This window comes from Malus domestica, chromosome 14 (assembly GCF_042453785.1).
Source record: "Malus domestica chromosome 14, GDT2T_hap1".
Classification (NCBI taxonomy): domain Eukaryota; kingdom Viridiplantae; phylum Streptophyta; class Magnoliopsida; order Rosales; family Rosaceae; genus Malus; species Malus domestica.
This window is the reverse complement of record NC_091674.1, coordinates 3,014,425-3,123,233: the sequence shown is the minus strand read 5'-3', so window position 1 is coordinate 3,123,233 and position 108,809 is coordinate 3,014,425. Positions and strand designations below refer to the sequence as shown.

At 37.0% G+C, this 108,809-nt stretch overlaps 11 protein-coding genes across 16 annotated transcripts; 5 read left to right on the top strand and 6 right to left on the bottom strand.

The window, feature by feature from the left end:
* The first annotated feature begins 20,888 nt into the window (after positions 1-20,888).
* Positions 20,889-22,369, top strand: LOC103454128 (probable F-box protein At2g36090). The gene has a single exon (XM_008393719.4). The coding sequence runs from the start codon at positions 21,159-21,161 to the stop codon at positions 22,221-22,223; it is 1,065 nt and encodes a 354-aa protein (XP_008391941.3). The 5' UTR covers positions 20,889-21,158; the 3' UTR covers positions 22,224-22,369.
* Positions 22,370-26,824: 4,455 nt separating this feature from the next.
* On the bottom strand, positions 26,825-28,876 carry LOC103454127 (small RNA-binding protein 11, chloroplastic-like). Its single transcript, XM_008393718.4, has 4 exons — positions 28,590-28,876; positions 27,544-27,612; positions 27,342-27,448; positions 26,825-27,254 (listed from the first exon to the last, which is right to left on the bottom strand). The coding sequence occupies exons 1-4, from the start codon at positions 28,708-28,710 to the stop codon at positions 27,147-27,149; spliced, it is 405 nt and encodes a 134-aa protein (XP_008391940.3). The 5' UTR covers positions 28,711-28,876; the 3' UTR covers positions 26,825-27,146.
* Positions 28,877-29,671: 795 nt separating this feature from the next.
* On the bottom strand, positions 29,672-37,690 carry LOC103454126 (mRNA-decapping enzyme-like protein). Of its 2 annotated transcripts, XM_070811563.1 has the most exons (8): positions 37,346-37,690; positions 37,178-37,218; positions 36,989-37,038; positions 35,987-36,131; positions 35,459-35,515; positions 34,957-35,077; positions 30,542-31,024; positions 29,672-30,185 (listed from the first exon to the last, which is right to left on the bottom strand). In XM_070811563.1, exons 1-8 carry the CDS (start codon positions 37,502-37,504, stop codon positions 30,129-30,131), a joined length of 1,113 nt encoding a protein of 370 aa, XP_070667664.1. In that variant the 5' UTR covers positions 37,505-37,690; the 3' UTR covers positions 29,672-30,128. The 2 variants fall into 2 exon arrangements, with proteins under 2 accessions (XP_070667664.1, XP_070667665.1); XM_070811564.1 differs by lacking the exon at positions 37,178-37,218 and having other exon boundaries at positions 36,989-37,063; positions 37,330-37,690.
* An 851-nt stretch (positions 37,691-38,541) lies between these two features.
* On the bottom strand, positions 38,542-39,847 carry LOC103454124 (casparian strip membrane protein 1). Its single transcript, XM_008393716.4, has 3 exons — positions 39,488-39,847; positions 39,062-39,185; positions 38,542-38,947 (listed from the first exon to the last, which is right to left on the bottom strand). The coding sequence occupies exons 1-3, from the start codon at positions 39,760-39,762 to the stop codon at positions 38,729-38,731; spliced, it is 618 nt and encodes a 205-aa protein (XP_008391938.1). The 5' UTR covers positions 39,763-39,847; the 3' UTR covers positions 38,542-38,728.
* A 591-nt stretch (positions 39,848-40,438) lies between these two features.
* Positions 40,439-43,876, bottom strand: LOC103454123 (mitochondrial fission protein ELM1). Of its 2 annotated transcripts, none has more exons than XM_008393713.4 (10): positions 43,610-43,876; positions 43,332-43,434; positions 43,076-43,145; positions 42,765-42,861; positions 42,004-42,153; positions 41,780-41,906; positions 41,311-41,487; positions 41,134-41,227; positions 40,912-41,020; positions 40,439-40,801 (listed from the first exon to the last, which is right to left on the bottom strand). In XM_008393713.4, exons 1-10 carry the CDS (start codon positions 43,751-43,753, stop codon positions 40,697-40,699), a joined length of 1,176 nt encoding a protein of 391 aa, XP_008391935.3. In that variant the 5' UTR covers positions 43,754-43,876; the 3' UTR covers positions 40,439-40,696. The 2 variants fall into 2 exon arrangements, with proteins under 2 accessions (XP_008391935.3, XP_008391937.3); XM_008393715.4 differs by having other exon boundaries at positions 41,311-41,445.
* Positions 43,877-45,071: 1,195 nt separating this feature from the next.
* On the top strand, positions 45,072-47,990 carry LOC103454122 (peptidyl-prolyl cis-trans isomerase CYP18-2-like). Its single transcript, XM_008393712.4, has 6 exons — positions 45,072-45,211; positions 45,341-45,436; positions 45,516-45,577; positions 45,706-45,839; positions 46,354-46,438; positions 47,642-47,990. Exons 1-6 carry the CDS (start codon positions 45,140-45,142, stop codon positions 47,685-47,687), a joined length of 495 nt encoding a protein of 164 aa, XP_008391934.1. The 5' UTR covers positions 45,072-45,139; the 3' UTR covers positions 47,688-47,990.
* Positions 47,991-48,343: 353 nt separating this feature from the next.
* LOC103454121 (probable UDP-N-acetylglucosamine--peptide N-acetylglucosaminyltransferase SPINDLY) lies at positions 48,344-58,123 on the bottom strand. The gene is made up of 18 exons (XM_029093192.2): positions 57,765-58,123; positions 56,838-57,292; positions 56,529-56,690; positions 56,259-56,434; positions 55,631-55,706; positions 54,504-54,632; positions 54,283-54,402; positions 54,117-54,185; positions 53,950-54,031; positions 53,691-53,785; positions 52,546-52,610; positions 52,019-52,217; positions 51,381-51,575; positions 50,869-50,963; positions 50,610-50,745; positions 50,240-50,457; positions 49,595-49,722; positions 48,344-49,209 (listed from the first exon to the last, which is right to left on the bottom strand). Exons 2-18 carry the CDS (start codon positions 57,246-57,248, stop codon positions 48,812-48,814), a joined length of 2,754 nt encoding a protein of 917 aa, XP_028949025.2. The 5' UTR covers positions 57,249-57,292; positions 57,765-58,123; the 3' UTR covers positions 48,344-48,811.
* Positions 58,124-65,001: 6,878 nt separating this feature from the next.
* On the top strand, positions 65,002-69,641 carry LOC103454120 (WD repeat-containing protein LWD2-like). 3 transcript variants are annotated; one of them, XM_008393708.4, is made up of 4 exons: positions 65,039-65,172; positions 66,843-67,156; positions 67,798-68,429; positions 68,999-69,641. In XM_008393708.4, the coding sequence occupies exons 3-4, from the start codon at positions 67,834-67,836 to the stop codon at positions 69,411-69,413; spliced, it is 1,011 nt and encodes a 336-aa protein (XP_008391930.3). In that variant the 5' UTR covers positions 65,039-65,172; positions 66,843-67,156; positions 67,798-67,833; the 3' UTR covers positions 69,414-69,641. The 3 variants fall into 3 exon arrangements, with proteins under 3 accessions (XP_008391933.3, XP_008391930.3, XP_008391932.3); XM_008393710.4 differs by having other exon boundaries at positions 65,053-65,172; positions 66,956-67,156; XM_008393711.4 differs by lacking the exon at positions 66,843-67,156 and having other exon boundaries at positions 65,002-65,172.
* Positions 69,642-72,910: 3,269 nt separating this feature from the next.
* LOC139191535 (uncharacterized) lies at positions 72,911-73,693 on the top strand. The gene has a single exon (XM_070812420.1). It carries the CDS (start codon positions 72,911-72,913, stop codon positions 73,691-73,693), a length of 783 nt encoding a protein of 260 aa, XP_070668521.1.
* Positions 73,694-76,745: 3,052 nt separating this feature from the next.
* On the top strand, positions 76,746-79,880 carry LOC103454046 (vacuolar protein sorting-associated protein 55 homolog). Of its 2 annotated transcripts, none has more exons than XM_008393631.4 (5): positions 76,746-77,066; positions 77,818-77,869; positions 78,733-78,772; positions 78,861-78,945; positions 79,488-79,880. In XM_008393631.4, the coding sequence occupies exons 2-5, from the start codon at positions 77,837-77,839 to the stop codon at positions 79,669-79,671; spliced, it is 342 nt and encodes a 113-aa protein (XP_008391853.1). In that variant the 5' UTR covers positions 76,746-77,066; positions 77,818-77,836; the 3' UTR covers positions 79,672-79,880. The 2 variants fall into 2 exon arrangements, with proteins under 2 accessions (XP_008391853.1, XP_070668166.1); XM_070812065.1 differs by having other exon boundaries at positions 76,913-77,066; positions 77,734-77,869.
* Positions 79,881-100,471: 20,591 nt separating this feature from the next.
* On the bottom strand, positions 100,472-104,826 carry LOC103454210 (NAC domain-containing protein 90-like). Its single transcript, XM_017337479.3, has 3 exons — positions 104,508-104,826; positions 101,674-102,020; positions 100,472-101,134 (listed from the first exon to the last, which is right to left on the bottom strand). The coding sequence occupies exons 1-3, from the start codon at positions 104,824-104,826 to the stop codon at positions 100,796-100,798; spliced, it is 1,005 nt and encodes a 334-aa protein (XP_017192968.3). The 3' UTR covers positions 100,472-100,795.
* Positions 104,827-108,809: the final 3,983 nt, after the last annotated feature.

The following is a 108,809-nucleotide window of genomic DNA, read 5'->3' as shown; positions in this document are numbered from 1 at the left end:
GGCCTTTATTTTCTAAGATATTTTATTATTATTTAGTTTCCTAGTTGGAATAAGAGACCTATGTTTTAGGGTTTGTGCGATGGCTTAGCAAATATATTGCTTTGCCGTTCTTAGTTTTTTTCTACGTTTTCTTTTATGCAACTTTGGAGACAGAGAATAATTGCTAAGGTTCTTGAAGATTTTCTACTTTAAAGTGTTTTCATTCCTTTTCTTCTTAATAATATTTTCTTTGATTTTTATCATGAGTATGCGTAAATAATTCATTTACTAGGGGTTAGGCCATAAGCCTTAGCATGAATATGTAATTTTATTAATTTGCTTATGAATGGATGCATGCTTGCTTTGAATTATTAATCACCGTGATTAAAACTATCTATATATTTAATGATTGATCATCATTATGATATTTAGACAAGTAATTTGATGCAATTTCTGTTGGAACATCACCCTGAAATTGAGAAGGGCTTCCTGTGATTAGTAATTATAAATTCACTTAAGGCGAACATCACACTTTTAAGGGTTGCATAGTTTTTCAAAGGGTTTTCACAAAACTTAATGAGTCTTGCATGTTTATATTTGATCTGAATATCACAGACGGGTTGCATGTTAGATATATGTTTTTGCTTGAACATCACAAGGAAAATATGTATTAGGAAAACCCAACCTTCAAAGCATGTATGTGGAAATTCATAAGTAGTTGATAGAATTGCATAGGATTGTGAACTGACGGTGACGGCTAAACCCTAGATTTCTCTAAATTGTTAATTTTAAAAACGTTTTTCTTCTTTGCTATTATTATTTCCAGACTTTCAGATTTCTTTTATTGTTAATTTAATCTATTTAAATTCATAAATCTCAAATCTTTGATAAAATCTGTTTTAATAATTAATTAAGAGTTAGTTTAATTACAAATTAGTCAAACAATCTTTGGGGACAACGACCTTGCATGAGCATCTATACTACAATTATCTTGTATTCTTGCAAGTATTTTCAGTGATTTTAACCCTATTTGCGCAGGTACTAAAAATCCTATCATGCGCTCATCATTATCAGACACTTAACTGCCCACTTAATTAATTAATCATAATAGTTCATGTCAATTCATTGGAGGCAGCCCAATCCCAAGTAGTGACACACCCCGACCCGAAATGTCCACTAGGACTCCGAATCGAGTTGTGCTGGCCGACACCTGGAAGGTGACGAAGTCATAAAGTGTGATGATGGGGAAAAATATGAATAAATTTAAACCTAAGAGTGCCAAAATACCAGAGTACACCGGTGAGCGAGAATGAACCCACTTCACACATGATGTTAGAGCATAAGCAAGTACAGAAGAGTGAATTAAGAATTGTACCCTCGAAATAATCTCCCATACTAAGAATCGCCACAAATCTTCGACGATAAGAAAGCTCAGCTAATAAGACCTGGAGGGTGAAGACAAGACAAATGTGAGTGACCCTGTAAATAAAATTTTAATAGAACCCATACAAAACATTATAACCCCTCGCTACAACACCTGTATAATTTCCAGAAAGATATCATAAATATACCACAATACAACATCTCGTCAGCAATATCAAATAATCATGTGATTAATAACTCATACCCTTACGTAAGTCGGAGTCACCTATGGTGACCTGTACGACTTACCCATATCTCATCACATATACTAGTTCATCACATATTTCATCACATATGCTAGCTTATCGCATATTCATCACATATGCTAGCTCATCACATATCATCACATATGCTAGCTTATCACATATTCATCACATATGCTAGCTTATCACATATTCATCACATATTTTAGCTCATTATATTCATCACATATGTTAGCTTATCACATATTCATCACATATTCATCACATATGCTAGCTTATAAGTCGGAGTCACCTTTAGTGACCTATACGACTTATCCATATCTCGTCATAAATATATGCTAGTATTTCATCACATATCTCATCATAAATATATGCTAGCATCTCATCATATATCATCACATATATGCTAGCATCTCATCACGTATCTCATCATAAATATATGCTAGCATCTCATCATATATCTTATCATAAATATATGTTAGCATCTCATCATATATCATCACATATATGCTAGCATCTCATGATATATCATCACATATATGCTAGCATTTCATGACATATATGCTAGCATCTCATTACATATTTCATCACATATAGGCTAGCATCTCATTACATATCTCATCATAAATATATGCTAGCATTTCATCACATATCTCATCATAAATATATGCTAGCATCTCATCACATATCTCATCATAAATATATGTTAGCATTTCATCACATATACTAGCCAAAGTCACTTCATGTGACCTGTACGGCTGAATCAATATCTCATCAACATACTCACTACCATCATTATCATCAACATGTACTCACCTGAAGCTTACCTGGGCGTCCGCATCATCATTTGGCACTTCGAAGCATTCACAATAATTAGGTTCAGGTAATACACAGATGAATATGTCATGATGCAATCTAAAACTCAACTATAACATAGTATTTTCAAGTACATACATATAACATAGCATGAAATGCATAATATGTAACGTCCCATTTCCAAACTATTTATTTTCGGGAATAATTATCGGTGATAGGCCCAATTAGACATTTGTTTAATTAACTAACATTACTTAAGTTTCCTTACTTCAATTCCTTGATTCTTCACACATTGATTTATGAACAACAATTAACTACCGAAATCATAAGGTTAATTCTCACATTTTCCACCAATGTCCCTCACATTGTTCGATTCCCCAAACAAGGCTATTGTCCCAATTATTTAGTCTCATTTATTATATGGCTGCATCTAACGTCTTGTTAGATTGCCTACGTACCCTAAATAGGGATCAAGTCATTCGTAGTTCGCATTAGTACTTCAAAGCATTGACAGTAATTATATGAAATATTCAATTTATAAACGTTTGAGGAGATGTCAATCTTATATATATACACACGATAGAAGAGAAAAGACCTACTCACCTTAGGTCCACGTTACGACTCCCTCGCACGAATGTCGAGACATCACAAACTATCGTCGCCTGTGGCCAAGTATCAAATCACGTCTCAAAGTTCTTACCAATAGAATACCTAATTTACATAAAACATATCCTCAAGTACCTTCAAGAATAATTTGAGACACATTGACCAAGAGTCAACTGTCGATCAAAGATCGACAGTTGGGTCTACAACCCTATAAACTCGCTCCAAAAGATCCGCATATCAGATTTCCAATCTGAAACTTCCAAAGATTCACATTATGCTTCTAGAATAACATATTAAAATTTCATTACGATCCAATGGTCGGATTTCCATCAATTGTCCAAAACTAAGTGACGGTTAACATTTATTTTATAAACTTACAAATCCAATTTGGGAAGATCTGTACGTCAGATTCCCGATCCATACATCGGATTTCCGATCCATAAGTTCCTATGATCCTCAAATATTATGCACTATAATGTATTAAAGTTTGGTGAAGATCCAACGGTCAGATCATCGATTCATATTTTGACCTATTCACGTGTCGAAATGAAACTAAGCCCAAATAATGAAATTACGTCATACAAATATCAATTATGAACCCATGGAATCTAATAGTACTTAAACAAAACATCATTGGCCCACAGGCCATGTGCCTCTGCACGCGCCACCACGGGTGGTGGTCGGTCGCCCCGACTCGCCTGAAAATTCAACTATTTTTAAAAATTCTCAAAAATTACAGAATTGAAGATCTTTATACCTGTGGCAAAGTCCAATTTGGCCTAGAAAGGCCCAATTTTGCTAAAACCGTACGAAACCCTAGAATTGGGTGTGATTCGATTCGACCTCCAAACTTGCTTCGACGCCTCCACCACTGCTTGGGCTTTGTTCCTGGGTTCTAGGGAGTGTTTTGGTAGTGGTAATTGAAGGAAAACGTTTCACAAATGGGTGGATTTCAAGTAACATTTCCCGCGGCACCCATGGTGATTTTTCCACCAAACTTCAACCAAATTCCTTCTAATTTTGGGTGGAAATGGAAGAGGGGAGGTCAAGGGATAATTTCCAGGTGAAGAATGGGTGACTTTTGTCTGAAAAATGGTGGGATTTAGCCGGAATTGGAACCGGGTCGAAACCGATTTTGTTTTAGGTGCATGGGTCGACTGGGTTGGGTGCTCCACACCTCCCTCCTTTCCCTCCTGGTTCTTCTCTCCCATTTATCACTCTCACTCTCCTCCTTTCCTGATTGGGCAGTGCCCATCTATTTCTCTCCCTCTCCACTTTGCTGCCATTAGGCAGCCTTCCTCTTTTCTTTTCTTCTTCTTATTTTCCCCTCAATTTTCTAACTCCTCAATTAGAAAAAAAAATAACCATAATAAATGAATAGAATAATGAATAACGACCTTTAAAAATTTATAAAATCGTGAAATTTGGGACGGGTTGTCACAGTGGTGATATATACAAATCATTTTTTATTTTCACACGTATTCAGTTAATTTTGGTTTTTTTATTATTTTTAATTCATTCGATTCGGAGGTCGGAAATTGAGAGAGGGTGTGTGAAAAGTAAAAATGAGCGTGTGGATAACACCATAAAAATAAAAATAAAAATCATACCACTTGATTTAGAGAAGCAATTTTACTTTTTAACAAATGAAAATGAGGTGTCATTGTTAAGAAAATTAAGCTTCACATTCAATCCTTAAACGAAATATCCTGAGTAAAGTCGAGAAGTTCTTGAAAACAAAATAACGGTGTGAGAAACAAAGAATGTCCTCAACAATATAGGTTGTTTGTACCATACTTGACCAATCCCGAAACTACTGAGCACCGGTCAATGTTATACCGTTAAGGACCCAGAAGAGTTTCCCTCCAACCAGGAGGCCAATCACAGCGAGACACGTGTCGACATCAGAATCCAAACATAGAGCGACACGTGTCAACATCAGAAGCCAATCACAACACGACACGTGTCAATGTCAGAATGAAACTAGAAACTCTCTTCTATAAATAGAGATCATTCTCTCACAATATTTCCTAATGTCATTTGTACTAAATCATTCACTTGTACTCACTAAAGGAGAGCTTAAACCTATGTACTTGTGTAAACCCTTCACAATTAATGATAACTCCTCTACTCCGTGGACGTAGCCAATCTGGGTGAACCACGTACATCTTGTGTTTGCTTCTCTGTCTCTATCCATTTACATATTTATCCACACTAGTGACCGAAGCAATCTAGTGAAGGTCACAAACTTAACAATTTCTGTTGTACCAAAGTCCTCACTGATTTTGTGCATCAACATTTGGTGCCTTCTGTAGGAACGACACTTATTCCCACTCTCTTCAGCTTTGTTAAGCTAGTTTCCACCATTCGTACACTCTCTTTTGACCAGGAATCCCTCTCCAACATGGGGAGCAAAGGAAGCCACAACACACAGAATGACACTCATCTTGCACCTAGTGCGAAACAACGAAAGAATGAAGGAAATAGGGTTGTTCTTCAAGCTAAAGTCGATGAGCTAGAAGCTCAAAACAACAAGATAGCAATGAAGAATGAGGTCCTCCAGGAGCAGTATGAGAAGCTTTTTGAGACACTCCACGAAACTATGCGTACTCAAACACGCGAACTTGTTGCCCCTGTGGACATCAACCATCATTTGGGTGCCCCCCAACACGGAGGGTCACCTTCCTTCGACATGGGTATCCTTGATGAGGAGCGAGCTAATCATCAAAACATTGATCAACATGAGACTTCTCTCAACCCAGCTGCTTCGACCCGAAGCATAAGGGGTGGAGGAAGACACCTCCTTGCAGAGGGGTTGGAAGGATCGAAAGCCGTTTATCGTGACTGCCGAGACTTCCTAAAGCAACGTCGAGAGAATCCCCTCCACATATGCTCGAAGATCAATGACACAAAGGTTTCTAAAAGACTCGGTCCCCTCCCATGACCTAGGCCAGCTGCCAATCTAGGGAAGGAGCGACATGAAAGTACAGGGGACTCTGAGGTATTCCGACAAACTCGCCCTAGAAGTCAGTACGGCGAGTCCAAGGAAAAATCACACGCCCTTGCTCAAACTTTCCTACTTCCAACAAGTGATGGAGACGAAAGAAAGTCCCAATGGTACATGACTCCACTCAAGACCCATTTGTCCTACAGCTCCTTGAGGAAGTAAACAAGTTGAAGGCCGAACGTCAGGCCGAGATACCTGACTGGAACCAACCCAGGCCTGGCCCTCTCACAAGGAGGATCATCGACACCCCCTTTAAGCGAAGACAAAACAAAAGCTTGGTTTACAACTCTATATTGGAAGTGAGGACCCAATTGAACACCTTAACCTCTTTGAGTCCACCATGACATATCAGATGCACACCGACGAAGAGCGATGTATTCTCTTCCCCTCCATCCTCTCTGGCGAAGCTCTAAACTGGTATTGCCGTTTTCTACATGAGAAAGTAGACTCATTTGAGGAACTGAGGAAACTGTTTGTCTCTCAACACATCTTCTAGACCAATCACTTGCATTCTGCAGATGACTTGTACACTATTCGCCAGAAGCCGGACGAGTCACTACGAGAGTATGCTGGTCATTTCAGCCATGAGTATTCTCGCTGCGCTGAGGCAGATGACAAGACCGCCCTCAAGGCCTACGTGATTGTTTCTTCAAGTACATGATCAAGGCCAACACTTGGAAGACTTACTCTGAGGTGATGGCACAAGCTTACAATTATTCCTTCGCCGAGGCAAGGAAATATCAAAGGAAACCCCCCACAACCACCCCTTATCAGCAAGTAGGGAGTGGAAGCTAGATCCAACCAAATGAGAAGACCTCGACCTTCCAAACAGCAGCGGTGCCTCCCCCTGCCTTACTTAATACTTTGCCAAGTCAACAGATATATCAATCTCAGGGCAAAAGGAAAGAGTTTCATCCTCACCAGTCTCATTTTAGTAAAATGAGTAAGGGACACTACCGCGATAACCAAGGGTATCGCCATGATAATCCCCGACCCTAGGCAGTCAACACAATGGGTCAAACACGTGTCAGAACAGCCTCTACCCCGAGGTATGAGGCATACACACCTTTGAACGCCACATGCGTGGCCATTTACCCCAGCATAGCACACTTGATACCAAAGCCAAAGCCGAGGCACCCGAATTACAAGCCCACGAAGAACAAGGGCACGTTTTGCTGCTACCACGAGCATAACGGCCATGACGGCGAGAAGTGTATCACCATTCGTGATCATATTGAAGCTTTGGCATGTGAAGGAAAAATTGATCAATTCCTCATTCACCCTCCAAGAGGTAACCGTAACCAACGCCAGGTAAATGTGATATATTCCATAAGTGGTGGCACACCCATATCTAAATCTTCTAACAGGGCCATGAAAAATAGTGAACGAGCTTTAAGGTCTGGCCACCAAGTGTTTCACGTGGAAGACATCAGGAGAGGTAAGTATCAAAAGCCTAATTGGGATCCAATATGTTTCTACCCTGAGGAAGAAAGAGGTATCATCTACCCTCACAACGACCCACTGATCGTGGAAGCTCACATAGCCAACTTTGAAGTACAACGAATTCTGGTAGACACAGGGGCTTCAGTCAATATCATGTTTGTTGAAGCTTTCAGGGCACTTAATTTAGCTGAACACTTGCTCAACCGCTCGATTTCCCCTTTGATAAGCTTCTCCGGTGATATCGTACAACTTTTGAGGAGCATACACTTACCTTTCACCATTGGTACAGGCCCTTACACAGCTACCATTACCACTAACTTCTTGGTGGTTGATTGCCCAACGGCATACAATGTCATCTTCGAACGCATAGGTATCAATGATCTCAAGGCCATGGTATCCACACATATGTTGTTGATGAAATTTCCAACCCCCTATGGCAATGGTTACATCATAGGAGATCAACTTAGGGCACAATCATGTTACAACACTTCGGTCAAGCAACAGCACCTACCTGTGCCCAAGGAAACTTTTTCTATACATGACCAAGTCATAAAGACCAGCCCAAACGAAGCCAACTTGGATCTTCACGGTGGCAACAGTCAACCCGACGATCCTCGAGATGACTCTTTCACCCAGCAAGCACAACCCGTTGAAGAGTTGGAGAAGGTCTCTATCTTAAAAGATTATCCGGATCACATGGTGAAGATTGGTACCACCTTGTCGCCACCCATTCGGTTGGCATTGATCTCTTTTTTGCAAGAAAACACTGAGGTCTTCGCCTGGTCATACGAGGACATGCCAGACATCTCTTCCGATATAATCTGTCATCGCTTAAGTATTGACCCTAAGACCAAGCCAGTGAGATAGAAGCAAAAATCTTATGACGCTGAACGGTACGAGGCATTGAAGGCAGAAGTTGAAAAACTCAAAGGCATAGGCTTCGTCCACGAAGTTAATTATCCAACGTGGGTAGCAAATGTTGTCCTTGTTAAGAAGAATCTGACCAAGGAAAGTCTCATGCTCCAAAAGGTCTTGTGAAGAATGTGTGTCGATTACACCAACCTAAACAAATGATGCCTGAATGATAGCTTTGCTCTTCCTCTCATAGACAGACTTATAGACTCTGCGGCAGGGTGTGAACTCTTGAGCTTCATGGATGCTTACTCAGGATACAACCAAATCCTCATGAACCTTCCAGACCAAGAACACACAGCATTCACTACTGACAGGGGACTATATTTCTATAAAGTCATGACCTTCAGCCTAAATAATGCATGAGCGACTTATCAAAGACTGGTCAATTCAATGTTCACCGAACAGATTGGGAAGAGCATGGAAGTTTACGTTGATGATATGCTAGTTAAGAGCAAACATGTTGACCAACACATCACCAACCTATCTGAAACTTTCACCATTCTGAAGAGGTATCGAATGAGGTTGAACCCCAACAAATGTGCCTTCGGCGTAGGCTTTGGCAAATTCTTAGGCTTCATGATAAGCCAACGAGGCATTGAGGCTAACCCCGAGAAGATCAAAGCAATCATTGACATGAAGGAACCGGTAACTTCAAAATACATCCAGAGCCTTACTAGCAAGGTGGCAGCCTTAACTAGGTTCATCTCTAAGGCCACCAACAGATGTGCTCCTTTCTTCAAAACACTTAAGGGAAGTAAGAAGTACATTACATGGACTGATGAATGTGCTGAGGCATTCAAGAACCTCAAAGACTACATGAGTAAAGCCCCTTTGCTCTCCAAACCTGAGGTTGGTGACACTCTCATTATCTATCTGTCTATATCGGCTTCAGTAATAAGTTCCGTTTTCATTCGAAAGGATGGTAATATCAAACGGCCCGTCTACTACGCTAGCAAAGCCTTACAAGATGCGGAGACACGATACTCCAACATTGAGAAATTAGCTCTAGCATTGGTCATGTCTGCTTGAAAACTTTGCCCTTACTTCTAAGCACACTCTATCATCGTGCTTACCAATCATCCTCTTCGACAAATACTCCAAAGTCTTGACACTTCCGGGCGAATGATCAAATGAGCGATAGCATTGGGTGAGTTTGACATCTCTTACCAACCAAAGCCAGCTGAGAAGGGCCAAGCAGTGGCAGACTTCATCGCCGACTTCACATATCTTGTTGACATTGTTTCTACGCCTAAAGAAATGGTTTCATTATCCTCGGAAGCTCAGAAAATAGAACCAACAGCCCCAGCATGGAGTTTATATGTTGATGGCTCATCCAACCAACAGGGTTGTGGAGCATGAGTAGTCCTTACGACCCCTGACAAAGTGACGATGGAGTATGATCTTCGTTTCAAATTCAAGGTGTCGAACAATGAGGCCGAATATTAAGCCCTTATAGCAGGCTTACGTTTGGCCAAACACCTTGGGGTTAAATGAATTGATATCTTCAGTGACTCCCAATTGGTAGTTAACCAGGTCACCAACAACTTTGACGCTAAGGATAGCTCCATGGCAGCATATCTGGCACAAACACAATTGTTGCTCAAGCACTTCCACTACCAGATCACCCAAATTTCTCAAGCGGCAAACAGTCATGTAGATGTTTTGGCTCACCTCGCCTCAGCGGTGGAAGATAAGATTGGGAGAAAAATTCAGGTCGAATTGTTGGCAACATCAAGCACTATGGCTGCGGAAGTGTGCAACTTACAACAATGAGATAGTTGGATTACCCCGATTTATAGATTCCTTGCTCATGGCACCCTTCCAAATGACAAAGTCCAAGCTAAGAAGATTCGATACAAGGCTACCCGTTAATTGATCATTAATGACCAACTCTACAAGCGGGGTTTTAACCTACCGTACCTAAGATGCCTTACGCCCGCAGAGGTGGAAACTGTCATTCGGGAAATACATGAAGGAGTCTGCGGAGATCATGCTGGATTTCGATCCCTATCACACAAGGCTTTTCGCCAAGGATATTACTGGCCAACACTCCACCAAGATGCCATCAGAATATCTCGCTCATGTGATAAGTGTCAACATTACGCAATTATTCCTCATTTCCCTCCCGAGCCGCTCACTCCTATGATCAGCCCTTGGCCCTTCGCCCAATGGGGACTTGATTTGATCGGCCCAATGCCTGCAGGGAAGGGCAAGGTTCGCTATGCAATCGTTGCAGTTGACTACTTCACAGAGTGTGTCGAAGTAGAACTCTTGGCAACCATTACTGAGGCAAAAATAAAAGACTTCGTAGAACATCCTTTGCAGATTCGGCATTCCCAATGCGATAGTCACTGACAACGGACGACAGTTCGACAACAATAAGTTCAGGATGTTCTGCTCTAAGTTCAACATCAACTTATGTTTTGCCTTCCCAGCTCATCTCAGTCTAATGGACAAGTTGAAGCTATCAACAAAATAATCAAGCGAACTTTGAAAACCAGCTTGGACAAGGCTAAAGGTTGTTGGCCAGAATTTGTACCCCAAGCTCTTTGGTCATATCGCACTTCGTATCGGACATCAACAGGAGAAACCCCATTCTCACTTGCCTTTGGTACAGAGACAGTTGTCCCAGTTGAGCTTGAGCAAGCAACGTTCCGAGTCCAGAACTACGTGCAAAGCGAAAATGACAAACAACTTACCCTCAACTTAGATCTAGTCGAGGAACACAAAAACCAAGCTCACTTGAGGAATGTCGTCTACAAGCAGCGCATCTCGAACTACTATGACTCAATGGTCAAACCTCGTTCTTTCAAAGTGGGGACTGGGTATTGAAGAAAAGATTATCTGCGACATAATCCCGAGTGAATGAACACTTAGTCCAAACTAGGATGGACAGTTTGAAGTTGTTGGCATCAGTCGTCCTGGCTCCTACAAGCTTAGAAGCTCCGATGACAAGACCCTTGGCCATCCATGGAACGCTGATCACTTGAAGTACTATTACAAGTAAACTCACATTGTACAAGTGTTAAGCTTCAGCTGTTCGGCATCCTATGTAACGAAGACTATTTGGCATGAATTCAATAAAGAGGTGATTTAGACAACTTGATCCTAATCGTCTTACATTCCTAGCAATGAAACACTCGTATTCAAAGCTTCAACATGAATGTTTCCAACATGAAACAAAGTCTAAGTATATGTCAACAAGACTATACAAATAAACGAACAGCTTCACAGTATATTTGTTCAATCATACATTCTAACACATTCATACATAAGCCAACTATGCTTTGAAAGGGTTCAACATATTTTGTGTCATTCAACACTTGCTACAATGTGCCTAGACACCTTGCCCTTATTCTTACCAATCAGGTGATGAAATGTGAAGAAGGAACTCATCTTCATGCCACCAACCAGGTGATAAAATGTACAACCCGTACTCTCCTTCATGCCACAAACCAAGTGATGAAATGTACAACCCGTACTCTAATATCATTTGGCAACTTGCCACTCATGCCACCAACCAGGTGAAGAAGGAACTCATCTTCATGCCACCAACCAGGTGATGAAATGTACAACCTGTACTTTCCTTCATGCCACCAACCAAGTGATGAAATGTACAACCCGTACTCTAATATCATTTGGCAACTTGCCATTCATGCCACCAACCAGGGGAAGAAAGAACTCACCTTCGTACCACCAACCAAGTGATAAAAGCAACTCACCATTCATTCCACCTACCAGAAGATGAGTGGTACAACTTGTACATGTGAACTCCTAGCATTCACAAATAATCAGAAACCCTCAACCTTGACAACTCAACTAGGGGAGCACTTATGCCTAACAAGAGTTATAGCCACCAACAAAGTCTTATTGCAAGTCAACAACAACTTCAGTGCATGGCATACGAAGATTAAGCTATTCAGCTTCTTGCATCTGCTTCAAACATTTCCCCTCTGTAACAATGCAAACACTACAACTCGTAGAAAGCTTCACACACTCTTGATCAAGACAGTGTGAAGCAAAACCAATTTATGGTGCCAACAAAAGCTTCATCAATGGAGGGCAACCACAATTCTCAAAAGCTTCACACACTCTTAATCAAAACAGTGTGAAGCAAAACCAATTTATGGTGCTAACAAGAGCTTCATCAAAAGAGTGCAACCACAATTCTCAAAAGCTTCACACACTCTTGATCAAGACAGTGTGAAGCAAAACCAATTTATGGTGCCAACAAGAGCTTCATCAAATGAGGGCAACCATAATTCTCAAAAACTTCACACACTCTTGATCAAGACAGTGTGAAGCAAAACCAATTTATGGTGCCAACAAGAGCTTCATCAATGGAGGACAACCACAATTCTCAAAAGCTTCACACACTCTTGATCAAGACTGTGTGAAGCAAAACCAATTTATGGTGCCAATAAGAGCTTCATCAATGAAGAGGCAACCACAATTCTCAAAAGATTCAAACACTCTTGATCAAGACAGTGTGAAGCAAAACCAATTTATGGTGCCAACAAGAGCTTCATCAAATGAGGGCAACCATAATTCTCAAAAACTTCACACACTCTTGATCAAGACAATGTGAAGCAAAACCAATTTATGGTGCCAACAAGAGCTTCATCAATGGAGGGCAACCACAATTCTCAAAAGCTTCACACACTCTTGATCAAGACAGTGTGAAGTAAAACCAATTTATGGTGCCAACAAGAGCTTCATCAATGGAGGGTAACCACAATTCTCAAAAGCTTCTCACACTCTTGATCAAGACAGTGTGAAGCAAAACCAATTTATGGTATCAACAAAAGCTTCATCAAAGGAGTTCAACCACAATTCCCAAAAGCTTTACACACTCTTGATCAAGACAATGTGAAGCAAAACCAATTTATGGTGCCAACAAAAGCTTCATCAATGGAGGGCAACTACAATTCTTAAACCTTCGAAGCAAATTCAAGACTGTTCGAAGCAAATGCAATTTATATGGTTCATCCAAACTTTCGACTACTACAAGGTGTGACTTGCATCACAATCTCTTGCTCAACAGTGTGGAAGCAAAATTTGTATATGTTGTCTCTCCCACATTTTCAAATTTCTAGTTTCCCAAAAAACAAAAAAGAAAACAAAAACAAAAAAAAAGAAAAAAAAAGGGAAATTCAACAAAAGCTTCACCAACAAAAGCTTCATCAATGGAGGACAACTACAAATTCTCAAAAGCTTCACACTATTTTGATCAAGATAGTGTGAAGCAAAATCAATTCATGGTACCCAACAAAAGCTTCAACTCCAAAGCTTCACCTACAAAAACTTCACACTATCTTGATCAAGATAGTGTGAAGCAAAATCAATTCATGGTGTCCAACAAAGCTTTAACCTCAAAGCTTCACCTACAAAGCTTTAACTCCAAAGCTTCACCTACAAAGCTTCAACTCCAAAGCTTCACCTACAAAAGCTTCAACACAAAAGCTTCAACACAAAAGCTTCACCCATAAAAGCTTCAACACAAAAGCTTGACCCACAAAAGTTTGACCCAAAAAAGCTTAACCCACAAAAGCTTCACCTACAAAAGCTTGACCCACAAAAGCTTCAGCCACAAAAGCTTGACCCACAAAAGCTTGACTCATAAAAGCTTCACCTACAAAAGCTTCACCCACACAAAAGCTTTACCTACAAAAGCTTCACACTATCTTGATCAAGATAGTGTGAAGCAAAATCAACTCATAGTGCCCAACAAAGCTTCAACCTCAAAGGTTCACCTACAAAGCTTCAACACCAAAGCTTCACCTACAAAACTTAAAAATATATATATATATATATATATATATATATATATATATTTTCGGAAATTGGAAAATTCAAAAATTTGAAAAAAAAAATCGAAAAATAAATTTTCGAAAAAAAAAATTATAAAAAAATTTGCCTAGGCCTCATCTTCTTTGGGCCTAACAACTTTCATAACAAATATATATGAAGAAGAAGTTTTGGGCTATCACTTAGAAAGGAAGTGCCTCATTCGTCAACTCCCTCGACCGAAGACTTGGGGGACTCCTACCATATGCTACTGCACCTTGATACTCAGAAGTCTCATGACCACTCAGTGACTTGGATTTTTCAAGTCTCCAAACGAGAAGTTTCCTCACTCGGGAAATTAAGGGAGCACTACCTCAACCTACATGCTTTACTCACAAAGCTTCAACATATAAGCTTCAACAAAAGGAAAAATTCAAAGAACTTAGTGAAGAAGGCCTTGGTGTATCTAACACAATACGTTGAAATGAATCAAATCTTGTTTATTGATATCTTCGATAATTTACAAATATGTACATATACATGAATCAAAATAAACAAACAAGAGGGAGATTTCACAAAGATTGCTCAGGAGAAGTCTCAGCAGTCGGCAGAGCCCCAGAAAGAGGAGGCACCAGAGGGTGATTATTCGGAGCCTCAGTGCTAGGCAGAACCCCAGAAGGATGAGGCACCGAAGGTTGATCATTTGGAGCTTCATTACGCGGTACAGCCCCAGAAGACGAAGGCAATAAATGCCTTTGGAACAAACCCACAAACCTCTGATGATCAAGTAAAATCTGACCATCAGATTCTTGCAGCTGGTCGAGCTTCCTCTTCATGTTTGTAGCATAGTCATGTGCGAGCCTGTGCAACTGTTTATTCTCATGCTTGAGCCCTCTGATCTCCTGTTTGAGACTTATCACTTCAGCCGCCAATGATTCGACTTGGCGGGTTTGAGCAAATAGGCGTTGGGCCATATTAGACACAGAACCTGCACAATGAACACTGAGAGCCAGAGAATCCTTAACAGCCAACTCATCAGACCGTTTGGAAAGTAGTCTGTTATCTTTGGGAGTGAGAAGGTTCCTGGCCACCACCGCAGCGGTCATATCATTTTTCATCACAAAGTCCCCAACGGTAAGAGGACCAGTAGAAGATAAGAAGGATGGGCGCCATATGTTATCTTGAGAAGGCAAGGCTGCCTCTTTACCAAAGTTCAAGCTAAAACGACAGTCGGATGGGCCATACATTCTCAGAAATGATGAAGGAGAAATGAGGTGCAATAAATCTCTGAACTAAGGGGAAAATTCCTACAAGTAATAACTCTCTGAATGTACTCCTTGCACACAATTGGTGCCCTTATAAAAGAAAGGGCAACAGGGCCGTTGGTTCAAAAATTGAAGAGGCACCACTCTGCGGATTTCAAAGAGGCACCACTCTCCGGATTTCGAAGAGGCACCACTTTCCACACGCAACATCAGCTCCTCGGGTACCACAGATAACTTTGCCAAAGATCTCTGACAAAGTTTAGACACATAAATTTTGAAGGTCCAGCTACCCTACTATTACCCACAAGGGTAAAGGAACAGAACAACTGCTTGATAACTAGAAAGTCCCAATGTGTGTCAACCTCCGTGCTCCGTGGCAAGACAGACTGGCAAAAATGCCCAACCTTTACTCACATTCGAGAAAACACTCCCAACAAGATTGCTTGCTCAAAAATCGAAGAAGAACCACTCTCCGAATCTCGAGAGCCAGACTCTCAACAGGATTACTTTCTCAAAAATCGAAAAGACACTGCTATCCGAATCTCAAGAGTCAGACTCCCAACAGGATTGCTTTCTTAAAAATCGAAGAGGTATCGTTCTCTGAATCTCGAGAGCCAAATCCCCGACAGGATTGCTTGTTCGAAAACCGAAAAGGCACCGTTCTCCGAACTTCGAAAGCCAGATTTCCTTGGATAAAGCTTGTCTGCAATCTTCACACGGAACATCAGCTTTCCACATACCACAGACCACTTTTTCAAAGCGCTATGACAAAGTTAAAACATGTGAAGCTTGCAACTTCCACTACATTGCTATGACCAAGAAGGGTAAATGAATAACATTATTACTTGCTCAAAAATCGAAAAGGCACCGCCCTCCAAATCTCAAGAGCCAGACTCCCAACAAGATTACTTTCTCAAAAGTCGAAGAGGCACCGCTCTCCGAATCTCAAGAGCCAGACTCCCAACATGATTACTTTCTCAAAAATCGAAGAGGCACCGTTCTCCGAATCTCGAGAGCCAGATCCCCGACAGGATTGCTTGTTCGAAAACCGAAGAGGCACCGCTCTCCGAACTTCGAGAGCCAGATTTCCTTGGATAAAGCTTGTCTGCAATCTTCACACGCAACATCAGCTTTCCAGATACCACAGACCACTTTTTCAAAGTGCTCTGACAAAGTTAAAACACGTGAAGCTTGCAGCTCCCACTACGTTGCTACGACCAAGAAGGGTAAAGGAATAGCATTACTACTTGTTGTTCAGGAGACTCCTATATATGTCGACCTCCATCCTTCACAGACAGGCAGACCTGCAAAAAATGCTCAACCCTTCCTTATATCTGAAAGGGCACTCCCAACAAAGCCTCTCGAAATACTCAGCTTTCTTCCCCCCCAATAATACCTATGCAAACCAGCCACACCAGAGCAAGAGTATCTCATATCATCAGGGTCAAAAGCAAGAGTATCCCATATCATGCTTTTTCCATGTCTTTTCCTTTACCCTTGTTCTTACCTACAAGACAAAGAGAAAGAGAGCAATCAGTCAGCATTTGGAATCAAGCTTCCAGTCAGGAACTGACTGCCTAGAACCCCTTACCTGATTACTTACCTGGCATTGCTTTCGAGTACTCATCTTCAACATCTTATGCTTCCAGAAAATATACCACATCTGCCTGAGGAACAGATAGGGCAAGTGAGAAGGATACAAAGAAGCATGTAGAGACAAGCGCAACAGAACACATGCCGATTCATCTATTACTTCGTCAACAGCAAAAGTATCCCATATCATCAAGGTCGAACGCACTCTTGATTTGATGGACTTGTTTTGACCCTCAAATTCTTGAGTCGGCCTTATACTCTGGAGGAAACCAGAAAACCCTCCAGCCCAGTTCAAGAATAAGCATGTGGAAAGTTACTTCTTCAAAAGCAAAAGTATCTCATATCATCTCTTCTCCATTTGCTTCTCCTTATCCTTGTTGATGTTTACGACACAAGGAGAAGGAGAACAATCAACCGAAAGCCGAAGTCGAACCTTCGATCTAGGTTGCTTGCTTGGAAGTCTGATTGCTTACCTTGTCTGTTACCTCTTTCGGTCAATCTCCTAGCTCGGCGACTTGGAGGACTCCTACTATAAGGTTTTGTATCGTACTTGACCAAGCCCGAAACTACAAGTAAACCTCAAGTGAAATTGATACATTACCTTGTGCATCTTCATCGGTTAAAGATACCACCCCTGGATGGAGGAAAAGTACTTCCAGAGAAGATGTCACATCTACATATGAGACAGATAAGGCAAGTGAAAATGATATCACACTTCGGTACTTAGAAGTTTCGTGATTACTCAATAGCTTGGATCTTGCAAGTCCCCAACCGAGGAGCTTCCCTCACTCGGAAACTTAGGGGAGCACTATTTGTACCATACTTGACCAATCCCGAAACTACTGAGCACCGGTCAATGTTATACCGTCAAGGACCCATAAGAGTTTCCCTCCAACCAGGAGGCCAATCACAGCGCGACACGTGTCGACATCAGAATCCAATCATAGAGCGATAATTGTCAACATCAGAAGCTAATCACAACACGACACGTGTCAATGTCAAAATGAAACTAGAAACTCTCTTAGCCATCCTTATTTATATCTAAAGGCGGTGTCTAACAGCTGCTTACTTATCGAAGCCTAAATGAACGCCCACATCTTTCTCTCTGACTCTGTAGCTGGAACTGCGGATCAAACAAAGGGAACAATATCACGAATGACCATTGCCTAGCTGACACCCTTCTTGCTCTACTTCCACTACACCACACCAACCTAACACCTTCATGTGCACCTTCTTTCTAGGCAAACATCCGTCAAGCTTTTGCCCATTGCGGAAAATTCCACATTGCTGCCTCCCGTAGGAGTCTGGGCCATGTCTCAGTTCCAATGTGGTTGGTCATCCTCTCAGACCAACTACTTATTATCGCCTTGGTAAGCTATCAAGTTTATATTTCACTCTCCTTTCCATATTCACTCTTAATTTTGCGAATATTTCCATATCGATATCAGTATTATGTGGTCATCAACTCGGATGTTTCCACAGCCAGTATGTCTTTTCATTTATATTAAGAGTTTTTGACTAGTGAATAATGTGGATTTGATTTAGTAGGCACTCGATGTATTTACCAACTAATGCAAGACGACTGATAATATTTGAAAACAACGAAACCACCTAATTAAACTTAAGAATTTGGTCTAAAAGTCCACTTAATCAAACAATCTCTAACCCTAAACAGCTGCGGAAAATGACTTGTTCATATATTTTAATGCCGGATGAACAATCATGTTTGAACTGAGCACTGCCACTATTCGACAACTTTCCGAAAGCGTGTTTCTTACCTATTGTCAATTAACTATAAAAATTAAGAAATTACTCTAAAAAAAGAAAGTTTACGTATAAAAAATAAGAAGCTGTTACTGACACACTAAAAAAATGTTATTCACTCTTCATTAGTAAAAATACAAGGAAGAAAATATAAATGAAAAAGTATAAAATTATCATTTTGAAGTGTTGGTAACATCTTATTTTTTATTACAAACAAATAAACTAGGTACATATTCTTGTTCACCCCATGGGACCCTATGGGTGCATCTCTTTGTTCCCCCAAGTGTGGTTCCCATATTTTAAACGTGCAAATGTCATAAACGAAACTATTTATCAAAATTATAATCATATTCAAAGATCATTTGTGCAAAAAATTAATCAAATTATTGTTTAGTAATCTACATATGTAAACAAATGGAGAGTACTTTGTGAAAATGTCAATCGTTAATTAATTTTATTTTATTTTAGATAATTTTAAAATGATGAAGAAAATGATAGAGTGATGTCCATAAACTTTTCCTAGCTAAAAGCAAAAATGTCTATTTGAATTAGATAAACTTGATAGGATGATAGGGCCATGTAACCTGCCTACAACTATCAAATTATTATAGGTTAAATCTGATTAATGGTACTTGGAATTATACGGCAATCGAAAGAGATTGTCCTCGTGGTAAAAAATAAAGAACTAAATCCTTATGATGAGATTCGTTAGGATTTAAACTGAAAATTAAACGTTTTGTTAATAGGGTGCACTTGAACTTCACATGTGATCTAAGACTACCATTCTTTGTTCGGAATCTTCAGATGCAACCTATTAACAAAACTTTTGATTTTCAGCTTGAATCTTAACGAAACTCATTATAAAGTTTAGTTTCTAATTTTTTTTTTAACAGAAATAATATTTCAAATACCTTATAAGCACGAAAATTGTTAATTCAATTTTGCCTTTGTTATATTGTATTATTCAATATAATTGAATATACAAATCAATCAACGTCAGGAATTAAAAATCAATCTTACATGGTGAACCTATCGACTAATAAGACGGATTAAAATAACAAGAAAGAAACTTCTTAGAAAGGTACCAAAAACTAGTATTATAATTAAAAAGATTAGTGGGGTTGCGTATGTGATGATTTATTTGATTAAAATATGCTAAGTGCATGTTATCATGTCTGTCTTATTGGCTCGGACGGACCTTTCACCCTTTGAAGGTCCTTCCCAATAAATGAGAATTCTTTCCTGATATTTTTTTTTAAGAATTTCAGAGATTTTTAAATTATGTTCATTTATTATATGTTGTACGGTTAGTTTTATTAGATATTATTTATATTTAATTTTAAATAAAAGTATTTAAAATAATTTTTGACCGCACGATGTACAATGAATGTACACGATTTGAGAATCTTCACAAAAAGGATTTGGAGAGGATCCTCATTACTTCTCAAGAGAGATTTTTCAATGTGTTTTGAACACGAGACGACATGCCACATGTTATACAAGTCGTGAAAAGTTTGTTTTTTTTAAGTGTTTCTTTAATTGTATAATTAATATGACGTATCGTTCTGTATTTCGAGTATGCTGAAAAATCTATTCCCTTTGAGGTTGTGGGAGGTTTGCTAACTTACAAGGATAATCGAAGATATCAACTTGTGATTTGTGAGAGTAAGCTCAATTCATATTCTTTTGTATTCATTAATGTTCCAACCATGACACATTCACCCTAAAATTAGATGCTCCATTGGATTTCATGTATTTGTAGTATTTGATTGTTAGTTGGAAGGAATCTAGTTGGGGAGGATCACCATTTGATTTCCCATTGAAATTGTTTATTAAGCATGGTCGGAATCAGAGTACAAATGTTATTGATTTCATATAAATTGTTTATAATTTACTTGAACCGGAACAAAAACTCTTGCTTTTTTTTCTTTTAGATATGTGAGGCAATAATAAATAAATGTAACATGCATTCCTATTTGTCACTGTTCACAACGAATTTCTTAGTCTGTGTGTGCCTCATACCTATTTTGATCCGTTCATAATTATTAAACTCGTTAATACTCCACAATTGAAATTCAACTCCTTATCTAAACTTTATAACGCCATTAATTTGGAAGGAATACAGCTTTGTCATTTTACACGTCAAGGGAAAGTGTTGTAACCCACAGAGAAAATGAAAATGGCAATCTCGTAATTAAATTCCAAACCCAAGGTCAATAATTAAGGAGCTCTTGACTTCAGCATTGTCCCCTCGTTACGTTGCTATATAAACCCCAAAATACAAACCTCTCTCTTCAGTCCTCATCGGTGTACCCCAAACCCCTAAAACTAATTGGAAAAAGCAATCTGTACTCCCAAATGGCTTGCTCCTCCCACCCACCGCCGTCCACCGACGCCGACAAAGCCACCTCCGCCTCAATATCCGCCGTCCATCCGGACATAATCCAAACCCACATCCTCACCCGCCTCGACGGCCCCACGCTCGCCTCCGCCGCCTGCACCTCCTCCGAATTCCAAGCGCTCGCCTCCCACCAGCCACTCTGGGCCAACATCTGCCACTCCACGTGGCCCTCCACCGCCGCTCCACGTGTGCGCCAAGTCATTTCCACCTTCCCCGCCGGCCCGCTCTCCTTCTTCTCGGACTCCTTCCCTCTCCTCGCCAATCTGGAGCCCAGCACCGCAACCGCAACCGCAACCTCCGGTATCGCGCCAAAACACGATCAGGACCGTCCGTGCGAGTTAATCTCCGCCGTCGATATCTACCACCGCGGCAAGCTCATCCTGAGCAAGGTCATCGAGACGGAGACCGTGACCGGGTGGTTCCGGTGCTCGCCGTTCCGGATTGACCTGCTGGACCCCAAGGACGTGGTCCCCACCCAAATCAAGTACCCGGAGGGGCAGGAGGCCGACACCTGTCGCGACCTCGGGGACGAGCTGACGCTGAGCTGGATCATGATCGACCCGACCAGACGGCGGGCGATGAACCTCTCGAGCCACGCGCCGGTGTCGGTGCAGCGGCACTGGCTAAGCGGCGAGGTGCACGCGCGGTTCTCGTTGATTCTGCCGGGGGAGAAAGCGACGGCGTCGGAGCACGTGCAGTGCGGGATATTGGTCACGTGCGGGGGGTCGGAGGGAGGGGAGATGCAGATAAGGGAGGTGAACTTGCAGGTGGAGGACATGGATGGAATGCACTTGAACGGGAAGGAGGGTTTGGTAATTTTGGAGAGGGCGTTGGAGGGCAGAAAGGGAAGAAAGGGGAGGAGGAGGGTGGCGGAAGGAAGGAAGAGGTACGAAGAGTACTTGGAGAGGAAGAAGGAAAGGAAGGAGAGGAAGTTGAGGACTGAAGGGACATTAGATACTTTGTGTGTGGCTTTTGGGGTATTGGGCTTTTTCGTCTTTTGGCTATTTATTTTGTGCAGATGATTTTTATTTATTTTCTCAGCTATTTTCTTCCAGTGGGTTAGGGAAAAAATCTGTACTACTAGGGAAACCCAAAAAATTAATCTCAAACGAGACACCAATGTAAGCGAGAAATTTGTATACAAATCGGGAAAATACTTTTTCAGTAACGTTTTCTCTTCAAGTATAAACACATTATAGTTTGTGTCTTATGTCCTTAGAAAATAGCAAAAGGGAAGGAAAAAACAACGTGAGTGATTGGATTGGATGCACCCAATTGCAATTGCAGATGCCATGCCGATTACAATGCACATTTTGTCCAAATGAGTACAAAGGATAACAATATAGGCTCAATATCAATATATTCTTATAAATAAGAAATTGAAAGAAAATGATGTGAGTGGCACAAAATGTTTTATTTATAATAAATTTGTCACGGATATGCTACTCTCTACCAAACATGTATGGTTAATTGATGAATGCTTAATCAACTTAGTATTTCTTAAATGTATTTCAACCATTTTAACCTTCGAAATTTATATCGACATCGATGCTTCCGCAAAATATGAGTGTCAATTAATATTTCCGAAATACCCAATTTTTTTGTTACTAAATGAAGAGTGTAGGGCATGGAGATATTTTTCAAATACGGACATATAAGCCATCTAATTACACAAATAGAGGGACACTTGAAAGAAAAAAAAAAAAATCTCTCTCCACTTGCATAATAACATAAAGAAATTTATGTCGACATTGATGTTCCATAAAATATGAATGTCAATTAATATTTCCGAAAAACCCGATTTTTTGTTACTAAATGTAGAGTGTAGGGCATGGAGAGATTTTTCATTGTGTCTGACCATATTTCATTACACAAATGGAGGGACACTTTACAAAAATAAAAAAAATTTCCTCCTCTTGTATAATAACATCCAGTGTACACCTCCGTGTTCTGGGCTCGTTAAAAAAAATGTCATTAGGGCATGAATGGAAGTATGTGAGTTATGAAGGAAAGCATATTAAGAAAGGGCGTAAAAGGGGTCCTTACTTCACCTAATTCAGCCGGCAATTAAAAATTGAGGAAATGGTCGGATTGTAAAGGACGATGATGGCATGATTTGCCCTTTTTTTTGAGTCGACAATGGCCAAGAAAGCCGGTGGAAAGTGGGTTGTTAACTCACGAGGAAAGCCCTTTACAACAATGGAGCAGGAGGAAAAGGAAGGTGGTAAGTCTCTCTCAAGTCTCCTGTGTTTTGTTTTCTTGAGAGGGTATGGAGCCACTTTGCAATTGCTCTTTTCAAAGGGTAACCCGTTAACTCACACAAAAATAACAGGTTTCAAATTAATCTATTTATAAATTGGACCGTTATTGGGTTACCAGTAAAAATCTGTTAACGAGTCGGGTCATTTTTGGATTACCTATTAATAACCTAATAAGATATCTTTTGCCATATCTAGACGTTAGGCTTGACAATTTTTTGCATGGCTTGTTAACCCGACACGAAACGACACAAGCTATTAACAAGTCGGGTCGTTATCAGGTCACCTATTAAGTTAAGGAGTTTGACACGACACAACCCATTAAGATAACGGGTACAACACAAATAAGAAAAACACTACTTGTTTGCCAAACCTCTAAAATTAGTGAGATGCGCCCCTGATCTGATCTATTAGGTGACTAGATTCTGATGGGATGTCCACATCTCTTTCGACAACGTTTGCCATTTAGCAGCAACATGCCAACAGCAGTTGGTTCTGGATTTTTGCAACTCACAAGAAACCGCAAAATATGAAAGAGTACAGATTCATATGTTTTTGTGGGTCTATAATTTGGCTTATTGTTTACGTTTCTCCCAAAATGTAGTACCAAAGTTTTAGGCTTCCTGCTGCAATTTGATTGTTTATGTCACAAACTTCATATGGACTTGATGCTTCTACAAATTCACATCCCAAAAGGCATAAGGAACGCATGAATCAGAGATCTTTTTAAATCTCAACGAATGCAACACGTGTGTGTGTGTGTGAGAGAGAGAAAGAAAGCATTGATGGTCTACCGAGGGCCCTTCTCCTTCCGAAAATATCTTCCGGGAAACAGGCGCGGGTTTTCTTTTAGGGACAGTCGCTCATACGCATGTGGATGACTCCCAATCATTGATGCAACTGTGGGCCCTACCTACGCCCCATTGCATTAATGGCCAAAAGTTACCCAGACGCGCATGAGCTGATTGTCACAGGCAATGATTGTATGCCACCCCTCTTCCTATCTCTATCACGCCCCCTCCTCATGTGACGAGAGAGAGATAAAAGGTGACATACATCAATGAGACATAAGTTTCTTTCTCTTGCTCAGTCTACCTCAAATAAAATCCTAAGCAAAGGCCAAGCATAAGGTCGGATTCGACAAAACGAGTTACGAGCATTGAGAAAGGAAGGAAAACAAAAGCCATACATGAAATGGGAAGGGTAAACAAATACTTGAAAAGCATGCTTATATAAACAAAAGCAATACATCTTGCTAGTCCAACCTTCCAGGAATTCTATATCCTTACCAAACTATATAGCGTTTGAAAGAATTTGGTATGTTTATCAAATTTCCATCCACTGAATTTGGAGGTTGTAAGAAATCAGATGAAATATTCCATACGATCTTAAACAGCAAGCAACCTAGATCGGAGGTTTCTTGACGGTATAACATTGACCAGTGCTCAGTAGTTTCGGGATTGGTCAAGTATGGTACAAACAGTGCTCCCCTAAGTTCCCGAGTGAGGGAAGCTCCTCGGTTGGGGACTTGCAAGATCCAAGCTATTGAGTAATCACGAAACTTCTAAGTACCGAAGTGTGGTATCATTTTCACTTGCCTTATCTGTCTCATACGTAGATGTGACATCTTCTCTGGAAGTACTTTTCCTCCATCCAGGGGTGGTATCTTTAACCGATGAAGATGCACAAGGTAATGTATCAATTTCACTTGAGGCTTACTTGTAGTTTCGGGCTTGGTCAAGTGCGATACAAAACCCTATAGTAGGAGTCCCCCAAGTCGCCGAGCTAGGAGATTGACCGAAAGAGGTAACAGACAAGGTAAGCAATCAGACTTCCAAGCAAGCAACCTAGATCGGAGGTTTGACTTCGGCTTTCGGTTGATTGTTCTCTTTCTCCTTGTGTCGTAAACAGCAACAAGGATAAGGAGAAGCAAATGAAGAAAAGATGATATGAGATACTTTTGTTTTTTAAGAAGTAACTTTTCACAGGCTTATTCTTGAACTGGGCTGGAGGGTTTTCTGGTTTCCTCCAGAGTATAAGGCCGACTCAAGAATTTGAGGGTCAAAACAAGTCCATCAAATCAAGAGTGCGTTCGACCTTGATGATATGAGATACTTTTGCTGTTGACGAAGTAATAGATGAATCGGCATGTGTTCTGTTGCGCTTGTCTTCACATGCTTCCTTGTATCCTTCTCACTTGCCCTATCTGTTCCTCAGGCAGATGTGGTATATTTTTTGGTGCGATGGCAAGTGCCTTCGCCCATGAGCGGTAGGTCTCGGGTTCGAGACTTGGGAGCAGCCTCTCCATAAATGGGGGTAAGGCTAGCCGACATTCACCTCTCCCAGACCCTGCGTAAAGCGGGAGCCTTGTGCACTGGGTACGACCTTTATAAGATGTTGAAGATGAGTACTCGAGAGCAATGTCAGGTAAGTAATCAGGTAAGGGGTTCCAGGTAGTCAGTTCCTGACTGGAAGCTTGATTCCAAGTGCTGACTGATTGCTCTCTTTCTCCTTGTCTTGCAGATAAGAACAAGGGTAAAGGAAAAGACAGGCAAAAAGCATGATATGGGATACTCTTGCTTTTGACCCTGATGATATGAGATACTCTTGCTCTGATATGGCAAGATTCAAATGGATTTTTGCAACTTACAAGAAACCGCAAAATATGAAAGAGTACAGATTCATATGTTTTTGTGGGTCTATAATTTGGCTTATTGTTTACGTTTCTCCCAAAATGTAGTACCAAAGTTTTAGGCTTCCTGCTGCAATTTGATTGTTTATGTCACAAACTTCATATGGACTTGATGCTTCTACAAAATTCACATCCCAAAAGGCATAAAGAACGCATGAATCAGAACATTATCTTTTTAAATCTCAACGAATGCAACACGTGTGTGTGTGTGTGTGTGAGAGAGAGAGAAAGAAAGCATTGATGGTCTACCGAGGGCCCTTCTCCTTCCGAAAATATCTTCCGGGAAACAGGCGCGGGTTTTCTTGTAGGGACAATCGCTCATACGCATGTGGGTGACTCCCAATCATTGATGCAACTGTGGGCCCTACCTACGCCCCATTGCATTAATGGCCAAAAGTTACCCAGACGCGCATGAGCTGATTGTCACAGGCACTTCCAATGATTGTATGCCACCCCTCTTCCTATCTCTATCACGCCCCCTCCTCATGTGACGAGAGAGAGATAAAAGGTGACATACATCAATGAGACATAAGTTTCTTTCTCTTGCTCAGTCTACCTCAAATAAAATCCTAAGCAAAGGCCAAGCATAAGGTTGGATTCGACAAAACGAGTTACGAGCATTGAGAAAGGAAGGAAAACAAAAGCCATACATGAAATGGGAAGGGTAAACAAATACTTGAAAAGCATGCTTATATAAACAAAAGCAATACATCTTGCTAGTCCAACCTTCCAGGAATTCTATATCCTTACCAAACTATATAGCGTTTGAAAGAATTTGGTATGTTTATCAAATTTCCATCCACTGAATTTGGAGGTTGTAAGAAATCAGATGAAATATTCCATACGATCTTACTTGCTTTGTCGTGCCTTGGCTGTGCTTCTGAGTTGTTTTTGAGGATAAGATAATACAGCAAACTCACATGAATTTGATTTTCCCCGCATTTAATCCTTCCTGCAAGTGCCCCCCAGCGAATAGAAGACCTTGCATAAGTAGATCAACCGTCTTTTATCGAATCAGGGGGTCCTCTTGCAATCGGCATTCCACTGCCATAATTGGTTCTCGGCTTTGCATAGTCCACAAAAATAACGCGTCCATTCAGTGGCTGTGAGTGTTTTGAATGTGTCATTTTGGAGTTATTTAATATGGCAAGATTCAAATGGATTAAGGAAAACAGAAAACAAGGAATTACCTTGCCATTCATCTCCTCCAAGGCTTTGTGGGCTTCATCTTCTGAAGCAAAGGTCACGAATCCAAATCCTTTCGATCTTTCTGATACTCTGTCCGATACAATTTGGGCTGCCAAAAATAAATAAGGTTTAAGTACAAGATGACAGAATATAATCAGTTTAGAGATAGTTGCCTCGGTATTCTTGCATTTGAATGCAAATCACCTTCTATCACTTGTCCATACTGAGAGAACGCTTCAGATAACCCCTTCTCATTGGTGTAAAACGATAGTCCTACAACGCGGGGAGACAAAGAATTCTTCAAATCAAGAGGACAAACATCAACAAACAAAGAAATTTGCATGAGAAATAAACAAGAGAAAACAAATCAAACCGATGGCAGTTAAACAACTTCAGGCAATGCAAAAACTACGAACTTATATGCCATAATGTAAAAATTTGGGTGACCGATTGTTCATTTTGCTAGCTAGAGCAGAACTATAGAAACCCACACCTTGCTTTTACCACTTAAATAATTAAAACCCAAGACATATTACATAATCTCTTCTCAAAGAAGGTATTCCACATGTGAAATCATACAAGAATACCATAAATTTTCTTATGCAGATGGCAGATATACAGAGTCAGAGGAGCGATGGAATTGTTCCCATAACTTCTCATCCCACCAAGAACCGGATTTTAGCAAGGGTAAAGTGAGCAAGGATACACTAAACAGAGTTCATGATTGCTACTTAAATACATCATTCTGATGAGAAATTTCTGAAAAATACAACAGCAACAAACAACAACAAAGCCTTATCCCACTAAGGGGGGTCGGCCGGATGAATCCTAGAACGCCATTATGACCGGTTTTGTCCCAAGTCTTCTGTTAGCAAATGGTAAATCATAACCATCGAATCGGGTTGGAACATGGGATTTGTAAATTTCAATGAGTCCTGTTCCAATATGTATAATCTCTTTTGAGGGGGGCATACTGGATAAGCACAAGTCTAACAAACACTTTGTAAACTTAGTCCAATCCACTTCTTATCAAACAAATTAATTCCACCAAAGATTATATCTTTCTCCTTAATTTTGGTAAATTGGATGAAAAAAACATGATATCCGATTATGTTCGAGTTCGACACAGCTTGTAAAGTGATTTGAACTTCCTATTCAGAGAACACAACTTCATTTCGTCTTAAAGCAGAATACTTTACAGAAATGGAGATAAAACAGAGAGAGAGAGAGAGAGAGAGAGTGTAATATACCGCCAACGAAGAGCTTGGTAGCGATTCCCCTGCAGGAAATCAGAAGAGCGGGAGGAAGAAGAAGGGAGGAGGAATACGATAATTTAGGGTTTGAGTGCACCAATCTTCTAAGCATCGCCATTGCTTACGATCAGACTCCGATACTTGTTCCACTGGAGAGACGAAGAAGAGGAGGGCGGGGGGCGGCGGGGGTTTCTGAATCTTGTGACTACTTAATGGGCCGCTTTTTACAGGGTTTAACAGGGTTGGGGGCCTATCTAATTATTAATTATCTGCTTTTCACGTCCTAACAGAGATATTTTTGTGCAGCACCCCTCAAGTAGTGTGATTCTTTCCCCTCCTTGATTGTCGTTAAATAAGTTTAAATTGTGAGATTGTGTATAATAAATAGATCAAATCTAATTCATCTAACGATAATTACTGAGGTAGTGAGCATCACCACCACTTCAGATAAAGAGCAAAAAATGCAGTCCATTTAGAGGGCATGTTTAGTATAAGAATGAATTTGTAAGAAATGAGAATTATTCTCATTCACCTCATATGACTACGGGCTGGTTTAACATTTCTAAAACTATTTTAAAAGCAGATTTTTTAAAAAGTTGAGGCTAAAATTTTTGTTGGGTAAATGAAAAAAGTGCTTTTCCTCAAAATCATGGGTCCAAAACAGCAAAGACCAGAAGCATCTTCCCTTGCTTATGGAAACAACATTTTTTTCTCACAACACAACTCCAAACTAGCCGTACATCATGTCTTACTCTTCAACTCAGTGCATCTCAGGATTCAAACCCTTTCCCCTTCCCCCCCTTAGTGTAAATTAGTGTAAATATCCCTTGTAAATAAAGTAGCATAGAATATTGCTTGTAAATAAAAAGTACGAGGATTTGAACACAAAACTCAACAAGTTAAAGAGAAAGACGCTAACCACTAGAGCAATACACCACTACTTTGAAAAAAGCAGTTGAGAACCACATGTCATCCCATCGTGAAACCGTGCCAAACTACAACACTACAAAAAATTTCGTGTATATGCAAGTTTTTCTCCCGGCTTCCGGTGCATGAAAGAAGACGAAAAACACATAAAGTTGTTCCAAGTATGCTCTACCTGCTAACCTTCAATAATAGACTAATAAAGTAGATCCGCAATTAGAGGTCGTTAACACAAGTTTGAATACTACTAATGCAACCAAACCACCTAACAAACCAAAATTACTCATCCAAATTAAACATTGGAAATATAATTAATTAAAAAGAACTCAACTAAGTGTTACAAACATCAAAGAGTCCAGGGGGGCGACACATATGGATTAACAAACAGGCCGAGTGAGTGCCACCCTAGCAACCCTCCCAAGTCAGTAAATTCCTCGGGAACATTGACCAGCTCGGAGCAGGGAGAAGTTTTCACGGTTGTTACGCCTTATGCTGTTGCACTGCCATTATTCCCGAGGACCGGAAGTAGAATAACTATATACACAACTTATTCTACATGATTTTGTACTCGATCGAATATGCAGATGATGACACCATCGGTTCCCAAAGTTATCATGTATGGTGCATTTTCAGCAATGCTTGGTATAACATGTCGATGAATTGATCGTCCTAAAAGAATAACAATACAGAGTCAGTCATGAGAAAAACTTTAGGTCAAGGATGCTTAAAACATTGGAGGCCAAATGTTCAATTGTCAACAACCAAGAGAACATAGTAAGATGAATCTATAGTTGATACACCGACTTCTTTTCTTTCTACATATCGATATATAAATCAGCAGACTAATGCCCCCAACGTATATACACAAATTCATATAAAATATAATTTCATAAAAGGCTTTCTATGAAGTAACCGTGTTTTGGACAAAAGGAAAAGGTTAACTGTGCTCACTATATGTTGGGCAATTATTTAATGAATACAGGAGGTAATTCTGAGTACGAAAAGGAGACAAAACATGAAAATACCTGAACAAGCATTACAAGTGCTTCTCGAACTTTTTCTCTGCTAATAAGAGGCCCATCACTGGGAGCAGGAGGAGCAGAATTGGGAGTTAAAGATGGTGGGGGCGTTGGTGGTGGAAAGGGTTGAAGCATTGGGGTGCCATAAGGGCGTTGCAGATTCAGGGGTGGATGAAGTGCAGCAGCAGGTGGCACAGATGAAGAGGTAGGTGGTATGACCAAAGGAGGTGAGGAAACAGGGAGAGGGAAGAAAGAAGAGGGCTTTATAAGATTAGCAACCCGATTGTTGCTGGTGGTTTGATCAGAGGAGCCATGTAGGGGGGTTGGTGTAGATGGGACTGAATGGGAATGGGTTGGTATTTGTGGAGTTGGTGAAGGGGGTGAAACGGCACTGGGTGCATAAGAAGGCGTGGGAACAGTTCCAGTAGACTGATAGGGCAGTCTTGAATTTGTTGCATTTGAAGCATTATTTCCAATATTCATAGCTGCCTGCAGTAAATATGAGGGGACGATATGATTAGCCATTAGTGAAAACAAGCTATAATGGGTAAGGAGATACAGAGCAAAGACAACACACCGGAAGAGAATGACATGGTATATCAAGATACATCATTCCCCTTTAAGTAAGTCTAAGCAAATACATCATTCAGGTTTTTCAGAATGACATGCTATATGAATCCTAGAACGCCATTGTGCTCGGTTCTGTGTCATGTCCTCCGTTAGATCCAAGTACAAGTTTTTTCTTAGGGTCTCTTCCAAAGTTTTCCTAGATCTTCCTCTACCCCTTCGGCCCTGAACCTCTGTCCCGTAGTCACATCTTCGAACCGGAGCGTCAGTAGGCCTTCTTTGCACATGTCCAAACCACAGTAACCGATTTTCTCTCATCTTTCCTTAAATTTCGGCTACTCCTACTTTACCTCGGATATCCTCATTCCTAATCTTATCTTTTCTCGTGTGCCCACACATCCAACGAAGCATCCTCATCTCCGTTACACCCATTTTATGTACGTATTAATGCTTCACCGCCTAACATTCTGTGCCATACAGCATTACCGGCCTTATTGTCGTCCTATAAAATTTTCCCTTGAGCTTCAGTGGCATACGGCGGTCACACAACACGCCGGATGCACTCTTCCACTTCATCCATCCAGCTTGTATTCTATGGTTGAGGTCTCCATCTAATTCTCCGTTCTTTTGCAAGATAGATCCTAGGTAGCGAAAGTAGTCGCTCTTTGATATTTCCTGATCTTCGATCCTCACCCTAACTCATTTTGGCCTCTATTTGCACTGAACTTGCACTCCATATATTCTGTCTTTGGTCAACTTAGGCGAAGACCTTTAGATTCCAACACTCCTCTCCAAAGGTTAAGTTTCGCATTTACCCCTTCTTGAGTTTTATCTATCAACATTATATCGTCTGCGAAAAGCATACACCAAGGAATATCATCTTGAATATGTCCTGTTAACTCATCTATTACCAATGCAAAAAGGTAAGGACTTAAGGATGAGCCTTGATGTAACCCTACAGTTATGGGGAAGCTTTCGGTTTGTCCTTCATGAGTTCTTACGGCAGTCTTTACTTCATCATACATATCCTTTATATCTTAGATATATGTTACTCATACTCCTTTCTTCTCTATAATCCTCCAAAGAATGTCTCTAGGGACCCTATCATACGCTTTTTCCAAATCTATAAAGACCATGTGTAAATCCTTTTTCCCATCTCTATATCTTTCCATCAATCTTTGTAAGAGATAGATTGCCTCCATGGTTGAGTGCCCTAGCATGAACCCGAATTGGTTGTCCGAAACCCGTGTCTCTTGCCTTAATCTATGCTCAATGACTCTCTCCCAGAGCTTCATTGTATGACTCATTAGCTTAATACCCCTATAGTTCATGCAATTTTGTACGTCGCCCTTATTCTTGTAGATAGGCACCAAAGTGCTCTTTCGCCACTCCTTTGGCATCTTCTTCGTTTTCAAAATCCTATTGAAAAGGTCAGTGAGCCATGCTATACCCGTCTCTCCCAAGACCTTCCACACTTCGATCGGTATATCATATGGGCCCACTGCTTTTCTATGCTTCATCTTTTTCAAAGCTACAACCACTTCTTCCTTCCTGATTCGACGGTAAAATGAGTAGTTTCTACACTCTTCTGAGTTACTTAACTCCCCTAAAGAAGTACTCCTTTCATGTCCTTCATTGAAAAGATTATGAAAATAACCTCTCCATCTGTCTTTGACCGCGTTCTCTGTAGCAAGAACCTTTCCATCCTCATCCTTGATGCACCTCACTTGGTTTAGGTCCCTTGTCTTCTTTTCCCTTGCTTTAGCCAGTTTATAGATATCCAACTTTCCTTCTTTGGTATCTAGTCGCTTATACATATCGTCATAAGCCGCTAGCTTAGCTTCTCTCACAACTTTCTGCGCCTCTTGCTTCGCTCTTCTATACCTTTCACCATTTTCATCGGTTCTATCCTTGTGTAAGGCTTTACAACATTCCTTCTTAGCCTTCACCTTTGTTTGTACCTACTCATTCCACCACCAAGATTCATTTTGGTGTGAAGCAAAGCCCTTGGACTCTCCTAATACCTCTTTTGCTACTTTTCGGACACAACTAGCCATGGAATCCCACCTTTGGCTAGCTTCCCCCTCTCTATCCCACACGCATTGGGTGATTACTTTCTCTTTGAAAATGGCTTGTTTTTCTCCTTTTAGATTCCACCATCTAGTCCTTGGGCACTTCCAAGTCTTGTTCTTTTTTCTCTCTTTTGATATGTACATCCATCACCAACAAGCAATGTTGATTAGCCAAGCTCTCTCCCGGTATAACTTTGCAATCCTTACAAGTTATACGATCCCCTTTCCTCATTAGAAGAAAATCTATTTGTGTTTTTGACGACCCACTCTTGTAGGTGATCACATGTTCTTCTCTCTTCTTAAAGAAGGTGTTGGCTAAGAAGAGATCATATGCCATTGCAAAATCCAAGATAGCTTTCCCATCCTCGTTTCTCTCCTCAAAACCATGGCCACCATGAAAACCTCCATAGTTGCCTGTCTCCTTGCCCACGTGTCCATTTAAATCTCCTCCTATAAATACATTCTCCGTCTGAGCAATTCCTTGCACCAAGTCTCCAAGGTCTTCCCAAAATTTCTCCTTCAAACTCGTATCCAACCCTACTTGAGGTGCGTACGCACTAATCACATTGATGAGTTCTTGTCCTATTACAATCTTGATTGCCATGATTCTATCTCCTACCCTCTTGACATCGACAATATTTTGTGTCAAGGTCTTGGCCACGATGATGCCAAAACCGTTTCTCGTTCTATTTGTGCCCGAATACCAAAGTTTAAAACCTAAGTTTTCTAGATCCTTTGCCTTAAGACCAACCCATTTAGTTTCTTGTAGGCACATAATATTTATCCTTATTCTCACCATAACTTCCAACTTCCATAGATTTTCCCGTTAAGGTTCCTATATTCCACGTTCCTAAATGCATTCTACTCTCTTGAACTCTAACCTTCTGTCCTAGCTTTTTCAGAATGCTCATATCCCAAAAAAATAAAATAGTTTCTTTAGACCAATTTAGCCGAAACAATATCATTTGTAATAATTAGAGCATCAATATAAGCTTTTTTTTTCATCTTCTGGACGAACCATAAACTCTACTTCAGTAAAGATAGTTCTAGCAATTTCATCATAAATAAGCTTTTATTCATTTCACATGGGCATTCACTAAGAAACATCCCTTGCAATTTCAATGTCCTTCAAGTATTTACTCTCACACCCACACTCTTCCTATAATTGGTATTGCTTCTGAATCATATTTTCCTTATTCAGAGGAATCAGAAAGACAGAAACAACTGCGTTTGTTATCCCAAAATTTCCTCAACTAACATCTCTGAGGAAAAGGATTGAAATAAAGTCCACTCAACTTTAGCACCTCCAAATGCTTTAGTGAGAGGTAAAACACTTAGGACTCGGCTGCAACTTCACTCAAACAGCCCAAACAGTGAGTTCGTCAGGTATGCCTATGGCTTAAAAGAATTTTAGGTACTCTAGGAATGAATTCAAAAGCATCTCAACCATGGAATTAAATAACATACTTACAGATGATACATAACGAACCACCAGGGATTAGGCTAAATTAGTTAGCAATGCACCAACAAAGATTCGAGGGAGGGATTTCAAATGACTGGATGCAATGCACTGTGGGGGATAGGAGTCATTTCTAGATCCATTGTTTGTCTTTGTAATGATCATGTAGTGCATTTCAAATCCCTTTATCTAATGTTATGTAGTTCATACCTAAGTAATTTATCCTAGATCACTTGGTACTCGCAAATCCCTCATCCATGGGGGCAAGTTCTAGACGACATAAAAGTAAGCAGATCGAAAAGCCACCATGCATGAAATCATACCAGGTAGCTTATAAAGGAAGAATCTTCAGGCGCCTCAATGGCAGTAGGGGCATTCAATGATGGCTCCAACGGCCCTTCCATGACCAACATGGATGGGACTGCTTCAAGCTCCTCAAACTCACTACAATTTAATAGGCAGAAAGAAAATTAGATGCAACATTGAAGACACAATTTACTCAATAAATAAACCCAAGTTAATGATGCAACTCATGATATGCAGAAAAAATTATACTGACAAAAGAGAAGATGGAAATATAGAAATATTAGAAACATCAGGAACTCATACCAAGGATAGTACCAAACTTAAGAGGCCCTTTCCACCACTTATTTCTTTTTTTCAGAACTATATTATATAAGTTATCTAACATTACAACAATTCAGGTTGAAGTTAATTTTATATGACTAAGATTGAAGAACAAATGTCAATTCTGAATCTGAATACAGGAAGTAAAATTAAAATATATAACACAATTGGAGCAACAATGGAGAAAGTGGGTAAAACCTTTTGCTTGAAGCTACTTTGGACTTGGGTGGAACCTTTGAGTATGCATTCAGGATCCTGTAAGAAGGAAAGGCATTAGAATCCAAATGCGTAAATGTGGCATATCTACATCCACATAACTTAATACAGACACGAAACTAAGGTATCCAGTATTTCCAAGTCACCATTTTACTTCTGTAGATCCCATGCTATGCTCTCTGTTTGTATGCATATCCATATGTATCTAATGCATCCATCCGGGTCACACTGCTGTTGATAACTTCAACATTTAACATCATATATTGTCCTTTTGTGTTGTGTTACACATATATGTATGCATTTGTATAACTCGTAAACTTTACTAATGTCAAACTCTTGTAAGAGAAAATCTATTGTGCAACTATATACCCCTAAAAAAATCTGTAATGTTATATTACCATCCTGCAAATCTGCAATATGCAATTAAATGTCTATAACTCTTTCTTAGAAACTAACAAACAATCTGTGCGCAAATGGGAAGCAATAAGAATTATGAGAAAGACATTGTACCTAGTAAAGAGATTTGCAACTTCCTCACATTCGCGTGCATTATAAAACCAAATGCCGTTAACTTCTTGGGATGCATTTCTATACAATAAATATGGAACTTGAACTTCATACTCAAAATCTCCCAAGATATTCTCCACTAGGTTATCTGTATAATATAAAAACATAAAATTAATAAAATAAAAAATACCTAAAGGGATATATGCACAGATGTATGTACAACATAATTTACCAACATAATTAGAGTAGTTCTGTTTTATAGATGATATTCTAGGAAGACAGTGTGTACGACTTCCAAAAAGTTGTCACAAATAAAACCTACTTCAACAGAAAGGTAATAAGAATTCTATCCAAAAGAGAATGACCTTATTCAAAAGTATAATATAATACACACTTTTACAAAATCAAATTTTACATTGTGTTGATAGATTTGAAACAACGCTAAAACCAGATTTCTTGTAACAGGTAAGCAATTCCCTCTGAACTTTGGCTCTCAAATCATGATGGTTGTACTCATTTTATGTGTCATTGAGAAAACAAGTTCCACTTTTTGATCAACTTTATGAAACTTTATACTTTACATTGATCTATTTCTCAACCTTGCATGAACATGAATATCGTGTCACTTTACAGAGATCAAATCTTCCAAGCTTCTTAACAATTGAAACAAACCAATCTTGAGAATTATTTATAGATTGGTGATGTGTTTGAACGGTAAGTTTAGATATTTCATTTATTTTTGTGGAAGCACACCAAAACGATGTATGTTTATATTTGCTTACAGACTGTCCAGACATGCATTTAAAGTTTAAACACTGCACATAGATGATAATGTAGATTGATACAAACAGTAGCAAACCATTAAGTAAAAAATAAGAATTTATTTTAGTGGTAAAATGCGCTACAATCTATACCGTGAATATCAAATGGAAACCAACTGTCCTTATCAACATTAAAAGAGCATATCTTCAACATAAAACAACATTGGCAATAAAGAATTTGTACCAGTATTGCGCCGATTCATAACGATGAACTGGAAACGCGGTTGAGTATTCCTTAACAATACAACAGGCAATCCAACTATCAGTATAACTAAGCGAAACCATATCAGCATTCACTCGAAATTTCGAAAACAAAAACCAACAGACACAAAACAATAGCCAAAAAAAAAAAGCAAAAAGTAAAAAAATTTACCTTTTAACAACAAAGAGAGACCCTTCAACATCCTTGCGACTCTGCAAAAACCCAAAACGTAATTAATTAAAAAAGTCCACTTAATTTGGATTAATTCTAAAACCCTTGAATTTCTTATAATTTTCTGAACCAAACGGAGAAGTGGAAATTACGATTCGGAAAACGAACCCATTGATTGCTCTCGATGTTGAATTCGTAGAAGGTGACGTGGGCGGCCGTAATCAGAATCTCTTCGATGAAGGGATCCATTCTCTGCAGCACCGTGAGATTGAGCACTTTGGTGCTCTGCTGATCGAGATTTGGCATCAATTTCCCCGTCTGAGACATTTCTGATGGGCTCCCGAGAAACTTAAACCCTAGCGCCGGCGATTTTCCTTTGAATTTTCCGTTTTATTTTCCCGGGAAATCTACAGAAGCTAGGGGAGCGCAGAGAGAGAGAGAGAGGTGAGCGTGTGATGGAAGAACACTGCAACGGAGTTGCACAGATTTTGCTGTGCTTGCTTAATCCTGTGAATTTACAATTATGGCCTCACCTTCTCGGGTTGCAGTATGGGCTTTTAGGCCCATTTTTAGTCCCAAAATTTAATCTAATGTAGTTTGGTGACCACAGATTTCTCGTATTTGTGTCGTGTCATTTCTTGTTCGTTATCATGTCAATCAATTTTCGCATGCTATGGTTTTTTCACACAATATGGAGAGAGAGAAAATTCTAATACAAAATCTCAGATGCAGAGATAAACGCTCTTAATCACTTGAGTTATAAATTTAATACTTCACACTATATATATGTTTTAGTTCGGAACTTATGACTAGAGGTGTCAAATTGACCCATTGGTTATTAATGGGTACCCATTAAGACATATTTAGTTTGATCTCACCTTACACCAGTGTCATTACTATCAATTTCACCTATGTATTGTGATAATATCAAATAAACAAGTTTTAACAATACCCATTGACAACCCAATCCATTGATTTGTCACCTCCACTTATGACCATGTTCTCATTATTTCAAGCCAAAACTAGTGATCTTAACAAAAGAAGTTGTAAACATTTTTTCCCAAGAATATTGGTTAAACGAGTCTATCGTTAAGTAGTAGTTCATGTTACTTATGGGTACGTATGAGTCAAGTATATATAGTCATCAACTTACCTAATCTATTAAATCAAGTTATGTTTGAGTTTTATTTTCATGTTGTTTTAGATACTGAAGAACCTCAGAAAATTGTTATTGACAATTCAAAAATATCTATGTGCACACATCTGTTACGGATGACGAGAAAAATTAAGAGAAAAGAGTATGTAAAAAATGCGACTATTTCAGAATCTAGTCATTCCAAAAATAGATTAAGGAGATGACTTAATAATGCACATAGAGAATAACAATAACTTCCATTACGATATCCTCCATTGGACAAAGTAAACTACAACCAAATTCACACAATATTAACAAGTAGTTTTGCAGAAAAAAAAATACCCAAATAGAATCACAAACAAACGTTTACTATTAATTGTTGAAAAGCTTAATTAATCTCTTCCATCATCTTCTTGTCAGTGATGCTTTCGTAGAGCCAACGCAGACAGCAGAATCAAGAACATGAAGGTGACAACAGTAACGAAAGAAGCCACCACAGCCCCACTCACGTTCCTGCAGAAATCACCAAACTGGTTGCAGATGGCCAGCCAGTTGGAGCTTGAGTTGCCGTTGTGGGCTAAGTAGACTATGGATGTTGCAGCCCCAGCAGCAGAAGTGGCTAGAGTCAGTGCCACCTGCCATGATATCACAAGTTTAATTAAGTTATTAATTATAAACAGATTAATCATATATGATTTTGTATTATGAGCTAATCATGTGAATAATAGAGAGTTTAGGAATGTAATTACAAGGTCAAGGATGAGGAGCAAGAGCCTTGGTCCACTTGCATGGGGGCGAACGATGCAGACGACGGAGAAGGGAAGTGAGAGCACCAAGTAGCCAGCTACAAGTGACATTGCTATCAGGAAAAACCTGCTTGCATGCATGGATATTAGATCAATGTACCGTACAATACACACAAGGGTAATATTGTCTTTTTCAAACATTCAGAATTAATGTTGCATTGTTAAATTTTCATGCTGCTACCGTTTTAAATTGACAGTCTGACAACGTAATATGCCAGATTATCAATTGAGCACAACACAAAGTAGTTCATTTATTCGATAATCTAGATTGACAACCTCACAACATAACATACCAGAATATCGTAAAACATTTTCTTTGGTGAAAAATATCACTAAAAGGAAAAAGGAGGAAGAAGAACGAGTACATACTGAAAGCTAGGCATGTCATCATAGCTAGCTTCAAACTGGAAGAACTGGGTGAAGAAAGGAAGGTTTTGATCACTGGTTCCCATGGTGGCAGCAGCAGCAAGAGCAGCCACTATTGCACCAATCCTCAAAACCAAGTCAATTATGGCCATCCCTCTCTCCATTCCTCCCTTTTCTTTCTTCACATGATGAACTGCCATAACAGGCCCTTTTCCTTTGGAAGCACTTCTTGCCTCAATATCAATGGTGGTTGACTCGCCGCCGCCTCCGCTCTTCATTTTCGTCCGAAAGAGAGAGATAACGAGAGAGGAGATAAACCAGAAAACTAAAACTTTGGAAATGGGAATTGCTGAGGAGAAGAGACTCAAAAGCTTGCGATGAAAATGGTTAAACATGAGAAGCTTTATATAGTGCACCAAATAAGAAAAGTTTAATTAGTTTATTAATTAAAATTAGTCTGAGAGTTCCTGCAAATTATAATTTTTTTTTTTTTTTGTTGATAGAAGAGCAAGTGAAGAGGTTTTATCTGGAAAATGGATCAAGTAGCAACCACTTCAATATTATATGCGACGTACTTGTAAATTCTAAATAATATTTTGGTAAGGAGGAGTGGATGGGAAACTTAATGCACGAAATTGGATTTAATTTAAGATTAATATAAATTAAAGTCAAAAGGGCAAGCAACTTGCCATAACTAAGCAGGTTTATTCTCTTTCATCACTCAACTAAACCACAGCTAGCCCTCCATAACCCAACAATTTAATGTACGGTTTTTGTAAATGTTGTGTGTAAAACCACATTATTTGCATCACTTTAATGGCCAGACTAATCAAGAGAAACTTCGGCGGAAGAGATACGTGGTTGGACATGTAAAGTAAGTCACCAAGAAGTTGTCATGTTGACATAAATAGTGTCAAAATAACCATAGAAAATTTAATGCATGTGCACACGATGTTTCTTTCAATTTTTTTCATTTTACGTTAAGGAGATGAAGCAATACAAAAGGAAGTGCCTTCCCTTAACAATTTGGGTGTCTCCATGGAGGAACGATACAGCCAAATATAATAAGAATGTGTACAATGAATTGGGCAAAACTGGTTCGATTACTAAAGAGAAACTTAAATAAGCCCGAGTCAATCACACGCTGCTATGCGTTGTAACTGAAAACTAAACTACTCCACTTTAATGGGTTTGAGATCTGGCAAAGCTCATTTAGGTAAGTTGTATACTCCATCCACGCTCAGCGAGTGCCTTGTTCACCCGCCTAGCAGCCTCGGCAGTGTCATCCAGTGGTGTATAGCTCCAACGCAGGGACATCTACCCAAATAGAAGGAAGTTCATAAACCTCATATTAGAGAGCTGCTTCGATCTCTTCTTTTCTCATTTATTAACTGAAAAAGTAAGGAAATTGATGTTTGGTGACTTACATCTTCTTTACCGGTTAATGGTCGAACCGCTCCTCGTTCCCGCAGAGAGTTCTGGAAGTCTGCAAACTTCCATGTACAGTGTTCCGCACCAATCACATAAACAGGTTTGCTGAAGTAAACATGAATAGGACGCATGAATTGACTAGAGGAGCTATTTAACACAACAACTGATATGAAAAGTTGGCCCTCATCATTCATCATACTTAGGAGTCGAGAACATACCCCGTACTACAAGCCTCACTCAACATACTAACTGAATCAGCAGTAATGACAAAAGCATCGGCACAGGCCAGATGGCCCATATGTGGATTGCGACCTAGCAGTATCACATATAACATAAAATTTCACTTTCAAGCATATATAGGTGCACAATATCCTAAGAATATAATAACTAAGTACCTTCACCATCCCAAATGTAGACTTTGGGATTAGTACTGAATTCCTTCCTCAAAACTCTGGACACCTGTTCGGGAGTTCTCCTAGAGAAAGATATCCTCACACTTCCACAGCTCCAAAGAACATTCTGCAGCATAGCTGCTAAATGTTTCGCAAGATCCGCATCATATGAACAATTTCCTTTGAAAAGAATATGGATGCAGGACTATATGATTATCTCCTCAATACAAAGCAGGAAGGAAGAAACAACTTTGAACAATGCAAACAAAGAGGGGAACCAACTTGTAATTTCAACAAACAACTCTGCCATGTAAAAGATAATACCATAGCAAAACCAGCACCTTAGATGTCTACAATGTTGGGATTTATTCATGTATCAACAATTATGAAAATGACAGGAATCCATCAAAATCATTTCTTCATAAAGATGACAATATTAAATCATAACAGTTTTTTCGATGCAAAAACTTACTTGAAGGGCCTCCGATATTAACCACAAGCAAAGGTTTTGGAAGTGGTGTCAATTCGGCATGCCAGACAGAAGCAGCACTCTTAAGTGCAGCAAAATCAGCCTGATGAAGAGCTCCCACAGTGAGAAACTGAAACACATAATAGAGAACCTGTCAACTAAATTATACCAGAAGGACATTTGTACAATAGTACAAGTATTAATCTACCCAGATGACAGATACTCACAACATTTTTGCCTGGTGGTTCACGTGGAGTGATCCACCTCCGAAGAAACCAAGGAATTTGCTTCTGTGCATGGGGAGTCAATGGGTAATAATCATGACGAGGAGCTATCACCAAATCAAACCTATCCACATGCGACCTTGGATGTTGAATCTGGAACATGTCATCAAAGAGAAACTAATAGAATCAGATGCAAACTTGAAATTGTATTATCATGTTCGTCATTTCATTACAACCATGTTACAAAGTGAGCCATACAAAAATTTAAATAGAAGAAAAATAGTCATTAACCTTAAAGATGAACATTTGAAGAAACTATCACATACCCCAAAAAAATAGAATAAAAATGAAAAAAAAAATGTCATCCCTGTGGCTAGTAAAATTTATGCCACACCCTAATGTACCATTCTATCTAAAGCAAATAGTTCATTGCATTTCTCCAAAGCACATGTATCTCCAGAATAATTTAAATCCAAATAAATAAGAGACTGATCTTCAAATTCTCATAAGAAGTATAACATGTTACAAACATAAACAACATCCAAAACAAAAGACGATTTTCCTTTTGGAAGGAACAAGGGGAAGGGTGATTAGACAATATAGATACCAGAACATCACGAAGGTTCACTGGTTCACTAGTCTGTGAAAGAAAATAAAAGCAAATGGTTGAACTGATGTAATGCCTCACTTTTTTTTATCAGCATTAAGTAATTACCAGTCATATTATCGTATGCATCTCTTTCTAGGGGGGATTGAACCTTAACCTGGACAAGAAAAACATTTTCGGGAGCTAACTGTTTTATGGCGCTTGAAACAGGAATGGTGTCCCGACCAGATGCAACCACCAGCAACGGGCCATCTCTGGACAGAAAATAAGGAATGCATATAGATCTTTTACTAATAATGAAATTACTGAGCAAAACTGAAAATTACCTAAATTCAAAATAATATCATACTTGTTATATGAGCTTCTGAGGCAAGCAATGTGCTACCTATCCAACTAATAGAACTTGACAAAAAGTTCACATTTCTTGATTCAATTACGAAAACCCGGAAAAGAAGTAGCCACACATACTTGTCGAATGTTCGACGGGCCATTTCTGCAATCTGCTTTGCATCAGCTTCCGGAATATCAGATGAGAGGCCTGAGCTAGCACAATTTTCAGCACAAAAGCAGTCATCACCCAGTTCAGCCCTTCTCTTCAATGGATTCAAGTATGTGGGGTCCGCATGAAATCCACGCAGACCCCACGTAACAGAAAGTACAGTAGAAAGAATTACTGAAATTTTTTCACATCGCAAGTGCAGCATAAAGGAGAATAATCAAGTACCTAATTTTTCAGAAGAAAGATGCAAAGGCACCACTTTTTTATGGAGAGGAAGTGGAAGCCAGTGAAGCCACTCGTTAATCCCTCCTCTTGGCCGCCTAACACGCTGCTTAATCACCATTAATAAACCAATCAAACCAACCAAAACAATGCTTAATCAATATGCTCAAAACCAGATTAGCAAATGATTAAATTTAAACAAGAACAGAAACCCAATACCAATACCAATACCAACAGTTTTCTCAAATTTTCACAAAAAGATTGAAACTTTGATTACTTACATAAAGGGACTGACGACCCCATAGGCCGAGCGCACGAACCAAACCAATGCTCTGATTCTCCGCGCCGGCGAACCCGTTTCCGATCACGACGGCTCTTCTGATTCCGGTTGCTCGGTGGACCCCACCTTGGATCATCTCCGCCATGCCCGAAAGCCCGAAAGCCCGAAGGCCTCCCCTTCGATTCTCTCGTCACTCACTTTCTTTCCCTCTTCTGTAGAGTGGTGATTCCTTTCTTCTCTGAGCTGCTCTGCTCCTTCTTTCCTCTTCCTCTTTTGCTTGCTCGTCCGAAACGGTAAAATCCCAAGCCAAATTCGAAACGAACGACAGGTCGTACAACGAAAACGACATGTCGGAGTTGTGATTCCTTGTTCTCGATTTCGATTTTGTAATTTAGTCTTCCCAGCATAAACCATTTAGTAAACCCATCCATTTGGTCTATAATTTTACTGAACCTACGTTGAAGAGTAGTGGACGTTCGGTGTAAAATAATAATATGGTGATGGACATTCAGTGTAAGTTTATAATGTAAATGAACATGTACATGCGGTTTCTAATCAAAATTAACATGTTATGTTATGTATTTCGTTTGATTATTAGAACCGATAAATAAGATTAAGGATGGTATTGAATATAGAGGCTTCATATTTAAATGGCTAAAAATGGAGTTTTATCAACATATGAGGGGTGGAAAATATTATCATACAACAAACATAACATTGATACAAAACTCTGTGCTTAATTTTGGTGAACGTGGAAGTTAGTGTACCGGTAGAACCAAAATATAACCCAAATTTCAAAGCAATATCCCAAGTTGTTGCAAAATCAATTACTCTACCATTGTAGCCATCTAAAGAACTCAAGGGTATAATAAGTATTTGAGAAACATATAAAAACTCATCCTTAAAACGAGTCTGATTTTTCTTCGCGAAAAAAAAAAGTTTGCTTACTTGGAATAGAAGTCAATGAATCCAACCTGGTAAGCAAAAATGTCTAATATTAAACAAGTAATTGACTTCGTTTTTTAACTTATAATTATATATCGCTGTATAACAAAATTAAAAAAGCATGACATATGTCCGTTGTGTTGCTTTTTCTATTTTACAAAGAGAAATGCTAGCAATATTCTTACAAACTCACTTATCTTCTCATTTCAACATTCTCACTTTTCATCATGTCACGTGTACTCTACTAACACTCAAAACTAAAATTTTAACCATATAAAAATCCCTCTATTTTTCTTCCTTTGGTTTATTTTTTATTTTTTTATAACTATTTTTCTTCCTTTGTTAATATAATTAAAATTTTAGTTTGTCAACCAAAAATAATTAAACTTTTAATTTTACGTGTTAGTGAAATACACGTAGCATAATTAAAATGAAAATGTAAGGTAGAAATGTAGGAAGTTGCTGCTAGCACTTTGTCATTCATAAAAGGTTATAATTGTCATTGCACATTTTCGCGTTATACCCCTCTTTTGTTCAAAAAGTTGAAACCTTGTGCTCTGAGTCTGAAAATCTTCGGGTCAGAAAGATGTGGGCAAGCAAAGAAGGAGGGCCGCCGGAGGTCACTCTAGAAACCACCACTGGCATCTTCACCGTCGAGGTAAATTTTCTTTCTTCCCAAACTTTCCCTTCAATTTTCTTTCTCTTTCTCAGTAACCAAACAGACAATTCAATCCATAAAGTTTGTATCTTTAACTTTATTTGTATTTTCAAATCGTCATAATCGTAGCTTTACTACAAGCACGCGCCGAGGACTTGCAGGAACTTCATCGAGCTCGCTCGCAGAGGATATTACGACAATGTCAAATTCCATAGAATCATCAAGGTTTCATATTTTCTGCTTCTTTAGTAGTGTATATATATATATGTATAATTTACTGACAGTTAAATTGGAATTGGGGTAGGATTTCATAGTGCAAGGTGGTGATCCCACCGGGACAGGAAGGGGTGGAGAATCCATTTATGGGTAAAAAAAATTCCCCTGAATTTACCCATTTATGTATTGAATTTTGCTTTTTTTATTTTTTTTAACCCCTGATTTTAATTAGATTTGAGAACCATAGTCAAGAACTTGTTTTGTGTAATGGGTTTCAGGGGAAAGTTTGAGGATGAGATAAAACAAGAGTTGAAGCATACTGGAGCTGGCATCTTATCGATGGCGAATGCTGGTCCGAATACAAATGGAAGCCAGTTCTTTATCACGCTGGCACCGTGCCCATCATTGGATGGTACGATAATTTTTACCCAGTAATGTTAAGACTGTTTTTTAAGTTACTTAATCTGCATAAAAGTGATCCTTAGCAGTAAACTTTTTTTCCTTACGATGGTCTGCCTATCTTGCATACAGTGTGGTTTGGTAGACTTGTGATGTGTTGACTTTAGAAGTTATTTGCACGAGACATCAGTTCGCCGCTCTGTGACCTATTGAAATGTCTGGAGACTGAAAAACAGTTCTTTCGATAACACTATTTCTTTGTGATTTTGCTATGAGCATTTTACGATTTGACATGCACACGCAATCTGGAGATAGCTATGGGTATTGGGCTGTTTTTGTGCACGGGAACCTATAGGCTTTAGGTGACTCTAGTAATCAAAACCATCACCGTTAGGATTCTGTTTGAGCTATAAAGTGACCTCTTTATGATAGTATACCATCCTTTCAGCAGAAAATACTCTTTACTTGGATTCATTTGTTTGTTTCGATCAGTATTTTTACTTGCACGGCATTTCTACTTCATTCAGGAAAGCACACAATATTTGGAAGGATCTGCAAAGGAATGGAGGTCATCAAAAAACTTGGCAGTGTCCAGACTGATAATACTGATAGGTATGCCTTCTGTTATAGTTGTATTTCTTGATATTTGATACAGATAAATGGCCTTCTACTGTTTGTGGATTTTCTGCAAATGATTGGTCACACTGCTGGATCCTCTTAGTTTCTCAGTCTGTTGTGGTTCACTGCACCAAACCAAAAACTTAAGATTCCAGAGTTTGAAACTTTAGAATGTAACTTGGTAACTGTTTTGGTCTTGGATAAGCAAATTATCATGATGACCTTCTAAGATTACCTTCTGATGTGAATTTCTGTATGTTTTTTTATAAATGTTTCCGCCTCATGTGATAGCATTGAAAAGTCTTCGGTTGAATTTTCTTGTTATAAAGTTGTCTTGACTTTAGAACACCAAGTAAAAATGAAATGCATTAGGAGGACATAGATGGATCCTGACCGAATTAATGGATCCTGTCCGAATTAATGGTACCCAATTTCCAGTGAATGTGTTTCCAACCTAGGTAGTGGGAGTACCTCCTTTGAAGGATTCAAAGTATCAGTCTATCTTGGAGTGAAAGAAGGTGACATAGTAAGCTAAAGCTACAATGTCTCATGAAATCTGCGAGAGGAATCTCGTTTGGTATGAGTTAAAATTTTTTTAAGAACTGAAGGGAGAAAAAGAGATGTCGAGCTGTGAAGTTATATGTCTGAGCAAGTTAAGCCGTTGACTATTTTCTTTTTTGCATAAATAATTGTGGACTCAAATTCGTTGTACTAAGTTTTCAGTCATAGGAGCAGGTGTAAATCTGGTTTTGATTTTGGATATAGACAATAGTAGGTAGATATGCCGAACAGTTTTAATCGATTGACATGATTCTCCAAATAATTTGGAAATGATGCTGGGTAGTTATTGAATATTTTCATATTTTAACAGTACCAATTATAAAGAGTCTGCTTTTGTTCACTTGGAAGAGATGCTGCGGAGAAGTGATAAATATGTGATTAGTTAAAATATCTTGCCGAATGTGATGACCTGTAGGTCTGCATTGATACGAAATATTAAGAGGTTTTATGTTAAAAGTTTTGTAAGCGATGATAGCGCCTTGTCCTACTTAGATCTGTAAGTTTTGCAAATAATTGCATATATGATCGTCAGCGATGTAATTGTTGAGCCTTTTTAATACACTTCTTTAGGAGGAAGACGTAGTTTGCATGATTTGATCTAAACTTTTATCTGAAATGCTTTTGTTCTTAATACAGACCGGTGCATGATGTGAGGATACTACGAACATCTGTCAAAGATTAGACACCTTTGTTCGAGAGCTTGATGAAGCCGTGCCTTGGATCTACCAGAGTTAGTGAATTGAAAAGCTGTTGTTAAAGATAAAGCCATAGAGCTGGAACAAGTTAATTGGATATTTTGTATCAACGGATAACTATGACGGTCGGACGGCGCATTTCAGTCTTACATTGATACTAACGGTGAAAAGGGGGAGTGGTGCTTTTCTACACTGAACCCTTTATTTGGCACCTAACGCAATTTGCTGATGGTTCAAAGTACTCATTACCAACTAGTTTTTTCGTCTAATGGTATTTCTCTTCTCAGCTTCGGAACTTGTCCCAATTTCGTATCTTTGATTCCCCCGTTGATGAAAATGAATCACTTTTTCCAATCCCACGCTCGAAATATTAATAGCATTGGCCTTATGGTAACGGCATTGATTTGGAGAAGTAATTTTCTCGCTTCCTTTTCACCCTTGCAGTCATTTTTTCTAGCCTTTGGACGGAATAGGAACGCGAGAATCAAAGAACATAAACAGAAGGATGAATGGGAAAGAAGAAAGGCCAAGATTGTCATAGTATCGGATAGAGCGGGTAAATTTTATTCATGAAGAGCAAACTTTGCGCGAATCATAGCGTCGAGACACGCTAAACTCTGCACTCAAAATCCATCTGTAAACAGTAAACAGGTTGATTAAATCATTGAACTTTGAGAAAATTGCAGGATTCAACTGTAACCAAACCAGAAAATGACCAAGTAATCTGACCAACTATGCTGTTTAAAAATCAAACAAGCAAGCCTAGAAAAGAAGGAACAACGATTCACTTACAATCTACAAACCATAATTCTCTAGTCGGGAAAATTGCAGACAGCTACCTAAGATATATCAGCTCATAGTTTCACGGACCACGCATAGAAAGCCGTAATTCTAGCGCAGAAAATAATAGACTCCGAATGCTGCCAGCAGTTGTTTCCCAAAAATGTCATCCTAGGCGGGTAAACACAGCGCTTCCACGTTATTTACCACCGGACTCAATTCCACTATAAGCCGCCACGACTAAATATGCCAACGGAGATCAAATCACCCAGAAAAGCAATATGGTTTCCTATCAACGAACCTCCGTACAAATGCCTCAGATGTGCGCCCATCAGACTCCTCCATTTTCTTCACAAGCGGAGGGGTTAAGAGCAGGCGGTGGAACAGGACCAAATCCATTAGTCTTAATAGATCCAGGAGGCCCTTCTTTTGGTGTTGTAATACTTGTGGGATCAGAGATTCCAGCAGCAGGGTCTTCAGCAATTACTTCCTCTTGTAGCATTTCCATTTGCCGTTGTGATGGCACATCACCTTTGCAGTACCTGTGCCACATGCTCCTGTATGCTGACTCCAGCCCAGAGGTAAACTTTGGTCCATCACAGACAGGCGACCTGGCCATGAGGTCCCGGAGACCCATTCTCAAATTCGAAAGCGCTGTTACGTCAGAGGCCAGCTGCACTGCCAACTGGACATATTCATCCTCATTTTTAGCAATCAGATTTCCCAACCCTGTATTTAGTCCACTTTAATCAGTTAGGCTCTTTCAGCGGTAAAACAATGATCAATTCATTGGCAAGGAGACATGCAAACATGACAGTAAGACATGCACATCCATCAAAAGATTGATATTGACGGAATTGATTTCTAAACTGATGCATCTATTTACCTGGTCAAGTTTGGAGAATGTTTAAAAACTGTGTGCCTTTAACAGTGAGATTTGATCTCAGGTGTCCTAGAGCTTGTGACACATACTCTCTCCTTAGCCATGTATGAGATATAAACCAACAGATGCAACCAACAATAAGGGAAATAAAGCAAAAGGTATCTTAGGAGCAACCATGCATGGTACACCAGATAGACATTGAAAAAAAAAAGGAGGAAAAAAATCACTTACCTACTTTGCTGAGAATACTAACACCAACGTTGTGCGCATGTACTGAACCAGCCATAGTAACACACGGGACTCCCATATATAAGGATTCACATGTTGTGGTTGTTCCAGCATATGGAAAAGTATCCAAACTACATATAGAGAAGATAACTTCAGTTAGAACCTCCAAACAAGATCCAAGTTCAGTAACAAGTGAAACCCTTCCTAAAATGTGCTGCCAGCAGGTCCAACATAAGTGAATCCGGTGAGACTTTATTGCATGCACATGAGATGTTCTGAAATGGTTTCTAATTTCTACAAAGCATCGCAAGTTTATTCACATTATGGTTCTCGAATTATTTTCAGGTCAACTTAACTGTTTTTGTGTTCCTTCCTTTAGCTTATTTAGAGTCACTACAAAAAATAGATTAACTGATCTTTACTAGTCAAAGATCAAGTCTCTTGTTTGCCTGAGTAAATATTATTTCATATGTTCATTTTCGTTTTGGTACACAATCTTTTTAATTCAAGAATCCAGAGGAGATGAGCCCACACATCGGATAACCCTTGATCATCTAAGAGAGATAAATAGACAAGAAATATAAACAAACTTTGACACTAGTCACACTACTGTCCTTCCAAATGTAAGACAAAATATCTCAAATTTACCTAATGTCCATGAGAGAATAGGCTTGCATATGATCGTAGTTGAGTAAAATTAGAGGCAGAAGATCAACACGTAGTGGTTCCAACCCCAGCTGCTCCAATGTTGAAAGAAATCTCTCCCTCACACTATCACAACTAAAAGGCTTACACTTCACCACAAGGCGAGAATTCGGAATTGCAGAAAGAATTCTTGCCCAAACTTGTAGCACTTTTGGAGTGATCTAATAAGGGTGAAGAAAAGAGGAGTGAGACAAAACATTATACAAATGTAATCCTATTTTTTTGGTAAGAAACAAGAGTTTTATAATATGATAAGTGATCAGATTTGTAGCTATATGCTTGATTACAAGAACAAAAGAAACCTAACTAATACCTTTGCCAGATTATTAAAGCTTCCAAAAGTAACAAAGCCATTGGAAAGAGCAGGAGTGGGCATAACAGGCCCAGCCTCAGGGGAAGGTGTATAACACAGGAAGCAATCGGGTAATCGAACTAAGTCCTCAACATGCCTGACCAAAAAAAATAGACAAAGTTACTAAAAAGTACTGGTACAACCTACTCTATCAGATACTCATCCTTAAAACCAGAAGAAAAAGGGTAATTATCATAGGACTAAATAGGACCAGACTTACGTCTGCTTTGAATCAGGTGGATCCGCCAGAGAATCTGTGATTCTATAATCAATCGCCGGCAAACCAGTTGTGTTTGGGTAGCCAATCCAGGTCACCTGTACATCCAGAAATAGAAGGTTAGCTACTTAGAGAACACAATCCCGTAAACAGTGAGTGAGGCACATGAAATTGAAAGGACAAATTTAATGGGAGGCCCACATTTTCGGACTGAAAAGAAATATATTAGGCTTCAATATATAAAGCAACTCACGACGCTTTGAAAGTTGCCCAATAAACAGGAAAATTGCAACTGCCTATTCCAGGATAAACATTCTCTTTTAAATTCCTCAACTTTCAGATTTGATGAGGCGAAAAGGAAAAAAAAATAAAGGTTTGCAACATATTATAAAATATTTTGTATATTATACTATAAGTCTATAAGACAAACATCGACAAAGAAAAATACGCAGAAAACAGAAACAAGAATGTTTAAAGCCAACTGCCTTAGAAAATTAGAACACCTTTCAACATACCTGCACAGGTGAGGGCCTGCATGCCATCGTTCCCAATTTATTGTTTGCAGTATGGCCAGTAAGTTCCACCAAGATATCAACCTTATCTTCTCTAATTATGCTTGCAACCTTCTTTTCATCAATCCCATATATATCTCTCCAAATCCCACCCTTTTTCAAGACTTTCTCCCGAAACCTAATAGTCTTGGCATCTGCCTGTGACATTATATAAAAGTCAATTCCAAATTGTATGTGCGATAAAAATACTTAAGTAGTATCTGATCTTATAGACAATGACAAGTTATTAACTTTATAACAGCATTGAAATTAAATATATAAAAAAAGATAATTTCGAGAGAACATGTGAACTTATGACCAACTGAGAATTAACTAAGCAATTTTATAGTGGGTCTGTTTGGTTAGGGGACAGAGAAGACACGAAGACAGGAGACGAGGAAAACTAAACTAAGTGCATATGTCTCATTAAACATATGGTTTTAGAAAATGTGTTATAATCAGAACTGAAAGCAAAGAGAGTATAATTCTGGCAAAAGCTGCAGATAAAAAAGTAAGACATGGTTTACAGGAAACATAAACTTTAAACGTAAAATGGATAACTACATTGGATGAATGTAAAAATAAAATAAGAAAATCAATACCTTCACTACTGCAGAATACACAACCACCTTGTACTTTGTGTATTCATGATGGGCAAGCGGAGCTTCTATAAAATATGAAACAGAATGAGTAAAATAATCAGGAGACACGTATCCAATGATGAGGGGTCGTTCTGGATCTTTTGGATTGTCCCATGAAGTGTACTGTGGATATAACCTTATAAAGCGCCTACCCCAATCCCTGCACGCAAATAAATTCAACTAAGCATCAACAAATCTATAACTCCCATTTTGAGGTTAAACATTGCTGTGAAATTGGCAAGCAGAACATAAAAAAGAATATATAAACACCAATAAGAAAACTGCAATTGTCGCTAATACTAGGCAAAACATTTATAATGTATCTTTATTATAAGGGTAATGTTAAATTACAAAATGGCTATATAACTAGCTCTAAATGTACCAATGTTTTTATCAATTTTTTTTCTCTTTATATGAAGTTTATTACATTCACTGAATAAAGAGAAAGAAAAGTGATCATGCAAAGTTAAAGAGGAATTAGTTGAGACCTGTGAGCGACAAAAAGTTTATCATCATGTCCTTCATTTATGTAGTTCATCGCAAGCAATCGATTCTGCAAGAAAATGGTCAGGCAAATAGAGATTAAAACCAATACTTGCAAAGAGTTTCTTCTGTAGGATAGATCAAGAAGCAGCAACAGTAAATAAATAAATACTCTTTAGCTGCTTCCTAAAACTACAACCAAGATATCTTCATATGTTACAGAATTTCATAGATGAGAGAGGTAAGTTCTTGTAAGAAACCAAGGAAGAAGCTATGAAGGTGCAGGAGCTCAGGGGAAAATCAGTGTACGATAACGTTCAAGGAATTGGCAAGAAAATATAACATGTTAGATGAAATTTTAAGATAAGTACAACTTGCTACACGCAGTACTCATGCAAGTTGTAATAAATTAATAACCATTATATGTCAAATATCAAGTGATGAACAAGAGTTATGGTTTAAAAATCGCCAACTAGCAGCTCTAACAAATACAAACCATACTTAGCTACAGGAAATATCTTAGCCAAGCTATTAAGTTTCAGCACCACCAGTCGTTAGAAAGATTAAAAACTCAACATGAAAGATGATATAGTAATCTAGTAAAGCACATGCTAAACTTTTTTTCCCTGGTGTCTGCCCGAAAGAGAGAGAGACACCGATAGAGACAGGGTTAAGCTAAAGCATGGATATATGTTTGCTTACAAAACACCTTGAATAGCATTTTGAGACTATCGGTCAAGCCATTCTGTGTGACAATGCCAAATAACTTTTTTACATATTGGGAGAGATTTGTTATCCACGAAGTTTTTGAAAAACTGATTTGCCTTACACCTGTGATAATAATTGCACACACAGTAGACCATTACTTACTGCTAATAAACCAAGGGCATTGAAGACGTTTCCAAGGGAGAAGAACTGTCATGTTATATTTAGACATTTGCATTCAGAAAACAATGGAAACATATCATAAATTAATGGTAGCTCCTCATTCCTGCATCATCCACAGGTAACCTGGGGGGGGCATGCCACTATAGTTCTGACAATTTTCAGTGACGGTAATGTTCCAGGTATAACCCCAAAAAAAAAAATAAATAAATAAAACTTTGCACTCTTGTGAGTAAATCCCATGAGAGTCTAAGAGTATTAATACCTGGCCTGCATTTCGGGAATCAGGATCTATTTTGAGGCATTCCTCATATGCACCAATGGCGAGAGTAATATTTCCAGCATCGCGGTAGAGAACCCCTGTACATAAATGATCAAGAAAAATGAATACAGAACAAAATTCAAACAAAATTAATTATAACAAAATGAAACATAACCCACCACAACGGAACAAGTATAAGTAATGTGAAGTTGTGAACGGCATAAATTTTGTTACGAAAAAATTGAGAGAGAAAGAGAGCAACCTAAATTGTTGTATGCTTCTGCATATGTGGGATTTGCAACTATAGCTTTGTCAATCATGTTTGCAGCAGCATCCATTTTACCCTGCCAATAGCAAAGAGGGCAGTCAGCGACTATTTGATGTATAGCCATTCTAGAGTCTGGCATATTAAAGGGTTTGAAATTAAACCTGGACAGTGTAGACAACACCAAGATTGTTCAACGATTGTGAGAAGTTTGGTTTGATTGACAAAGCCATCTGCAATTTGAGAATAAACGGGATGATAGTAATGTCATTCAATCGGTATTTTTGAAGGGAAAAAAAGGAATGTTTTTGCACAAGTATCAAAAATTGCCTGATAACACTCTACTGCTTTATCAAGGTTGTCTCGATCTTTGTATATTACTCCCAAATTATTGCATGCTTCTGCACAATGGGGATTGAAGTGGAAAGCAAGTTCATAGAACACAATTGCCTGCATAAACAGAAATTCAATACCCACACAATGTAGAACTGACTAAACCATAAAAGAAAATACATCCAAATGAGAGTTCTCCTTTACAGAAAGACACTTACCATGTCAAACTTAAGCATTTCACCATAAGCAACCCCAAGATTGTACATAGCATCGGCATAATGCCAGTTATAATACAAAGCCTTCTTGTAATAGGATATGCCTTGATCAATGTCTCCTTCCAATTTAACCTAAACAGACATGTTACTGAATCCAAAATCAGATGTAGAAAACTGGAAATACATAATGAGAAAACAGAAATATAAAAATTGCAAGAACATGAGCTAGAAGTGTTTTCGTCTACACAAAACGAAAATAGATAGACCGAATGGATAATGAAAGATTCTAGAGAAGAAAAACATTTGGGCTCATTGCAGTTAATACTTACCATATCATGTTTATCTCACTCAAATAAATACAATACTCAGGTTTGACCACAAAGATTTTGTCATGGATGTTACTGATTAAGTTAGTTTAGTAAAAAAGAGTCAGTTAAAAATGTTGAAGCAAATATATGATGAGATTGACAGAGTATGGACACCCTTTTCAGTTGTGGAAATTTAGCAACCACAAACATGGGTAAATGAAATTTATGAGCAACAAATAAAGCATTTCTGCATTTTCAACAGCATTTTCTTTAAATAGAAACACCAAAATGTTAGGACTTCTATACACCGTACCAAATGTTTCAATGACTTTCAACATCTAATATCTCTTATATCATTGTCAAATACACATAATTAGTACTCATCGAAACAACAATATTCATAGTTAAAAGTTTAGAACCTATGTGTGAGTATCTCTTGGGATTGGCAAACTTATTTGTCTTACCGAACAGTTTTATCATTGAGGATTGATTAAATTCATTTCGGTGAACATTTCTTTTGGTGTAATCTTAGCACAAAAATGTTGGGAGCACCTACACTAGTGACAAGGTAAGTATAATTCGACACCGCCCTCTAGATACAAATTCTCGTCGGACCTTGGCACAATAAAAATCATCCTTCTTAACAAAACCAATCATTAGCAAATAAACCCGACAAAACAATGATGAACACAGAGAAAAAATTAGGTAGCAAAACCAAAACGGAAGTTCTAGAATAAAACACGTAAGAGTTACATAGTCGATTACAACTAGACAAAATATCAAAAAGGGAAGAATCCAAAATGAAAACAGAACGAACATCACCTTTGTTCCTAAATCTGTTAATGCTATTGCCATATTATTCTTTGCAATCTCAAAGTTTGGCGAAACAGCAAGACACCTGGTATAGCATAGCAACCAACCAAGAATAGCATCAGCATAGATCATCAAACGAATTTACAGCTATATATAGATATATCTATATATATATATATATATATATATATATATATATATTATGAGTTAAGATCCAGGGACCAGGGACACGCTTTTGACATACATTTTTGTGGGGCCACTCCATAATGTATTTCAACGATCCGAACAGTCTATCTTTTAGGTCTTCCCTCGAAGATCATGTCTACCAAAAACCACCCAAAACCGAAACCATATGACCGGTGGATAAAATGTACTGTTTCTTTGTAGAACAGTATTCATCCAATTTCTTCGCTACAAATGTATGTCTTAATGGTTTTAGATTTGTCTAATTTTTTGCAAGGATGATCTATGAATGATGTATTTAAATATAGACGGCTCGAATTGTTTAAATACATTATGGAGTGGGCCCCACAAAAACGTGTGTCAAAAGGCATGTCCAAAACGTGCATCCCAGATCCTAAACCGTATACTTAAGCCCCAGTTTAGACTGACAAGTAGAATGCAAACAGTAGACTACCTCTCGTAGCAAGCAATAGCAGATTCCAAATCACCACGATTTTTGTAAATGACACCCATGTTGCAATATGCTTCAGCATACATCGGCCTCTCCAATGCAGCCTTCTCGTAGCAAGTAAGGGCCATGTCAAATTGCATCATTTCAGAGTAGACAACGCCAAGGTTATAATATGCAGGCTGCATTTCCAGAGTGAGGTAAGTATACAAATTTGTAAGAACAGTAAACAAGAATAATAAAGGTTACAAAAGGGAAAGGAGAATATTAAGTTACAGCATAGTGCGGATCTGTCTTCAAAGCTTCATAATACTTCTGCAGTCCCTCTTGAGTATTTCCGGCAAGCTTTAAGCTGGTTCCAAGATCAGTTAACACAATGGCCAAGCATTCCGCAGCGGGTTTGTAGAATTGGTCTGCTTTCAGAGCTTTTTGATAAGACTGTTCCACGAAAAAGTGAATAGTAACTGGTAAAATTTCAAAATTTTAATCATGATTAATCAATCATCAAAGCACAAAAAAGTAGTAGAAAACATATTGTATCTTTTCTTTTCCATAGAAATAGAAAGTTAAGTAACAGGATCAGACCTCAGCAGCCTCCCTTAGACGGCCCTCTTCTTTGTACAAAATTCCACAATGCGTGTGAGCGCATGCATTCTGTGGGTCCAACCTGATGGCTTCTGCGAAACTGTCAAAAGCGAGCCTTCCCATATTCTTCATCTGCAAGCATATTCCTTTTCCAATATGAGCTTCCACATTTCCGGGATCTTTCTGCAACACAGTCTCGTAAAGACTCAGAGCATCAGCAAACTTGTTCCTCGAACGAAGAATATTGGCATAAGAAAGAGCATCTTTCACTTCAAACATCTTCCCTGCTGGAGTTCCGGCAACCATAGAACCACTGGTACTGGGCAAAGGCTGCGAATCATTCAAGAATCCATTCTCTCCAGCCGGCTCTCCATTTCTCACATTACCAACATCTTTCTCCGTCCATGCCATTTGCGTATCAATAAAAGCTCCCTCTTTTATGGAGCAAAACCAACCTACAAACAAATTCGACATAAATTTTGGTTCTAACAACAAACTTGAAATTCAGCACACATAAAAATCTAACATAAGCCAATCCAAAATCCAAGACATTGAAAAATCAGTACAATGCTGACTTGGACAGAGGCTCGAGAATCGAGTATCGCAACTAAGTTAGATAGCCGTGTAGCAGCATTACTATCGAAACAAGTCCCTGCAAAACCTAATTAACTATCCTAAACACCTCCATTAATCACAATTCCAAACCCTAATTACATTAGGGCGATCACAGTAAAGCCACTCTACTGAAACCAACCGATCATTAAGCAATCAACCAAACCCTAATACAGCGGGATCACATACCGATAACAAGACGTGATTTTCGATAACAAAAACACGATAACAAACTGAAAACAGGGGATTAAAGAAGAAGTAAAAGAGTGGGAAAAACAAATAAAAAGATGAGAAATTGGGAATTTTGAAGCGTACGGTTGGAGGCGGAGGAGCTCCCGCTGTGCCGACAGGCGAGAGATCAACGGTTGAGATTAGGCCACGGCTATGGCGTCCGGCCAAAGCACTCAGAGCTCCATGGTAAATTACCACTTTTAGCTAGACAGAGAGGGGGGAGGAGGGAGAGGGGTTTTACCGTTTTATGGTATACGAGGGTAAAAAGTAGATAAACCCTGCGTCGGCCTCTCGGGCTCTCTTCGGACACACAGCTCGAATTGAATGTGTCCCAGAAAACCCAGAAGAAGGAGACGAGGGGTAGAGAGAGAGAGAGAGAGAGAGATCGAGAGAGAGGAGAGAGGAGTGTGTGTCCCGTTAACGTTTGTGTGTGTCTTTATCTTGAACCCTGTTTTTGGTCGGTATTTGCTTTTATACCACTGCGCTAAAAAGTGAGTCTTGAGGCTGCGCAAAACGCAAATGACTCGGCAACTCGGTGTGTGAATTACGGGGAGTGTCATCGTCGTTTAGCCCCAAAAAAGCCCTGGACGGAGTGCGAGCTTTTGGTTGTCTTCTTCCATTGTGGCTAATGTGAACAAGCTCTATGGGCATAATTAGTATTTTGCACATTAATTCTGACGAATATTTATCTATAAAGAAAAAAGAAAACTTGGACGGATAAAGAAAACAAAAGAAGGTTATGTTACATCATAGAAATCGTAAATCACGTATTTATCTTTAATAAAAAAGCAAAATTCACCAAAATAACCTTGATAAGTATCGTATTTATGTGTCAAACCGTCGAGACTTTGTTGTATTAATAACGTGATTGGTAATGTAATGCACAAATTAGGATCTGAATAGTTTTGTTTGAAAAAAAAAGGTAAAGAAAAAGAGAAGTCTTCAAAATCTTGTTAGATTGAGTGAGCTTGGCTACTCTTCTCCATTGTGATCAGGGTAGTGTTTTATATATATCTATTTTTACTTCTCACACACTTTTCTGAATTTCTAACTGTCGGATCTAATGAATTGACAAAGATCAATGGTCAAAAGTTAACAAAGGTGTGAGAGAGGTAAAAATGAGTGTGTGAATAGCGCTATCCTTGTGATCAATGTACTCTAGGTGTATGGTATAATTGGTAATTTCTCCATTTGCTCCAAATATTATTGTAAAGAGAAGAAGAAAAGGAAATCTAAGCGAACAAGGAAAACAATTGTTATGTGTGTGTGAAAGAAATTTAACGTGACACAGAGTGTCGCTCACACATCTATATTATCTATATTATTAATCTATATCTATATCTATATTGTTAAGAAAACCCACCTTGTCAACCTTTTTACCCAGTTTTCCCAACTTTACCCCTCACTTTTGAATACATAATTGACATGAGGAGGGAAAATTTGTAATTTTATACCTTTTGACAAAATGACAATCATACCCCTATTTTTCCTATTTTACCCTCACTTTTGATACATAATATTTACATAAAGAGGGAAAAATAGTAATTTTGTATATTTTGACAAAATGATAATCATATCCCTATTTTTCCTATTTTACCCTCACTTTTGATACACAATATTTACTTAAGACCATCTCCAACCCTGGGCTAAAAGCCAAATTACCCCCCCAAACACTCTCCAACCCATGCTAAAATTTTAGGCTAAATGCCAAATGCTATTTCTGGGCCAAATACCCCCCAGCTTTCCCCCCGGGCTAAATGCGAAATGTTTATCAGAATTTAAATTTTTTTAGATTAAAATGTTCATAAAATTAATTTACAATAATCTACATATTTATTTAAAAAAAATTGATTTAAGAAAAAAAATTAGGCTTATTTCATTATTTAATAATTCCGGGCTAAAATTTTAGGGTAGAAGGGTTGGAGCAGAAAAGATGTTTCTGGGCTAAAAGCTAAATTTTCCGGGCTAAAAAATTTGGCTTTTAGCCCAAGGGTTGGAGATGGTCTAAAGAGGGCAAAAAGGTAATTATGTAATATTAAGAAAAATATATCCTTATTAAGAGATCCCATCATCATTGTCTCATACTCTTTTTAAAAATTTTAAAAACTAATCACACTCCTTAATCAAAAACAAAAACGAAAATGAAATTGTTCACACACAAAGTATGTGCTCATCTTCTATTTTATCTTAAAAAGAAGCAAAATCTGCTAAAAAGAATGAAACACTAACGTATGCATATTACATTTGTCTGCGAGACACTGAATTACAATTGTAACAAAGGCACAATATGAATGTATAAGTGAGTCATACTTGTATTAGTAACGTGACTGATAATGTGATGCACGAATAAAGGTTTGAATGGTTTATTGGAAGAAAGAAAGAAACAAATCTTCTAAAATTTTCACATGCAATTATATTGGTTCAGTCGCTATTTTTGCCCTAATCAATTGCCTTTGGAATGATAGAATTGATAGCCGAGGAGGTGCAAGTAAAAACACTACTTTTGGTGGAAATCATGTGATTATGCACCTACAATCTACATCTGGTCGAAATCAGTTGATTAGAAAACGTTGCCTTGCTAATCAGGCTTAATGCATTAATATTGTCGCATTGACAAGTCGTTATCGTTAAGCATTAAGAAACCCTAAGCGTGTGCAATCAGTTGTCGCTAAGACAACTCTTTCAAAACTTCGTCATTTTACATAAGCATGTGCCTAATTCGTTAAATATGTGTTTGATCTCACTTTTAAAAATTCATCTAGAATGTCAATTTTTTTTTGTTATATAAATGAGAATGATGAAGAATTAGGCAAGTCAAATTAATCTCAAGCCTGGTTATCGAACCACAAAAATAGCTTTACTCTCTAACACGCACAAACCGGTAAAAAAGAATCAATACCCGAAATTTAGCTGTTAACTACAAAAATAGGTTACTTTCTTCCCATTTAGAATGATCAGAAAGGACTAACTTCCCGATAAAAAAAGTTTAATTATTGCATACGTTTTTTAGGAGTTTCGGATCAAGGGGGATGATTGCCCATATGTTGCTGGGTCATACAATATCAATGTGTGTCAATATCAAACAGTGGTCAGCAGTCAAATTCATCAATATTAATGTTAAATGTTGGGTGCTGAGGAAAAGAAAACATGCATGAATGTGCTACTCGAGGCCCACCAGGTCCTCTTCACCCCTAATGATTTCACATTAGTGGGCATGTTGTATAGAACCATTTGATTTGGGGAGTAGGAAAATGATATAATAGAGACACACCCCAAAAAGAAGAGAGATAAGACAAAGGAAGCCATTTAATTGGAAGTTGGAGGGATTAAATAATAAGAATTGTGTTTGTGCAGTAGCACACAAGAGATTGCTTTTATCATTCTTTAATACCTAAGTTATAAAAAGTATGAAAGAGTCACTTAGACTACTAGTTTGAAGGGCTTTTAAAAGGATTAAAAGTAAGTATTTTTGGAACCAATTTCAAGTAAAAATGCAAATAAACTTCAAGTACTTTTAAAATGACTGTAAAAAGCACATAACTGGTGATTCTTCCAAAATGTATTTCAAGTGATTTTTGAACTAAAAAATATTTTCGCTAAAAACGATTTCAGTTATTTTAAAAGTACTTACAAACAAATATGAGTCTCCATATGTTCCAAGCTTGAGCTAAATGGGATTGAGAATTTGAAATCTGTGATTCATGGAAGAACCAATAGGCTCACATTATTCAGAGTGCGTTTGGTACGTGGGACGGGACGGGACGGAACGGGACGAGGCGTTCCGTCCCGCGTTTGGTGTGCCAAAAATGGATGGAACGGGATGTTCCACGGGACAGATTTTGAGTGTTTTTGCGTTCCACCTCCCCCCTGGAACGGGTTTGTTCCACGTTTGTGGAACGCAATGTTTTATCATTTTAAGACAAATATACCCCATGTCTTTTTCAAAAATTACACCTTCGTTCCGTCCCGTCCCGTCCCGTCCCGTCCCGTCCCGTCCCGTTCCGTTCCGTTCCATCTGCGTACCAAACGCACCCTGAACAAGACACTACAAATTGGGTGAACCGGGGGTCAAGCCCAAACAAAAGAGCCGCACAAAAAAGGGGTCCGAGAGGCATACGGACCCTTATTTTTTTATGTCGTCATAACCTTGCTTCCTAATTTTCTGGACTGCTTTGGATGAGCAAAATGGACTTGTATATATTGCCTAGAGAATATACAATTCTATTTGTAATGATTTTACAAAGACGGTCAGTGGTGCACCGTTAATTACAGTGTTACTGTCCTCAAATAAAACGTTTCGATGTAATTAGAAGTGAACTATTTAATATAAGATAATTTGTGAATACTTAATACCACTTACTATGACTCAATAATTAGAGTTTATGTAAACAACCTGGTTTGATATCATGTTAATGTTTTAAAGTGACGAGTTAGCGGTCTCCTATTAATCATACTGATATAGTTTTTAACTCAAATCACTTTTACAATTCAATAGGTGTTGGATTTAAAAAAATTGTGAATCTTATCATTGTTCAATAATTAATGAGTTACGTGAGTTTACTATTTATATTACATGAATATGTGTAAGAGAGATAAATATCTCACTGACCAACCAGCAGTACTATTACAATAAGCCTAATTAACTAACTTCATCTGTTGACTTATGAGTAGGAAAATCAACGACTTAGATTCCTTAATAGTATACACTTTCGTGAAATAATTTCGAATAATACTTGCGTTACCTTGTGGGGGAATGCATTATGCACTTACCTACCTTTCACAAATAACGTATCTTAGTCGTATAAATTTCATAATCAAACTCATTCATCTTCTTAATCTTCATTTGAATACGATTTCTATAAAAAATTATTCAAATCATATATCATTTAGTCATTTAAATGTATCAAATAAATTGACGATTCATCTTAAATATGTTACTTGATACTTACACCGTCAATTTATTCTATATATTTGGATGATTAAACGATCTCCGATTCGAATGAGTTTTTACAGAGATGATTTCAAATGAAGATTAAGAAGTTGAACAATTCCGATTAAGAAATTTAAATAATAATATACGATATTCAAACTAAGTGGGAATGTCTATGGAGGAACGCAAATATTATCCAAAATTTTATCATGAAGGCTTCAATACTTAGAAGTGCTAAAAATTAATATAAGTTGTAATTTGTTGGTAAGATTATAGACACCATTATTATGAAAAAAATAATAATAATTATTTCATGTAGCAAAAATGCCTTATTTAAGTTTTTTTATTTTTATTTTACCAACAACTGTCATTAACGAGATTACTTTTAAACTTACAATTTTTTTATTAAAAAAAAAACAGAAACTGGTGCTAGCGTCTAGTAATCATTCCATAATCTAGAGCCAAATGATCATGGAGCTTTTGCAAATTGCAATAAACAATGGTGTAACTGGCATTTCTGCCACCTTAAAAAAATCTAACCATTAGTCCTTTCTCCTTTTTACGTGTCTGGCACTAAGGAACCCATGCCAAAGGAAAGACCCCAGAGAAACACAAAAGCACTAGCTTCCAACAGCGTAGCTCTGGAAACAGCTAAAGCATATACAAACAATTAGGGCAACCTAAAAAGTATATACAATATTTTTTTATCGAACAATTTTGTATTGTATAGCATATGACTATCGTTGTTCTATAACAAAAATGAAATTTATTGTATTAAGTCAATGGGGATTAAGCAACACTAGTATTTTTTTAATGAAGAAATTAGGTTCTCATCATTCTTTTTGCTACTCAATTCATTAAAATTTTATTTCTTTTCAATTTTTTATCAAGGTTCATGGGTATTAATGACATCATTAATTATTTCAATAATAAAATATTTTTTTATTTCTAAATATATTCATTTAATGTTAAAAATGTTACAATTAGTATATTTATTTTTATGACTAAATTTTTTATCATATATTTTTAGTTTTAGTTTTTAATTTGTAATTCTTTTTCAATTTGCACCAATTTTCCTTTTAGTTTTAATTTGTACCCATATATTAATTTCTTTTTGTGCCCATATTTTTTAAAGTTTATTTGTATTTGTACCCATATATTGTTTTTTTATTTGTACTTTTTATTTTGCTAAATGTACCCACCCATTCGTGTAAAACTTTTTAATCTTAAAATGTACTTATTCTTAAATATACCAATTTGTTATATGTAAAATGTACCATTTGTTTATATAAAATCTATTCAATTTTTTTCTAATCCATTTTTAAACTTATATGGGTACATTATTTTTTCTTTGATTTTAAAATGTATCCATGTCAAGTTTAATTGAAGAAATTTACTAATGTTATTAAGCCTAATATATATATATATTTGTGATTGGAAGAATGTACCCATGTTTATGTATATATTTGTGATTTTGATACAATAATTTTTTTGGTTAATTTTGATGAATGTACCCATGTTTACACACACACACACACACACACACTATACTATATTTATATTTTAATATTTTTAATCCCACAAATCATGATTTTTTATTTAAAATCTCATTTATATAAACAACTAAAATTTCTAAATTTTTAATTTAAAAAATATAGTAACGTACATAGAAATAAATTATCACATTAATTTCAGGGACCTCAATCAAAAATTAAAAACCAACAAGGTTTCAATCAAAGAATATTCATAATTAAAGACCGCATCCAAAGTCTCCCTTTTTTAATACAAGTTAATGGAGGAGGATGTATTAATCGAATACAGATTTGGAGTGCATGGCTAAGGAGTTATTGTTTCTTACATGGTGAGGTGAGATCATTTTTACCGTACAAACGTTATAATGCAAACTCATTCTCTCATCTAATGATGATCTTTAGAAAATTTTATTTAATTTGGAGATAGCTTAGTTATTCATATGTGCCAAACAAATCTATGATTATGATAACAAGTAGTATTTTTATGATTAACGGCCAACTTGTTTGATTCATATGAGTGACTAAACGGTCTTCAAATCAAATGAAGTAGTCTAGTGTTGATTTTTAGTTGATGATGAAGAAAATAAACAGGTTGAATTATGACGTTTAATACAATAAAATGAAGTCACATCGTCATGTAAGGAGCCAAACAATAACACGTGCTTGAAAATGTTGCAATTAAGTAGTTGGAGGTAGTATATGAAAATATATATGTTATATTAAAAGGTTAGGAAGAGTTAATGAAAACGAACCTTCTATGCTTGTGGCCGTGCCGATTGACTGTTAGCTTCACGCCCTCACCTTCCATTCTCTTGTTTTGTTTACTGCATGCTATCTATCTATCTCCCACGACTTAAAAGAAAAGAAACTATTTGCCATATATAAATATCTCTCAACTTCCATATAGCAACACCCATACAGCTCAATCCCCCGTCTCCCTATCTAGTTAACTTTCCTCTTATATGTGCATGTCTTGCTCTGGACAACAAGCAGTTTCCCAAAACTGCTACTGAAACTTCTATTGAGCAATGTAAGTCTCTCTCTTTCTCTCTCTCTCTCTCTCTCTCTCTCTCTCTCTCTCTCTCTATCTCTCTCTCTCTCTCTCTCTACCATCTTATGAAGAGGAAGAATTCTCATCATATTCATCAAGTGAGATGCATGGTATATATGTAGGGGATTTCAGTTTGGAGTCAAAGAGTACTTATAAGACTCCGTTTTTGTGCAATATAGTGGTTAACCGTTGTAGTTAGAAGTTCATTAGTTCATGCAGTGAGTACATGAAGCTACCCAGAAACGAAGGGTTCGATGAGGCCAGCAAATTAGCTTACTATATTTTAGAGATTTTTATAATCAACTATATATGATTAGGTAGAGAAGATCTGTTGATTAGGTAGAGAAAGACCACCTTCTTTTTCTTATTCTTTTTTTCAATTTTTAATAACCCTTAGCTGATTATACTAGCTTAAAAATTAGCAACATTTTTTCATTTTTAGGGAACTTTAACAAAAAGCTCCCGGTACTGTTTACTTTAACAAAAAACCATATTTTTACACTAAAAAGTCAATCTTGATACTATTTACTTTACCTTTTATTTTGTCCTTATCGTTAAAACTCAAAATTTTTAAGTCATTTTCATTAGTTTTCCTTTTTTTCTACACATGTATTTTTATTTATATATTTAATGAATAATTCACACACATATATATATATATATATATTCATATCCATTCACGAGTGAGCATATATAATATATATAGTTAGATGCAATCTGTAGAGTAGTTAGTGAGTTACGGTAATTAACAAAAATATCGTTGCAAAGGAAACACTCTTTAGTTAAGGATGTACTTCCACTTCATTTCATACTTTAATAAGTAGTAGAAACTCATGGTTATAGAAAAATAGAATTTAATTGCGAAGATTTAATTAAAAGGAAATTTAATGAAAAATATTTGAAAATTTTGAGTTTTAATAATAAAAATAAAATAAAAAGTAAAGTAAATAATATCAAGATTAACTTTTTAGTGTAAAAATATAATTTTTCGTTAAAATGAACAATATTGAAAATTTTTCGTTAAAATTCCTTTAATTAAATCCTAAGTTTGACAACTTTTTTGACTAGATAGTGGTTGACTTACTTTTGGATTGGTTACCAAGCAAACGTAAATTTGTTTAGAATATATTGTTGTGCTATTTATAGACCTCTTTAATGAGAAAGTTTTTTTTTGTGATTGAGACATTGGTAGTATATTATGTATTTTTATATAAATGGTGAAAAATTATATTTTTTAAGTTATTAATTTTTTAATGCTTATCTCATCATTTATATAATAACATATAATATATCACATCGTGTTCTAGTCAAATTGAAAAATCTCTCATTTTTAATGCACACCTCTCTCTCAGAAATTTGCCACGTGTGTCATGACTTAATTATAGTTAACTTTTTGTTTTACTTTTGCACTTTTTAAATTTCTTTGATTCTTTACGCAAAACGAGGTCTTGCTTGTCTTTTTACTTTTTTTTTATTCGTGAATATGGATTTTCGTTATATTATCTTTATGATAATTTTTAGAAACCATAAATAATATTTATTTATCATACAGTGATTAGAAATAAAATATTTAAAATTAAATAAAAATAAAAAATAATAAAAAATAATTATTACGATGTATATTGAACATATACGATTTACGAATCCAGAAAGATAGATGTTGAGAGCCTTGTCCCACTCTCCCTCTCTCTTGCCCAATCTATTTCTCTGTCCGCAAGTGTTGGAGCTCTGAAACGCAACAATGGACCCGGGGTTGATACAGATGGCATTAGCTACGGCGGCATCTCGTTACGTCTGCGTACGGGTCATGGCTTCATCAAGATTCTGGACGAAGCGAACGAAGAAAGGTGCAAAGTAACAGAGGGTTGTGGCGGCGGTGCGGTGCCGAGGTGGGTGTTTGTCGCCGTTGCCGGAGATTGGGTGATGGTGTGGTAGTGTCTGTTGGGTCGAAGAGAAAGGAAGGGTATTTTTTTTTTCACACAAATTGAGTTTACTTTACTTTTGAAAAATATAAAAAGTATTTAATTGTGATCGCAAAATTTTTAATAAATAATTAGTATTAATTGATCACTCGGATCTCCAATGAGGAGATTTGAAGAGAATCTAATTCCGTGAAGAAAAATGGTTACAATGGGAATATACTAAAATATTATTTTAACTTTTTAGTCAAAATGATTAGTGAGATTAGTATAACTCCTCACTGTGGTCTCTAAAGTTTAAAATTAATGAAATTGGTCATTAAAATTGTTCATCATCAATTATTTTGATTATTCTGTAAAAACCTTTTCGTTAAATTGAAGAAATTTTTAAATCTCAATGCTACATAAAATAGATGTAAGTGTTGAAGTTAAATCTTTAAATCTCAGGGCTACATTAAATTAATTAAATCGACTTGTAGTATACCAGGTTAAAGCTAGATGATTTAGGAGTAATATATACTAGACACAGGCAATATTATTGGCAGCTTTCTTGGCTTTGTTAGGCAACAAGCGTGACAATAATTCAAAGCTTTAACATGCATTCAGGGCTTCAAATAATTAAATTAATACTTGTTCAATGTCGTACTTTAATTAACTCTAAAATTTGGATTTAACTCCCATGCAGCTATAGAGAATTAAAAATCAAATTCCAACTCCAAACATGCAAAGTCCAGCAGAGAAAAATGCAGGCGTCCACACCTACGTAAGTCAATGGCCAATCTCCTCCTTAGCCTGGTCAGTCCGCCATGACAAACCTTCACGCCTAGCCATTGGCAGCTTCATTGAGGACTACAGCAACAAGGTTGAACTAGTCCAGTTCAACCGTGACACATCCGACTTCGCCACCGATAGCCGCCTCATTTTCGACCACCCTTACGCACCAACCAACCTCATGTTCTTCCCCTCTGAGGACACCGCGAATCCTGATCTAATCGCCACGTCCGGTGACTACTTAAGGCTATGGGAGATCCATGATGATAGGATTGAGCTCAAGTCTCTGCTGAATAGCAACATGAGCAGTGAGTTTAATTCGGCCATAACGTCTTTTGACTGGGCTGAGTTTGACACTAGGCGAGTGGCTACGTCGAGTGTGGACACTACATGCACAATTTGGGATATTGAGAGGGAAGTTGTGGACACTCAGTTGGTGGCTCATGACAAAGAAGTGTATGACATTTCTTGGGGTGGCTTCAATGTGTTTGCTTCAGCTTCTGGTGATGGCACTGTCAGGGTGTTTGATTTGAGAAACAAAGAGAGGTAAGGGTTAATTTTCACCTTTTAATTTTTTATGGGAGTTGCTATTGGCACTTCAAAAAAAAAAAAATCATCATGTACACTTGTCCGTAGTAAAATAATAAGGAATGGATGAGCGTAGATGAACTTTTTTTTAGTGCTAATAACAAGTCTATTCTTTATAGTCTTGTGTTCTTTAGAGAGATCATTTTCTTCCGTTTCTTCGAGCAAGTTCAACATATTTTCCTTTCGACTGCATACGGAGTAGCCAAACTTTTAAAAAACTAATAATTAGAAAAGTTTTAAAATAAAACAATATCACTATAGCAATCTTCTCAAATTGCATTATTATTATAGTAAATCGACAATATCGACATTGGTACTTTATTTATGTTATATCAAGACAATCTAATTATTTGTTAACATTGATAGTATCGACAAAATTTCGAGAGATATGGTTAATATTGTTGCAGTAATAGACTAATTTATAGTGTCATTTGAGATCATTTCCCTTTAGCATTTGGTAGCTCAAGATACTTATGCTTCATGTATCTTGTAACCCAAGGCATATTTTCTTAACTCATCTTCAACAGGTCTACCATAGTTTATGAAAACCCTACTCAAGAAAGATCTTTGTTGAGGCTAGAATGGAACAAACATGACCCAAGATTCATTGCCACAGTTGGAATGGACAGCAACAAAGTGGTGATATTGGACATCAGATTTCCCACATTACCTCTGATGGAGCTCAAAAAACATGGTGCCAGTGTGAATGCCATTTCATGGTCTCCAGGGAAAGGACACCAATTATGTTCGGTGAGTGATGATTCAAGGGCTCTGATTTGGGATGTGGTGAGACCTGGATTTCAGTCCAATGGCGGCGGCGATGCGGAGCCGGAGATGTGGTATGGAACGACAGCTCAGATTAATCAAGTGCGTTGGTCTGCTCTAGAAATGAACTGGATTGGTATTGGCTTTTTGAACAAGTTGCAGCTCTTGAAGGTTTAATTAGAATATTTATGGAAATATATTTAGGGTATCACTTGCAATTCCATATGCTAAATGTAGAGTTCTGTAATTAAGAGAAAAGGGAATGGGGATATCTTACCCCCAAAGATTATCTACCAAAAATCACCAAAATTCAAAGTTATATGATTGTTGGATTAAATTCAGTATTTCTTTGTTCGTCAAATTTCTTCACTACAAATAAATCTTAATGGTATTGAATTTGTCTAATGTTTTGCAAAAATGATTTATGAATAATGTATTTAAATATAGAAGGTTCGAATGGTTGAAACACACAGGAAGTTGACTCTACAAAATGAGTGTCAAAAGTGTATGTTCCCGAATTGTAATTATATATATTGTCTGCAACACACATCATGCAAGATGCAACCATGTCTAAGGGTGGGCAAACGGGTATAAGAACGCGGGTCGGGGCATTCCAAATGTATAGAAAAAGGGGCCCGGACCGGCCTGTTTGTAATTGGAATGGACGGACGAGTCCACCTTCCTCCCGGGTTTCTACCCTAGTCATCCTTCCTCCCGAGTCCACTCCAGATTCCAGAATCAGTCACTCCACGCCGTCCGTCCCTTGACTCCCTCGACTCCAACTCTCAATCGTCTTCTCCTCCGTCGTCGCGACCAACATGACGGCACCACCCATCCTCTCCTCCACGGTTCCACCCACACTCCGTTACTCTCCGTCAGTCATCTCCTCCACCACCCCAACATCACCGCCGTCGCGATTCTGGGCCCTGGCGACCACCACGACGGCCCAGCAACCTTGAAATGAACTCGTGTAAACAGATCTACCTGCTGAGATTTCGTCACTCAAACCAGAAGCTCAAAAAAACCCAGAGGAAAAGATTGAACGCAGCTGCTGTATCTCTCTGTGCCTTTCGACACCGATTGGCAGAGAAGCAAACAGTAAACCCATTTCATTTCACAAGCTGAACCAGAGAGATCCGAAGACAAATGGGTAACTCGGATCCAGCAAAAATGAATATATTCAGATTAGCGGGCGACATGACCCAACTGGCCAACGTCCTCGTCTTGCTCCTCAAGATCCACATTATCAAATCATGCGCCGGTACAGCCATTTCCTTTTTTTTTTTTTTTTTTTTTTTATCTCTATGCATTTTTGTTTATAATTTAAATGCTTTGCAAGCAATGTAATTTCATGTTAGCTGCATTTAAATTCTGTTTTGAATTGAACCCAGTTGAGAAGTGAAGTTTTTATTCATTTATCGTGTAATTGTGTATTAAATTGCATTTAATCGTGTATTTAGGCTTTTGATTTCCCACCCGCAATGGTTTTCCCATATGTGTTCAATCTGTGCAATCTGTGCAGCTACTGTGTTCAAACGGACGGGTTAGGTCTGGTTACTGTATTAAAATTTGTTGTACTCGTCTCATAACGATCCCTTTTTTTTAAACACGGATCCAATCCGGTCCCTTCAAAATTAGGCCCGGCCCGGCCATGCCCAGCCGTAACCATGTCATTAAGAGATGAGTAATGCAGAAAAAAAAAATATTCTCATATTGAAGGACATACGCTCTCTATGACTACATGTGCTAACTTGGAAAATTTAGAAGAGGGAGGAAATATTTGGATTCGTTGCTTTTTGTTTCTTCATTTGATGTGTTAGTTTTCTGCTGGAGGTTGGTGCTCACGGTCAAGTTACAAAATTTGCAAACTAAATCAGAAATCTTGAAAGAATTACACCAACCTTTCTCCTGATTTTCAAATGAACAATGCATATCATTATGATTTGAGGTGAACTTCATACATATCTAGTACGATAGAAAGAGGAGTCGTAGTCGTGCTACGACTCCCAGTCCCGCAACGGGGAGGAAAAGTGTTGCCTAATCATACAAGGAGCATCAAGTGATAAGAGATCCAACGGCTATAATGGCATGATAGATCAAGTCAGTTTTTCAATGGTTAGATAGCTGCCAGCTCAAATAGAAAGTCAGTCAGGTAGTTAGTGAGATAGCTTGCTAGCTAAGATGAGATCCCGTGTATAAAGTCTAAAATACAACACAGTTTGTAACAATTCATTCTCTCTCTAAAGATCAATACACAGAATATTTTTCATTCTTTCTCTCTCTCTTTTTCGCATTCATTCTTCAGTTTGTTGTTCTTCATAGAACCATTCCTTAGAGCAATTCCACCCCTAAGGACTTTGCGCCAGCACCCAGCGCATTTATCCACTCAAATGAACAGTAACAGACTCCAATGAACAGTAATAGGCTAAGGCATCTCCACCCCTAAAAAAATGCGCTGGCACATAGTGAAAAAATGTGCTGGCACAAACGATCTCCATCCCTACAAAATGCGCTGGCACCCAGCCCATTTAAAATATTTTTAAATTTTGTCTAAAAGAATAAGAAAATAAAATAGTTTTAATTTCGGATAGGATTTTTAACCAATCTCGTCATGCCATATGTCATTATCTGAACGTACTATTTTGTGAATAGATTTCCGCTAAGATTTTCAACCAATCCCGACACGCCACGTGTCACTTCCGTTTTACAATAATTTAGCCAAGATTTCGATAAGATTTTCAACCAATCACGTCATGCCACGTGTCATTATCTGAACGTACTATTTTGTGGATAGATTTCCGATAATATTTTCGACCAATCCCGATACGCCACGTGTCACTTCCGGTTTACAATAATTTAGCCAAGATTTCGATAAGATTTTCAACCAATCACGTAGTGCCACGTGACATTGTCCAGAACCCCATCCTTTCTTTTTTTGTCCATATAAACCCTACATCCCTACATCCATCCTCACACCAAGCTCAATCCTTCTTTTTAGCTCAGAATCCTTGTTCATCGTTTTCAAATCTTGAGTTTTTATTACAATGTCTTCTTCAAGAAGGGTGTATAAACAGTTGCAGGAGCAACAACAAAGGTTGTTGGCACAACAGGCAGAATTGGCCAATCTCGAGGAAGGTGGAAGTGGAGGTGGAGATGAGGCTTTCTTCATGGAGGAGGATGAGGATGATCACCATAGAAGGCAGAAGGCCTCACATTCCCGCCGTGTCATGGAAGCCGTGGGTCAGATAGCCAAACCAAGACGTGTTGCAAACCTCGATAGAAAAAGGGAAAAACGAGGTAAAAATCTATTGGAAGATTATTTTATTCCCAATAGCATATTCCCTGATCATATTTTTAGACGGCGTTTTAGAATGCAACGAAATTTGTTCAACAAAATCATGAGTGATATTTGCAACCATGATTCATACTTTGTGCAAAAAGAGGATGCTTTTCATGTTCTAGGTCTTATTCCCGAGCAAAAAATTACGGCATCCTTGCGAATGCTTGCATATGGAGCATCTACAGATCAAGTGGATGAGATTGCGAGGATGGGAAAAACAACTGTTTTGGAGTCCCTGATGCGGTTTTGCTCTGCAATTGAAGCCCTCTACACCAATGAGTACCTCCGGACACCCACGCCAAGGGACATGCGAAGGCTTCTGAGGAAGGGTGAGATGCGAGGCTTCCCTGGCATGATTGGAAGCATGGACTGCATGCACTGGACTTGGAAAAACTGTCCAAGTGCGTGGCAAGGAGCATATGGCAACAGAAAAGGAACCAAAAGCATCATTTTGGAAGCGGTGGCTTCATTTGATACATGGATTTGGCATGCTTTTTTTGGTGTTCCAGGAGCTCAGAATGACTTAAATGTCCTTGCCCAATCCCCAGTGTTTGACGAACTGCTGCAAGGAAACTCGCCGAGATGCACATATACCATTAATGGTACCCAATACGAGGGATCATACTACCTTGCAGATGACATTTACCCAAGGTGGTCAACATTTGTCAAAACAGTGCCACATCCACAGACTGAAAAGGAAAAACACTTTGCAAAATGTCAAGAAGGGTGTAGGAAGGATGTCGAGCGTTGTTTTGGTATCCTGCAAGCTCGTTGGGCGATTATCAGGGCTGCAGCTAGAATGTTTGATGTCGAGGCTCTTCGATCCATCATGATGACGTGTATTATTCTCCACAACATGATTGTTGAAGATGAGTATGATTATGATGGCGTCGATGAATATGAGCCGGATCCGATGAACAACTCAAGAACACGTATCTATTGTGCTCATGATGGGACCGAAGATCCAGTACAATACGAGCCGTTGGAACGCGATGGACGTTACAATGAATTGATCGTTCAACGTTACACTAATGTGCAAGAGCCATACTGGCACGTAACCCGCCAGAATGACTTGATTGAGCACCAGTGGGGATTGCATGAAGGCGAAGATAATTAGAATGAGGCTTGTGGTTGAATAATGTCACGATCTTTTTTTTAAGTTTATGTAATTCTATGTAGTGTGTTTTGTTTTTGAGTTTATTTAGTGAGTTTATGTAATTCTATGTATTTGGTGAGTTTATGTAATTCTATGTAGTGTGTTTTGTTTTTAAATTTATTTGGTGAGTTTATGTAATCTTATTTCATGTGTTTAAATAAAGTACAAAAGAAATAAAGTTTTAAAAATAAATAAAGAATTACATTAAAATTGCATAATAAATTAAATAAAAATAAATAAAGTTTTAAAAATAAATAAGAAATAACATAAAAATTACATAAGAAATTAAATAAAGTTCAAACCTAAAAAAAGAAAAAAACATAAGAAATTAAATAAAGTTCAAACCTAAAAAAAGAAAAAAACATAAGAAATTATATAAGAAATTAAATAAAGTTCAAAAGAAAAAAAGAAGGAAAAAACATAAAAAATACATAAAAATTATACAAAGTCTCTCGAGCTAGGATATGTGGTGCGAGGATCTTGGTTGTCACAAAAGTTGCTAGAACCCCCTTGACTTGTTTCCGCATCTCTTGCACGCCTCCTTCGCATGACATCTTTTTTTTCCGATGTCCAAAAATATTTAGAATTCGGAGACAGTCCTACTAGAGACTTGCTCATAGTGTCACGATCTGCTTGAGCCATCCTTTCTTCTCGAAACAATTCATTTTCTCGATGAAGTGCTTCTCTAACCAGCTCGTTCTCTCGATTAACTACTTCTCTTTGTCTCTCAGCCGCCGCATCACGGGCCTCAGTAGCTGCTAATATTGCTACCATAGCAGCAACTTTTTCCTCATCTCTAACCTTTTCTCGTGCCATGTTCAGTTCACCTTGGCGAGTAAGTTCCTCCATATATTTAGTGTAGTCATTCTTGGAAGAACTACCTTTTTTCTTTGACGCCTTTTTACCTATGGGCCTGAGGGACTGACGAGTCGGTTGGGTCTCGGGCACTTGTTCAGGCATCCCTTCCGTGTCTTGAAATGTGTCGGCTTCTTGTTCGGCCATGTCTGGTTCTGGAGAACTATGTAGACCCATACCGTGCATGACAACTTCTGGACCAGTTGCCACAATTTTGTATTTAGGGCAATCTTTGACAATTTGCCAACATTCCCATTTAGTGAATGATTTGTTCCCGTTCTTTGAATTGTAGAATGCTTGAGCTTGTAGTGTCTATAAAAATGTGGGATAACATAGTGTTAAAAAATGCGGGTGTAACACAAATAAATAAATTCAAAATATTAATACGGGTGGAATGCATATAAATTACATAAAAATGACATAAGAAATTAAATAAAAATGACATAAGAAATTAAATAAAAATTACATAAGAAATAACATAAAAATTACATACGAAATTAAATAAATCAAAATATTAATGTGAGTGGAATGCATATAAATAAATAAAAATATTGTCACCTGATCCGCTAAACTTGTCCCACTACGGAGGTTACCGGAAGCATGAGAGATGGCGTTTTTCCAACAAGTAAAGGATGCGTTGAGTTTTTTCCAACGACCTTGAAGACCTTGACTAGTTCTGGCGTTTTCTCCATGTACATCACAAAACGCTTTCGTAATTTTACTCCACATTTCTCGCTTATCCATCTCATTACCCGTAATCGGATCATGAGTAGTGTGAACCCAACATTCACACAACGTAACATCTTCAATGAGCTTCCACGAAGACATTTTTTTCTCTTAAAGTGTAGAAAATATTGAAATGTAGATAGTATAGAAAGTGTAGAAAATATTGGAATGTGGTGTAAAGGTAGAAGATGAGGGTTAGGTATTTATAGGAAAAAAATTAACATTTTTCAAATATTTCTGTAATTTTTTTAAAATTTTATGTATTTTTTAATAATTTTTCTGTATTTTTTAATAATTTTTAATGAATTTTAATATAGTTAATTAATCTGGACCGTTGGATTTGAAAAATATTCAAATCCAAGAGCCAGGGACTTGCCACGTGGCCAACGGTCATATTTCTGACCGTTGGGGCCTTTTTTTTTTATTTACTTTTTTGTAAAAAAAACGTGGACCGTTGATCTTTGATCCGACGGTCTATGTTAAAAGTAAAATTTAAATTTTTTTTACCGTTGGAAATCCAACGGTCTAGAAAACTAGCCGTTGGAAATCCAACGGCCGAAAGAAAGCCACGTCGCCAACTCGGGGGGGGGGGAGTCAGTGCCCCTGTCACGCGGGCCCGGGCTCTGAAACCGTGTCGGGCACTCGCGCCCAACCGGCGTGTGGGCGTGAATCGCACGCGCCAGGCTTCCTCCCTGGCTTCTGTCTCAGTCTCTTTTGGGCTGGGCTCTTGCCCAGCTCGGGCTGGGTACCAGTTCATTTCATGGGGTGGACTTGATTGACAGAGGCCCGACACGTTTTTTGGACTGAGGGCTGGGCAAATTCCACTCCGGTGGAATTGCTCTTAGTTCTGTTAACATCAAGAACCTAGAAAGAAGAGGCAAACACCACCAAAATACCCTATATGCATGCCAAAAAAGAGAGGAGAGACGAGGAAACACCTATCTTTTAAAAATTACAAAATTGGAGGACATGGTAGTCCGTCAAGAGAGAGGACGATCACCCTTGAAGGAGGAGGCATAGTTGCCCAACTCATAAAGCGCACCCTCAAATTGGTTAAAGTTGCATCAGAATAGACTGCTCAATTGAGAGATCTCGAAGACCACATCCAAGTTTCTAAGCGATTGAATGAAGTAGACTAGCTTTCCAACGAATAGCAATAATAATGGGATAAATTCTCCAAGTAGCTATTTAAATGTTGCCATACAACACACTGCTTTTTTATAAAAACGTTAAACAAGTACTATTGACGAAAACAATATTGAGGAAAAACGCTTTATAGAGGTATATTTTGAAGGAAAGGGATCCGGTTCCCTTCATTTTAATCCATCAAATCAGAGAATTTGTGCCGTTGATTTGATCTAACGGTTGAGATTATTATAACTTTTAAAATGAATCTCTGTTTGTAGCCGTTGAATTATTATTTTTTAACAATACGGATTCTCTAATTTGTGAATTATGTCGAAGGGATCCGGAGATCCTGTCCTGTTTTGAATTCAAACGAGCGGACGTTACAGTTTTACTGCAGCTAAACTTTTACCCGCAAAAAGAAGACTCCGCTTTCTTTATTATTTATTTTATTTTATTTTATAATTTTGGGCCTCGACTCCTGAAACCGAAGACCAATCGAAGACCGATACCTTTCACCTCTGCAAATTTTGGAGCTAGTCGTTTTGCTTCTTTGGTCGCGATTCGCGAACACGAAGCTTCCTCCGTCACTAGCCTCGCTTCTCTTCCATGGCGATGACCATTGAAGGTACAATTCTTAACCCACTCTGTTCAATTTTTTCCCTTGATTATTTACAATAATTTTGCTTTTGGCTGGATCAAGATAAATATGAACAATTTCGTTGAATAATGTTAAAATTCTGCTTATGTTTTCTTATATTTGTCCAATTCTCTCTGAAAACTTTGGAGAAGTGGAATCGAGTGGGCTTGAGAGCTGAACATGTTGGAATTGTGCTAAAATTAATTAGGGTTTCATATAGTTGATCACATTCGTAAACACCCAACTTTGAGTGCTTCTCTTTTTAATTAAATTTTTTTATTAATAAAGTTCTGCAATTCTCTGAATTTCTCTCATTTGAATATTTGATATCTTATCGGAAGAGTATAAATTATAATGGTATCAATTTAGATTTTAGTTTGAACTTACTATTGTGGAAACGTTATGAGGAGCTTGGATTTCCATCATGATCTCTATATGAAAGTTAGGGGCTGTAGTTCACAAAATTTGAAGGGTTGCGTTGCTCGCTCCTACTTCTGATATGCTACGAGCACGGCATCCTTCGGATATATATAAGTCATGCAATTGTGTTATTTGTTCAGTCTTCGGTCATGCTTTGATGGGATTGAGTACTAACAGTTTTTTGTTTTGATGCATTGTTCCTCCCCGTATTGCTGATGGTTCGTGTTCTTTGCAGTGTAAGTAGGAATTTGGTTATGTAAATTCATCCATGTTATGAAGCTACTTAACACATTTCTGAAGTGAATTTCTTGGTGTACAGGCTTGCAGGACTTGCTTTTATGTTTTCAGCAAGCATCTTGTTACAAATCCTGGTATTTGTCTTTTGTTTATATTAATATTTATTTTTTAATCGCTCGACTGGTTGTGAGCTTGTCGTTATAACATGTTCTGAATTGTTTTAAAAGGTGTTTGCCTTGTACTCCAGCTTACAGATATATGCGTCTGTTCAATTGCAGTTATAACCTAGTATTCTGTTATGTCATCCATACTCTTCCTTAAAAATATGCTGGATGCATGAAGAATAAGGCGCGCGCACACACACACACTTGTGTTTATCTTCGCGAATCATCTTACTTTATGAATTCAGAAGCGGTGTGCTTGTTTTTAGCTTCTCTTCTAATGCAGGTCATTGTGCAGTTGGCATATATTGCTGTTCCCATTTTCTTGTAACCCACTTTAGAAGAAAAGTTAAGCTAGAATCTGGTACACTTCCCTAAAAGAAAGTTAGGGATCGGATGCAGATTAAAAAGTATTCTCCTTGTTACCTTTTCACATTAGAGTTGGGAGGATTTTGTAGATTTATTCCCTGGTTTGTTTAATGATGTTGAAGTAGTAAAAGGCCATTTGTGCATTGATATTTTATTACAGCAACCAATAATTCTTGTGTGGGTTAGATTTTCTTTCTCTTCTTTTTCTTTTGTTGATATAGATGGCCGTAGTAGCTGGTTACCATGACAAAGTTATAGAACCCTAGTGCCAGGGTGTTGTTGAAGCTGCCTTTCCTTCTGAAAAGGGCTATTATATCTCTTGCTGTATTAATAATAATGCTTGGTGATATATTACCAGATTAAGGGAGAGAATGGTTTTGAACTTAACTGCCAATTGGATTTCAAATGTCTTATATGCTTACCGTTTACTGTTTGTTATTATGATTATGTCTTCTAATGTGTGGCAGGCTTGTGCATTATACAACAATTGGTGGCCGATGTTATCTGGTGAGAGTAGTTAATATAAGTTGTTTATTCTACTTGGTATTTAGGTTCTTTGAGTATCAAGGGATGTGAGTTTTGATTATTCTTGTAGCTCTGATGTACGTGCTGGTACCCATGCCTTGCTTATTCTTTGGTGGTGGTTCTACTCAGGTTTTATTTACGAGGGAAAGCGATGGGTGAGTCTTTTTGAGCTCTTACGTAACAAAATTTTCTTCCTTAATGTATCCCTCATATGTAATATACCCTGTACTTATAACTTTCTTTACCTTATAGATAGCTCATAGTTATAATGCCATGATACTTGTGTGTCATGGACCAATTTATTTGTCCGCCCGTATGGTATAACTCACAACTAGATCTAACCAGGTTTTTTCCACCCGTTGCCTTGCGTGGATGATTCATGAAGATAACACAAGTATAGCTCATTCTAGAAATCTGAGGGAAATATAGCTCATTGTAGAAGTTTGATTTATAGATAAGTAGAACAAAGCATAAAAGTACATATTGAAATATTGCTGAAAGGAGGGCCAATTCATAAAGATCAATCCTTTTAACACATCAGTAAGTAATTATTTATGTAAGTAGTGATGTTTACTCTCCGAATAAGCTGTAACCAGTAGCCCATGGAACTTGTGCCACTGGTAAACTGCCCTTACAAAGAATCTCTATTAGCCAAAGTCACATTAACGCCTTCCTCGTTTTTCTCTTTGTATTGCAGGTGGATAAATGCTGCTAAATTCTTGACTGGTGCATCAACTGTTGGGAGCATAGCCATTCCCATCATTCTTAGGCACGCTCATATGATTGAGACACCTGCTATGTGGATTGAATTCTTTTCATTCTTCATATTTGTCTGTACTGTCATGTGTTTCCACCGGGCTAGTCTCGAAGACGAGTGGTGATTAGCACTAAAAAAACCTAGGTTCTTATCTAATGACTCGTAATTGTTGGGGCCACCAATGATGTAATATAAGTTAACAACTACAAGAAGTGTGACAACGCATGCAACGGGAAATGAACGGAGCCTTTCCCACTTTGTAGATGTGATCTCTATATGTGTATGTTCAAAGACCTTTTTTGTCAATCAATTTGTATACGTTGTTCAAAGGTATCTTGAACTGTTTTGCCTTTTACTTGATTTGGCAAGGGCTTTAGTTTCTTGTTTTGTGTACTTGATCGTCTAATCTTGGAAGTTACGTTTGCAATTCAATATAATTTACTTGTGATGTTGATCTTGAGTACGTGATTTCACACTTGTTTCTCTTTCCGCCCTCAACGTCTTGTTTATCATTTCATTCTTCTTTGATTTATACAATTTTGAAGTCGGGAAACAAAGGGGCCACTAGCATTATAATTTGGTGGTATTCCTCTTCTTTTATAAGTAAAAGGTCTGACAGTTGAATCTTATGAAAGACGAGTTTGTATCAAATTATTACTAGCACTATTATTTCTTATTTTGAAAGTGAGTTTGTAGGTTCAATTTTTGTTAAAGACGAATTTGAATCATATTATTGCTAGCCCACTGTGAGGCTAAACCCACCTTCTCCTTCTTAACGTAGATAGTACCACTTGTTAAAAAAAAATTGTGTAGCTTAGCTCCACTCAAACCATTTCATTCACAAAGCATCCACTTGAGTATTTTAACTTTTCGAAGAAGTTTTTGGGCTGACCTAGATTGGGCCGTTGGTAGGTTTACATCATGGGCCTGTTTGTAGGTCTTCCCACATGCAAAGGACCATGAATACCAAAGTCCTTGTTTCTCTGCTACCAACGTGATTTATTACATAAAAAGAGTAAAGATTCATTCATGGCCAGAAAAAACAAAAACTTCAGACTCTTCTCTTTTTCTTTTACTTATTTGTCATTTTTGTTTTTTTTGTTTTTTGTTTTTGAGAACACTTATTTGTCATTTAATTTCTTCTTAATTGGTACTTATAGGTACCGTTTGGTACGTGGGATGGGACGGGACGGAACGGGACGAGTCGTTCCGTCCCACGTTTGGTGCGTCTAAAAACTGTGGAACAGGCTGTCCCATGGGACGAAATTTGGCTGATTTTTCGTTCCACCTCTTCTTCCTGGAACGATCCGTTCCGCATCCGTGGAACACAAATTTATAACATTTTATGACAAAATTTCTCCTTATCTTTTTCAATATTTACATCATTTGTTCCGTCCTGTTCCGTCCCGTCCCGTCCCATCCTGTTCCGTCCCGTCTGCGTACCAAACGGTACCATAGAGTCTAAATGGAGAGAGAGAGAGAGAGTTATCTTAGTGGCGCTAATACAGTTTCCGAAAAAATTAAAGGTTTATTTTATTTTTATTTTAGCTAACATGATTTATTTATGAGATTGACATACCTCCTCATTGTGGTCTTTGATATTTAAAATCGATAGAAGTGGTCTCTGAGATTGTCCATCGTCAATCATTTTGGTCATTTTTGTGAAAAATCTCCTTTAGATTGAGGATGTTTTTGTCAATTCAACCTTTCCACTTGAGTTGGTGATTTCTTCAATTTAATTGAGATTTTTCATAGAATGACCAAAATAATTAAAGGTGGACAATCTTAGGTGTAATTTTTATTGATTTAAATCTCAAGGACCAAAATGAATAGTGACATCAATCTTACGGATCATTTTAGCTAAAAAGTCAAAATTAAAATACATACGCTCAATGGCAATGAGAAATATATACAAGTCCATCACCTAAAATGAATTACTAAAAGTAGTTATAATTGCAAGGGTTTGCACTTTCAGTTTAATTTAATTTAATTTAATTTTTTATTTTTAACAAATAATAGTATCTACACTAAACAAAAGGAGGTGGACTTAACCTCACAATGAGCTAACGATAATGTGGTTCAAATTCGCATTTGGTAAGAATCAAACCTAAGACCTCTCACTAACAAGTGAAAAAAAATAATGTGGTTCAAATTCGCCGTTGTACTTTCAATTGAAATAAGAACATTCGTCTATGTCTCATTCAACATTCTTTCAATATCGCTTGTATTTTTTAATATTAAAAAAATGTAGGAATATAACCTTGGAATGCCACAATTATCTCTTAAACTGTTCATTCCTTCATCATTGTTGCTTTTTTCTTTCGATTCTTGCGAATCGACAAAACCCTATTAGATGACCGATGACAGATGACAGAATCATGGTACAAAAGTTTAAACAAAGGTCTTGGAAACTTTTCTGCTGTTATATTTTGTATGAGAAATGCTAAAAAAATTATATTAAAATGAGATTTTCTATAAATTTTACGTTATTTTATGTTTTTAACATAATATTTTATATTGTTGACATAAAAATTATGTTAAAAATATGAGATGACAATGTATCTATAAAAAATGGGGTGTGCTATCCACACACCAATTTTTACTTCTCACATACCCCTTGTTAATTTCTGTCCGTTGATCTTCTTCAATTCATCCGATCCGATGGCCGAAAACCAAAAAAGTGTGGGAGAAGTAAAAAGAGGTGTGTGGATATCACACCCCATAAAAAATCTTACTTTAAAAAATCTTCTTAACATTTTCTGTTTATATTTGCACATAATTGACAACTAAAACGTGTTGTCAATGTTGCGAGTTATATATTAGTTAGAGTGTAAATAGTAGTTTATTGTCTCACATTGGTGAAGTACATATGTAATACCAATTGTAACTCCTATATATACTCCACTTTGGAGATTAATGAATATATAAGAAATTCCTAAATATTGTCATATATATTTTTGATATTTACCATGTTTAGTTTAATATTGGTATTTACCATGTTTAGTTCAATATTGTATCAGAGCAGTTCGCTCTTGGTGACCTGTGTGCTTTAATTTTGTGCCCACATTTTTCGTGATTTCCTTCGTTAAAAAAAAAAAAAAGTGAATAGTGGTGCGCTACAGTACATTGCGTGAACAGTGTCCTCTACAGTGCCGTGAATAGTGCTCTGCTACAGTGCCGTGAACAGTCTCTAGTAAATTGTTTTCATTCCGCGGCGTATCTTTTGTGATTTTATTGTTCGTAATTTTTGTTCAATGGCTCAATATAATCATAGTGTTGTTATGTATCTTGGTGGAACAAATAAATGGATAATAGATATTGGGGCCACTGATCATGTAACTAGTGACCTAAGAGTGTTTGATGAGTTATGTGACTATGTTCGTGATCCGTATGTTACTAGTGCGAATGGAGCACATTCCCCTGTGAAGGGTGAAGACACTATCTCTCTGACTCCAACCTTATCATTGGTCTGTGCTTTACTTTTTCCTGATCTTAAGTGCAATCTTTTGTCGGTAGGAAAACTTCTTGATACCTTATATTGTTCTGCTCACTTCTACCATACGTATTGTTATTTTCAAGATATTCAAACTCAGAAGATAATTGGTCATGGTAAAAGAATAGGGGGTTTGTACATCTTGACTATGGAGGATACTGTTGTTTTTGGTTCAAATAATCATCAAGTTTTAAGTGCTAAAGTGGATGACAGATATCAAATTTGGTTGTGGCATCGACGATTGAGACATCCATCATTCAGTTATATGAAACATCTATTTCCTTCTTTGTTTCGCACTTGTAGTGATTCAGAGTTCAAGTGTGAAACATGTGTCATGGCTAAGAGTCATCGTGCTTCATTTCCTGTAAGTGATTCTAAAGCTACTTTACCATTTGATTTGATATATTTTAATGTGTGGGGTCCAGCGAAAGTTACTTCTAATGGATTCCGTTGGTTTGTTACTTTTATTGATGATTGTACTCGGTTAACTTGGGTGTTCTTGATGAAGAATAAGAGTGATGTTCCGTTACTTCTTCAAGAATTTTGTACAATGGTGTCTACTCAGTTTCAGACCAAATTTAAGGTCTTCAGGTCTGATAACGGAGGAGAATATGTGAATCACACTTTGACATGTTTTTTTCGTGATCATGGTATTATTCACCAGACGACTACTCCGTTTACACCCCAACAAAATGGTGTGTTCGAACAGAAGAATCGTCAAATAATGGAAGTTGCTCGCTCCTTGATGTTGGATAAATGTGTTCCTAATCATTTGTGGGGTCATGCTGTTTTGGCTGCTGTGTATTTGATCAATCGTGTTCCAAGTAAGGTTCCTGATTTTCAGACACCGTTTGATGTGCTATAACAACATGTTTCTCTTGTTTCTGTATCAAAGCTTCCTCCGAAAGTGTTTGGGTGTATTGTGTATGTGCATGTCTACTCTTATCAGCGAAGTAAACTTGATGCATGTGTTCTTCGGTGTGTCTTTATTGGGTATGCTAACAATCAGAAAGGCTATAAGTGTTATCATCCTCCAACTCAAAAAACTTATATTACCATGGATGTCACCTTCCATGAGGAAGTTTCGTATTTTGTGAAGCCCTCTTCCGACTCTCCACTTCAGGGGGAGAGGGGGAGTGAAGTGCAGATTCGAAGAGATGGTATGGATGATGGGTTACATGCAAAGTTGGGAACAGAACCTATTATGTTGCGTGATACTGATCAGTCGACTACATATAGTGATTGGTCACCTGTTATTCCTGGAACTATTTCTACTGACGATATATCAGATGTGCCCAGCGAGTTGTCTGTTAGTATGTCTGACGAATTACCTTCTAATGATCGGTTGCCTGTTGCCGATATGTCTAACGAGTTGCCTGATGATGGTTCGTCCAGTGATGATTATTCTAACAGTTTGGTACAAGATGGTGGCATATATGAAGTAAATTCTGACGATTCTTCTACTTATCAGTTGCCTCCACGAGCTAATTGTGGAAAACCTAAAGTACAATATGAGCCTGATATGCATGCCAAAGCCAAATATCCTATCAACAATTATGTGTCTACTCATCGTTTATACAAACCATATGCATCTTACATATGTCAACTATCTAGTGTATCAATTCCAACAAAATTGCAAGATGCCTTGTCTGACCCTAAGTGGGTTAATGCCATGAAAGTTGAGAAGGAAGCTTTGGAAAAGAATTCTACCTGGGATTTGGTTCCTTTACCAAACGGAAAAAAAGCCGTTGGATGTAGATGAGTGTTTACTATTAAGCACAAAGCTGATGGTTCTATTGACCGATATAAAGCTAGATTAGTTGCTAAGGGTTATACTCAAACCTATGAGGTGGACTATCAGGAGACATTTGCTCTTGTTGCCAAACTTAATACTGTACGTGTTCTTCTGTCCTTAGCAGCAAACCAGGATTGGCCTCTGTTGCAATTTGATGTTAAGAATGCTTTCCTTCATGGTGATCTTAAGGAAGAAGTGTATATGGATCTCCTACCTGGTATTGGAACATCTCCTGGAAAATGTGTTGTATGCAGGTTACGAAAGGCCTTGTATGGTTTGAAACAATCTCCTAGAGTGTGGTTTGGGAGGTTTACAAGTTCAATGAAGAAGTTTGGGTATATCCAGAGTCATTCAGATCATACTTTGTTTCTAAAGCGACAAAATGGTAAGCTAACTGCATTGATTATTTATGTTGATGACATGATAGTGACTGGTGATGATCAGAAGGAGATATAACGTCTTCAAAAGTACCTAGCTACTGAGTTTGAGATGAAAGAGTTGGGTGAATTGAAGTATTTTCTTGGAATCGAGGTTGCACGATCCAAGCATGGTATTTTTCTGTCTCAACAGAAATATGTTCTTGATTTGTTAGCTGAAACATGTATGTTAGATTGCAAACCTGTTGATACTCCGATTGAGCAGAATCATCGTCTGGGCTTATTTCCAGATCAAGTTCCTACTCATAAGGAACAGTATCAGAGGCTTGTGGGGAGATTAATTTATTTGTCTCACACTCGCCCTGACATTGCTTATGCAGTTAGTGTGGTAAATCAGTTTATGCACTCACCTGGTGAAGCTCATATGGATGCAGTAACCCGTATTTTGAGGTACTTGAAGATGGCTCCTGGCAGATGCCTGTTTTTCTCCAAGAATGGTCATTTGAATGTTGAAGGGTATACATATGCAGATTGGGCAGGTTCTATCACTGATCGATGATCTACATCTGGATACTTTACGTTTGTGGGTGGTAATTTAGTTACTTGGAGAAGCAAGAAACAAAAAGTGGTGGCTAGGTCAAGTGCAGAAGCTGAGTTTCGTGGTATGTCGCATGGTGTATGTGAGTTGTTGTGGTTGAAAAAATTGTTGAAAGATCTTGGGTTTAACCCCAAAGGTGCTATGAAACTTCATTGTGATAATAAGGCTGCTATTGAGATTGCTCATAATCCAGTGCAACATGATCCAACAAAACATGTGGGATTGATCGACATTTCATTAAGGAAAAATTGGATGCTGAAATTATTATGTTTCCATTTGTGAGATCTGAAGATCAACTTGCTGATGCTCTTACTAAAGCTGTGTCTAATAGTGTGTTTTCCAACTCGCTTGACAAGTTGAGCACGCGTGACATCTTTGCACCAACTTGAGGGGGAGTGTTACGAGTTATATATTAGTTAGAGTGTAAATAGTAGTTTATTGTCCCACATTGGTGAAATACATATATAATACCAATTGTAACTCTTATATATACTCCACTTTGGAGATTAATGAATATATAAGAAAATTTTCAAATATTGTCATATATATTTTTGGTATTTACCATGTTTAGTTTAATATTGGTATTTACTATGTTTAGTTCAATAATCAAATTATAACCGACAAGGAAAAAGATAAAAAGTAGGTGAGAAAAACGTAAAAACTAAGGACTTGGATTCTCTGCCCTCCCAATTCGGTGCCCTTCCCGTGCCCTCTTGTTCGTGTGGTCACAGTTAAGCCACGTCAATATTTTATATTACTTTTTTTTTGTCTTATTATTTTTATAAAAAACAATATAAAATGTTAGCATGGATTAATCGTGACCACACAAAACAGGAGGGCACGGAAAGGGCATCCAAATGGGAGGGCAGAGAATCCAAGTCCAAAAACTAAAGCATGCGTGCTTCTTATATTCTATAAAATTAAAAACATAGGTCTTGTTTACTTTTCTACTGTTTGAATATTACCGAATAAGTCTTGCGGCGGTGCATGTTGGAATTTAGATAGATTTTCTTTTGGTCTATGCATGCGTGCTTCTGACCTAATGTGCCTGATGTTTCCATTTGCATGCCCGTGAAATCATCTACCACGTCATGTTAGGAAGTGCTTTCCTTTAGAAAGCGTTTTTGTTCAAAAGCGTTTTTAATAAAAACGTTTTTTATTTGGCGCATAGTGAAATTTGTTAGAAAAATTAAGTACTTAAATTAAGCACGCAACACCTTTAACTTACTGGCAAGCACTAACCATAACGTTTTTGACGATTTAAAAATCATTTAATTAAAAATAATGTTAGAGAGATCAAATTTTTTAAATCAAATTTGCAAACTAAATAATGTGGTTATAAATTATTAAATTGTTAATTAATTATGGATTAACGTGTGTGTTTCTTATTGGTAAATGATAACACATCATTTGATTTGTAAATTTTGTTTAAAAATTTGATCTCCTTAACATTACTCTTTAATTATTTTAAATGCGTTTCCAAATTTGCATGGATTTTCACACTATTTCCTTGACCTTTTCTTGGAGCACAAAACTCATTTTAATTAGGACTACTTGTAGCGGTGAAACCAAGCCCTAAGATTAGATTTCTGTCGACACGTCTTTTGGGGAAAACAAACGAAGGAATATAAAATATTGTTTGATGGTTTATCCATTATTTATATTTATATTGTTCATATTAGCATAGACATTCCACAAAGCGGCGCTCCCTCTATCCTGAAGTCAAAATCCCCAAAGTTGATATCATTTTAGCCGCTGCCGTCCCCCTGGAGTGGGGTTAGTGGCAACTCTGTCTACTTTCCTAATCCTTTTTTTCTTCTTTCCTAACCTCGTTCTTTCTTTCTTTCTTTCTTTTATTTTTTCTTTTTTTTTCCCTGTGATTTTTGGTAGTTTTCCTCTGAGCGTGTCCCGTTTTCTTTGAGCTTTGTCTCAATTGTTGTCAAATCTTGTTGCAGATTGGAGTTTCATGCCTTTTTCTCTCTTTCTAAATTCTTATTCCTTGCCGCAAGCTACTTCCCACCTGATTCGGCTATTCGACTCCTCGAGTTCTTCTTCTATGGACTCAGGGCCGGCCCAGGCCCAGTGAGGGTAGGGCGACCGTCCGGGGCTCAAAAAAATTAGGGGCACCAAAATTATTAGTGTGACATATTTATATACGTTTTCATAAGAGTATAAATTTATAAAATTTAGAACCGGTGATTTTGTTGTTTGAAATTAATGAGGAGGTTTTGGGTTCAAAACACCAAGTGTGCTTATTTAAATTCCAATTTTTATAAATTTCTTTTCATAACAGTATAAATTTATAAAATTTAGCTAAATGATTAGAAGTTTAATTAGAAGCAATGGTTTTTGTATTTAACATTAACGAGAGGTCCTAAGTTCGAAATGCTATGTGCATGTTTAATTTTTTTTAATTTTTACGAATTTTTGTTTGGTTGTTTATTTATTTTTAATTACTAGCTAGTAACTATGTGAGTTGCTATTTTTAAAGATTCGTTCTAATTCAAGTCTAATCTTCAACAAAGGGTGATGCGTAGACTAAATTTTTAGACCAAATTTGCAAATCATATGACATGTTGTCAAAAAGTTTAATTTGGTGCCCATTCATTACTTGTACATATCCTTAAAGACTAAATATCATTATTTTTTTAGTCTTATATTGATGAGGTTAGTTAATAAGAAAAAACACCTCATGATTTATACAAAAACAATTTAAAAGTTCAGATGGAAGACAAAACTCATAATCTATCTACTTGTAAGCCTGAAGTTTTTTGGTTTCCTTCTCTCGACACAAAATAATTTAGTTTTTTCCATATTTCTAAATTACTGAGTTTGAAGTTCTTTTCTAAATATAATTTTATCGATGTCTTACGTGTAAAAACAAATAATTTTTTTATATAAAGTGAGGGCACAATTTTTGGTGTCACCCCGAGCCTCAAAAATCTTTGGACCGGCTCTGCATGGGATTTGGTTGGAGGCGTGCTTTGGGTTTCGATGGGTGCTAAAGTGCAATTCGCACTATTTGGTAGGATTATGGAAGCACTTTTAGCGCAGGTTGCTTGCCCAACCCAATTTTCCATTCAACTTAGGTGCTCACTTTTGGGGCTCTTTGCTTATTTTACTTTTGTAATGGAGTGCACTTCTATTCGACAATTGTGGATTGTCTTTGGACTTACCTCATTTTGTATTAGTGTTTTTTATTTTTAATGAAATTAGTTGCTTGACAAAAAAATGTATTAGACATCCCATAAGTGATTAGAAAAGGGTAATGTTAAGTAGACCAATATTTTAGACCAAATTTACAAACAATATGATGTGTCACCAATAGGAAATAAGCACGTTAATCAATACTTAAGTAATAATCCAATTATCAATGAACACGTCATATGATTTACAAAAGTTAAAAATTTGGTCTCTCTAACATTATCCTTAGAAATAAGATGCAAATATGAAATATACTGTCAATTCATGTCAACATTCTTAACAAGCATACATTCATTTTACGTTGCGGTTAACTGTAATTTAGACAAAATATCAACAACATGTTTGCATTAAAAAAGTGCAATTAACCTCAATTTAGAAAAACTTAATCATGCATAATCTCTTTTATATAGGGACCATGTAAAACACAACTTTTAAGGCAATATGCTAAAAAAGTCATACTAAACTTATTATAAATTGTAATTATTTTGGAGTCTAATTAATATATAACATCGTTCTGATCCTTTAAAAGTAAGGAAAACAATACAGTTACATTTTACGCTCATACTTCTATTTCAATAATTTTCATCGAGACTTAATTTCAGTAATATTTAGAATGTCAATGAATATATATGGTTTAGTGAATTAAGATTTGGGAAATTTTATTTGAATCTATATAATTTCACTCTAGATCCAACTTACTATTTATGCCTATATTATTTTTAATTAAACTACCAAATCTCTTTATACTCAAATAAACTATTTTTACAAACTCAATCAGATATGTAAATTTATCTTTACGCCTAATTGAAAAATAAGAAACCAAAAATTAACGTCGAAGCAGAGCGTAGGAAAAATTTCTAAAGAGACGCTAGAGACACAACGTGGAATGGCGTACAAAAATTTCATTGCTCTTTTTTTCTACCTAGAGACACAAGCGGCATTCAAAATATTTTTTTAGTTTGCAAACGTTTAGCGATTTCCAATCGTACAAAGCGTATGAAGTGATTTATAGGTTGAATTAATTGAGAATTGTGAGAAAACCAGATTGGGTTATCATGTCATTTCATTTGCACCTGGTGCTCCGAGCAGGTTTATTATTTCGATGTGATTTACCAACCAGTTAAGCTATTTGATTTTAATTATTTTCTTGATTTCAATTTTCTCCTTGAGTGATGGCTGTTTCCTCTTAACAAGAAAGATTTGATTCTATATTTATCGGGACACTACCACTAAAACTTGTCTCCAAGTGATCTTTGGTAAAGATGATTAGCCATTTATATGGATCTTTGAAGAAACTAGAATATGTGGTGGTGAAGGAACAAAGTCACACATCATCCACCTTTATTATCCTTTGATTTCAAGCCTATTTACAGGCAGTATACAACTGCTTCTAAAGCCTAAGCAAAAATAATTATAATCAAATAAAATAAATGTCATAAATCGATTGATACCTTATTTAAAGATTCAAAACTTCAAAATCACCATCCATTCGTAAAAAAACTTGTTTTTTTCTCTATGACAATGTCTTAGAGTTTTAGTCACAATAGAACGTAGAAAAAAGATTGCGTGATGGTAAGAGTTTCATTATTGGATATGGGTTTATTGATAAACTTTGATTTTTGTATTAATTTCATCTTATACTTGATGGTAATTATACAATAAGGTTAAAAAACAATTTATATTTAAAATTTAAGTTGGGTGTAAGGTGATGTTATATGGGTTCAAATAAAATTTCCCTTATGATTTATATAGATATTTTTTTTTGAAGGTAAAACTGATTTCATTCAATGAATAACGTCAATACATCAATAGGAAAAACGTGTGAGATCAAGGGCCTCTGAAAAACAACCTTAACCGAGTAAACCCAGTGGGAAAAACCTCGGCTAAAGAAAAAGAGGCCACACATGCGATATAAACTTAATCAACAACCATAGATTCCGCTGGATATATTGCATCAACTATGTTGGACCCGTCTCAACCCAGAATTAAAGAGTCAGACAATGAAGACTATACCGAGCCAAACGATGAGCCACATTATCCCTCGATATATAATTCACCGCCACTTGATTAGAGTTATATGGACTTTTGTTAAGTTTTTTAAGTGAAAGACTTTCATAGATTTAAGCGTACTTTTACGAACTATTATAAACTCCATAACATTACATAGATAATATACTTTTTAGAAAAGAAACGAGTTCAATGATAGACTTTTGTAAAATTTTAGAGAGTTCAATGCTAGAAACTTTTAGAATTTTATGGATTGTCATAGACTTTTGAATGACCAATTTATTAACAAGCATTATTATTTTTAAGTTTTTACTATTGAAATTGTAATGATGATTATAACAAAGTGGTTTTATGAGGTGGTAGTGACAACGATAGTGATAGAAGTGTCACGTGGTTGTTAGCAAAATAATGATATAGTAAAGTTGGTGTCTTTAGTGGTGGCGATAATAGTAGGGTGCTGATTGTGAAGAAATTATAGAGTGGTACTGTAGTACTACGTGACAATGCCACATAGTGGTACTCATTAATCAGATCACGACATGTGGAATTGTGAGATAATAAAAAATTATTAGTATTTTCTATTAATAGTTTCATTAGTTATCAATAATTACTAAATTACCCATATTTTTTACTTGAGTTCAGTTTTGGTGAGGGGGATAAAATGGTAATTTACTGGAGTTTTGATTGACAATCAAGGTTTTATTAAGGGTAATGCTAGGGAGACTAAATTTTGGAAACTAAAGGACATGGAAGTTGATGATTAGTTTATTACTTAAGCGTTGATTAACGTAGTCAATCCTATTGATGACACTGACACATTATTTAGTTTGAAAATTTGGTCTAAAAATTTGGTCTCCTTAGCATTTAGGGATGACAACGGTTCGGTTTGGGGATGAAAATGCTATATTCATCCCCATATCCATGAAAATTAACCATATCCATAACCACCAATTAACCATCGGGTATTATCCATAACCATACCCATTGGGTAACAGATTGCCCATCGGTTAATGGTTATACCCATTTGCGTCAATACAAAAAATATATTAGTTCAATTAAGGCATGATAATTTAGTAAATATTAATTTCATCATTAAATATTTGATGGATAAAATGACTTAATGAATGGATCTTGTGGAGCATAAAAATTAAAGCTAAACATTGATAATGTTGGCTGATCTTTGATTCTCCCATAAGTACCATTGAATTCTTATAGATTTTGATTCATATCAAAACTTTTTGAACTTTCCACAAAATGCAACTCACACAATGCAACTTTTATATTCTCAAGGTAATGGATTCAGTGAATAATGAATATACATATATATATATATGTGTTATATAATACTATTATATTATATATATAATTTGGTTTGGATTTGGGGACGGATACGGATTGGGGACTCCCATAAGGGTTTAGGACCCTAATCAAAGCAATTATCAAATCAAAACAATATTTCAAAGCATTAGATTTCGAGCAACCAGAAACCAATTAATTATAAAAAACATAGGACATTGGAACCCTAATTCGTAAATTTACTAGAGTTAAGTAAATTGAAAATTACCTCAGAGGGATACGGCTGTTGGAGGAAGAATATATAGGGTTGTCGGAGGAGGAAGAGAGAGGGCTGTCGGAGGAGGAAGAGAGTGCGAGGGAGATGGCTGTCGAAGGGAGAGTTTACAGAGAGGAAGAGGTGAGGGGAAAGTGTTTGTGATTTCAGTTTAATCTTGAGGTTATTGCGCGACGAATAGAAGATATTCATCGCGCAAAATATTCAAATTTTCACGAAATTATTTTCGTGCCTGCCCACAAAGTCAAATTTTCAGTTCATTGCACGACGAAGAGTAATTAATCATCGCGCAAATGCCATTCGCGCGATGAATAATATAGTGTTCATCGCGCAATGAGCTGAAAATTTAATTTACCCGACTAATTTTTTTAAAATTTATATTTAAAAACAATTTATTTATAACATAAGATAAATAAGTAACAAAAAATTCAATTAATATGTTTTACATAGCAAGTCACAAATAAATTGCATTATTCATCATCCGAACTATAATAACATTCGTTATCGTCGCTATCATCACTTCCGGTCTCCCAATCCTCTTCCTATATAAATACGTCACCGTCGTATTACAAAAGATTACTGAGGTCAATTGTAATTGACTGAATCGGTATTTCGATTGAAGCCACTCCTTGTATCTGAAACGGTTCTTGGATATGATTTGTATCTTGAAGTATTTCCGCATCATTTTCCATTGAAGATTCTAAACGTTGGTCAGCGACGTTGTCGATGTCGTCGTCAGTGGGGTCTTGTTCTGGTATACCTTACACATTCCTCTGATCTATCTTTTGAACAACTTTCCAACCTCTCCCGATTTTAGGGTCATCTAGATACACAATCTGTTTTGCCATGTTCGCCAAAATGTAAGGGTCATCATCATACCAAGTTTTGTTAGTGTTCACAGATAGTAAGCCATGGTCGATTTTAACACTTCCCTGCCTATTTGGGTTTGTATCAAACATCGACACTTAAACATGATCACTTGGCATCGGTCTTTGTAAAGCAATTGCACGACAATTGTTAGTTTGCCATAGAAATCAATGTCCGTACTTTCACCTCCACCTGGGACATGGACACCGCTGTTTTATATACACAACTTGTAATCTTGTGAAGCCCCCAAAAACTTGACGCCGTTAACATGGCAACTCGAGAACAATTCAGCGCGAATCTGGCCGAACGCCAAGTTATATAATTCTTCACTGTAAGTGAAGGAATTCGATGCTTTCAATTTGTTCACCTAACATTATACAAAAACATATACTTTTTAGTTTGAGAAAATTAAATACTACAATGTATATGTCAAATACAAAATACTTATAACTTACACATTCGAGAAACCACTGTGGAAACAATTCTCGGTGTTTCTTGGCATACAAATGTGATGGATGTTCTTGCTTCATCATCTCTTCAAGCTCATCTAGGTATGCCATTATATTGTCACAATTGTTCAGTATGAACCAATGCGCTACCTCCATGTCATTTTTGGAAAACGACTCACCTCGTACATGATATTTAAAGGGTCGTGCACATTAGGCAAAAACATAAAGTTTCTCCTTTCTCACACCTTCGTCATTATTATGCTGAGGATGATTGAAAGTCATTGCCACATCTTTTAAATACATTCCACAAAATGTAAGTGATTCATATTGAACCCAAGCCTCTATAATTGATTCTTCGGGCTTCGCCCTGTTGCGTACATTTTTTTTCAGCACCCCGAGAAGCTTGCAAAAATAAAACGATACGATACAAATTAGTAAGCATGGGTTAATGATGCATGAATAGATGATGAGGAATATATTTCTATTGGATACATCCATCAATAGTTGACAGGACTAGCAAGCAATGCCTATTCAGACAAGTGAACCATTACGTGGATCATGCTTGTGAAGAAAGCTAGAGGAAATATCATCTCAAACTTGCATAGGACTTGGACAATGTCATGGCGCAACTGATTAACGTCTGACTTTCGCAACGTTCTTGCTGTCATTTAGGAAAAAAACTAGACAACAACTTGATTGACTTCACAACATCTTCCGGCAATAGATGTTGAATACCCACAAGAAGTAGGCGTGTATAACCACATGGCAGTCATGGCTCTTTAGTCCAGCAAATTTACCCCCGTCAACATTCACACAACGCGCGATATTAGAAGCATAGCCATCGGAAAACTTTACAGACGAAATAAACTTTAAAAACTCTTTTTTATCATTCAGTTTCATGGAAAAATACACAAGATCCCTTCTAGCTTTATCACTGCCTTTATTCATCCATAAACCTATTTGTATGCCTATTCTTTCCAAATCAAGACGAACTTTGATCGTGTCCTTTCTCTTGCCCTCAATATCTAGAATGGTGCCCACCAATGTGTCAAATACATTTTTCTCAACATGCATAACGTCGAGTTTGTGTCTCAATTTTAGTTTCGACCAATACGGGAGCTCAAAAAAATAGGCTTGTGCGTCCAGTTCATATGTGTGGAAGGTTTGGTTCTACTCACTGTTTTTCTGAACGGAGCAAAATCCAAACGGTTAAGCTGTTCTAAAATCTGATCACCAGACCATTCTCTAGGTCTGAGGCGATGCTCTATTTTCCTGTCGAACTCTTTTTCTTTTTCCTGCCACTCGTGGTCCCATGGCAACCATTTTCAATGACCAAGGTAACAAACTTTTCCTGAGTGCTAACCAGGTGTTACATCATCCTTGCATACAGGGCATGCCATATAACCCTTAGTGCTCCACCCGGAAACCATTGCATATGTGGGAAAATCGTTGATAGTTCACATAACTGCTGCCAGAAAGTGAACTTCTTCCCAGTGCATTTATCGTACGTGTGCACACCATTTGTCCATAAATTCTTTAGCTCATCAACCAACGGCCCCTTCCAGGATCCTCAGTTATCAAAAGAGTCATCATCATGTATTCTTTTTTCATGCATTTCCAAGGGGGAAAATTATAGGGGAATACAAAAATCGGTCAAGTGCTGTGGTGTCGGTTTAGAACTCGAAACGAATTGAATCCATCAGTGGAAAATCCCAATCTAACATTCCAGGGATCAGCAGCAAACTCAGGGAATGTTCGATCAAACTTTTTCCATGCATCCCCATCTGCATGATGCTTCATCACATCGTCGTCTACCCATTTTTCCTTATGCCATCTCATGTCAGTGGCAATATGCATCGATATATACAATCGCTGCAACATAGGTTTTAAAGGCAGATAACGCATGATTTTTTGTGGGATCTTAGTCATTCTATTCTGAGATGTCATTTTGAACCTTGACTCATTGAATAAGGGCATTTATCCAATGCTTTATTCTCTTTGTAGAATAAAATACAATTGTTTTTGCAAGTGTGAAATTTTTCATAACCCAATCCAAGACCATTCAACACCTTTTGCGCATGTTTATGGTCTTTTAGCAAACAATTGTCATTTGGAAGCATTCTCTTGAAAACCCCTAAAAAGTAATCGAAACACTGGTTCGATATACGATACTTTATTTTTTCGTGCATTGGTTCCACAATGGCCGTGAGAACCGAAAAGCTCTCGTACCCCGGGTATAACTCTTGGTTGGCATTTTTTAAATAGTTTTTCATATTGTTTGAACTCTGCACTGTCCATTGGTGTAGGCACGTCATCTTCCCCTTCCTGATTGGTGTTTGTCGATGCAAATGGAATAACATCATTTATAATATCCATGACTTGTTCATTAGGATCCACAATAGTTCAACATTGTCCATTCTTGTGGCGTTTGAAGACGAAGTATTGTCTAATTGTTCCCCATGATAGTTCCAAGTATTATTTGTCTCAACCATTCAATTCCTTACTAAATGAAATCGAACATTTTCAATTGTCTCCCTTAACGTGTTGTTACACCTCCTACAAGGACACTGGATTCTAGTTGCACCTGGGTTGTGTGTATGTGAAAAGTCAATAAAATCCTTGAATCCATCCAAGGATTCGTCCGCACATCTATTCGGGTTCTGTATCCACGTCCTATTTATAATTCTTGGAACCACAATAACAGTACAACAATCACAACAACTTCATACAAATGATAGTGTCACTTTATGCCTCCGGTAAGGGCCCTATCCCATTCGAGAATGCATAGTTATGTCACGTAATTTACGGCTACATCAGATTAGATTTCGACGTGGATGAATTTCGTCAGCATCTCGGTACAGTTCTTTAGATGGCCGACGTAGATATCAAATACCTATGTGCCACTCGAAGACATACAGAGATGACACTGAAATCTCCACAACCGAAACCTAATCCTTCAACCATAAACTAACCGCCATAATTGTGCATTCCTAAACTGTCCAAATAATGGGACAATTCAAGAATTAATTGGACCACAGTCATGCTTTCGCATCCATGCGCAAAATCCAACTAATCATCTCGAATGAGAAACTAAGTTTTACTAAAAATAAAAAATAAGTACGAAGTTAATTACAATTAACTCCGTACATCACAACACATATTTGTACGTTACGTACAAATTTAACAACATAATATAAATATAATTTCACAACACAATACAAACATAACAACACAAGTTCAACATAATTTAATTAAGGGAGTTTTAACAAAAAGCCCGCAATACTGTTCACTTTAACGAAAAACCACATTTTTACACTAAAAAGTCAAACCTGATATTATTCACTTTACCCTTTATTTTGTCCTTATCGTCAAAACTCAAAGTTTTCAAGTCTTTTTCATTAGTCTTCCTTTTAATTAATTTGATATATATTTTTTAAAATAAAACGAAGAAAATACATTCTCAATCGTTCTTCACCAATCGCTAATCACACACAATATCCTTATAGACAACGAAATTCATGGCGTTAGTATGAATTTACATTATTACTTTTACCCTAACAAAAAAAAAGCTTACCAGACACACCGAGATAGCTTGATCAACCTGGAGAAGAAGATGGAGGGAGTATTAGATGATGAAATTGAGAGAAAATGGAAATGACGGATGCCGGATTGAGGAAAATCGAAGTGGATGAGTGCAGAGGCTAAATCTGTAGTTTTACTGCAGTTTGCTTATGCACAGCTGAATCCAAATTATAAAGTTAACTTTTGGACGAATGATTTTGCGCGACTAACAGTTCATTCGTCGCACAAATAACCTTTGTGTGATTAAACAATGTATTCATCAAGCCAGTTTACAATTTTTTTATTTTATTTCCTTTACTTTATAATTTATTTTTTTAAACAAATTGCGCGACAAAAACATGTTTCGTCTCGCAATGCATATTTTTTAATTTTTTTTATGTTTTTCCGTTTTCTTTTTATGTAATGTAATTTTTTATTTTAATCTAAATAAAAAACTCAAACCTAATTAAACATTAAATTAATTAACAAAACTAATTTACCATCCCAAATACAAATTACAATTAATGTAAATATTAATACTCATCCACATAACATAAATTTTATTAATTAAAGTAAATATAAAGTCCACAAAATCTTATTTCAAAAAAAAATATATATATATATATATATATATATATATATATTCAAGCCTCATCCTCCTTCCGCTGCTTCTCATCGGTTTCGTCAACATCCTAAAGAACCTACATTATGCCAATAACAATAAATTTGTAATTTTAAAAATACTACATTTTAACAAAAATAATTATACATTATTTAATACAAACTTACCGATAACTCCCCCATTATGGACTTCTTCAACTTCTCAGGCACCTTTTTTCAAGACTTAAACTCGGCAGAACATTCATTCCGCACCAAACTGCCAATATCATAAATAAGTTTGATGTACTCCTTAGCTATACTTTTGTCTTCAAAGTACGACACTTGCTTTCATCGATGCCTCTCTGATCACACAACAAGTTTCTTTTTGCCCGAACCTTCTCCAGAATCGGCCATTGCTTTTGAAACAATTTTTTTTTGAAAATTAGGGTTCTGAAACTGTGTTTATATAGCAATAGGAACCCTTTGCGCGATGAACCCATTAGTCGCGCAAAGGCCTCTGTTCGTCGCGCAAACGTGTCATAACTACGCAATAAATGGGAGCGTTTGAACGCAATCTAACCGTTTTCTTGCGCGACGACAAAGTTCTTTATTGCGCGAAGTGATCTTGCGCTACAACACTTTCGTCATGCAATCTCTTTAGCGATGAACATGATTGATTGTAATTGTAAAGTTTACATACATATAGATATCTATTTTTATGTAAACTTTATATATACAAACAAATATTCTGTTAAATATTTATTCTAAAAATAATTAATACCTTAAATATTTATTCTAAAAATAATTAATACCTTAATCCATTCAATTATTTTAAAAACCAAATAGGAATTAAAGCCTAATTAAGTCCAAATACATAACTTATAAAACAACCTTCAATTTAAATATTCTCCTCAAAAACATAAATTTAAAACTACTATTTCTATGGTCCTCCATTCCGCTCGATGTCATAACGCCACTGATTGTAACCTCCATCAACTGTTCGTTTTTATCATCAGCAAGAGTATACTTACACTGTTACACATATATGCAAATAATTAATTCCAACATATAACAAAAAATTTCACAAAATTAATTATTGATCCATTAACAGTATACTTACTAATAATTCATCCATCACTGCCTTCTTCATATTCTTGGGCATATTTTTGAGAACGCCACTCAGCAGTAGGACAATTATTCCGCATGGCTACAACAATCACATGCGTGAACTCAAAATGTTGCCTCAAATCATACGGGTTGGTGGCGGGCATGCTCTGATACTTGTTTTTATCCTCCATCACATCACGAATAGAATTGTGAAGAATAAGGAGAACATAAGCGCATAATTATAGGAAGGTTAGGGCCTTTGCGCAACGAAGGCTTTGTGACGTAAACATCTATACTAAATGCAATATCGATTCCTTTGATTCATCTGCATTGAATGGTTTGAGTGAAAACTGATAGCAACTTGTGTGACGAACCCTTTTTAATGCAAGGTTTTCGTGCAAAAAAAAAAAAAAACCTTGCATTTTCTTGTTGACTTTCCGCGACGACAACAAGTATTCGTTGCGCAAAATTTTTTTTCTTTCCTATCTTTTTTGTGCGATGAAATTGTTTTTCTGTCACCTAAGTACCTCTTGTGCGACGAAATATGGTTCGTCGCGCAAAATCTCATCGCGCAAGCTGTTTTTCCTACTAGTGAGAGGGTGACTTTTATTAACTCCTTAAAAGTCTATATTGAATACATTATGATTTCAGAGTCAAGCAAGGTTCATCGAACTCCATATACAACACACCCTCCAAATTTCACGTTGATGGAGGGGTTTATAGGTTCATATATCTCTTGTACATTTCCCAACTTCCTTTTACCCAAATGTATATACAGGCCGTCAATATTATTGATATCTTTTCTAGTAATAGCGATATTATTAGTGATTAGAAAGTTAGCTGTTAGGAGAGAGAAAAATTGGTGCGGATCGAACCAAAATCATAATGTATAGACAAGACCATTTTCTGCCACTGTGGTAAAACACCATCTCTGAATATTGTTGATACTTTGAACTTACCGTTATCAATAGGAATAACTCATGCAAAAGAGTTTGAGGTGTTGCTGAATAAAGTTATTTTCTCTTTCTTTGACTCATTCTCTTGTTTGGGTTTCTTGATTTTCTTTTCATTTAATCAATTTAAAAGATAAAAAACACATAAGAGTGTACACGAAGAAAACAGAAAAGCAAAAATCACTTCCAAAAGAGAATTTGATCAAAACTTTTGCTTATACAAAATATCAGTTTTGTGCACTTGATATAAAAGTTAATACAGTGAATACTTGTATCAGTTGGACTCCAAATCATAACAATTCCCATCATTCTAATATTACCAACACATAAATGTAAAAAAAAGTGATAAATTCTGTAGGTACTTCTGCAAACTTTCAAGGTTATACAGAATAGTCCGATTAGAAACATACATAATACAATGAAAACACATTTGACAAAGAACCTATGTATATTTGTTTCAAACGAAGCAAAAGGCATCAAGATAGGTTAGACTTGTGAGGGCATCTAGTACAATATGAATTTGGCTTTCTTTTCCAAATTGTAGTACAGACATTACCTTAGAATGGATAAACCCTACAAATGATTCCACCTGCATTAATCCATTTTCCTAGTAGCTAAACATTCCAGTAGTGGAAACTTAACCTTTTATTCAATTTTTGTCCACCACTTAAAGCCAGTTGTCCATTAATTCGTCCCAATCCCAAATAGCTTCATCATCAACGGCCATTGGCAAAATCCCACTTTGTTCGGGTTGAGAGGATTGAGAGGCATGGCCTCCTGAGGATGAACTCTCCAGTGAGCTTAAGTTTGTTCTCTCTCCCATATTCTGAGGGTTCCTATTCGACGTTGTCGAACATTGATTCAGATGATTTGCACCCTGAGCAGGAGCTGCTTGAATGTTTAAGCCAGGGTTTCTTGTGATCTCAATCCCTGGATGTCTTCTGTCATATGCCCAAAGGGATTTTGATTTCCTGTGCACTCGGCATAAGCTGAATTCTTGCCTTAACTGCATGTATGCATGCCAACATATATCAACATTAAAATTTATAATATGAATTATTATGAAGTTTAGTTAGTTAAATTGATTTAGATGCATATAGTTAACTGCACTGAAACTCAATGCCGTACGCCATCAATTAGGCCCCTTCCCTTAAAAACAGTGTGGTCCTGTCATATGGTTTCATCAGCTGTTAACTTGTTATGGCTATTGGCACCACTAACATGTTCAGTTTTGTTGGTGTCCCTTCTATGAAGTAATTAAATGTTCTTTTGTGCGCCCAATTCAGAATATATATGGTGTAACATGTCGCTGAGGAGCAAGAATATTCACTTGTAATTTCTCAAAACCGTATGTTATACACACACAAAGCAACTTCATTAATTATGTTATTAGACTATTAATTCCAGTTGAGTTTATGAAGTTCTAGAAAACTATAATTTTATCTGGACATGATTGCTGGCAGCCTCTCTAATAGACGTGTGGTTTGTGAAGTTTTAAAACATTGCTAATTTTGAGGTAAGAAATTAATTAGTACGTATACTCACCGTGGGAGCAGAAGGAGTACTTGTTCTAGGGATTGATGAAGAAGCTGCCATTGATAGTTGATTATTATGATCAGCATGAGCTTCGATGGCTTTGTATTCATTCATCATCCACTCGGTTTTCTTTCCACGGGGAGCTCTGCCAATGTAGAAACCCATGGTTCTTTTGTGGCCGATGGGACGATTGTAATTGGAATTGGAAGAGTACACAGTGCTCGGAGATCCTGATGCTTTCCAATACCCAATTGTTGTGAGTCGTCTCGGTCTCCCTCCTCGAGCTTCACTCTCTGGTCTTGGGATGAAAAAGAACCACTGCTCTGAATCTCCATGGCTCACCTCTCCCGCAACCTCTGTTAATTTTTAATTCATTATAAACCTAATTAATTAATTAAAGTGTAAATTATGAAATTGCATGCTAAGCTAGCAAACTACTAGCTTCATATATCATATTTTAATTTTTATATATACCAAAAAAGGAAATTGAACAGTATTCACTGAATATCAACAACGTACACGATGCTGTAAATTAGTCATCTATACAAACATATATAACATTCATTATCCTAAAACTGGCACGGTCGTAGGGAAAGTGATGAAAAGCAAACACTAGCTATAATATGGTGTAAACTCCATGGCTGGGCAAGCTAGAAGCTAGCATAAATCCAACAAGTAATCATTAAAAGGAGAGAGAGAGATGTTGAATTACGTGGAAGTTTCCATGGATCAAACTCATAAATGTAAACGACGGGTATGATTTGGTCCAGCACTACTACAAAATTATCTATTTTTGGCGGTTCAAAAACCGACAAGAAACATATATTACTGTCAAATATATGCAAAATCCGACATAAAATGGATGCAGTGGCAGATATAATAAGCAACAAAATTGCTAGTGTCAGGAAATGAATTTTCCGACAGAAAATACTCTAAAACTGACAGAACTTGTGTCGGATATAACCGATAGAAAGTATATTAATAAAGAATAAATAAGAGCATTTTCTGTTGGATAAAACCGACAGAAAATATATATAACTGACAGAACTTGTGTCGGCTATAACCGATAGGAAATATTAATAAAAAATAACTAAAGCATTTTCTGTCGGATAAAACCGACATCAAATATATTAATAATAAAAAAATAAATAGGACATGAGAGCATAACCCTTCTTCTCGTTGAGCATTATGCTCGAAATCAGAATCTGCAGAAAAACAGAAGAGAAAAGCCAACTCCACCAACCTTCTTCCCAACACAAAACACAACAATCCATCCCAGAAAAACAGAAGAGAAAACAGAAACCTCTCATACAATGGACAAAAACAAAGGAAAAAAGAAACAAAAATCAACCCTAAAACCGGTGAAACCAAGAGATAAGATTCAAGGTTCTAAAAAACGCTAGGCGCTAGTCGGGCGGCGGGCTAGCGCCTAGGCGGCTAGGCGGGGTCTAGGCGGGCGCCTAGGCGGCCTAGGCGGATTTAGGTAAATTTCTTATATATTTTATGAATTAATTAAATTTATTATATCAAATGTAAATAATTATTGACTTATATGTTATTTCTTATAAAAGAAGATACATATGTGAATGTTTTTTGTACATATATGATATACTTGCCTAGGAAAAAATACAAAATATTATCTAAATAATTTATAATTTATATAAGATTTATATATGTGTGTGTGTATATATATATATATACACACACACACCAAACTTTTAAAAATATAAAAAGCCCACATGGTGGGTGGTTTTCATTACTAAAACCATGAAACCGTCCACCTCACCTCTACTCTTTCACATCACCTGTCCATCTTGTGGTTTCATAATTAAAACCATGTCAGAGTCCATAGTTCTATAATTAAAACCATGCTTTTGACCTTGGATTCCCAGTCCTCCACTTGCACGGTTGCACTTGCACCACCACATATTCAAATGCTTAAGCCTCCCTCTCCCTCTCTCTCTCGCTCTCTCTCTTTTCGTACTCTCTCTTCTGAGTTTTTCCAGAAATATCTAGCAAGCAGCCATAGTTTCCGATGCAGGTACAGATGCCAAATTGCCAAATGCAAGGTGTGAGATGCGATGCAGGTGTTGGAAACTTGGAGTTGCAGATGCTATGAGAGTTCGAGGCGAGAGAGTTGCAGTCTTGCAGAGCCTTCAGTGGTGGTGAGAGTTGCAGAGCACCTTGTGCGACGACAAGAATTTCAGATCGCCTAGATCGCCACCTAGCTCCGTCTAGATCGCCTAGCGGGTGCCTAGGTGGCCGCCTAAGTCCCCACCGATTTTTTAAACGATTTTCCCCAAATTGCAGCGGGCTTCCACCGCCGAACACCTAGGCGGCCGCCTTGAGTGTTTTTTAGAACATTGATAAGATTACTTCCTCATCTTGACTCGTCATTGGTTTTTCTCTCCAGATGGTTTGGTCCCAGATTCCTATATACAGAGACTCGTAATCGGGACTCATTGATACACCAGATATCTCCCCAAAGAAATCAATCTCTTGCCGCACTTTGTAATATGCCTGTGTGCTATATATATGCACAAAATCTGCAGGTTCCGCGACCACCATGAACTGACCATCTGATGAAATTGAACAGTACTTCGTTAAAGTTCCCACTATTGAAGCATAACATCAAGTTCAATTCAAGTATTCAAACAAAGCATTCAAAATACGCACTCAAATGCAAACACAAAGTAACACATTTCAACTAATATCAATAGATTTAAGGTACGATTAAGGATTGAAACAAACAAATTCCAAGCGACCTCATGTTTTTCTAGAAAAATCCAGAAACCCTAGATTCCCAAATTGAAATTAAAACCAGAACAAAGTAGAAATCACACCCGAACCCAAGGCGAGAAACGGAGAAATCGAAAGCGGAGCAGAGAAATTACCAGAAGCGGAGGACGAGACGGGATGAGGGCAAGGAGGAATGGAGGGTATCAGAGGCGGAACTACTGAGGGCTTAGGGTTTAAAGCGGAGATGAGGTAATCGATGACGGAGGCGAGCTTGGGATTATGGTATTTGAGCTTGACGGTGGAGGAGGACGATGACTGCGAAGAGGTGGCACTGGCAAGAGTGGTGGTGGAGGAAATGGTGTTGGTGTAATCGGAGAGAGGGTTTGGGGCTCTCAGTCTTCTTTTGGATGACTTAGCTTCCATTTCTTTTTTCTGCTACTTCATAGGTTTTATTTTGAAAAATGTTCATTACTGTCGGTTAAAACCGACAGAAAATTTTCACCTACTGTCGGTTATAACCGACAGAAAAAAATATGGCCGCCAAAATACCCCCAAAATTCCCTTCCAAAATTTTAAATTCCCCCCCCCAAAAAAATTTTTTGTTACGATTTTAAAAAATAAAATAATAATCGTTTGGTTTAATAAATAAATAAATGGGAAAATTAGGTTCACATTCTTCTTTTTGTTACTCCATTGATTAAAATCCTATTTTCAATTGTTGATCAAGGTCCTTGGGTATTAATAACATCTTTAATTATTTGAATAATAAAGTATTTTTATTTTAAAATATATTCCTTTAGTGTTAAAAATGTTACAATTAGTATATTTATATTTATGGCTAAATTGTTTATCATATATTTTTATTTTTGGTTTGTACCTATTTTTAATTTGCAAATATTTTTTAATTTGTACCAATTTTCTCTTCATTTTTAATTTGTACCCATATATTAGTTTCTTTTTGTGCCCATATTTTTTAAAGTTTTATTTGTGTTTGTACCCATGTGTATATTGTCACGTGACATTATATATTTAATCAATGATAGAAAAATTACATATGGTATATTTATGTTTTATGCCTAAACTTTGTATCATATGTTTATATTTTTAGTTTGTACCCACTTTTAATTTGCAACATTTTTTTTTTAAATTTGTAGTATTTTCTTCTTAGTTTTATTTTGTACCCATGTATTAATTTCTTTTAGCGCCTATATTTTTAAAAATTCATTTGTACTCATAATTTTTAATCTTTTATATGTACTCTAATTTATTTATAATGTACCCATTCTTCTTTATTAATGTACCACTTTGTTATATGTGAAATGTACCAATTTTTTGGTCAAATTTACCAATTTTTTTTAACACTATGGATACATTCTTTTGCCATTTATTATTTCTTATTTTTACATAGTTTTTATCCATTTATTCAATCAAAATGTTTGAATTTTTTTATTGTAACCGTTTCTAATAGTATTATAATGAGGGATTTTAAATTTATAGGATTTTAAATCTCATAAAATATCAAACATTTAATGTCAAAACTATAAAAATAAAAATATTAATAGTAATATAATGAGGTGTACAAAGTCAAGGGACCTTGATCAAACTTTGAATACTATTAAGGTTTTAATCAAAGAATGTTAAGGATTACAGACCGCATCCAAAGTATCCATAAATAAATCATATGTATTTAAATAGAATACGTATTAAAAAATTAAATAAATAATTGTTTGGTTTAATAGATAATAACCCATGTAAAATATGCGATAAACAAACTAAATATTGTCTAACCAATACTTGAAAAACATAAATAAAAATTTAGCGCAAATTATTTTTCCCACTTCAAAATTTAGGCAAATTTAACGGAGATATGCATTCTACGAGACTAGTTCCCATGATTTAACCATCAAACTTGTTTGTAAATACTACAAGATCGCAAAAAAAAAAAAACATAAAACTCAGAGATTAGTAACGGAACAAAAGTTTTCGACGGTTATAAACAAAAAATCACAATTTAACGCTTATTTTAGCTCCGATTTAAAATATTTACACTAGTGGATACCATAAAATCTTATTTTATACTTAATAGAAGTATAATATTAACTCTAAGTGTTTGTTTAATCTACCGTTTTGACGCAATATGCATTCTCCGAAACTTTTTTCAACGATCCAACCGTCAAACTTATTTGTACACACTCCAAGATTACATACGTAAAAAATTGTAAAAAACAAACATTCAAATATTACGTAACGGAACGAAAGTTTCGATGGTTATAAACGAAAAATCACAATTTAACGGTTATTTTAGCTTCGATTTTGATTATTTTTTAAAGCTACACTCCTCAACCCTATAAGAATGTAATGAATAAATTTATCTTTAATTTAAAATATTTACACTAGTGGATACCACAAAATCTTGTTTTATACTTAATAGAAGTATAATATTAACTCTAAATGTTTGTTTAATCTACCGCTTTGACACAATATGCATTCTACGAAACTTTTTTCAACGATCCAACCGTCAAACTTATTTGTACACACTCCGAGATTACATACGTAAAAAATTGTAAAAAACAAGCATTCAGAGATTACGTAACAGAATAAAAGTTTTCGACGGTTATAAACAAAAAATCACAATTTAACGGTTATTTTAGCTCCGAATTTGATGATTTTTTACAGCTACACTCCTCGACCCTATAAGAATGTAATGAATACATTTGATCTTTAATTTAAAATATTTAAACTAGTGGATACCACAAAATCTTATTTTATACTTGATGGGGAAGTATAACATTAACTCTAAGTGTTTGTTTAATCTACCGTTTTGATGTGATACGCATGCTACGAAACGTTTTTCAACGATCCAACCGTCAAACTTGTTTGTACACACTTCGAGATCGCATACGTAAAAAATCGCAAAAAACAAACATTCAGATATTAGGTAACGGAACAAAAGTTTTCGATGGTTATAAACGAAAATCACAATTTAACGGTTATTTTAGCTTCGATTTTGATGACTTTTTACAGCTACACTCCTCGACCCTATAAGAATGCAATGAATGAATTCGATCTTCAATTTAAAATATTTACACTAGTGGATAAATCTTATTTTATACTTAATGGAAGTATAACATTAACTCTTAAATGTTTGTTAAATCTATCAATTTGACAGGATATGCATTCTACGAAACTAGTTTCAACGATCCAACCGTCAAATATGTTTGTATATAAAAAATCGCAAAAAAAAAAAAACATTTAGAGAACCGTCCAAAATTTTGCTTTGTTCATGTCAGTTATATCCGATAGGGCCATGAGTGAAAAAAAAATATTTAAAACATGTGTTTATTTATTTATTTTTAATCAACATAACATTTTAAAATAATAAATTCAGACATGATAGAGTACACCAGATGTTCATGTATGTTTATGTGCCAGACAATGTGTTTTGTGACGCATTGAAAAAAATTGTTTGAATTTCGTTGTATCTTGTTGCTTGCCTATGAGGGAGCATAATCCTTATTACAAAAATGATAGAGCTTCAAATTGTAGTTTGTTGTTATTATTCTCTCAGAAAATTTATGGCTCATGGGAATTGGGTTCATTAGACTTTAGAGTCATGAGTGAAAAAAATATATTTAAAAAATGTGTTTATTTATTTATTTTTAATCAATATAACATTTTAAAATTATAAATTTTTTATTTCTGTCGGTTATAACCGCCAGAATACTAAAATAATAACCGCCAGAAAGTAAAATAATAAGATAGTCAATTTCTGTCAGTTATAACTGCCACCATTAACTTAAAAGCGCCAGAATCTGTAAAAAATATTTTAAAAAATACTGTCGGTTATAACCGACATGATATTTTTGATATCCGCCAGTAAATATCTGCCAGGACTTTATGTCGGATATAATAACCTACAAGATATTTCTAATATCCGCCACTAATTAAATGATGTGTCAGATATAATTTATCTGACATGATGTTTCTAATATCCCCCACCATCATCTGTCACCTAAAGCTAATATTGTAGTAGTGCAGAACTTGGTTCAACTCCTCACTCCTCCCATCAAGTTATTTCTGCAAGTAAAACGAAATCAGCTCTTCCTCTTTTGGGTAGAATCTATGTCCAGGTGGTAAATCCTCCATTGCATCTGTTTCTCGAGCTCCCTCTACCCTACCACCAGCTACCGAAATTTCAGGTTTCTATGTATGTTGTTTGATCTTTTTTAGTTACGTAGGTTTCAAACAATGTATATATAGCAGCAGATGATGATGATTGAATTAATGGTTTGAAGTTAGGCAAGTGAGATCGAGCAAAAAGGAAAGTGAAAGGAGAAGGGAAACACAGATTTTTGAGCTGTTTTGAAATTTCCACGCGCTTGTGCACGATGAAAAAAGCCTTTGTG

Excerpts from the sequence above, each read along its gene's own strand:
- LOC103454128 (XM_008393719.4), top strand. The coding sequence starts at position 21,159 with ATGGCTTGCTCCTCCCACCCACCGCCGTCCACCGACGCCGACAAAGCC.
- LOC103454127 (XM_008393718.4), bottom strand. The coding sequence starts at position 28,710 with ATGGCGATGCTTAGAAGATTGGTGCACTCAAACCCTAAATTATCGTAT. Across the intron at positions 27,613-28,589 it reads TACCAAGCTCTTCGTTGGCG|GACTATCGTTTTACACCAAT; the intron begins GTATATTACACT and ends CCCGCGTTGTAG. Across the intron at positions 27,255-27,341 it reads TGGAGGAGATGAATGGCAAG|CCACTGAATGGACGCGTTAT; the intron begins GTAATTCCTTGT and ends AAACACTCACAG.
- LOC103454126 (XM_070811564.1), bottom strand. The coding sequence starts at position 37,504 with ATGTCTCAGACGGGGAAATTGATGCCAAATCTCGATCAGCAGAGCACC. Across the intron at positions 35,516-35,986 it reads GTTGCAAATCTCTTTACTAG|GATCCTGAATGCATACTCAA; the intron begins GTACAATGTCTT and ends TCCTTCTTACAG. Across the intron at positions 30,186-30,541 it reads CACTTGTAATGCTTGTTCAG|GACGATCAATTCATCGACAT; the intron begins GTATTTTCATGT and ends TTATTCTTTTAG.
- LOC103454124 (XM_008393716.4), bottom strand. The coding sequence starts at position 39,762 with ATGAAGAGCGGAGGCGGCGGCGAGTCAACCACCATTGATATTGAGGCA. Across the intron at positions 39,186-39,487 it reads GATGACATGCCTAGCTTTCA|GTTTTTCCTGATAGCAATGT; the intron begins GTATGTACTCGT and ends GCATGCAAGCAG. Across the intron at positions 38,948-39,061 it reads TGCTCCTCATCCTTGACCTT|GTGGCACTGACTCTAGCCAC; the intron begins GTAATTACATTC and ends ATATCATGGCAG.
- LOC103454123 (XM_008393713.4), bottom strand. The coding sequence starts at position 43,753 with ATGGCGGAGATGATCCAAGGTGGGGTCCACCGAGCAACCGGAATCAGA. Across the intron at positions 43,146-43,331 it reads TCTTTCTTCTGAAAAATTAG|GCCTCTCATCTGATATTCCG; the intron begins GTACTTGATTAT and ends GTGCTAGCTCAG. Across the intron at positions 41,021-41,133 it reads AGTGAGGCTTGTAGTACGGG|CAAACCTGTTTATGTGATTG; the intron begins GTATGTTCTCGA and ends TGTTTACTTCAG.
- LOC103454122 (XM_008393712.4), top strand. The coding sequence starts at position 45,140 with ATGTGGGCAAGCAAAGAAGGAGGGCCGCCGGAGGTCACTCTAGAAACC. Across the intron at positions 45,578-45,705 it reads GGTGGAGAATCCATTTATGG|GGGAAAGTTTGAGGATGAGA; the intron begins GTAAAAAAAATT and ends AATGGGTTTCAG. Across the intron at positions 45,840-46,353 it reads ACCGTGCCCATCATTGGATG|GAAAGCACACAATATTTGGA; the intron begins GTACGATAATTT and ends TACTTCATTCAG.
- LOC103454121 (XM_029093192.2), bottom strand. The coding sequence starts at position 57,248 with ATGGCATGGACGGAGAAAGATGTTGGTAATGTGAGAAATGGAGAGCCG. Across the intron at positions 50,746-50,868 it reads CCACCTGATTCAAAGCAGAC|GCATGTTGAGGACTTAGTTC; the intron begins GTAAGTCTGGTC and ends TTTTTTGGTCAG. Across the intron at positions 49,723-50,239 it reads TATTCTCTCATGGACATTAG|TTTGGATACTTTTCCATATG; the intron begins GTAAATTTGAGA and ends CTCTATATGTAG.
- LOC103454120 (XM_008393711.4), top strand. The coding sequence starts at position 67,834 with ATGCAAAGTCCAGCAGAGAAAAATGCAGGCGTCCACACCTACGTAAGT. Across the intron at positions 68,430-68,998 it reads GATTTGAGAAACAAAGAGAG|GTCTACCATAGTTTATGAAA; the intron begins GTAAGGGTTAAT and ends CATCTTCAACAG.
- LOC139191535 (XM_070812420.1), top strand. The coding sequence starts at position 72,911 with ATGCGAGGCTTCCCTGGCATGATTGGAAGCATGGACTGCATGCACTGG.
- LOC103454046 (XM_008393631.4), top strand. The coding sequence starts at position 77,837 with ATGTTTTCAGCAAGCATCTTGTTACAAATCCTG. Across the intron at positions 77,870-78,732 it reads GCATCTTGTTACAAATCCTG|GCTTGTGCATTATACAACAA; the intron begins GTATTTGTCTTT and ends AATGTGTGGCAG. Across the intron at positions 78,773-78,860 it reads TTGGTGGCCGATGTTATCTG|CTCTGATGTACGTGCTGGTA; the intron begins GTGAGAGTAGTT and ends TTATTCTTGTAG.
- LOC103454210 (XM_017337479.3), bottom strand. The coding sequence starts at position 104,826 with ATGGAAGCTAAGTCATCCAAAAGAAGACTGAGAGCCCCAAACCCTCTC. Across the intron at positions 102,021-104,507 it reads GTTTCTCGCCTTGGGTTCGG|AGGTTGCGGGAGAGGTGAGC; the intron begins GTGTGATTTCTA and ends AAAAATTAACAG. Across the intron at positions 101,135-101,673 it reads GTACTCCTTCTGCTCCCACG|TTAAGGCAAGAATTCAGCTT; the intron begins GTGAGTATACGT and ends GCATACATGCAG.